The sequence below is a fragment of the Rhinolophus ferrumequinum genome, chromosome 28 (assembly GCF_004115265.2).
Source record: "Rhinolophus ferrumequinum isolate MPI-CBG mRhiFer1 chromosome 28, mRhiFer1_v1.p, whole genome shotgun sequence".
Taxonomy (NCBI): domain Eukaryota; kingdom Metazoa; phylum Chordata; class Mammalia; order Chiroptera; family Rhinolophidae; genus Rhinolophus; species Rhinolophus ferrumequinum.
In genome coordinates this window covers 15,826,473-15,970,651 of record NC_046311.1, presented here as the reverse complement: position 1 = coordinate 15,970,651, position 144,179 = coordinate 15,826,473, and the positions used below count along the sequence as shown (strand labels likewise).

The window sequence follows — 144,179 nt, the reverse complement described above, 5'->3', positions numbered from 1 at the left end:
GTGGCATAAGGTCCTTCATAGGTCCTTGGTGGCATAGGTCCTTGGATGATCCTTTGTATTTCTGTGACATCCGTGATAACTTCCCCTTTTTCATTTTTGATTTTGTTTATTGGTATCTTTTCTCTTTTTATCTTAGTGACTTTAGCCAAGAGTTTGTAAATTTTATTAATCTTTTCAAAAAACCAGCTCTTTGTCGCATTATTTTTCTATTGTCTTTTTGTTCTCTATTTCATTTAGTTTGCTTCCGATTTTTATTATTTCCTATCTTCTGCTGACCTTGATTTCATTTATTTTTCTCTTTCTAGTTCTTTAAGGTGTAACATGAGCTTATTTATTTGGGATTTTTCTTGTTTTCTGAGTTAGGCCTGTAATGATATAAATTTCCCTCTTAAAAGTGCTTTCACTGCATCCAAAAATTTTTGATAGGATGTAATTTCAGTCTTATTTGTTTCTATGTATCTTTGATCTCTCCTCTTATTTCTTCTTTGACCCGGTCATTCTTTAAAAGTATGTTGTTTAATCTCCATGCATTAGGGGTTTTTCCTGCATTTTGTTTTGCAAATGATATCCAATTTTAAATCCTTGTGATCAGAGAATATGTGTGGTATGATTTCATTCTTCTTAAATTTGCTGAAGCTAGTTTTATGTCCCAATATATGGTCTGTCCTTGAGAATGTTCCATGTACATTAGAAAAAAATGTATAGTCTGATGTTTTAGGATGAAGTGCTCTATAAATGTCAATTATGTCCATTTCATCCAATGTGTCATTTCTTTATTTTCTGTTGGATGAACTATCCATAGCTGTCAATAATGTATTTAGGTCCCCTATTATAGTTGTGTTTTGGTCAATTTCTCCCTGTATTTCTGATAGTAGTTGCTTGATATATTTCAGTGCTTCTTGATTGGAGGCATACATATTGATGACCGTTATGTCTTCTTTATATAATGATAGTCCCCTTTATCATTATGAAATGTCTATCCTTGTCTCTTGTTACCTTTTTTACCCTGAAGTCTGTTTCATCTGATATCAGAATGGCTACACCTGATTTTCTTTGGATAGCATTTGCTTGGAGTGTCAATTTCCACCCTTTCACTTTGAGTCTGTGTTTGTCCTTGTAGCTGAGATGTGTCTCTTGGAGACAGTACAGGGTTGGGTTCAGTTTTTGATCTAATCTGCCACTCTGTGCCTTTTTATTGGTGAGTTCAGTCCATTTACACTTAGGGTGATTATTGATATGTGAGGATTTCCTATCATTCTATCTTTGATTTTCTGGTAAGACTTTGTCTCCATTGTTTCTTTGCCTTTTTGTTGTTGTCTATTATTCCTGTGTGGTGGTATTCTATGATTTTTCCATCTGTTTCTTCTTTTATTACGTTACATTATTTCAGTTCTGGATTATTTTTGAGTGGTTACCATTAAGTTTATGTAAAAGAAAGTTCCATTTTATTCAGCATGCTTACTTTCTCCATTCCCATATTGTGGTTCAGGCCTTTACTCTCCCCACTTTATGGTTTGGTTGTCACAAATTATACCTATTGATGCTGGTCGAATAGTCTCCTTCAGTATTTCTTGAAGTGCAGGTTGTTTGTTAGAAAATTCCCTCAGCTTCTGTATGTCTGGAAAGGTCTTTATTCTGCCTTCATATCTAAAGGATATCTTTGCTGGGCATATTATTCTTGGCTCATAATTTCTCTCTAGTTTGAATATTTGGTTCCATTCCCTCCTGACTTGTAGAGTTTCTGCTGAAAAATCTGATGATATTCTAATGGGCTTTCCTTTGTAGGTTACCGTCTTCTTTTCCCTGGCTGCCTTGAGGATTCTTTCTTTGTCGTTAATTTTGGACAGCTTCAATACAATGTGCCTTAGAGAAGGCCTCTTGGAGTTGAGGTAATTAGGTGTTCTGTTTGCTTCTGTGATATGAGGATCTAGTTCTTTCAACAAGTTTGGGAAATTCTCATTGATTATTTGTTTGAATATACTCTCTGTTCCCTTCTCTCTTTCTTCTCCTTCTAGTATGTTTATTCTTATATTGCTCTTTCTGATTGAGTCAGAAAGTTTTTCTAGAGTTCTTCCATTACTTTTAAGTCTCAAGTCTCTTTCTTCTTCAATCTGTGTCATTTCCAGATTTCTATCTTCGATGTCACTGATTCTGTCCTCCATCTGGTCAACTCTACTACCTACGCTGGCTATTTCACTTTTCATTTCTTTTATTGAGTTCTTAATCTCCAGAAATTCTATTTAGTTCCTTTTTTAAATTTCAATCTCTTTGGTAAAATGTTCATTTGGTTCTTTGTGTTTGAGTTTATTAAACTGCCTATCTGTGTTTTCTTGCATCTCGTTGAGGTTTTTGATAAATACAATCATGAATTCTCTATCATTTAAGTCACAGATTTCCATATCTTTAAGTTCTTTTTCCAGAGACTTCATTTTCTTTCTGAGCTGTCTTGTTACCTTGGTTATTCATGGCAATTAATGATTTATTATTTCTCTTCCTAGACATCTACAGGAGTGGGTTCTGCAACAGGTTGATAGAAAAATGTCTTTCTTTTGTTTTCCAGTAGGTGTTTGTAGAATGTTTTATTTTCTCTCCGACTGCAGCCTTTTATTCTCTCTCACACTGTAGTGTTATGTTTCTCTGCACTATTCCGGCTTCTCACACAACAGGGGGATTCCCTGGAAGGCAGGCTTCTCCTCTGGGTCATACAGCGCCCCCTCTTAGAGGGATGTGGAGAGCTTCTGAAGTTCCAAAGCTCTTCCTGCACCAGATTCAGAGCCCAAGTGTTTCAGCAGCTCTGTTTACTCCTGCAGGGACCTGCCCAGATAGGTGGGGACACGGGTGGGGTGAGTTGTGAGAGGTGACTCAGAGCAATGGCGGCGACCACCACCAGAGCCGGTCCTGCTTCCACGGTTCCCTCCCCTTTGCCAGAAGTAGTAGGGCTGCGAATCTGTGTCTGCGGTCCACAGTTCTCTGAACTGCAAATATTCCGTTCTTTTGATCTGACACTGCTACTGTTCTGCTTCTAGCACCGGGCAGGTGGGGGCGGGGTGAGCTCTGGGAGGGCAGGGAGGGGGCGGCTAGTCTCAGTGCCTAAGGCTTCCGTTCTCTGGGGCAATGAGGGCTTAAACCACCATTTTCAGCCTCTTCCCTCAGTCTTTGCTCTGAGGTCTCTGCCGTGAGCGTTGGGTTCAGCCGTGTTATATACTGCCCCCCTCAGCCCTGTGGGCCAGAAGCGGAGCCCTAGCAGTCCGAGTGCTTCCCTCTCCCGCAGCTGCGGTAGCTCCGGGATGCAGCGAGCTCGGAGCACTGAGCCAGGTCTGCGTCCTGCGCCCGCGCAGCCCCGTCTCCACACGTCTCCCTTCCCTCCCTCCCCGGCTTGCGCAATTTGCCCACCTTTAGATGATTTCAGTGGTGGGCTTCTTAGTCTTGCCTTTCTGCTGCGCAGGAGTCCTTTGTGGTGTTACAGCTGTTCAATTTGTTGTAAATTCCAGGGGAGATTTCAAGAGGGTCACCTCATGCTGCCGTTTTTATGACGTCATCAATTTTTTCTACTCCACAGATGTTTTACTGTGTCCACTTTTGAAATATGGGAAATGAGAAGCATGACATTCAATCATTGGGACTTAGGATGTGAGCCCCGGTTTGCCTCATCCCATAACTGACTACTGCTGTCATCTCAGGGTGTCTGCAGTGCAGGCGCCCCAACTAACCACGTGTGTGGCTCCACGTTACTATAGTCGGTCCCCAGCTCAAGTGAGTGACTGGTAAGGCCCTTGGGGAGGAAATGAGTGCCTACATTAGAAACTGGAAAATTAGAAACTGGAAGGCACTGAAACAAATGATGTGCACACCAAGAGCTAGCAGGTCCTCCAGGAAGATTTGGGAATAATGCGACTGCATAACCGCCTGCTCAGGTGACTCTCTCTAATTTGTGGAATTACAGGCTGTGTGACCAGGTCAAGGGAAACAAAGCCACTGCTTGAAGGCACAGACTTACCAGGAGCGGGGCTGCATCCATAACTTGTGGGGCTAAGTGCAAAATAAAATATGCGGGCCCCTTGGTCCAAAACTGTGAAGGATGGGAAGACAGTAACACTGCGCCCTGGACCCACACAGGGTCCGTGGGCCTCGTGCGCTCGGCCAGCAGCCGCCTGCCGAGGGCAGCTCATCCCTTGTCATCGCTGACCTCAAGGCCACACCCTTCCCTCCCATCTGAGTGCAGCCTTCCTCCCACAGATGTGTGTCCAGAGGAGGTGTATGCAGCAGTGGGTGCAGGGCACCCCGAGGCTCTGGACAGAAGCCAGGAACAGCTGTGCCAGCAGAACCCCAAGTGTCAGGAAGTAAAACAGAGAGGGGGGACATGGGGCTCAGGGAAGACCTCCTGTGCAGGGACCACGCCATCAAAGACCTGCAGGAGATGAAGACAAACAGGGGCGGAGGACCAGGTCCTGAGGTGGCATGTGCCTGGGCACAGGGGCAGGTGTGGAGGGGCAGAACCCCAGCTCTGGGCCAATCCCAGGCCCTGACCTTACCCTGGCTGGAGGAGTCTGAGCCCAGGGCTGCCACGGTCACATCATGGTGACAGCATCTCTGGGCCCCTTCTAGCCCCTGCATCCCCAGATGGAGGTCCCCTCCAGCACCCCCAGGGTGTCACCTCACCCCTCCCTCACCAGCTGCTTGTGTCATCATGTTACTAAATATAAATGAGCTCTTTTCAATTCATTGTTTGGATCCCTGTTCATCTGATTCTCTCATTTTCTGTAATTCAGTTGTTTCACAAATTAAATTTTGTTATCTAGGTTCCAAACATTTAGCAAGATGACCGCTGATTAAAACCTAATAGATCCAAATAAAGATAAAGTGTACAATTAAATGGTGTCTTCTAGACTCAGGTCACCCACCGTGACTTCATTTTTAGCCTGGGAGCAGACTCATGCTGCGTCTCCCAGATCAGCGAAGTTCATAGCAACCCAATAGCAAACTTACGATTATTTCCAGCTTATTTCTTTTAAAACACAGCCTGACCATGATTCACGGTAGCCGAAAACTGGTTTATTGAGGATGCTTGCAAAGTCTACACTTGATGAACCGGAAACTGTACAAATGTGTCTCCAGGATTGATGGTCCCTTTTTCCTAAATCAATCAATAAACATCGATGCAAAGGGAAGCGCCCTTGTCTCTCAGCCAAACACTTCCACACGCAACACACAAGGGAGAACCGAGCATCGCGGACACAGAGCTGATTTGTCTGATTAGTTCTGATAGGACGTGATGGCTCCTGCTAAGCAGGCGGTGGGTACATCTCTGTTCATCAAAATGACAGCCGGTGCCTAAGAATCACAGTGACGGGGACAAGGTGGTCAGTGAGGGCAGGGAATTCTGACGGCCTGTGCGGCACCCTTCACATGATAGTGCAGCCCTGGCCTTTTCATTCCTTGGTGATGCCAGCGGAAACGTGAGACTGGAAGGTCTCGCTGAAGACGAGAACTCACCCAGCACATTCCTCAGAGCACAACCACCCAAGGATCCCCAGACATTGGGGCTTAACTGGATGTGCCGGTTATCTCCGGAAAGTAGGCAAGTGTGAAAAATTACGCAACAACAAGCTGAGTCAGCAACTGGAACTATACGGCCCTCCTGCAGACACCATCTTAGGCGGTTTTCCTGCATCCACAGTGGGAAGAGAGGAGTCACTACAGAAAGATTTTAGATGATGAAATACATAAAACAAGAAGCACTCTTGGGGACGAGCACGAGAACCTCTGGTTTGGGTACAATGGGTAGAAGCCCCCCACTTGCCCCCAGTGTCTGTGAGATGTGCTCGGTGACACTTTCCCTCTGCAGGGACAGGGCTGGGGCAAAAGTGTCCCAGATGTTCTCTGTCCCTCCCACACTGGAAGCCTGTTTGATAAGCAGGTGCCTATTTCCAGCCCTGCACAAACATCCCTCCCACATTCAGAAGAAATGAGACGTGAACATGAGGTGGCTTTGAAACAGCACTTCAAAGAATTTCCAATCAATGTATTAAAGAGTGAAAGAAGCACGAAGGGCCAGCTGTCCCCTAAAGAGGAAATGGCACAGGAGCTACCAGAGCACTAAGCCACATGGAAACCGAGGGAGTAGGGGCCGTTATAAGGAATCCATGAGGACTCGGGCTGCCTGCCTGCTCCCCTTACCACCCTGAACTCTGATCGGCTACAACCACCACCTGCTGTGACACAGCAAACCTAACTGGCATCGCCATTTGCAGAGGAGGACACTGAAACGGCCCCAAAGTTAGCCTGTTAGAATTCGTCGCTGGTTGGTGGGGATTTGTTTTGCTGCAAGGACAGCGCATGCTGCCTGGAGCAGACAGCCCTGGGCATGGGTTTCGGTCCAGCATCTAACTGCCCTGGGCCCCGTCCCTGAAAAGACCCCAGAAACACCAACTTCTGGGCTCAGTGACGAAATGACGCAACGGGGTTAATGGTCTGATGTGTCCTGGGAGCTCAGCGGACACTACTTCCTTTCCTTCTCCTTCCCTGAGTGTCCATCTGTCTGCCTTTGATAAAGTGCAGTTGTGACGTTGCGGACGCCTTGTGATACACAGCGATTTCTGCAGATTTATGGCTCTGCGCTCCAGCGGGAAGCTGCTGAAATTGATTGTTGCCCAAGCATCCATCATTTCTTTCACTCTGGACAGTTTATCCTGCAGTGGACATGAGGTGCACTCCAGAAGAGGAAGTGGCTGAGCCACACCGCTAGGCAAGGCCGTAAGGACGGGGCATGAGGGACTGAGCTTGTCTGCTGCCCTTCTCTGGGGGCCTGCGTGTGCCCTGCAGCAGTGAGCACGAGGGCTTTGCTCGGCTGTGCCCCCGCCTCGCCCAGCATGCCCAATGCCCCCCTTCCACCAGGTGACCATAAACGCATCCCTCCAGCTCCCCAGAGCTCTCAGGGCCGCTCACTGCATTTCCTCAAACCACCCGTTTCAACATGTACCATACTCTACTTCAGTGGCTGCGTGAATACATGACTACTGCATCTTCTAGGGTTTATCTCTTTGACTTCAGAGGCCATGTCTGGTTTTGCTCCTGGTACAAGTGATTGACACAAAACAGGTGTGTGGCCACCAGCTTCTAAAACGGCTCCCAGATATCTCCCCGTCCTTGCATCCCAGCCCTGGAGTAGACCCCCATTTTCGTGAGGGTCGGACCTAGTGATTGATATGTTCCTGACAGAACAGGGTGGAACTGGTGTGGCATCGCTCCCAGGTGAGACGGGAAAACCCATCTCTTCCCCCTCTTGTCCTCTCTCCTCCCCTCCTTTTCTGTCTGCCTGTCTCCTCTCTCTGTTTCTCCTATCTCCTGTCCTCTCCCTCTTTCCTCTTGCCCGTCTCACTCTCTGTCTCTGTGTGTCTCCACCCCAACCCCGCTGACACCACCAGCGCCCGGCCCGGGGGAGAGGCCCAGCTGCAGGAATGAGTGTGGCTGAGGAAGGCACTGAACCCTCATTCCAATGGCCCGTAAGACACTGAGTCCTGCCGCAACCCTGCGAGTGACGGTGGCAGCAGATTCCCCGACCACGGCCAGCCTCGTTTGCAGCCTATGCGAGATCTCAGAGTGGAGTCTGAGTCACATAAACTGCGAGTAAGAAAGGTGTTTGAAGCGCCCGAGCTGGGACAACACGGCACGCAGCCAGAGGTAAGTTACAGCTGCTGCACAGCCCTGGCCTGGCGGGGAAGGACACGCGATGGAGAACATATTTCTCACACCCAAGCACAAGGGGAAATGTGCTTCCTGCGTGACAGAACAGCGGGTACCCCCCCTAGTTTAAGTCCACAGGCAGCTCTGCCTGGCTTCCCAAGGGGTGGGGGGAGCTGAGGGTGGGCTGGGAAGCCGGAAATAATCCCAGCAGGCAGAACGGAGCAGACGCAAATCGGGGATTCAGCGGGAATAGAAGCTAGTCAGTGAGTCTGCTGACGGTCGGTCACCAAGCCGAGGCCGGTGACACAAACGCAGCAGCCCTGCCCTCAGCGCCTGTGACCAAGCACAACGCACAAACCTACAGGGGACAAACCGACAGTGATCTATGGTAAGTGTGCATCACACACATGCACAGGCTTGTGGCCCCGCTGGGACGGGGCCCTGCCCAGGGCGGGGTGACGGAGCGAAGCTATACAGGCCGAGAGGAGCTCAGCATGTCTGGTGGAGGCGACAGCGCCAGCCAAGGCACATGTCCCCTGTGCCTGTGGGGAGACGGACCTCCAGGGCAGGGCGTTTGGAGCTGAGCGCGGAAGCAGAGGGGCCACCGAGGTGTGAGGAGGAGGGGCCGGGAGTATCCTGCAGCAAGACGCCCCCACCATGCGCCTGCGAGGTGGATGGGAAGGGGCAGGCTGGAAAGGTGGGCAGCTGCCAGCGCATGCCCCAGGAAGGGGGCGGGGCTTCCTCAGAGGCCTCCACACAGGCCAAGGGCTCACTCTGCCCTTGCCCGTTGGCAAGGTGCCCGCAGCCCTGTCAGGGGCTGGAGGAGGAAGTGGCTGGAGTAGCAGGGCGGGCCCCAGTGTGCTAGGGCAGGGGTTCTCAGATGGGGTTCCCTGGGCCCCAGGAGGTGGGTGGCTCCCTGAGGTGGTGGAACGGGGTCAGGGAGCTCCAGCTCCCTCCTCCAACATGCGTCAGACAACCTCCAACTCCCCTGTTTATGTACGTAGGTTCTGTGTAAGAATTTAGGAAATGGGGGGAGGGCTGCAGAGCTGTTCTACTGAAATTCTCTAGTCCAGGTGATAATCAATGAACATCAGCAGGTGACAGTGGGGACACAGAAGGGACCCACAAGGACGGTCCTTTGCATCAAGCTAGGCCACCTGCGTACTACGTCCTGACTCACTGAGGTCAGCTTTGGCTCTCGGCCTCAGTTTCCTCTAGAGAAATCAGGCACCACAAAATAAGACCCTGAACAGAACAGTTCTGAAGACGTGAAGGGTTTCATCCTTTCCTCCTTCAGGTGAAGACTCACGGGAAGAGTGCGGGACAACCCTGCTAGAGAGAAGCTGCGGTAACCTAAGCCTTCAGACTGATGGCACTTCTCTTGCTGTGCCTCCCTGTAGGTGCAGACGTGACGTGAGTGCTGAAGCTTCGTGCTGGTCGGATCACCAGGCCAGCATATGTGGTGACAACACTTATTCAAAACGCAAAAGACACAAAGTCAAACACGACCTAGACCTTGTTGGTTGGTTAGTTGGTTAGTTGGTTTGGACGGGCTGATTTTGTAAACGAGTATGTTGCTGAGAATATGGAAACCAGGAGGAATTTGGGTGGACAAGTTAGGAAGTTTCGATAAGAATTTGCTGAGTGAGGAAAAGTTACTGGATGGCCACAGGGGATCTAGGGAGAGGTCAGGCTCATGGCTGCAGCACAGCTTAACATACATGCACACACATGCACACACACGATGCTCAAATGTAGGATTTTTAGAATAAGGAGTGTTGAGTCTGATGCATACAGCATCTGAAGTGCTCTCTTTTTGGGCGCTTGTAGTCCGTCCAACCCTGTCCGAGAGAGGCTTTCAGGGAACAGTCTAGGAACGCTGCATGGGGACTGCCACACGGCCTCTCACAGAGACAGCGTCTGCTGGCCAGTCCCACAGGACACAGTCGCTCAGAGGAAGCTGGACTATTTCAGGAGAAAGAGACAGGGACTGAATTCATTGGGTCACTTTTCTCTCTCTTACAAATGCTTTCAAATGCTTAAACCTTAATTGCTTTCCACATTCAAATCTTTCTCAAAATCTCTATCTTGTAACTCTGAAGCCAAAAAAACCAGGGGAAACAGTATTTTGCTTTCTTTGAGAACTCCAATTCCTTTCCATTTCCGCGCACAAATCCAAGGACGAGCCTATCTTTTGACTCCAGCCTCATGAGCGGGAAGGCTGGGGTGGATTAGAGAGCCTGGAGACAAACGGTGAGTGGTTATGTCACTGGCAGATTACCGGTTGGAGAAATTCTAAAAGAGCTTCTTCCGTTTTACAAAATCAAACTCCTGCTTTGTGTCACAGGCTTATAAAATCACAGGATGCTTTGCAAGCGACCGGAGAGGCCACCGTGAACGTGTGTTTGGCCCCCAACAATGCTGCCCATACCCCACTTGCCAGCAGTGGGGACCTCAGTGACCTGGGAGCAGTGTCCCAGCCCTGCGGGAGCGAAAGTGCAGCCTGCCTGCCTCCAGGCCCAGCCACTGGGTTTGTCCCCGCTCTGTCCTCTTGCAGAATGTCAAGTGCTCTTGGGTGCAACGTGAGAAGTAACCCTTTGTCCCCGTGACTTCCAAGCGAAGTGCTGAGAGCACAAAGGTTAGAAAAGCTTGTCCCTCAGGAGGCAGCTGCACACAGAGGGAGTTAGGACAGTGATACAACTCTGTGGCTCCCAGAATGGTAGCCACACGCCCCAGGCATTCGTCCAAACCCATGGAGTGTGTGCCAAGAGCGAGGCCTGCTGTGAACTGTGGATGTGGGTGATGATGGTGTGGCATCAGGGCAGGTCCACAGATCGTGACAAATGTACCCTCTGGTGGGGGTGCTCACAATGGGACACTGCACGTGTCAGCACAGAGGCTACATGGGAAGTGTATAGACTTTCCTCTACATTTTGCTGGGAACTAAAACTGCTCTAAAAAAAATATGTCTTTGAAAAAACGAAAACGTAAGTTAAAGCAAAAGGACAACTCAGAAGCTCATGCCTCACGGGCCCTGTGAAACCTGCTGGGGGCTGTCGGTGACCCCTCGGGTCTGTTCAGCCCGGAGCTGCCTTGCTCTGGCCCCCGCGGCCCCTGCAGGCTGGTGGGTGGGTCTGGACCTGCCCGTGCACCGGAGGAAGCGGACCTTGCTCACTGGTGCCAGCGCCAGCCCAGGACGTGGCACGCAGGGGCTGTCGGCGGAGGCTTACGGACGTCTGCGGAGCGCAGGAAGGCATTGCTTTTTCAGTGTTACACGTAAATGAACGGTCGACATAAAGGTGCCAAATAGAGTGTTGTGGCACTAATGTAAGCATATAATATGCCAGAACACGAAACAAACTGAGAAGAGCGCACTCTCTGCAGGCGATCAACCAACTAACTCCTCACAAGGGAAAGGGGTGCAGGCTTACCACCTGCGCCTCAGTCCACAGCCATTTCACCTCTATGCTGACAACCCGTTTCCAGTTTATGGGGACATGGCTGGATTTCTAGGTGAGTCACCCATACGTGTCCCTTTATGTACATGGAACCTTTATATCATCAGAGAAGACAGGAACACTTCAATACCTGGCAATGGAAAGAAACGATTTGCTGCTCACTTTGCAGGGACTGCTTCCAACCGCAGGACAGGAAACGGATGGACAGCATCTGTGGCTGCGTCTTGGCAGTTCCCACCCTCAGCGTCACATGAGCCGAATCCAGGAGCCAGTGGGCAGCAGAGACACACGAGGAAGCCTCAGCACCCAGCACCCAGCAGGCCACCCCCCAGCTGTCAGCCTGCGGGACGCTGCTGCAGGAAGCATCACACTGATGGATTCCAACACAGCACCCTCCCAAATGGCTACGCGCTTGTCACGGGGAAGCCTTCTTCTCCATGGCAAACACGTTCCCCTGGAGGTCATTCTGCTGACAGATCTGTGACAACACAGTACTCCGGGAAATCGCATCCTTAATGCCATACTTTCTCCCATAAAAAAGGGCACATAACTAATAATAAAATTAAATTAGAATTTTTTAAAAACGGCAACTTATTTACCCTCAGAGTTCAAACTAAAGACAGAAGTATAAGCTGGGTAACCTCAGATCCTTTTCTGAGAAAAGGCAGGTCTTCTGGATCTTGAAAAAATAAACTACGAGCCAAAAAGCTGGCATTTATATCCACCCCTAATATAAGGGGATCAGAGAGAGCTGAGAACTGCGCAATTGCAAACAGTCTTATCTGAAAATCCCCGCGCAGGAAATACATGTGGAGAACGCGTCGTTGGGGGTGTGTGTGAGATGCTTTTTAATCCCTAGTGTGTGCCATGGTCACTGTCACAAGCTCCACTCCTTGAATTTTACCATTTTCAAGAGTTCCAACTACCAACACATGCGACAGACTTACGAAGTCGACTGTGAGTTCTAAACCTGCACAATACACCTGGAACAGAAACCCACTGTTATATATGTGTAACATATAGTGTAAGGGAGCATGAGTCAGAGCCCATCAGGCAGAAAAGAAGAAGGTCTTACCATGTTTATCGATGACACTGGCCCAATGCTGTTCACGTAGGTGTCGACGTCGATCACGGTGGGTCTGACTGCGGAGAGAAACGCACGTGTTAGTGCTTCGTGCCCGTGAGACCAGGGCCTGCGCCGCTCGCCCTCCTCTGACTGTGCAAAGGGGCGCCTTGCTGTCACACTTCCAGCCCTGTCTGCCTCTCTTTCTAAAGTTCCCAAAGGGCGAGAGATTCTTACTCGTGTTTAAGAAGTTCTAGGAAAACAGGACATTTACACACTGCAAGTGGCCGTGATGTGACTATTAAGCTATTCTGTGACATTTGGGAGGCTGATTATATGGCAAAGGACGTATAAAAACGTAACCTGTAAGGCAGTGAATAAGTAATTTAATGTCAACATTCTGCATAAAGCCAAACCCACATGATGAGCAATATCAGGGATGGTTCGTATTTATGTTTCATATTCGTATTTATTCATCATCTGGCTGCCTGTCGTTCCAGAGTGAAGTGACTCAAAGCGCAAATCTGGAGAGTACACACATCAGAGGAGAATAAGAATACTGATTACCATTATCCCTGTAACTGAAAGACACACAGACACATATCACAGCCTTGAGACCCAATAACTTAGAAAAGAATAATGCTTGGGTAAGTCAAGGAGCTACAGTTTCAATGATGAGAGCGTACAAGTTACATAATGAGAAACTGTAATATCTTACATTGCACATCAGAGGTCAAATGGGCTCATTTTGTCTTAAAGAAGCCAGTTTCTCTTTCTTTGGCAGCCGTGGCATTGGGGAGACGAGGAATGAGCTGGATGAGGCACAGGCCTCTGAGTCGCGGCCATGCCCTCTGAAGGGGAGACAGAACTCAGCGACTGACAAAGGGCAGGACAGCTCCAATTTCAGAATATTTCTACCCAGGCGAAACATGGACGCGCGGCTGAACCTCTGATCATGAACTGAATTGTTTCTATGGAAACAGGAGTGATTATATCTGCAATTATTTCAATGAGCTCCCTTCGGTTTCACTACAAAACCGTCATTCACAAATGGACTTCTGCACTCTACTTTTGGAACTGTGAGTGGCACTTCCAAGCTCACAGGCTCTTGTTAAATTGCAGATGCAGCCGTTGTGGCCAGAGCCATGTTTTCCAGACCTCCACGAGCATGACAACAGTGGTCATGAATCTGAGCTGACTATTCAATGGCTGTCAGTACAACCAAGTCATGTTAACGTCAAAGAGCTGCTGGCATTTTGGAAAACACCCCAACACAATTCTATGTGCTCTGTGTATAGAGCTTAAATCCCACGAAAGAACTATTCTTCATTTTTGACTGAGCTTAGAGCTAACTACTATGCAGAATAAGTAGCATCTTCCCTCAACTTAACTGGACTCAGCAAGTATTCTGTCTCCAAACAGCAGAAGCTTTAGTCACATCATTCAACAGGCTGTGTTAAGTCAGGCAACTGAGGCTCTACTTTTTACAAGAGACTTTTCTGGTTGTTTCATGGTATTTGTTAGACTTTTGGTTTCTAGAGCTTTTAATAGCATTAAATAAAAAGGACCTGTAGAGATAAAGCCTTACCAACTGGAACTGGGAAATGCCAAATGAGTATTACATGCAATAGTGCAATAATGGTGTTAAGAGGTAGGAGTTTGGAACACACACACACACACACATATGCACACAAAACTTGGGGGAAATTAACTGTTTTGAGCACTTTAAAGCAGCATCAGGCTAAAGTAGAAGCAGCAGCTAGGACAGAGGCCGACAGTGGTTCCCAGGAGAGAGACTGGCCTCCAGCAGCTCATGGTTTACAATTCAGACTCAGGATTAAGCTCTGACAGTATCTTCGACAAGGGCTCCAAGTCCACTGAATGGGGAAAGGACAGTCTTTTCAACAAATGGTGCTGGCACAACTGGATATCCACATGCAAAAGAATCAACTTGGACCCTTACCTAACAAAATATACAAAAAATTAATTCAAAACGGATCAAAGACCTAAAGCGAAGGCCTGAAACTACAAAATTCTTAAAAGAAAACATAGGGGGGAAGCTTTACAACATCGGACCTGGCAATGATTTCTTGGATATGACACCAAAAGTACTGGCAACAAAAAGAAAGAATAAGTAAATTGGAGTACATCAAAATTAAATACTTCTGTGCATTAAAGGGCACGATCCACAGAGTGGAAAGGAAACCCACAGAACGGGAGAAATAGCTGCAAATCATATATCTGATAAGGGGTTAATATCCAGAATATAAAAAGAACTCCTAAAACTCAACAACAAACAAGCAAACAACGTGATTTTAAAATGGGCAAAGGACACAGACATTTCTCCAAAGAAGGTACAGAAATGACCACTAAGCACATGAACAGATGCTCAACATCATGAATCATTAGGAAAATGCAAGTCAAACCCTCCATAAGATACTTCACACCTATCATGACCGCTGCTATTTAAACAAACAAAACAAAACAGGAAACAACAGCTGTTAACGAGGATGCGGAGAAATCGGAACCTTTGTGCACTGTTGATGGGAATGTGAAATGACGCAGTCACTCTGGAAAACAGTATGAAGATTCTACAAAAAATACATTCTTGGAGAAATGATGGCTGAAATTTTCAAAATTTAATAACAAGTATAAACCCACAAATCCAAGCAGCTCAAGGACACTCAAGCATGAGAAACATACCACAAAGCAAATCATAATCTAATTGCTCAGTTCTCATAATAAAGAGAAAAATCTTAAAAGAATCCATAAAGGGGAAAACATAAAAAAAATACAAAGGAACAAATATGACATATGTCTCATCAGAAACAATGCAAGTGAGAAGACAGAGGAGCAATGTCCTTTTTAAAAAAAATTTTATTAATGTTATTGGGATAATATTGGTTAATAAAATTACATAGGTTTCAAGTATACATTTCTATAATACATCATCCATATATTGCATTGTGTGCTCACCACCCAGAGTCAGTTCTCCTTCTGTCAGCATATATTTGACCCCTTTTACCTTCTTCTACACCCCCGCCCTGCTTCTTTTCTGGTAATCATACTGTTGTCTGTGTCAATGAATTTTTATTAGTTTGTCTTATTTGTTTGTTTGTTACTTTCAGTTTATATCCTACGTATGGTTCTTCACTTTTTCCACCTGACTTAAATTTCACTTAGCATGATACTCTCAAAATCCATCCATGTTGCCGCAAATGGCAGTGTTCCATCATTTCTTATGGCTGAGTAGTATTCGATTATATATACATACAATATGGAAAAGAAAGCAATGTTTTTTAAGTACTGATCAAAAATGAAAGCAAGAGACAGAACTTCCAGATTAGCAAAATGAGAATCTCAGTAGACTCTCACCCAAATACAATTGTCGTTGAACTGGAGAAAATTATTAGGATCTAATGTATAACATGATGACTATAGTTGATAACGCTGTACCGTATAATTGATATTTGCTAAGAGAGTAGAATTTAAATGTTCTCATCAAAATATACATGTAATAAGGGATGCGTTAATTAGCTAGATGGGCAGAATCATCACAACGCACACTTCAAACACCTTACAGAATTTTACTGGTCAATTCCACATCAATAAAACCGGGGTGTGGGGAGAACTGAAAGTCCCGGGACATTGTCCTAATGACAAACAGAACATGGAGAAACATTAATTCAAGAAAATCTACTAAATGTCAGTGAGAACAGTAACAATCAGTGGCATTTTAGCCACAAAATGATCCACCTGCCTCACCCCAGATCTATTTTACAAAAGCTCTCTGCTGGGTGGGTTTGGCCAAGACAGCCACAGCTCCTAGTCCTACAGGCTCAGTCTTGGGTTACAGTTTCACCCTGGAAAGGTAGCTGACCAGGATTGGTCCCTGCCCTCAGCTTCCTTTCTCAGAAATTCTCTTTCGGGTAGGCTAGGTCTTGAGGACTCATGTGCCCTGTGTCCAGCGAAGCCATCCTTACAGAGCAGAAGCTCACTGCAGGTGCTCATGCCTTGCCCACCTGTCGGGTGGGGGTCCCACTCTATATAGATCAAGTCAAGAAGACCAGGGGTCACCAATGCCCTTCCTCACAGGGCTTGTGCAGGAGAAATGTGTGTCACTCAGGGAGGAGCACGCTGCTCTTCCAGTCCCCAGGACTCTTCAGTGTCACAGAGATTCTTCCCAGGAGAAAAGGAAGGCCGTTAGCATGTACCCTGTTTCCCCAAAATAAGACCTAGCTGGACAATCAGCTCTCCTGCGTCTTTTGGAGCAAAAATTAATATAAGACCCGGTCTTATATCATATTATACCCAGCATCATGTTATATTATATTATATTATACCCGGTCTTATCTTATAGTAAAATAAGACCGAGTCTTACAGTAATTGTTGCTCCTAAAGCCGCATTACAGCTGACTGTCCAGCTCGGTCTTCTTTTCGGGAAACATGGTAAGGACACGTGCCTGCAGCCCTGCATGAGGAGGATGACGCTGTTTGGCAGAGTGGGGAGAACTCCATGCCTAAGGGGGTCGTTAAAAACAGTGAAGATCTTGGGAGAACAATTAACACGGTGCTCTCTTGGCTTTATGACACTGGTAACAAAAAGCAAAACAGTAGAACCACCAGAAGGTTAACTGAGAGAGCCAGAAAAAGAGGTGTCTATAAAGAGTCCTCCTGGACTCACAGTCAAGCCTGGGCGTCGGAAACTCTGTGCACATGTGCTGAGCTGTACCCACTCAGGAGCAATCAGAGCAAGACAAGAGGTACCCTGAAACATCCCCCAAGCCACAAACAGGCACATCCAGAAGGACCGAAAGCCTCGCTAACACAAGGGCTGAAACACAACCATTGAGCAAACACTGACTGAGTAACTACTCTGACGTGGGGGCAATTCCTAAGGAAAGCAAGCTTTACATGAAATCATCTGCATCCCTGGAAGTCTGGAAGACTGCAGGACCGAGGCTGCAGCATCCCACAGTGATTGGAGGGTCAATATCGGAGCCACTAGTTCCGAACTGACCGCAGCTAAACTGTAGAATTCCTAAACTGAGAGAGCAGCTGTGAAGTCACACAGACTCCCACTGATAAACATACACCTGGTTAAAGAGACTGAGGGATAAACACTGACCCAGGCAAGAGGCGACCACTGGTTAGCCGGGTGGAAGGACGACCGGAAGACGGGAAATCTGAGCAGGGCCGTCACAGACTGCCTCCTCTGGAGGAAACTGACTTCTCAGAGTTGGCACAGGTAAGTCACTAAACAAATAAAGAAGCAAGCAAACAAAAACAACAGCAATGCCTAAATGATACAAGATTAGGATCCAGAGTTGTCACAATGTAGTATCTAAAGTGTAAAGTTAAAAAAAAAAACGAGACATTCAAATAAACAGAAAAGCGTGACCCATACATGGCAGGTGGGGGTGGCGGTAAGGCAGGCAATGCAAACCACTTTTGAAGGATCCCAGATGTTGGATTCAACAAAGATTTCAAAATAGCGATTATGAATGAAATATGTTCAAATGACTCAAGAAAACTATATCTAAAGAATCAAAGGAAGGTATGATAACAAAGTCTCATGGAATAGAGAATATCAATAAAGAAATGGAAATGGTAACAAATGAAATGGGAATTTCAAAATTTAAAAAAACAACTAAAATGAAAAATTCAGAGATAGGTTAGATAGTAGATTTAAACTGGTGGAAGAAAGAATCACCAAACTTGAGTATAAATTAATAAAGAGAATGGAATCTGAAGAACAAAAAGAAAAAAAGAAAAATTAACAGAGATTCAGAGAAATAAAGGATAACACACATCAATATATGCATAAGAGATATATCAGAAGAAGAGGAGAAAGGGGTAGAAAATAGATGCAAAGAAATAAAGTATAAAATCTCCCCAAATTAGATGAAAACATATCACTTTACACATCTAAGACACTTAACTCACTCCAAGATAAATACTAAGAAATCCACATCCACACACATCACAGTGAAAATGCTGAAAGCTCAAAGAAAACGAGAAAATCTTAATAGCAGAAAAGAAAAATCACATTACATACAACGAAAACTCAAGTATGTTAATAGCTGACTTCTCGTCACACAATGGGGAGCAGAAGGAAGTGGGCTGGCATGTTCAAAGTGCTGAATATAACTAACTTTCAAAAGAAAAGCTAAATAAAGACATTCCAAAATAAACAAAAACTGAGAGAATTTATTACTAGCAGGCCTGTTTCTTTAAGCAGAAAGCAAGTGACCCCAGCCAGTAATTCAAATCTAAACAAAAAAAATCAAAGAACCCTGACAGAGATAATTACGTAGGTAATTAGGACACAGTATAATTGCATATATCATCTTTTTTTCTTAACTAACTTAAAAAACAATTGCAAAAAACCCCAATGCATATAGGCCCATAATAAATAATATATTTTGAAATAAAATATACCTAAGTATATTTATATTTGTTAACAAATCCATTTAACAAAATATATTTAACAATAACAAAAGAACTAGTGAAATATTTAACAGTAAGAACACAAAGGAGGTAGGTGAGAACATAGTTGTACGGGGAAAATGACCCCAGATGACAACTCTGTTCCACAGGAAGAAATGATGAGAATCACGAATTATAAATAAGTACTGCACCTAACTGGTAAATGTAATTTAAAAGACGTAACATTATGTAAAGTAATAATTATAAGAAATTATTGGGTTCGTAACATATATAGATGCAATATGTATAACAGCACAAAAATGGGTGAGTCAATGGAACTACTAGAGTAAATTTCTATATTTAAATCATATTAAGTTAGTATAGTCTAAGATGAATATTGTGAAGAGTAGCAAAAATTTTGATAAGATGTATATTATAGTAGGTTTGCAAATACTAAAAACATTCAAAAGCTATAATTAAAAAATCATTAATCCACACAAAAACCTGCATATGGATCTTTATAGCAACTTAATTCATAATTGTTGATACTGGGAAGCAACCAAGATGTCCTTCAGTAGGTGATGGAGAAATAAACGGGGGTCCATCCAGACGATGGAATACAGTTTAGCGCTAAAAAGAAATGAGTTATGAAGCCATCAGAAGACATAGAGGAACCTTAAATGCATGTTACTAAGTGAAAGATGGCAATCTGAAAAGGCCACATTCTGTATGATTCCAACTGTATGACATGCTGGAAAAGGCAGAACTGTGCAGGCAGTAAGGATCAGCAGCTGCCAGGAGTGGGGCGAGGGAGCGTCCAATAAGGAGCAGCGGAGGATGTTTAGGGCAGTGAAAACATACCACCTGAGACTGCAATGGTAGATACATGCCATTATACATTTGTCTGAACCCACAGAACGTACACCACCAAGAGTGACCCTAACATCAACTACAGCCTCTGGGTGATTATGATGTAACAATGTACATATTTCCTTGGAAAAAAATGTACCATTTTGTGGTGATGTTGATAATGGGGGAGGGTGTACATGTGTGGGGACAGAAAATGCATTGGAAATCTCTGTACCTGTCTCTCAATTTTGGAAATGTAAAACTGCTCTTTAAAAAAGCCTTTAAAAATCATTAAAGAAACCAAAATGTGTTACTAGAAAATATCCACCTAATACAAAAGAAAATAGTAAACAAACAAAAAAGACGTGAGGCATAGAAAATAAAAATGTCACATGTAAGTCGAACCATATTAATAATGTCAAATGTAAACTGATTGAACGATACAATCAAATGGCAGACATTTTCCAAATGGACATAAAAACAAGAGCAAACACTACGCTGTGTTCAGGAAAGACGTTCTAAATTCAAAGATATAAATAGCTTGAAATAGAAAACATAGAAAAAGATATACCATGCAAACCACAACCATAAAAGAAATGAAATAGGTCAGCTGAAGAGACGTCATCAAAATGGTGGCGTGAGGTGAGCCTCTGGAAATCTCCCCTGGAATTTACAACAAATTGAACATCTATAACTCCACAAAGGACTGCCTGCACAGCACACAGGCAAGACGAAGAGGCCCACTACTGAATTCATCTAAAGGTCAGCAAATCGTGAAGGGAGAAGTGCGGAGACGGGGCCACGCAGGTGCAGGCCACAGACCTAGTTCAGTGCTCCGAGCTCGCTGCGTCCCGGAACCACCGCAGCCCAGGGAGAGGGAAGCACTCGGACTGCTAGGGCTCCGCTGATGGCCCACAGGGCTGAAGGGGCAGCATATAACACGGCTGAACCCAGCGCTCACAGCAGAGACCTCGGAGAAAAGACTGAGAGAAGAAAGCTGAAAACGGTGGTTTAAGCCCTCACTGCCAAGCAGAGAACAGAAGCCTTAGGCACTGAGACCAGCCGCCCCCTCCCTCCCCTCCCAGAGCTCACCCCGCCCCCACCTGCCCGATGCTAGAAGTGGAACAGTAGCAGTATCAGATCAAAAGAACAGAATATTTGCAGTTCTGGGAACTGTGGACCGCAGACACAGATTCGTAGCCCAACTAGTTCCGGCCGAGGGGAGGGAGCTGTGGAAGCTGGACCAGTTGTGGTGGTGGTCACAACCATTGCTCTGGGCCACCTCTCACAACTCACCACGCCCCTGGCCCCACCTATCTGGGCGGATCCCTGCAGGAGTAAACAGAACTGCTGAAACATACGGGCTCTGAATCTGGTGCAGGAAGAGCTTTGGGACTTCAGAAGCCCTCCACATCCCCACAGGGACATGGTGCCGTATGACCCAAGTGAACTGTAAACAGAGGAGAAGCCCACCTTCCAGGGAATCCCCCCATTGTGTGAGAAGCTGGAATAGTGTAGAGAAAACATACCACTACAGTGTGAGAGAGAAAAAAAAAGGCTGCAGTTGGAGAGAAAATAAAACATTCCACAAACATCTACTGGAAAACAAAAGAAAGACCTCTTCCTATCAACCCGTGCAGAACCCACTCCTGTAGATGCCTAGGAAGAGAAATAATAAATCACTAATTGCCATGAATAACCAAGGCAACAAGACAGTTCAGAAAGAAAGTGAAAAGTCTCCAGAAAATGAACTTAAAGATAACAAAATATGTGACTGAAATGACAGAGAATTCAAGATTGCAGTTCTGAAAAAACTCAACGAGATACAAGAAAACACAGACAGGCAGTTTAACGAGCTCAGAAACACAATTAAAGAACAACATGAACATTTTAACAAAGAGACTAAAATTTTAAAAAAGAACCAAATAGAATTTCTGGAGATTAGAACTCAATAGAAGAAATTAAGAATGAAATAGCCAGCTTAGGAAGTAGAGCTGACCAGATGGAGGAAAGAATCAGTGACATAGAAGATAGAAACATGGAAATGACACAGATGGAAGAAGAAAGAGACCTGAGACTTCAAAGAAATGAAAGAACTCTACAAGAACTTTCTGACTCCATCAGAAAAAGCAATATAAGAATAATGGGCATACCAGAAGGAGAAGAAAGAGAAAAGGGAACAGAGAGTATATTCAAACAGTCGACGAGAACTTCCCAAACTTGTGGAAAGACCGGATCCTCGAATCCAAGAAGCAAGTAGAACACCTAATTACCTCAACCCCAACAGGCCTTCTCCAAGACATATTGTATTGAAGCTGTCAAAAATCAACGACAAAGAAAGAATCTTCAAGGCAGCCAGGAAAAAGAAGACAGTAACCTACAAAGGAAAGCCCATTAGATTATCATCAGATTTCTCAGCAGAAACTCTACAAGCCAGGATGGAGTAGAACCAAATAGTCAAACTATTGAAAGAAAGAAATTATGAGCCAAGAATAATATATCCAGCAAAGATATTCTTTAGATATGAAGGAGGAATAAAGACCTTTCCAGACATACAGAAGCTGAGGGAATTTTCTAATTCACGACCTGCACTACAAGAAATACTAAAGAAGGCTATTCGACCACCATCAACAGGGACAATTTGTGGCAACCAAAACATAAAAAGGGGGAGAGTAAAGGCCTAAACCGGAATATGGGAATGGAGAAAGTAGGAATGCTGAAAAAAATGGAATACTCTAAAAATCAAACTTTCTTTTACATCACCTTATGGATAACGACTCAAAAAAAATTCAGAACTGAAATATATACTGTAATAAAAGAAGAAACAGAGGGAAACATCATAGAATACCACCACACAGAAATAATAGACAACAAGAAAATGGCAAAGAAGCAATCGAGACACAATCTTACCAGAAAACTAAAGGTACAATGATAAGAAATCCTCACATATCAATAATCACCCTAAATGTAAATGGACTGAACTCACCAATAAAAAGGTACGGAGTAGCAGATTGCATCAAAAACCTAAACCCAACCATATGCTGTCTCCAAGAGACGCATCTCAGCTACAAGGACAAGCATAGACTCAAAGTGAAAGGGTGGAAATTGACACTCCAAACAAATGCTATCCAGAGAAAATCAGGTGTAGCTATACTGATATCAGATGAAACAGACCTCAGGGTGAAAAAGGTAACAAGGGACAAAGACAGACATTTCATAATGGTAAAGGGGACTATACAACAAGAAAACATAACAGTCATCAATATTTATGCCCCCAATCAGGGAGCACCGAAATATACCAAGCAACTACTAACAGAAGTAAAGGGAGAAATTGTCCAAAACACAATTATACTATGGGACCTAAACACATCATTGACAGCTATGGATAGATCATCCAAACGAAAAATAAATAATGAAATAGCAGCCCTAAATGACACGTTAGATGAAATGCACATAATTGACATTTATAGAGCACTTCATCCTAAAACATCAGACTATACATTTTTTTCTAGGGTACCTGGAACATTCTCAAGGATAGACCATATATTGGGACATAAAACTAACCTCAGCAAATTTAAGAAGATTGAAATCATACCAAACATATTCTCTGATCACAAGGTTTTGAAATTAGATATCAACTGCAAAAAGAAAGCATGAAAAACAACAAATACATGGAGATTAAACAACATACTTTTAAGGAACGACCACGTCCAAGAAGAAATTAGAGGAGAGATCAAAAGATACATAGAAACAAATGAGAATGAAAATACGTCCCACCAAAACTTTTGGGATGCAGGGAAAGCAGTTTTAAGAGGGAAATTTATATCATTACAGGCGTATCTCAAGAAACAGAAAAATCCCAAATAAATAACCTCACGTTACATCTTGAAGAACTAGAAAAAGAACAAATGAAACCCAAGGTCAGCAGAAGAAAGGAAATAATAAACTCCAGAGCAGAACCAAATGAAATAGAGAACAAAAAGAGAAAAAATTAATGTAACAAAGAGCTGGTTCTTTGAAAAGATTAACAAAATTGACAAACCCTTGGCTAGACTCATTAAGATAAAAGGAGAGACGACACTAATAAACTCAGAAATGAAAAGGGGGAAGTTATCAAGGATGCCACAGAAATGCAAAGGATCATCAAAGAATACTATGAAGGACTATACTCTACGAAATTCAATAACCTAGAAGAAATGGACACGTTTTTAGAAACATATAGCCTTCCTAGCCTGAACCATGAAGAAGTGGAAAATATAAACAAATTGATCTCCAGTAAGGAAATTGAATCAGTCATCCAAAAACCTTCCCAAAAGCAAAAGTCCGGGACCAGATGGCTTCACTAGTGAATTATACCAAACCTTCAAAGAGGATCTAATACCAATCCTGCTCAAATTCATCCAAAAAATTGAAGATGACACAGTACTCCCTAACTCATTTAATAAGGCCAACATTACCCTGATACCAACACCTGGTAAGAACAACACAAAAAAAGAGAACTACAGACCAATATCTCTGATGAATACAGATGCAAAAATCCTAAACAAAATTCTAGCTAATCGAATGCAACAATGCATTAAAAAGATTATTCATCACGACCAAGTGGGGTTCATCCCCGGGGAACTAGGATGGTTCAACATCCCCAAATCCATCAATGTGATACATCACATAAACAAAACAAAGGACAAAAATCGTATGATTATATCAATTGATGCAGAAAAAGCATTTGACAAGATACAAGATCCATTTATGAATAAAACATTTAATAAAATAGATATTGAAGGAAAATACCTTAACATAATAAAGGCCGCATATGACAAACCCTCAGCTAATCTCATAATTAACGGTGAAAAACTGAAGGCCTTTTCTCTACGTTCAGGAACACGACAGGGCTGTCCCCTATCACCTCTGCTTTTCAACACAGTGTTGGAAGTCCTCGCCAGAGCAATCAGGCAAGAGAAAGAAATAAAAGGCATCCAAATTAGGAATGATGAAGTTAAACTGTCACTCTTTGCAGATGACATGATGCTATATATAGAAAACCCTAAAGACTCCCCCAAAAAGCTATTAGAAACAATCAACGAATACAGTAAAATTGCCGGCTACAAAATCAATGTACAAAAGTCCATTGCATTCCTATATAGTAATAATGAAATCTCAGAAAAAGAAATAAAAACACAATTCCTTTTGCAATTGCAGCAAAAGAATAAAATACCTAGGAATAAACTTAACCAAGGATATAAAAGACCTATATGCTGAAAACTACAAGACATTTTTAAAAGAAATTGAAGAAGACACAGAGAAATGGAAAGACATTCCGTGCTCCTGGATTGGAACAATCAACATAGTTAAAATGGCCATATTACCCAAAGCAATATACAGATTTAATGCAATCTCCATCAAAATCGCAATGGCATTTTTTAAAGAAATAGAACAAAAAATCATCAGATTTGTTTGGAACCACAAAAGACCCCAAATAGCCAAAGCAATCTTAAGAAAAAAGAACAATACTAGAGGTATCACACTCCCTGACTTCAGCTTGTACTACAGGGCAACAATAATCAAAACAGCATGGTATTGGCAGAAAAACAAACACGTAGACCAATGGAATAGAATTGAGAACCCAGAAATAAAACCACGTAAATATGGACAGATAATTTTTAACAAAGAAGCAAAAATCATACAATGGAGAAAAGACAGCCTCTTCAATAAATGGTGCTGGGAGAATTGGATAGCCACGTGTGAAAGAATGAAACTGGACTGCTATCTGTCACCATGATTAAAATTAATTCAAAATGGATCAAACACTTAAACGTAAGACTTTGAAACAATAAACTGCATAGAAGAAAACATATGTACTAAACTTATGGACCTTGGGTTCAAAGAGTGTTTTATGAATTTGATTCCAAAGGCAAGGGTAGTAAAAGCTAAAATAAATGAATGGGATTATATCAAACTTAAAAGCTTCTGCACAGCAAAAGAAACCATCAACAAAATAAAGAGGCAACCAACTGAATGGGAGAAGATTTTTGCAAACAGTGCCTCTGATAAGGGGCTAATATACAAAATATACGAGGAACTCATGCAACTCGACAACAAAAAAAACCCAAACAACCCAACTGCAAAATGGGCAGAGGACCTGAAGAGACATTTCTCCAAAGAGGACATACAAATGGCAAATGGACATATGAAAAAAATGCTCAATATCACTAATCATCTGAGAAATGCAAATAAAAACCACAATGAGATATCACCTCACCCCAGTCAGAGTGGCTATCATCAACAAGACAAATAGTAACAAGTGTTGGAGAGGCTGTGGAGAAAAAGGAACCCTCATACACTGTTGGTGGGAATGCAGACTGGTACAGCCGCTATGGAAGGCAGTGTGGAGGTTCCTCAAAAAATTACGAATAGAATTACCCTATGACCCAGCAATCCCTCTCCTGGGTATCTACCAAAAAAACCTGAAAACATTTATCCATAAAGACACGTGTGCGCCAACGTTCATTGCAGCTTTATTTATGGTGGCCAAGACATGGAAACAACCAAAATGTCCTTCGATAGATGAATGAATAAAGAAGTTGTGATCTATATACACAATGGAATACTATTTGGCAGTAAGAAAAGATGAAATAGGTCCATTTGTGACATGGAAGGATCTTGAGATTATAATGCTAAGCGAAATAAGTCAGACAGAAAAAGCAGAGAACTGTATTATTTCACTGATATGTGGTATATAAACAAAAACAACAAAAGAACAAGACAAACAAATGAGAAACAAAAACTCATAGACACAGACAATAGTTTAATGGTTACCCGAGGGAAAGGGGGGGTGGTAGATGTGGGTAAAGGAGATCAAATATATGGTGATGGAAGGAGAACTGACTCAGGGTGGTGAACACACAATGGGATTTATAGATGTTGTAATACAGAATGTACATCTGAAATCTATATAACTTTACTAACAATTGCCACCCCAATAAACTTGAACTAAAAAAAAAAAAAACTGAAATAGCTACCGTGTTTCCCTGAAAATAAGACCTAGCCAGGCCATCTGCTCTAATGTGTCTTTTGGAGCAAAAATTAACATAAGACCGAGTATTATATTATACCGGATCTTATATTAAAATAAGACCAAGTATTATATTATATTATACTATACTATACTATACTATACTATACTATACTATATTATATTATATTATATTATATTATATTATATTATATTAAGACCCAGTCTTATAGTAAAATAAAACCGGGTCTTATATTAATTTTTGCTCCAAAAGATGTATTTGAGCTGATGGTCCGGCTAGGTCTTATTTTCAGGGAAACACAGTATACTAATATTAGACAAAATATGCTTTAAATAAAAAATTCTACTAGAGATAAAGAGGAATATTTCATAATTATAAAAGGTCAATATATTGGTAAATACAATAATTGTAAATATTTATATCCAACAAAATGGTCCAAAATTACACAAAGAAAAACCTGGCATAACTGAAAGAAGAAACAGATACTTCAATATATAGTTGGAGACTTCAATTCCCCACTTTCAGTGATAGGCAGAACCACTTGGCAGAAGATCAACAGGGCAACAAAGCACTTGCACACCACTTTATAAATCAGCTGGACTTAACAGACTCCTATAAACATCCCACCCAGCATCAGAGAATGCACATTTTTCTTAAGTGCACATAGAACATTCTAGAGGACAGAGCACATGCTAGGCCCCAAAACTAGCCTTGATAAATGTAAAAAGACTGCAATCATACAAATGAAATTCTATTAGACATCAGTAACAAGGAAATTTGGTAAATTCATAAATGTGTAGAAAATAAACAACACACTTCTAAATAAACAATGGGTCAAAAAAGAAATCACCCAGTAATTCCACTCCTACATGGAACTATATATAACTATGACAAAAATATAAGTTAACACGAAATACACACATTCATAGCAATATTATTCAGAATAGCTAAAAGTGAAAATAAATGCCTTGTTGAATTTTGTTATTAATTGACGAAGCAATAAACAAAATATGATATAGCCATAGAGTATAGCCAATATTATTCAGCAATAAAAAGAACAAAATACATACTGATACATTGTATCACAAACGAACATTAAGAACATTTACTATGTAACAAAGGCCAGTCACAAAAGTCTAATAGTCTATGATTCCATTTACATGCAAAGTCTGGAACAAATTTATAGATATAAATTAGATAAATGGTTGCCCAGGGTTCAAAGCGGGGAGGTAGGAACAATGGGAGTGACTGCTAATGTCGCCTTTTGGGGTGATGAAAATGTTCTGAACATAAATCATGGCTGCACAACTTTGTGAACATCTAAAAACCATCAAATTGTATACACTTTGGATGAAATTTGTGGTATACAAATTATATCTCAATAAACATGTTTTTAAAAATAAAATAAAACTACTTTCAAACATACAAACACAGAAAGAACTTATCGCTGAGACTCATACTAAAAGACACGTTAGAGGAAGTCCTTTAAGTAGAAGGAAAATGATAAAAGATGGAAATATGGATTTACACAATGACAGGAAAAACAGAAACAGGAATCACATGAGTGAATATATATACGTAAATAGTTTTATAATTTAATCACTGGTAGAGATAATATTTATTTAAACAAAAATAAAAATGACTGTAGCATTTATAACACATAGTTACATGAAATAAATGACCACAACAGCATAAAGACTGGGAGGAAAAATAGAAATATATTATTACAATATTTTTATATTCTGTGTGAAGTGGCATAATACCACCTGGAGGTAGACAGTGATAAGTCAGGGATGTATACAAGGTGTGATAAAAAATATGGTGAATGTTTAAAAAATAAATTATTACAGTAAAAGACACATTGCCATTAATCTCCCTCAAAATACTGACCCCCTCACTTTGAACACACTTATCCATCGTTCTTGCCACTTTCTGAAGCAGTTCTGGAAGTCCTCTTTAGTGAGTGTCTTTAGTTGTGCTGTCGTGGCTGCCTCGATGTCCTGAATCAATTAAAAATGTTTACCTTTTATGGTCATTTTGACTTTGGGGAAGAGCCTGAAGTTGCACGGTGCCAGATCCGGTGAATAAGGTGGATGAGGACACACCTTAATGTTTTTATTTGACAGGAATTTCCATATACCAGAAGCGATGTGTGACACGGAACGCTGTCACGAGGGAGGATGAAGTAAAGACGCTCACAAAGAGGACTTCCAGAACTACTTCAGAAAGTGGGAAGAACGATGGATAAGTGTGTTTGAAGGGACGGGGAGTATTTTAAGGGGGATTAATGGCAATGTGTTTTTAACTGTAATAAACTTTTTTTAAACATTCATATTTTGTGATCATACCTCTTATTACAAATCTTTAACACAACCACTAAACTAGCAAAAGAAAGGGTTACAGCAAATAAGAAAACAAAAGAAATAAAATGGAACCATATAGAGGAAAAAGAACAAGAAAGAGAGAGCATCTATAAAAAAAAAAAACAAAGAAAAAGATGACAGACTTAAATCTAACCACATCAATAATCACATTAAATGTAAATGGTCTAAAGACTCCAATTAAAATGCAGAGATTGTTAGGTTGGATTAAAAAAAGCAAGACCCATCTATATGTTGCCCACAAGAAACACACCTCAAATATAGGTTAAAATTAAAGAATGGAAAGACCTATATCATATCACACTAGTCAAAAAAGCTGGAGTGTCTAGTTTAATATGAGACAATATAGATTTCACATATTCATTTTATAATGAAAAGTGGTCAGTTAACCAAGAGAACATAAAAATCCTAAATGTTTTTACCCATAATAACAGTGCTTCAAAATTCATTATTCAAACACTGACACAGCTAGAAAAAGAAATAAACGAATCCACAGCTATTACCAGAGATTTCAACTCCCCACTTGCAATAATCGATAGAAACAGATTTTAAAAATCAGCAAGCAGACTTCTACAAATCAGCAAGCCAACTTCACCTGACTGGTCTAATTTATAGAACATTCCACCTAGCAACAGCAGAATATACTTTCTTCCTAGCATGCACCAAAATGGACCAGATTCTGGACCACAGAACAAACCTCAGTAAGTTTAAAGGATTCAAGGTATACAAAGTATGTTTCTTGCTCGCAGTGGAATTAAATTAGAAATCAATAACAGAAGGACATCTGGAATGAGCCAAATATTTGGAAAATAAGTACCACCCATCTAAATGAACACTACACATATGTCAAAAGATAAAACAAACACGAAATTAAGTGTTTGGTTTTTTTTTTAACTGAATGTTAATGAAACCAAAACATTGAAATCTGTGGGATGCCATTATAGTAATACTTAGGAGGAAACAGATAGCACTAAACACTAAAATTAGAGAAGAAGGTCTCAAATTAATGACTTCATCTTCCACATTAAGAAACTCAAAACAGAGCAGAAGAAAATCCCAGGTAAGCAGAAGAATGGTGTAATAATACTACAGAGCTAAGTGGAAATTAGTGAATTAGAAAACAGAAAAATAATTAATATTCCGATTTAGTAGGTCTTGGGGTTGGGCACTGATCTCAGGATTTTAAAAGCCTTTCCAGGTAATTCTGATGCAAAGCCAGACCTGTGAACTGTTGGGCAGATTTCCTTTACAATCCTTCAAACCATGATATTTTACAAAATTACAATTTTTACATCTGCATATTTTCTCCTCAAACATGAATTAGTAGGATAACAACCTAATCAGTATGGGCATGGTAATACTTTATAAAAAAAAGTCTGTAAGATATTTTGGATCAGGATTTTAATTGCAGACTGATGAAAAGCAGACAGCTGAACAGAAATCTCAACAGCAGACAAAGCTGCTGTGACAGTGGAGCTGAGTCTCACCGCGCAAACCCACCGACACAGCTGAGTGAGTGTGGGTCTGTCTGTCTGGGAACCTGGGGAGGGGAGGCACCCGACACTGCTCTCCTTGGGTCGGGTGTTATAATCGGTCCTGTTTTATGATAGGACTTGGATGCAGTTTTAGTGATTCTGGACATCTATAGGTCAGTGGGGTCGTTTCTTTGTCTCAGGGAACGTGCTGGTAACTGGGAGAAGAACCCATTACCGGTGTCCAGACCTTTTCTGACTCAAACACTCTTGCCCCCACATGAAGCTGTTTTGTTCAGTTCCTGGAATAGTAATGAATAAACATCAGAAACAGATCCTCTGTTATTCTATGATCTGAACTGAATGTTCAAATCCAGTCCAGTCATTAGGTGTTACCTAGGCACATGTGACCTGAGCTATTTACCGAATTACACATAAGGAAAAATAAAATAGGTTTACATTGCAACGTCATTACACATTTCCTACAAGAGGAAAACAGCCTAGTGAACAGTCTTTTTAATGAGCTGAGTGCAAACACAGGCTCCCACAGGGTTTGCTGTCCCCGGGCCCTGCCTTAGGTGGAAGAACGCCATAGGGAAACACTCAGGAGGAAGGCACGTGTGTGAAAAGGACCACTGCCCCAAATGGAGGGTATGGGTCACCTAGCAACGCAAGCAAAGCTGAGGTCAGGGGTCTGAACCTGGCATCCTCTGGGTGCCTCCTCTCTCACAGAGACAAGTAGATTTTCTCCACAGAACGTGTTCCCCAACTCCTTTAATGCACTTGAATTAACTTTGTGAGAGAATCAGTTAACTAAGTCTGCAGTGGTAGCGTTGATTTCAAGCACAGCAATTACGAAAGTCTGTTTCCTCTCCTCCTCCATCTGTGCTGAGTGGGGTGAATACACTGGAATTATTTTGTGGATGTACAGTAACTGCCAGGAGATGACAACTCACCCCTCTATACAGGATGCTGGCTTTTGGGGTGAGAACTAGCCAGGCTAATGTAAATAGACAGTTCAGACGGTCACCTGATGTGCACTCAGAAACGAAAAGATGGACTGACTTGAGTTCGTCCGGAAATTGGTGCCCAGCTGGACCCATCGGTGACCCACTTTGAACTCTCAGGACCCTGTGGCAGGTGCGACAGGAGTGGCCCCATTTCCACACACCGGGAACCAGCTCAGAAACACGTGGGGGCTTTCTCTGCCATTTGGCCGGCTGACGTCACACCTAATGCCACTCCACCTCCGTTTTCTATCCTGTGGAAATTCAGCTATGTTCATGACTTCTCACTGAGGTTACCACAGAGCAGCGTAACACAGCTTGCCTTAAAAATTATGCTGCAAGGTCCACTTAGTATTTCTTTCTGCTGTTCTAACATATATTATCTGCATCACAACTTACTCCTGATCTATTGGGAGTCCTCATTTGGAACATGACCCTGGAATGGGCGGAAGCCCCACCTAGAGGGAGATGGTGTAGGTCACTGCCCGGCTGCCATGTCCAGCTCTGGCAGGCCTAAAGAAAGGAGCTCCAGGTGGCATCTCCTCTAGCACTGTGGCTCAAATAGGGTGTGGGGCACCCCCTGCTAAGGAGGAGGCTGGGGTCCCTTTCTTCTGCTAGGGGTTCACAGCAGCAGCACAGCTCATCTCCTCCCCCTGCAAACAGCTTCCTCTTATACTGGAAAGTCGCCATGCCACATTTAGAGGAAGTGTCAACTAAGTTGGGGAAATAGGCGTTAGAAAAGCCTGGGGAAATGTCCAGACGTGCAAACACCTGAAGAAGAGGGGTAGATACTCATTCCTGCAAGATGAATCCCACAGACGAGTACGCAGATGGTCGCCTGAAGTGAATGAACCTGGGGGCCACGTCTCTGCACCGCACATTTTCCCAGTGTCCATTCTCTGGTAGCAGCCAACCCACAACCTTTTGTTTTCCCGACACTGATTGTATTTGGCATAGTCTGTCCAGATAATGGAGAGGGAATCTGTATTCTGTAACGATCTATTTTCGAAAGAGTGGTTCAGCGTTCTCGGAACCCTGGAGGAAGAGATATTCACTCAGGTCATTACCCTGCCTTTCTACAATTCTGTTATTGAGAAGTTTATCCTCCTTCAGCCATTTCAAGCTCCTGAGATCTGTCCCTGAGATAAATGACACCTGGTGTAACCCTGAGCCGGTTAGGACAGAGCTGAAGAATTGCTCAAAATGATGGATAGTTAGAGGCAGGGAACTAAAGCAGATACATCCATAATTTAGGAGTTAGTTGAGAGATTATCACCGGGAGAGTAGTGAGCATTTTTCACACAATGATCACAATTTGTGTTATGAAAACTAATTAGAGACCTCCGTGTGGATGTGTGACTTCTAGGCACCACAAGCGTGTGCAACCCTCCTGTTTGCTGTCACAATAACCGCAAGGAGCTGCCTCACTTACTCCCTGAGCAGAGGGACTGCGCAGCTTGGGTGCCAGCGTAAATGGCGCATCTGCCCTGAGGAGCTGGAGCTGTGTGTGTGTGTGTGGGGGTGGTCAGTTCTCAGCTGCGGGATCACGTAAAGTGTACAAATAGTGCACAAAGTGTTTCATGGTGGCACCACCTCACGTCATCCTCAGGACAGCCCTTCAAAATGCATTATCACCGCTTTAGAGATGAAGGCCTGATCTAGAAGAAACTCGGGGAGACACACTGGGCCCACCCCTGCGGGAAGTGCGGGTCGTGGGAGAAGGCTCCTCGCAGAAGATAAACTGAGGCTTGGAGAAAGGAAGGAGAAAAGGGGTGAAGAGAACTGCAAACCAGAAGAAGAGAACAGCAAAGGCAAGGGTCCAGGCGGAGAAATGGGACTTTGCTGTGAGGTGGACGGTCAGGATGCCAGCATGGAGTAGGCGAGTGGCTCACCTGTGTCATGTCACGGAGCCTGGCCTTTATTCGAGGAGAAGGTCCCTTGGAGACCCCCTTTCCTGCTCCTCCCAGTAGGAGAACACAGGGTGCACACCTCATGTTCCCCTCACTGTCCAGGGCGGGGCTAGGGCACCATAAATGCTCAGGAAGTACCGGCTGATTGGCTGGGGAGGGAGGACATCACAAGAGAGATAAGCAAGCAAACAGGTCAACACGGTAAACTAAGGCTAAACCCCGTACGCGCAGGCGCGCTGGGACGTGATTACGCTGTGGTTGTGCCTCGGTGAGGAGGCATGATGGTTACACCCACTGAACTAGGCCACGTGCAGGAAAAGTGGGACAAGGTATTCACGAAACAAAAAAATGTCACGTTTTGAAACATTTTCCTAAGCCATGAAGTAAACGGCATCGAATTCAGTATCGCTTATCAGGAGAGATGGTCTTGAATGGTTACTCTGATTGAATGGCAGCGAGTTTCTGGATTCTGTCTCTCAAACATTATTTAGCGTTTAGCGTTTAAATGAAAAGGGAAGAGGAATGCTCAGGTGCCCCAGGGATCACGGGGACTTTCATCAGGTCACTGCCACCACAAGGGCCCTGACAATGGGCACAGTGGGACGCTGACACAGTGACCCAAAGAGGAGATCCTGCTTTATGCTTTAATATGTGCTCATCTCTTCAACTGCCTTCACTCAAAAGCCACACTGCCCTTCTGACACATGCCAATGACTTCTGAGGACCAAATGCCATGAGGCCTCAGGACAGCTGCCTACTTAACGAGAAGCACCCCTTCTTGGGTGTATGTACGCATATGCTGCCACCTTTGGGAATTCACAGCTCCTTCTGCACAGCACGGAAAAATAAAAGCGTTGGAATCCTGAAGTCTGCTTGCCTGTCACCACCCAAAGGTTGTGCTGTGTGTGTGTGTGTGTGTGTGTGTGCACACACGTGCGCGTAACACAGAGAGGGGTACCCTGTTTCTGAACAGGCTTGCCTTGCATTTCCTGTAAGTACTGCACTGGCTGAGGTGCAGTCTGCAAAGGTCTGGAGAGCAAGCTGAGCTCCCCACGTTTCCCGCCACGTTACCCATGTGGTTACCCACCACCGAGGTGGGCTGTGGACGAGTACCACTCACCACGAAGGCGCTTAGCTGCCTTCCAGCACAGGGTAGACACAGAACCACAGGCTCACTCGCCTGGGAGGACCAGGAGTGTCACCTACCTTGGTGCTAAGGTAAGCACGTCGTCTGTGTCTGGGAATCAGTGAGGGATCAGTGACACCCTCTCAAGCTTCCCTGCCCACATCATTGCTGCACACTCTTCGCTCTGGACAGACCTCTTATATAATGACGATGTGAAAACGGGGGTGACAAGTGAATTGACGACGCTTGTGCAGCGGGCATTTAGATGTGCCGCTCACAGCCTAAGTACCTGGACGCTGGAAGGAGGCCTAGGAGTGACTCAGCCCCTCCTCCATTGTATGCGGTAACCAAGGCGCAGCAGCGGGATCCTCCCACTGCCCTGCACACACCCGCTGAAGCCCTGCACCCTGCAACAGCAAGGACTGGGAACTTCAGTGCCCATCAGGCCTATAGTCCTAGGTCCTGCTGCACAGAACTGGAGACCTGAGCCTCGGGCTTGGGACGCGGACAGGCAGCGTGGCTAGGGCGGTGAGAGGGTTGGCGAGCTGCTGGGCTCGAAATGAAACAGAGACCATGGAGAAAAGGAAACACGCCATAGCCTGGGAGCATCCCATGACAAAGGTGTCTGTTGCAATCCCCATCTGTTCCCACCATCACCATGACAACGGTGCAGGCCTGGACAGGCGACTAGATGTGTTTCTCTCCTGGCCAAACACACCCCTCTTGTCTTGGTCTTGGCTCAGAATCTACTTTTTAATGTAGCAATTGACAGGAAAAGTAGACAGGAAGTCAGCAAAGATATAGAAGAACTCTACAATACCATCAAACAACAGGGTCCCATCCACCCAACAACAGGGAAACACTTGTGCTTTTCAAGCCCAAGGATCATTCACCCAAATGGACCATGTCCTGGGTCGTAAATCAAACATGCACAAATTTAAAAGATCTGAACTCATACAGACTGTTCTCTGATCATAATGGAATGAAACTGGCAATCAATAACACACAACAGGAAAACTTCCAAACACTTGGAAAACAAAAATACACTACTAAATAATCCATGGGTTAAAGAAAAAAAAATCTCAAGGGAAATAAAAAATATATTGAACTGAATGAGAATGAAAACACAACATATCAAAATCTGTGAGGTTCAGCTAAAGCAATGGTGAGAGAGTAACTTAAAGCCCCAAATACTTACTTTAGAAAAGAAGGACAATCTCAAAACAAGAATCTAAGCCCTACTTTAAGAAAGAGAGCAAAATAAACCCAAAACAAAAAGAAAGGAAATAATAATGATAAAAGAAAAATTCAATGAAGTGGGAAACAGAAAAACAATAGAAAAAAGCATTGAAACAAAAAGTTGATACTTCAAAAACATCAACGGAATGAACCTCTAGCAAGATGACAAATAAAAAAGAGACAAGTTACCAATATCAGATCTGAATCATGGAATGTTACTGTATGTCTTACAGGTATTGAAGGGGTTATAAAAAAATATTATGAATAACTCTACAAACGTAAATTTAACAACCTCAAAGAAATGGACCAATCCCTTGAAAAGCACGAACTAATTTACCCAATATGAAATTGATAACTTTCATGGACTTGTAACTATTAAGGAAATTAATTTATAATGACAAAACTCCAAAAAAGAAATCTCTTGAACTACAGTGTATCAATGAAGAATTCTACAAAATATTCTCAGAAGAATTAACACAGTCTTACATAATCTCCTCCAGAAAACAAATGATGGTGCACTCCCAACTCATCTCAGGAAGCTAGTATTACCTGATACAAAACGCAAACAGACTCTTAGAGAGGAAAAAAAACCACTATAGACCAATGTCCTTCATGAACACAGATACAAAAATCCGTAACAAATTATTAGCAAATGTAATTCAGCAATATAAAAGAGTTGTTTTAAAAAACATATATTAAACATGATGACTAACTGAGGTTTAACCAAGGATGCAAAGCTGGTTCCATACCTGAAACTCAGTCAATCTTATACACCATATGACTAGCTTAAAAAGGAAAAAAAAAGTTGATGACGTCATAAAATGGCAGCGTGAGGTGAGCCTCTGGAAATTTCCCCTGGAATTTACAACAAATTGAACAACTGAAACTCCACAAAAGACTCCCTGCACAGCAGACAGGCAAGACAAAGAGGCACACTACTGAATTCACCTAAAGGTGGGCGAATCCCACGAGCGGGGGAGGAAGAAAGGGAGAAGTGCAGAGACAGAGACACGCGGGCGCAGGACGCAGACCTAGTTCAGTGCTCCGAGCTCGCTGCATCCCGGAACTACTGCAGCTGCGGGGGAGGGAAGAACTCGGACTGCTAGGGCTCTGTTTATGGCCCACAGGGCTGAGGAGACAGCATATAACACGGCTGAACCCAACACTCACAGCAGAGACCTTGGAGCAAAGACTGAGGGAAGAAAGCTGAAAATGATGGTTTAAACCCTCACTGCCGAGCAGAGAACGGAAGCCTTAGGCACTGAGACTAGCCGCCCTCTCCCTACCCTCCCAGAGCTCACCCCGCCACCACCTGCCCGGTTCTAGAAGAGGAACAGTAGCAGTATCAGATCAAAAGAAAAGAATATTTGCAGTTCTGAGAACTGTGGTCCCCAGACACAGATTCACAGCCCAACTAGTTCCAGCAAAGGGGAGGGAGCTGTGGAAGCAGGACCGGCTGTGATGTTGGTCGCAGCCATTGCTCTGGGTCACCTCTCACAACCCACAATGTCCCTGTTCCCACCTATCTGGGCGGATCACTGCAGGAGTAAACAGAGCTGCTGAAATACTTGGGCTCTGAATCTGGTGCAGGAAGAGCTTTGAAACTTCAGAAGCTCTCCACATCTCCCCATGAAGGTGGTGCTGTATGACCCAAGTGAACTGTTAACAGAGAAGAAGCCCACCTTCCAGGGAATCCCCCCCATTGTGTGAGAAGCCAGAATAGTGCAGAGAAAACATAACACTACTGTGTGAGAGAGAATGAAAGGCTGCAGTCGGAGAGAAAATAAAACATTCCATCAACACCTACCTGAAAACAAAAGAAAGACCTCTTTCTAGCAACCTGTTGCAGAACCCATTCTGGTAGATGTCTAGGAAGAGAAATAATAAATCGTCAACTGCCATGAATACTACTAAAGAAACAAGACAGCTCAGGAAGAAAATGAAGTCTCCAGAAAATGAACTTAAAGACATGGAAATCTGTGACTTAAATGGCAGAGAATTCAAGACTGCAGTTCTTAAAAAACTCAATGAGACAGAAGAAAAAATAGACTGGCAGTTTAATGAACTCAGAAACACAATCAAAGAACAAAATGAACATTTTACCAAAGAGATTGAAATTTTAAAAAAGAATAAAATAGAATTTCTGGAGATTGAGAACTCAATAAAAGAAATGAAGAATGAAATAGCCAGCTTAGGTAGTAAAGTTGACCAGACGGAGGAAAGAGCCAGTGACACCGAAGATAGAAATCTGGATATGACAGGGATGGAAGAAGAAAGAGTTATAACACTTAAAAGAAATGAAAGAACTCTACAAGAACTTTCTGACTCCATCAGAAACAGCAATAGAAGAACAATGGGCATACCAGAAGAAGAAAGACAGAAGGGAACAGAGAGCATATTCAAACAAATAGTCGACAAGAACTTCCCAAAGTTGTGGAAAGAACCAGATCCTCAAATCCAAGAAGTAAATAGAACACCTAATTACCTCAACCACAACAGGCCTTCTCCAAGGCACATTGTATTGAAGCTGTCAAAAATTAACGACAAGGGAAGAATACTCAAGGTAGCCAGAGAAAAGAAGACGGTAACCTACAAAGGAAAGCGCATAAATTATCACCAGATTTTTCAGCAGAACCTCTACAAGCCAGGAGGGAGCAGAACCAAATATTCAAACTATTGAAAGAGAGAAATTATGAGTCAAGAATAATATACCCAGAAAAGGTATCCTTTAGATATGAAGGAGGAATAAAGACCTTTCCAGACATAAAGAAGGTGAGGGAATTTTCTAACACATGACCTGCACTACAAGAAATACTGAAGGAGGATATTCGACCAGCATCAATAGGAATAATTTGTGGCAACCAAAACATAAAAGGAGGGACAGTAAAGGCCTGAACCACAATATGGGAATGGAGAAAGTAAGCATGCTGAAGAAAACGGAACTTTCTTTTACATAAACTTAATGGTAACCACTCGAAAAAAATCCAGAACTGAAATATATAACGCAATAAAAAAGAAACAGAGGGAAAAATCATAGAATACCACCACACAGAAATAACAGACAACAACACAAAGTCCAAGAAACAATGGAGACACAGTCTCACCAGAAAACCGAAGATAGAATGATAGGAAATCCTCACATATCAATAATCACCCTAAATGTAAATGGACTGAACTCACCAATAAAAAGGCACAGAGTAGCAGACTGGATAAAAAAAACTAAACCCAACCATATGCTGCCTCTAAGAGACACATCTCAGCTACAAGAACAAATATAGCCTCAAAGTGAAAGACTGAAATTGACACTCCAAGCGAATGGTATCCAGAGAAAGTCAGGTGTATCCATACTAATATCAGATGAAACAGACTTCAGGATAAAAAAGGTAACAACAGACAAAGATGCACATTTCATAATGATAAAGGAGACTATACAACAAGAAGGCATAACGGTCATCAATATTTATGTGCCAATCAGGGAGCACTGAATTACACCAAGCAACTACTAAGAGAACTACAGGGAGAAATGGACCAAAACACAACTATAGTAGGGGACCTAAATACATCATTGACAGCTATGGATAGATCATCCAACAGAAAATAAATTGCAGCCCTAAATGACACATTGGATGAAACACACATAATTGACATTTATAGAGCACTTGATCCTAAAACATCAGACTATACGTTTTTTTCTAGTGTACATGGATCATTCTCAAGGATAGACCATATATTGGGACATAAAACTAGCCTCAGCAAATTTGAGAAGACTGAAATCATACCAAGCACATTCTCTGATCACAAGGCTTTGAAATTGGATTATCAACTGCAAAAAGAAAGCAGGAAAAACCACAAATATGTGGAGATTAAACAACATACTTTTAAAGAACGACCAGGTCAAAGAACAAATAAGAGGAGAGATCAAAAGATACAGAGAAACAAATGAGAATGAAACTACATCCTACCAAAATTTTTTGGAAGCAGCGAAAGCAGTTTTAACAGGGAAATTTATATCATTACAGGCCTATCAAAAGAAACAAGAAAAATCCCAAATAAATAGCCTCACGTTACACCTTAAAGAACTAGAAAAAGAAGAACAAATGAAACCCAAGGTAAGCAGAAGAAAGGAAATAAAAATCAAAGAACTAAGTGAAATAGAGAACAAAAAGACAATAGAAAAAATTTATGTTATAAAGAGCAGATTCTTTGAAAAGATTAATAAAATTGATAAACCATTGGCTAGACTAAAATAAAGACACTAATAAAATCAGAAACGAAAGAGGAAAAGTTATCATGGATGCCACAGAAATACAAAGGATCATCCAAGAAAACAATGAAAGACTATATGCCACCAAATTCAATAACCTAGGAGAAATGGACAAGTTTTTAGAAATATATAGCCTGCCTAGGCTGAATCACGAAGAGGAGGAAAATCTAAATAGACTGATCACCAGTAAGGAAATTGAATCAGTCATTTGAAACCTTCCCAAAAGCAAAAGTCCGGGACTAGATGGCTTCCCTAGTCAATTCTACGAAACATTCAAAGAGGATCTAATACCTGTCCTACTAAAACTCTTCCAAAAACTTGCAGAATAGACAAACTCCTTCATTTTATGAGGCCAACATTACTGATACCAAAAGCCGAAGAACACAAAAAAAGAAAACTACAGACCACTATCTCTGATGAATAAAGATTCAAAAATCCTAAACAAAATTTTAGCAAATCAAATGCAACAATGCATTAAAAAGATTATTCATCACGACCAAGTGGGATTCATCCCAGGGGCACAAGGATGGTTCAACATACCCAAATCCATCAATGTGATATACCACATAAACAAAATAAAGGACAAAAATCCTATGATTATATCAATTGATGCAGAAAAAGCGTTTGACAAGATGCAACATCCATTTATGATTAAAACACTTAACAAAATAGGTATAGAAGGAAAATACCTTAACATAATAAAGGCCATATATGACAAACCCTCAGCTAATCTCGTAATTAACGGTGAAAAACAGAGGCCCTTTGCTCTACATTCAGGAACACGACAGGGCTGTCCCCATCACCTCTGCTTTTCAACACAGGGTTGGAAGTCCTTGCCAGAGCAATCAGGCAAGAGAAAGAAATAAAAGGCATCCAAATTGGGAATAAAGAAGTTAAACTGTCACTTTTTGCAGATGACATGATGCTATATAATGAAAACCCTAAAGACTCCCCCAAAAACCTATTTGAAACAATAAATGAATACAGTAATGTTGCCGGCTACAAAATCAATGTACAAAAGTCCATTGCATTCCTATATAGTAACAACGACGAAATCTCAGAAAAATAACAAACAATTCCTTTTGCAATTGCAACAAAAAGAATAAAATACCTAAGAATAAACTTAACCAAGGATGTGCAAGACCTATATGCTGAAAACTATAAGACATTTTAAAAAGAAATTGAAGAAGACACAAAGAAATGGAAAGCCATTCCGTGCTCATGAAGTGGAAGAATCAACATAGTTAAAAGGGCCATATTACCCAAAGCAATATACAGATTTAATGCAATACCTATCAAAATCCCAATGGCAGTTTTTAAAGAAATAGAACAAAACATCATCAGAATTGTTTGGAACCACAAAAGACCACGAATAGCCAAAGCAATCCTAAGAAAAAAGAACAATGATGGAGGTATCGCATTCCCTGACGCTAGTTTGTACTACAATAATCAAAACAGCATGGTATTGGCAGAAAAACAGACACATAGACCAAAGGAATAGAATTGAGAATGCAGAAATAAACCCACATAAATATGGAGAATTTTTTATAAAGAAGCAAAAAACATACAATGGAGAAAAGACAGCCTCTTCAGTGCTGGCAGAATTGGATAGCCACGTGCAAAAGAATGAAACTGGACTGCTACCTGTCACCATGTACCAAAATTAATTCAAAATTGATCAAAGAACTAAGCATAAGACCTGAAACAATAAACTGCATAGAAAATAACATAGGGACTAAACTTATGGACCTTGGGTTCAAAGAGCATTTTATGAATTTGACTCCAAAGGCAAGGGAAGTAAAAGCTAAAATAAATGAATGGGACTATATCAAACTTAAAATCTTCTGTACAGCAAAAGAAACCATCGACAAAATAAAGAGGCAACCAAGTGAATGGCAGAAGATTTTTGCAAACAAAAATCTTGTTGTGCCTTGTCGTGCCTTCGACAAGGGGCTAATATCCAAAATACACAAGGAACTCATACAACTCTACAACAACAACAAAAAAACAACCCAATTGCAAAATGGGCAGAGGACCTGAAGAGACATTTCTCCAAAGAGGACATATAAATGGCAAATAGACATATGAAAAAATGCTCAACATCACTCATCATCAGAGAAATGCAAATAAAAACCACAATGAGATATCATCTCACCCCAGTCAGAATGGCTATCATCAACAAGACAAATAGTAACAAGTGTTGGAGAGGCTGTGGAGAAAAAGGAACCCTCATACACTGTTGGTGGGAATGCAGACTGGTGCAGCCGTTATGGAAGGCAGTGTGGAGGTTCCTCAAAAAATTACGAATAGAATTCCCATATGACCCAGCAATCCCTCTCTTGGGTGTCTACCAAAAAATATGAAAACATTTATTCATAAAGACATGTGTGCTCCAATGTTCATTGCAGCTTTATTTACAATAGCCAAGACATGGAAACAACCAAAATGTCCTTCGATAAATGAATGGTATATATACATAATGGAATAGTATTTAGCAGTAAGAAAAGGTGAAATAGGACCATTTGTGACAACATGGATGGATCTTGAGATTATAATGCTAAGCGAAATAAGTCAGACAGAAAGAGAACCATGTGATTTCACTGGCATATAAAACTGAAACCAACAAAAGAACAAGACAAACAAATGAAGGAACAAAAACTCATAGATATAGACAATGGTTCAGGGGTTACCAGAGTGTAAAGGGGAAGGGGGACTGTAGAAGTGGGTAAATGGGGTCTAATATACAGTGATGGAAAGAGAATTGTCTCCGGGTGGTGAACACACAATGTGAGATATAGATGATGTAGTACAGAATTGTACACCTGAAATCTGTGCAACTTTACTAACAATTGTCACCCCAATAAACTTTAATTTAAAAAACAAACAAAAAACAATCACATGATCATATCTATTGATGTAGAAAAAGCGTTTGGCAAAATTCAACACCTATTTGTGATAAAAACTAATTGTCTCATAAAACTAGTTATTGATAATAGTGGGAACTTTCTCAGCTTGAGAAAGAACATATACAAAATACCTCTAGCTAACATCACACTTAATGGTGAAGATTGAATGCTTTTCCTCTACGATCTGGAAGAATACAAGGTGTCCACTCCAGCCACTGTTCCATTGAATGTTGGAAGTCTATCCAGTGCAACAAAGCAAGAGATGGAAATAAAGGGTGTACAGGTTATAAAGCAAGAACTAAAACTTTCCTTATTTGCAGAAGACATTATGGTGTACATAGAAAATCCCAAGGAACCTATCAAAAGCCAAATAAAACTTCCTAAAACTAATAACTGAGTTCAGCAAATTAGGGGGCACAACATCAAGATATAAAAAGTAATTGTATTTCTGTAGATTAACAATGATCATAAGGAAAAAGGAATTTTAAGACACGGTACCATTTACAATAGCTCCAAAAAAATGAAATACTTAAGGGCAAATCTAACTAAATATATTTGGGGTTTACGTAGTAAAAACTGTAAAACAGTATATGTAAGAAATTAAAGATCTAAATAAATGGAAAAACATATCACATTCATAGATTGGAATACTCAATAAACACATCAATTCTTCCTAAGCTGATATATAGACTTAAGTAAATATATTTTTGTCAATATAGACAACATAATTCTAAAATTCATATGGAAAAGCAAATGAATCATAAGAGTTAATTTTGAAAAAGAGGAGCAAAGAGGTTTAATTACTCACCCTGTTTCAAGACTTATTATACAGGTGTAGTAATTAAGACTGTTGGTATTGACACAGTAAGAGACAAATAGGTAAATGGAACAAAATAGAGAACCCAGAAATAGCCCACACTGGGTGGGCCAACTGATTTTTGACAAATTTTTGACAAATTTGCAAAAGGCAATTCAACAGAGAAAAGATGGCATTTTCAACAAATAACGATGGAGTAACTGGATATCCATAGGCAACACAACAAAAAAGAACACTTTGATTTTACATAAAAATTAACCCCATTTATTCTATTCTTTAGATTCCACATATAAGTGAGATCATAGGGTATTTGTCTTTCTCCATCTGATTTATTTCACTTAGCATGTTCTCTAGCTGAAGCTGAATACTGAATGTCAATTATGATTTAATATATGTATAGTCACAGGATGTGGAGTACAGCATAGGGAATATAGTCAATGAAATTTTAACAGCTACATACGATGACAGAGGGGTAATAGATTGGGGGAGGGGGTTATCACTTTGTGAGGGGTGTAAATGTCTAACTAGTACATTATTTTGTACACCTGAAACTAATAAAAAAATTAACCATAAATAGATAATGAATTAAAATGTAAAACATAAAATTATAAAATTTTTGTAGGAGGACCAACATGGCAATGAGGTAGGAGCAATTACTGCTGCGGACAACTCAGGGCTGAACAACCAGCTTGTCACGCAGGCATTCAGCTACTGCTCCCCGCACAAGAACACAGGCTACAGCGAGGCCAAAAGGAACACCCACGGAGCCAGGGACCGGGGGGTCATATCACTATACTCTCGCTGGCGGCTGGGTTGGAGACACAGGAAGCAGGAGCCACACGATCCACAACCCACCGTCCACTTCTCTGCCAACCAACCCACCCCACTAGCTAGCTGCAGTCCACACTTGCTAGCTTCGTCATAGCAGCTATATCAGGGGCTAATGGCTAACTGGTTACAGCTGACGGCCATCTACTACCTGAGCCAGCACCTTTCCACGTGAGGTCGAGAGCCTAAAAACTGCTCTCCTGGCTCTGTCCCCACAAGCTTCTGACAACAAGAAAAGGACACATAGAAGTTGGGGAGCCAGTGAGCCCCACTGTTCATGATCCCCTTGTGAATGAAAAAAAGGGTTCTATGAAAAGTGACCTCACAGGATGATGAGATCATAAATACCTACCTGGGGAGGTCTGTGGGGAGTCACACCCCAGGCCTGTAACCTCTTTAGTGAAAGGTTTTAAGCCAGTCCTGTCCATTGTTGTTGTGTATTTGGGTTAACACACCTTTGAAATGTGTCATGCAGGGTCTCTGGTCCCGCTCCCTAAACAAGAGGCCAAAAAGGAACAACGGAACCATGGATAGGGGAGTCATACTGCTATATTCTCGATGGCAGCTGGTCGAGACACAAAAGCAAACATCTGCCAGTACCCCAATAAGGGGTCTCCTGCACACATCTCGCTGGCAGCCCAGCGAGACACAGAAAGTAGGATCAACACGCTTCTCTGCCAACCAACTGTAGTGCAGGGGATCCTGCCTACTACGCCATGTGTCATGCACGGCGTCCGGCAGGGTCTCTGCTCCCGCTCCCCACATAAGAACGCAGGACATGGTGAGGCCAAAAAGGAACACCCACGGAGCCATAGGTAGGGGAGTCATACCACTATACTCTCACTGGCGGCTGGGTTGGAGACACAGGAACCAGGAGGAACACAATTCTCAACCCTCACTGTGCCGCTTGCAGACTCAGCCACCATCTCCTTGCTAGCTCCCCCTTTTTTTCTGCTAGCGTAGCCACAGCAGTTATATTCGTGGCCAATGGCTCACTGGTTACAGCTGACGGCCAACTAGCCACAGCTGATGGCCATTTGATCACAGCTGATGGCCATCTACTACCTGAGCCAGCACCTTCCTATGTGAGGCCAAGAGCCTGGAAAGTGCTTTTTGGGGCTCTGTCCCCACACCAACCAACCCACTAGCTCGCTGCAATCTGCGCTTGCTAACGTGGCCACGGCAGTTATATTAGTGGCCTATGGCTAACTGCTTACAGCTGACGGCCATCTACTAACCGAGCCAGCACCTTTCCACATGAGGCCGAGAGCCTGAAACTGCTCTCTGGGACTCTGTCCCCACAAAATGCCAAAAGTAACACCCCTCGAAGGGGGTGTCAACCCTCAAGAGAGCACAGAATCATGTGAACTGTCCCGCAATCCATCCCTGCCTTGCTTACGCACCTCCATGTCACCTTCCTCAAGTTTCCGCCAGACTCTCAAATGCATAAAAGAAACTGAAAACTCATTTTCCGGAGCATTTGCGATCTTGCTCCCCAACATGTCATTAGTTTGGCTCAGATAAACTCATAAAAATTCTCTATGGGTTTAGACGTTTCTTACATCTATACCCCTCATCCAGATAGGGCAGCGGGAGCTCCACCCAGGGCTTCGGCCTACCTGCGGGGTCGCCATGGTGCGCTCACTGCTCCGGGCCTGCAGCCTTGGCCTGGGAACACCGGGAACACCGGGAAAACGCAGGGACCCCAGGACGACGCCAGAGGCACCTGGCTCCCTGCTCCCGGCAGGCAGTGTGCGGGGCCCTGAGCCCACGCTCGCCCCACCCACGCTCGCCCCACCCACGCTCGCCCCACCCACGCTCGCCCCACCCACGCTCGCCCCACCCACGCTCGCCCCACCCACGCTCGCCCCACCCACGCTCGCCCCACCCACGCTCGCCCCACCCACGCTCGCCCCACCCACGCTCGCCCCACCCACGCTCGCCCTGCGCTTTCCGGACAACGCCCTGGCACTTAGAGGCGGCCCAGAGGCCGCTTCTACACGGACCGCTTTCTCTGCAACAAACGGGAGAGAACCTGCATAGAGAAGCCTGGGGAGCTCTGGAGCTCTCTGGGGGCCTCGGGAATTCTCTGGTTCTTTGGGGGGGTGTGGGGGGGCCGGTGAGCACCACTGTTTACCTCCCTTCCACCTCTGTAGGGTGGGACATAGGGTGGGACAGGACTCTCACCCCGAATCTTGGCCTGCCTGCAAGGTCACTGCAGTGTAAGTCCCAGCCCCAGCCATCAGAAAGGAAATAAAAGGCATCCAAATGGGAAATGAAGAAGTAAAACCCCCATTTGCAGATGACATGGTACTGAAGAGTCCACCCAAAAACTATTAGAACTAATAAATGACTTCAGTAGAGTTGCGTTTCCATACACCAGAGGAAACAGAATCAATACACAGAAGTCTGTTGCGTTTCCATACACCAATAACGAACATTCTGAAGAAGGAATTGAGAAAACAATCCCATTCACAATTGCATCAAAAGCATAAAATACCTGGCAAAAAATTTAACCAGAGATGAAAGACCTGTAGTGTGGAAACTATGAGACATTAAAGAAATTGAACAAGATACAAATAAATGGAAGGATATACCTTGCTCACAGATTAGAAAGATTAATATTACACACAATGTGAAATATAGATAATATATTACAGAATTGTACACCTGAAATCTATGTAACTTTACTAACAATTGTCACCCCAATAAACTTTAAAGAAAAAGATTAATATTGTTAAAATACTGTCTTACGACCTAAATTAATATACAAATTCAATGTAATCTCTACTAAAATACCAATAGCATTCTTCTCAGAACACCTATTCTAAAATTTATATGGAACCACAACAGACCCCACATAGCAAAAGAAATCTTGAGAAAGAACAAAGTGGGAGGTATCACACTCCCTAATATCAAACTATACTACAAAACTACAATAGTCAAAACAGCATGGTACTAACACATAAACAGATATATAGATCAATGGAATAGAATAGAGAGCCCAGAAATAAACCCTTATATGGTCAATTAATCGATGAAAAAGGAGGCGAGGAAATACAGTGGGGTAAAGACAGTCTCTTCAATAAGTGGTGTTGGCAAAACTGAACAGTACGTGCAAAAAAATGAAAGTGGACCACTTCGTTACACCATATACAAAAAATAAACTCAAAATGAATTAAAGGCTTAAATGTAAGTCCTGAAACCATAAAACTCCTAGAAGAAAACATAGGTAGTAAATTCTTTGACATCTCTCTTAGCAAAATCTTTTTGGGTATGTCTCCCTGGGCAAGGCAAACAAAAGAAAAAATAAACAAATGGGACTACATCAAACTTAAAAGTTTTTATAGAGTGAAGGAAACCATCATCAAAATGAAAAGACAACCTGGGAGAAGATATTTGCAAGTGATACATCTGATAAAGGGTTAATATGCAAAATATATAAAGAACTCACACACCAACTTAACACCAAAAAACAAACAATCCAATTAAAAAATGGACAGAGGACCTGAATAGACATTTCTCCAAAAAGGACATACAGATGGCCGATAGACATATGAGAAGATGTTCAATGTCACTAATCATCAGGGAAATGCAAATTAAAACCACAACGAGATGACACCTCACACCTGTCAGAATGGCCATCATCAATAAATCAACAAACAACAAGTGCTAGGGAGAATGTGGAATAAAGGGAGCCCTTCGTGCACTGTTGGTAGGAATGCAAATTGGTGCAGCCACTATGGAAAACAGTATGGAGGTCCTCAAAAATCTAACAATAGAACTACCATATGACCCAGCAATTCCACTTCTGGGTATTTATCTGAAGACAATAAAAACACTAACTCAGAAAGGTATCTGCACTGCTATGTTCACTGCAGCATTACTAATGATAGCTAAGATATGGAAGCAACCTAAGTGTCTAGCAATAGACGATTGGATAAAGAAGATGGGGTATATATACACAATGAAATATTATTCAGCAATGAAAACGACTGAAATCTTGCCATTTGTGACAACAGATGTGGACCTAGAGGATACTGTGCTAAGTCAAATAAGTCAGACAGAGAAAGACAACTACTGTGTGATCTCACTTATATGTGGAATCAGAAAAAAAAATCAAATGGATAAACAAAACAGAGACAGATCCATAGATATAGAGAACAAGCTGATGGTTGCCAAAGGGGAGGGGGTAGGAGGATGGGAAATAAATAAATAAATAAATAAATAAATAATAAATAAAAATAAAATTACTCTGTCAAAAAAACTATAAAACTTTTAGAAGAAGACAAAGGAAGAAATCTTATGGAACTAGGGCTTCATAGAGTGTTCTTAGACAGTACTCCAAAATCATGTTTCATAAAAGAAAAAAGGTCAATAAACTGGACTTCATCAATATTAAAAACTTTTCTTCTGTGAAAGAGCCTGTTAAAAGGATGAACGGATAAGCTACAGACTGAGAGAAAACAATTTGCAAACTACATCTGGGAAAGGAATGAACTCTTAATATACAAATGAAGAATTCTTAATATACAACAGAAGAAAACCCCAAAACAACCAATTTGTCCCCTGGCAAGTAATATGAAGAGACATTTCAGTGAAGAGGATATGTTGGTGGTAAATAAGCATAGAAAGAGTTCACTATCACTGACCATTAGGAAAACACAATAAGACCCACATGAGGAATCAGCCTATCAGGTACATACCTGTTTGATCAGTTAAAATTAAAAAAAAAAAAAATAGTGACAATACCAATTGCTGGTGAAGATACAGAGAAATTGGATTTCTTATATGTGGCTGGTGAGAATAGAAACATTGTAGGGCAATTTTGGAAAAGAGTTTGACAGTTTCCTATAAAAAAAACAAAAACAAAGAAGCATTCACCATACAACCTAGCAATCCTGATCCTGGATATTTTATCCCAGAGAATAAAATCAAATGTGCACACAAAAGTCTGTATACAAATGCGCATAGTCATTTTAATTGTGTGGACAAAAACTGGAAACCACCAAAATGGTCCTCAGTTGGTGAATGAAGAAACCGGGTTCGACCTGCAGCCTGGAAGACGACTCCCCAACAAGGAAGAGCAAACGATCGACACACAATCTGAATGGATCCCAGAGTCATTTTGCTGAGGGAAGAAAAGCTAGTCGCAAAAGATCACGTGCTGAATGACTTCATGTATGTGACATTCTTGAAATGACAAAAACATGGCCATGGAAAACAAATCAGTGGCTGACAGGGGTCAGCGGTTTTGGAGAGAAGAGGGTGTGGCTATAAAGGGAAGTAGGACGGGGTCTGGATGGTGATCGCGGGGGTCCTTAATACACATCTGTGTGACAAGGTGACATAGAACCCTGCCTGCGCATTGCACCAGCATCCTCCTCCTGGGTTTGATATCACACTATAGTCCTGCACTGTGTGACCTGTACTGTCTTTGCAACTTCCTGTGACTTTATAATGGTTTAAAAATAAGAACTTAAAACTACCTCGTCACGGTATATTTTCTATTGGAATAAGAAGCATCAACACTCACTCCCAATGTCCGGCCTCAGCTTTTTATCATATTCTCTCAGCAGCTTGTTGAGAATAAGAGTCACGTCGGTGTCTTGGGACTTGGGGGCCAGGACCCACTTCTGGTTTGACGACGTGTCTTCATAGTCGTCCTCCTCCACCTTTCTGGACCTGTAATTATGGCACAAAGTGTGAGGGTAAGATGCAGCAATCGCTCCAGAAAGTGCGTTAAATATGGCCCCCCCATGGGCCGCTGAAATAGGTAGCAGGTCCCCGGGACCCTCATCCCAACCAGTGGATTCTCTCTCAAATTCAAGAATAAAATGAGACATAATAAGGAAAGGCTCATTAGGGAGAATGATTAACATGGCATCATGTTTTCACAGAATGCCAGGAAATGAGTCCACTTCCAGGGTAAACTGCAGACACGGTGATAAGTAAGTCAATGCCAGACGATCAACCAGTAGGCAGCCTTCCTTGGGTCCACCTGGAGAACACCTGAAGGTCAAGGCACAAACCTTCCAGATGTTGTGAGACGGTGAGTTTACGGGCGGCGGCCACCCCCCACTACCAAGACCACCTGTCAGGTGAAGGTGAGAGGAGCATGTGACAGAATGCACTCATGGTGGAGTCCGACCTGTGTACTTCTTGTGGACAGCAAACTCTGGTCGAGGCACACGGGGCACGTCATGAGGTGGTCTGCTTTGCCAGCACTCGTGTGGGGTGTCAAGGAGCAGAGATGTTGGTTGGTGAACACCTGCTGGCAACTTACAGCCCTCCCCCCCACAACACACACGTGTACAGCAGCCTACTTCAGACATTAAAACTTAAAATCTTTCTCATATCTCTTCACCATTTAGGCCCCTTAATAAATGGGTCCAAATGAATACTGGAGCATTTCTGGGCTTGTTTTGTGCAGGGCTGAGCATGACAATGGCCTCTTCTGGGCAATACACGCTGACAGCAGCACCTGAATGGAGAAGCCTCAAAATGACAAGCGAGCTTTCTAGTGGGTGACGCTGTCTCAACAACAGCCGTTCGGACTTGAAGAGCGGACTGTGCTCTCGTGCCCTAAAGCAGCACGTCAGTGGACTGTCACTGGCCAGGGCAAGGAAGCTTGTCAAACAAACAGACTCCTTCCAGAGTCATTGGTCAGTGGGCGCGCCTTACGACTGTTTCTAATGGCTACGCATGAGCTCGCTTCTCGTCAGCTTCCCCGACAGGAGCCAAATGTTACCGGCTCAGGGCAGCTGTGCTCTGGGTCAGATGTTTTCTTTAAGTTAACTTTGGGAATTTTCTCAATTATCTATAATGAACATGAAATAAATGAAAAGAATAAACTTTTTAAAGTTCATCACCTCTACTTAAAATCTCCAGAATCATGTGTATGTATATCTATATATCATATATCATGTTTTATAACCACTTGTGTAATCATGTATGGGCCACACATTACATACATGAGTCTTGTTCTCAGTGCTAACGAGCCTTGACAGAGACTAGTGCAGTGTCAGTCTAGACCTGGGTGACTGTACACACGTATATGACATTTTGGTAATGCGTGTATGGCATATGTTTACCAGACTGAGTTCACTTAAGGTTTCCCTAGGCAGATCTTAAAGTGTAATTCTATTTCTTAAATACTTCTTGGCTAGAAGGATAAAATAAGTCATCCATAGGAACTCTAAGTTGCCATGGATTTTTATTCCCACAGAACACTCACCATCAATAGGAACCGATCAAATTTGGGACACATATTCAATAAATGAAATGCTACATTTCATTATTTGTAAAACTAAACTTTTACAAATAACACTATAGATTTTTAAATGCCACTGTAAGATATTTTCTTTAATCAGGAATATTGTCAGAAATATTAATTTTATCATTTTGAAAGAAAACAAGTAGGTTGAAACCGGTTGGGTAGGGTCTGGGTGGCTGGGAGCCGGCCATCCGTTGCCACAGGACCTGGCAATTCATTCTGTAGCAAAGCTGTTGGGAGGTGCACAGAGGGGCAGTTGACCTCGGCCAAACCACATACAACATTCCGAAGACGGCCTCCAAGTCGGCCCCAGAGCTTTCCTCTCTCCCTCGGGGCTGGCTGTCTCCTCCCTTCCCCTTCACCCTTCTCCCTCACCCCTTTTCTTTCTCCCCTCCCCCACACCCAAGGGCAGCTCACCAGCACAGGCTGGATGAAGCTGTCCATGCTACTGCCCAGTAGTCACTGGGACACAGTCTGAGCACAGTGACAAGTCTTCCTCAGCTCTCTGTGCACAGCCTTGGCTTCCGAAAACCACTTTCAGCTACTTCAGTAACAAGTATTGAAATGAGCCTAATTCTCCCTCTAGTGGTGATGGAGGGTTTTCCTGAAATTGCATAAGCTTCTTCCTAAGAGGGGGACACAGGAAGGAAAAGCAGCAGCATTCCCTCTCTCCCATTCAGGAGGTAAAGGGACCCTGGGCTGTGGGGCCGAGGGGTGGAGGGGCGGGCAGTGCTCAGGGATGCTCCCGGCGCCTCAGCAGCGCACACTGGGCTACCTGATCCTGAGCCCCCATCAGTTTGCTGCAGGATGTCAGAGAATGAAGCAGAAGCCTCGCCGTGCTAGTGCCAGAACGCTGGCCCCACAGGGAAATCCGCGCTTTGATGAAAACCAGTGTCACCTCAGGGGACCCATGGAATGTGAATAAAACAAAAACGCTCTGTTTCTCTAAATTCCAGTGGGTTATATATAATCTTCATGAGCATTTTGTTTTTAGGATTGTTGGCTCCGGAATCCCGTCACTGCAATTAGCCTTTCCTTAAAAACAAACTGGCAATGGCACTGTCAGCAACTGCTCAACCCTCAGATGTCATTTCCATGTCTTGCACCTTCTCTTCTAACAGAGGGACAAGAATGAGGCCTGAGGTCCTGTCAGCATCACCAGGAGCTCCCACACCGTGCAGAGTAGCTACGCACCTTCCTTCCTGGTACCTGAGGCCCCGGTGTGACTTGTGCATTTCAATGGACAGTAAATTCACCCGTGGGTGTCAGAATGGGGCGCTTCCTCCAGGGAGCTGCTGAGCTTGCACCACAGAGCACAACTGTCACAACCGTTCCCAGGCCGTCCAACACCAGGGAGGCATTCTGGGTGCAAATGAGAACGTTCTCAGCATTGATGACAGCTTTGAAAGATGACACTGGATGTCAGGTTATTTTACCCATCTGTAAAACCCATTCAAACAACAAAGACACGTTCAAAAGAGAGGTGGACAGCAATAAAACCTGTTTAAAATTTGGATTTTTTCCAAATGCTATACAACCTCTACTGTGAAGGCCATGGACCCACTCCAGATACAGTAGAAGGTATTATGGTCATTACATCTGCCTCGCTGGGATGGAAGGTGTAGGATCACGGGAGCCTGTGTGTGTGTGTGTGTGTGTGTGTGTGTGTGTGTGTGAGAGAGAGAGAGAGAGAGAGAGAGAGAGAGACAATGCCTGGGACCCCGACGATGGTGTCTTCCTACTCATCACATAAACAGCAACAGGCAGTCTTCCTTGTAGCATGTCAGGTATCTGTGGGGCTAAACAGTTGATTACCTAACCCTGAACTGCAGTTCGCATCATCCAGTTGGTGGCAACAGAAAGGTCATGTAGACACGACTTCAGATCATGTAATACAACTTCAGACCTCCTCGCCTTGCCGGCTGCCGTCGGCTGGTCTGTCTGCCTGTGAAGGGAGATGATCCAGGCAGAACCCACCTCGGACAGTGCAGCCCCACTTCCTGCCAGCTCTGTCCTTACGCAGGAAGAAACTTCAGTGGAAAGGGCAAGGAAAGCCCTGCCTGGTAGAGAGCACTGCCTGTGGGTCACCAGTGGTGTCTGCTGTCCCTCGTCCACCCTCTGCCTGTCAGTCTCAACTTTTACAGAGGGCAAGTGCTAGGAAAGGGATGGCCAGGCTTTCTTCCTCAAGGACAAACACCCCTATTGACGGTGGGGAGTGAGAATTGGGGGCCCCTTCACATCTTGGAGGGTTTGTTCGTGTGCCTCCCTGGATCCTTCTCACTTCACAACATGAACAAAATGTGGGACCTCGGGCATTGCCTGCTGATACCTCTCAGGCTCCCAGATGGGGGTAATGAACAACTGTCAAGAGGGACCTGAGATTTGGGGTGGGGGTGGGGGAAGAGGCAGGGAGCTGCTCTGATTTCCAAAGCACAGGGCAGTGTGCAGTCTTTGGGCCAGAGGCAGAATTTGAGAAACCAAATCCAGAATCTCCAGTCATATTTACAGCTGCAGGGTTTAACCCTTCGGGTCCCGCTGGCCTTCCATGGTCACCAGCCACCTTCATCCCCTCCTGGAGCATCTGTAAGCTCCCATTAGCTGGCTAGTGTTCTGGGGGAGGTTAAAGGCACTTATGGTGACACAATTTCTTAGGTTACCAGGCAGAAGCCTTTGCTGGCTCTATGGGGGTAGGTGTGTGTGCATTCAGTGTGGAAAGTGGCTCTTCTACGTGTGTGTGTCTGTGTGTGTGCAGGACCTCGGAGGGAAGTCCTCTCTGAGGAGCAGGGCTCTCAGTGGCCACCTGGCCCCATCCTGGCCAGCCTCCAGCCTGGATGCTCTCCCCAGTCTGATCCCAACTGGGCAGCTAGGAAATCAGGACTCCTGGGTCCTGGAAAATTTCAGAGCAATGGGAAATGATACAGAATGCCGCTGTGTGTGTGTGTGTGTGTGTGTGTGTGTGTGTGTGTGTGTGTGTGACCCTGCAACACTTGAGGTGGGGGTAAGGGTTAGATAAAGACGTAGACACTTCTGGTCCCTTACGATTTTGGCTTTCAAAACCCCTTCAAACCTCCAGATCCTAAAAAGCTGCAGGAGAAAAGCCCATCAATCCTAGTTCCCACGTTCCGGCTGCAGGGAAGGCTGCAGCCGCCCAGCCTGGGGGGCAGAGGGCCGAGTCCAGGGTGGGACAGGACTGGGTGCAGCTCTCTTCCCTCGTCCTCCCTTCCCCTGCACCCTCCCTCCCCCCGCAGCCCAGCCGACGGCGGCGCGCCAGGGACCCCGGGCCAGGACAGCGCCCCCACGCCGCCCTCGCGCCCGCGCGGAGCTTCGGGGATGCGGAGCCCGGGTGCCACTTACCGCGCGTGCAAGCCGGACAGCAGGCCGAGGAGCAGCAGCAGCTCCGGGGCCATGTCGCCGCGGGGTTCCGGGTGCGGGTCCGAGGCCTCCGCCGGCTCCGATGCCGCTGATTGCGGCTCGACTCGCACGCCCGGCCGCCGGCGGGACAGGCGTGGACTCGGGCGGCGTCGGGTCTGCGCGCTCCCCGCCGGGTCCGCGCCGCCGGGTGGCTGGCGGGAGCGGGTGGCGCGAGCGGTCCCGGCCCCGCAGCCCGCCCGCCGCCCGCCGCCGGTGCCCGGGCGGGGCTCTGCGCGCCGTGTCGGCCCCGCGCGCTCCGAGGCGGGGGCAGCGAGGCGGCCGTTGGGTGGCAGCGCCTCCGAGGCGGTCCCCGCGGGAGGAGTTTCCCCAGTTACACGCGTGACCACGCGCGAGGGAAGAAAGCGAGTCGGAGTGGACTGCGGGTCGCAGGCCGGGAAGGGGGCGGGCCCCGCGGGGGTGGAGAGGCTTGGGGATCCCGCAGGGAGCCGGAGGTAGGGCCCCCACTTCCTCCTGTCATTTCTCCAGCGCATCCGGACCTCCTGTTGCCCGCGCCACCAGGAGCGCCACGTGTAGGTAGGCCACAGCCTCGGAGTGACACGCTCTGCTGACAGCAGCCCTTCCAGGCACACGTCGTGCTCAGTCGCCTGCCCTCCTCCTACGGAGGAAAGTGTTTTGCTGGGGAGTATTTGGGGGAAAGCACCCCCTTCTCACGGAAAACACGGACTAACACATCCCAACAAACAGTCGCGGTGAGAAGGAATGTGAAACGCAGGAGAGAAAGACCTGAAGCCAAAAGCGAAAGGCGCTCTGCTTGGGCCCGGGGAGAGCACTTTAGTCAATGTACCTTCATATTCCGAAGAGGAAAATTTTATGTTTCCATTTGTGATAATCACTCAAAAGCTTGTCTGTCACCATGTCAATATTCCAATATTAGCATAGCTTGGAATAAATCCACTAAGACGTTTGCTTTTCTGTTGCAAAAAAAAAAAAAGTAGTTCTTAGAAAGTACTCTGTATTTTGAACTACCATTCAGTTAGGAAACAGTGTGATAACTGTTTCTTTAATATGGTTAAATAGCTTTGTTCATAAAATATATGGAAGAGTAAATTGAATGTTGTTTGGTGCTTTCTCCCTTATTCTTGGGTTCATCAACATGAAGATGGTCATGAAGTAAAGTTGATGATGATATCTTTAAAAAAAAAAAAACAATGGCACTGTTGTCTCCTTGGGGTTGCCATCTCCTGTCTCTGTGTGGTCTGTAGCTCCTGCTCCCGCTTCTCAGGGCTCCTCCTGGCGTCCTCCTCTGCCTTCCACGTCTCTCTGACTCAGGTTTCGTCTTCTGAGAAGACTGGAACGTTCCTGCATCTGCCACCTCCAGCACCTTCACCACTTTTTCCAGTTTCGGGGCACTATGAGCCTTTGTCATACTCTGCCCTAATCTCTAATTTTCTCCATCACACAACTGAGAACTTTAAAAATCACAGATAATGATTCGTTAATTGCTTGTACAAACATATCAAGTCTCCACATAGGTTCTAAGTGTGCTGTGAGGGAAAAAAAGCAAGTGAAAAGAAACAATTCATTTGTGCCTCGATTTTTAACAGAATAATAGGAACATAGTTAAACATAACCATCAGATAGTGATAACAGAATAGGGATCCAGGACTCATGTGAAGGTTTTACACAGATTAACTCATTTTAATACTCACAGCATTATTACTATTTTAAAGATGGAGAAAAGGCACAAAGAAGTTAAGTGATTTCCCTAAGATCACACAGCTAGGAGTTTGAGCTCTGCTAGTTAAAACCAGGCAGTGGATTCTGACATCGCCGTCTTAATCATTATGCCATACGGCGTCTCAGATGAGCAGGAACTCAGGAAGCATTTGCTGCTTGCTTCTTGGAGCAAAGTTTTAGACTCCTTGCTGTATTTGTTATTATTCGAGCGTGAGTACAAATGCTCGGAAGTTGTTTATAATAAAAACAGGCTGATATTTGAATGGTTTTGTATATTACCAGTATAATGAGAAGTGTCCTGTGAAGATTTTACAATTCAACTAGTGGAAAGGAAAATGTGGTGTTCTTTTTACATCCCTGTGTAGTTTATGTCTTTCCTTCTTGCATGTGTTCAATGTGTTGTTATTACGAATAAATGCAGCATGACGTTGTCTGCCTTTTGCAATGCTTTGCTCCATTTATTGGACTGAGTGGGTCAGCTCAGTAGACTTGAACCTTTTAGCTTGAAAAGCAACCCCTTCCCATGCTGAGATCTGGAACAAGATTTTCTTTTCTTTGCTCTCCTCTCCTCTCCTCTCTTCTCTTCTCTTCCTCTTCTTTTAAGGTAAATGAGTTTAGAGGAAGGGAAAATCCAAAGCAAGCTTTCTGGACATAAGTGTGAAAGCAAAATGCAAGGTCAAGAATCTAGAATCTTCAAAGGTCAGGCTTTTAGGCTTTGATTTTCCTCCTTTGCTCAGCTTTACCTGTGGGAAAGGAGAGAGGGGGAGAAGGGGAAGGAAGAAGGGAGGGAGGGAGGGAAGGAGGGAAGACAGGGAACGGGTGCTTTACGGAGCATGCGCACTGCTTACTCTCCGCTCCATCTTCAGCACCAGAGAAGCTGACAGTTCCAGGTGGGCGCGCGGGATTTGCATCCCATTCCCCAAGTTTGTAGGCAAAGAAAGGGAAATAAGAAGGAACATAAGAGGAAAGGGTTCGGGACTGATCCTGGCAACCTAAGCACGTTCATCCCTGTAGATACCGCCCACCCTCCAGCCACGCGAGCTGTCAGTCACGGTCTGGGAGCCCCCGCCACCGTGCAGCCAGTGAGCTAGTGCACCTGGGCGGGAAGAACCAGAGGGGACGCCGAGACCCGAGGCTTCTTGGAGAAATACCTGAGGTTTCCTTTCCTGTCCCCGCTTCACCTCTTGCAGCCGCTGCATCCCTTAATCTATATCCTTTATTGCTTCTGGGTTTTGTAACATGTGTCCAACTCTCAAAATTGCACTTCTCTATTAATGGTATGTTCTATTTAAAATAAATTAAATTAAATTAAAACTTCCCCTTAACTTTGAAAAAACATTGTCAAGGGATAAGACATACACACCAAAATGCACTCATCATCCCGGCGCGGCTCAGTGCGTTGTTACACGTGCACCCACCAGGGACGTACAAGGATAGCCTGTGGGCACCATTCAGAAGGTATAGGACATTTTCCCCGGGGCCCCTCCCAGTCAACCCGACCCAAAGGAACAACCATTCTGTTTTCTGTCACAATACACTGGTTTTGCCTGCTCTTGAATCTCACATAGAAAAATGTAGTATTTTCTATTTAACGTCTGGTTCATTTCACCGAGTATAACGTCTGCTAAATGGAGCCATTATTTGTGATTCTTTTATTGCTGCACGTGGCATTTCGTGGTTATTTAATAAACCCCACATTCTTTAGCGGACATGAAGATATTTCTACATGTTTTTTGGTGCTCCATTCTCTTGCTTATCTGGCTAAAAACGGAATTTGTAGATCACAGGGAAGGCATATGTTCAGTGATGATAAATATTACTAAAGAGACTCCCTAAGTGCTTGCATCAACTTATCACCCACTGGATAGGTGACTTCCACACACAGGCTCAGGGAAATGCAACCTTGTTATTCTCTTCCATTATACACATCCTGATGTATCATTCTGGTTTCATTCACTGAGCTCCTCTCAACTTCTTACCAGGCACTGGAGTGTTTTCTTGTATGAAGTGTCACTCAAGACTTCTGCCCATTTCTAGACTAGCCTGTGGTTTTAGTAGAAGTTCATTTTTGTTTGTAGAAGCTCATTACCTGTTTTTGATATGAGTCACTTAATGTGTGTATGTATGTGTGCATATGTGTATGCACATGCACGTGTGTGTGTGTGTGTGTGTGTGTTGAATATCTTCCCTCAGTTAGTGGTCTGCCTGTATATTTTACGAATAGTGTTTTATGAACATTATTGCCTCCTGTCCTATTTAATAAATCATTGACTATCCAGACATTGTAAAGATAATCTATGTTTTCACCTAAAAGCTATAGAAGAAAACTCTTCTTTTAAGTCTAGGTTTCATTTCTAATTAATTTTAGTATATGATTTTGCTTATGCTATTTTTATACAGACAACTAATTGACCCTCATATGATTTATTTTAAACACTACCTTTGTACCACTGAATTTGATAAATCAGGTGACCATATATGAATGCATCTTTTTCTGGGCTCTGTTCTCTGGATTTATTGGTCTACGCTTACACCAATACCCCACTCTTTAAAAAATACTATATAGCTAATACCTATTATTTCTAGTACTCTGGATTTATTCTTTTGGCTGTTCTGGGCTATTTGCATTTCCATGTAAGTCAGCTTGCAAAATTTCCCCCCAATTTTAAAAACTGTTTACTCTGAAATACTCACAAGCTTAAAAAGAAACCTATAATACAAAAATATAATGTGACAACTATGATTTTATATATATATATGTATACATATGTATGTATATACTTACAAGAAGCGGAGGACAGCATTAGGAATAGAGACAGTGGAAATGTAATGGCTGTGCGATGTCAGGGGTATGGTGGCTGGGGGAAGGGGGTTCACACAGTGTGAGGGATACAAATGATAAACGTCTGAGTATTACTTTGTCTTGTGCACCTGAAACTAATAAAAAAAATTTACATAGAATAAACTTTTACTTTTTATAATAACATATATATATGTATATATATGACATAATCTACAGTCCCTAGTCTAATTTTGTTAATTGTTGCAATAACGACTTCAAAATCATTTCCCCCATATCGTCCAAGACCCCTTTCAGGGTCAGACAATCCATTCGTTGTGTCTCTTTAGTCTGTTTTTAATCTATAATAGAACAGTTTCTTGGTCTTCCATGGTCTTTTATAGTTTCAGTGGAGACAACTGCTTTTGGGGACTGCACCTCAGCTAGGGTCTGTCTGCTGTTTCCCCGTGATCAGACTCCAGTCGTGTATTTTGGGCAGAAATGCAGCATAAGTCGTGCTGCTTTTCTCAGTGCATCGCATCCGAGGTACACAGTGATGGTTTGTCGCACCATGGCTCACGTTGATCCCGTAGTTAAGTTATCTGCCAGCTTTCTCCACCGTGAAGTTACTTCTGTTTTAGTTGGGGGAATTCTTTGAGAATATTTAACTCTTTTGGTTTTGACTTGTACTGGTGATTCTTGCCTGCTGATTGTAAAATGGTGATTTTCTAAATGTGCTGTTTCTTCTACAGTTAAGAGTTGGTATTATACTTTAAAGAAGCACTTTATCTCTTCCTCTATTATTATTTTCAGTAAGGACTCATGATTTCTTGTTTTATTCAATGTTTTTGAATCCATTACTGTCATTATGTATTGTTATTCTCAAATTATCCAAGATTTAGACAGTAGGACCCTCTTCAGGCTGACTCCTGCCTGACTCCTTTGAGCATGTCTGCAATGTATTTGAATACGTCCATACTTTCTGGTGCAAGAATTTCCAAGCTCACTCATAATTTCTTTTGCCAGCCCTTAAAACCACAATTTTATCCTGGTTTCTTTTAATTAGAAATGATGTTTAGAAAACAAGATCTAATTGATCTGAAATGTCATTGCTTTGAGATATTTTAAAGGACTGAGCTAGAATATATATATATTAGAATATATATATATATATATCATATATATATGTGTAACATATATATCTTAGTGTACTACATATGAATTATACTACACTATTACAGTGTGTAATATTGTATCATATTATGTTATATATATCATATACTATAGACTAGAACTACCAAACATATTCTCATGTTGGCCATAGCATTCTTCCTTGCCTTTTTAATACTTTCCCTATTTGTAACTCTTCTTCCACAGGAGACTTTTAATTCTCAATAAAATTCATGTTTATTAGTTTGCCCCACCCTACAAAGCAGGCACTGTATGTAGTCTCAGACTTCCTATAACTATCCAACAATGAAAAGCAGATTTCCAGATTGAATCTGGGGTTTCTTTGCAGATCTTTCTGTTCTCCTCTTTAAGCTCAGAATACAAGAGAATAACCAAAATAATGTGTTCAGAAGTTATTGGTTTAGGTTTTTTTCTCCAGTGTGGTTATATTATTACTTTAAAGTAGAGGTGAGTTAGTCATTTGTTTCTATTTTTATTCAACTTTAGGGTTTTTCTCTTTCATGATAGATTTAAATAAATTTTTAATATGCAAGGTATCAGAGGGGTAGTAGATTGGGGGAGGGGGTTATCACTTTGTGAGGGGTGTAAATGTCTAATATTACATTGTTTTGTACACCTGAAACTAATAAAATAAATAAATTTTAAAAAGATGTTACACAAAATATATATATATATATATATATATATATATATATATATATATATATATATATATATTAATATGATCCAAAAAGTCAGAACTACACAAAAAGGAAGAAGGAATACCCAGAAGAATGTCACTGCACCCCTCCCTTCCACTGGCCCTCACCACACACACCCCTCATGTATAACCAATTCTATGAATTTCTTCTTTACTTTTTTCATTTTCACAAAAATAAACAGATACATAACTATTTTCTCATCCCCCCACCCGCTTTTTTTATGTCACATGCTATAATAAAACTTTTTGCATGCTGCTTCTTAAACTTCCCCAATACTGTATCTTGGAAACCACGCCATACCAGTTAACACGGCTCTTGCTCATCCTTTCTGCATTGCCACAATTTTCTGTGCTCAAAAGCTATGAATGTTTCAATCAATCTGCTTTGCTGGGGGATGTTAGTGGTTTCCAGTGTTTTGCAATTGCAGGTGATGCTGGATGGTACACCCTGTGCACCCCTGTTTTCACACTGTGTCTTCAGAGTAAATTCCTAGATGTGGGATTTCTAGGTCAAAGGGTGAATGTGTCATTTAGTCACCGGGTGCCAAATTTCATTCTCATAGGGACATTTCCTTCGTATTTCATTCCAACTATAAAACTAGATTTCTCCTTCTCAACAGAGTGCACTTTCAAAAGTGTTAAACTAAGACATAAGAAATCTCTCAACATGGTTCTAATTTGCATTTTTATGGGTAAAATTGAACATTTCTAAATGTTTATGGGCATATTCTATTTTAGTAAATATCTTCTCATGCCCTTTGCATAGTTTTCTGTAACATTTCTTCATACTTGTCCTCAAATTTTAAGAATTTACATTTTTATACATTATAGCTATTTTCCTATGGTATATGTTGCACATAATTTCTCCCCACTTGTCATTTTTCACTTGATTAGCTGATGTTTTTCTCATCATGCAAATTTTAAAAATATTTCTGTAGTCAAAATTATCAATATTTTATTGCATCTCAATATGGATACATAGGTTCAAACTTTTTCCTTACACCCAAGTTATAAAAAAAGCTACCTGTGATTTATTCTGGTACCTATGTGACTTCATTTTTACATTTATATATCTGACCCATTTGGAATATAGTCTTGTGTACTATGTGATGTATTTTAGTATTTTCCAAATCCAGAACTCACCACATATTCACACAAAAGTTCAACTTTGCCCCACTGATTTGAAATAGCCCCATCACCATATACTAAATTTCTGTACATACCTGGATGTGCTTGTGAATTTCCATCTAATTCCAATGGCTGTTTCACTACTAATGTGCTAGTACCTCTCTAATTTTCATTAGAGAGACCTTGCATCTTAATATCTGTTTGGGCTAGTGGTTTTAGCTCTGTCATCTTTTCTTGCTCAGTATTTCCATGTGTTCTCACATATTTATTTTTGAAAATAAACTTTACTCCCAACTTGTATAGCTCCAGAAAAAAACCCTTATTGTGTTTTAGTGCAGTTCTATTCAATGCTTTGTGTTATGATGTTGAGTTGTCCTATACCATGACAAAGAATATTTTTTCCATTTGTTCATGAGTACTTGACATCGGGTTTTCATAAGTTTATTTATAAGGATTTTATCTTTTTTATTTCAATTGTAAATGGTGTTTTCTCTTCCATAGTGACTTCTAATTGCGTATTATTCATGTATGTGAACATTTCTTTTTATATTATTTTTACATCTGTTTGCTTTCTGAATTCTATTAATGTTTGAGCTGATTTTATCATTGATTCTCTAGTGTTTTCCAGGTTTGCTATAACATTACCTGCAACTAGAGAGAGATTAAGTTTCTTGTCCCATTTTCATGCCTCCAGTAGATTCTATTTGTCTGATTGCAGGGGCTAACACTGTCTTGTGATGATCAAGAGTAGAAGAAATTGTGGGCACCTCTTTCTTATTCCAAATAACAGAGGCAAAGTCTCTAGGGTCTCTTAAAGGGAGACAGATAGATAGGAGAAAGAGGAGATGCCCATAAATAAGGGTTTTGAGGGATTTTTTCTTTAAAATCAGGAATGGTGTTGAAATTTCTCAGACTTTTATAGCATCAATGGAGATAATCATATGAATTTTCTCCATAGATGATTAATACAGTATATTTTATTAGTGAATTCCTAATACGGGACCATTTTTACACAGCTCAGAGTAAACTTGGAAGTTTTCCTTCATTTTCTATGTTTTGGAACAATTAACTTGTGTTGGGCTTCTATGGACTCTTAAAGTTTAGTAAAATTCCCCTGTGCAGACCTCTGGATTGTGTGTGTGTGTGTGTGTGTGTGTGTGCGTGTGTGTGTGTGTGTTGTAGAAGTCTCTTGATAACGCTCTCTTTTTCTTCTATTAAAAAATAGCCTTCTGGTGAATAATGGATGACATCATAAAATGGCAACGTGAGGTAAGCCTCCAGAAATCTCCAACAGAATTTACAAAAAATTGAACAACTATAACTCCACAAAGAACTCCCTGTGCAGCAGACAGGTAGACTAAGAGGCACACTAGTGAATTCACCTAAAGGTGGGCAAATTGCGAGACGGGTGAGGGGAGGAGAGAAGGGAGACGTGCGGAGATGGAGCCCCGTGGGCGCAGGACGCAGACCTGGCTCAGTGCTCCGAGCTCACTGCATCCCGGAACTACCGCAGCTGCGGGAGAGGGAAGAACTCTTTCCCTACTACCTACCTAGTAGTCTCTCGGACTACTAGGGCTCTGCTTATGGCCCACAGGGCTGAGGGGACAGCATATAACACGGCTGAACCCAACACTCATGGCACAGATCTCAGAGCAAAGACTGAGGAAGAAGGCTGAAAACGGTGGTTTAAGCCCTCACTGCCATAGAGAATGGAAGCCTTAGACACTGAGAAGGAGAAGAAAGAGAGAAGGGAACAGAGACTATATTTAAACAAATGGTCGATGAGAACTTTCCAAACTTGTGGAAAGAACTCAATCCTCGAATTCAAGAAGCAAATGGAACGCCTATTTACCTCAACCCTGACAGGCCTTCTCCAAGGCACATTTGTATTGAAGTTGTCAAAAATTAATGACAAGGAAAGAATCCTCAAGGCAGCCAGGGAAAAGAAGACGCTAACCTACAATGGAAAGCCCATTAGAACATCATCAGATTTTTCAGCAGAAGTTCTGCAAGCCAGGAGGGAGTGTAATCAAATATTCGAACTATTGAAAGAGAGAAATTATTAGCCAAGAACAATATACCCAGCAAAGGTATCCTTTAGATATGAAGGAGGAATAAAGACCTTTCCAGACATACAGAAGCTGAGGGAATTTTCGAACACATGACCTGCTACAAGGAATACTGAAGGAGGTTATTCGACCAGCATCAATAGGGATAATTTGTGACAACCAAAATAAAAAGGGGGAATTTTCACATATCAATAATTACCCTAAATGTAAATGGACTGAACTAACCAATAAAAATGCACAGATTAGCAGACTGGATCAAAAAACTAAACCCAACCATATGTTGCCTCCAAGAGACACAGCTCAGCTATAAGGACAAACATAGACTCAAAGTGAAAGGGTGGAAATTGACACTCCAAGCAAATGGTACCCAGAGAAAGTCAGGTGTAGCCATACTGATATCAGATGAAACAGACTTCATGATTAAAAAAAGGTAAAAAGAGACAAAGATGGACATTTCATAATGATAAAGGGGACTCTACAACAAGAAGACATAACAGCCATCAATATTTATGCTCCCAACGAGGGAGCACCGAAATATACCAAGCAACTACTAACAGAACGAAAGGGAGAAATTGAACAAAACACAATTACAGTAGAGTACCTAAATACATCATTGACAGCTATGGATAGGTCACCCAAACAGAAAAGAAATAGAGAAATATCAGCCCTAAATGACACCTTGGATGAAATGGACATAATTGACATTTATAGAGCACTTCATCCTAGAATATCAGACTATATACATGTTTTTCCAGTGTAAATGGAACATTCTCAAGGATAGACCATATAATGGGATATAAAAGTAGCCTCAGCAAATTTAAGAAGATTGAAATCATACCAAGCATATTCTCTAATCACAAGGCTTTGAAATTGGATTGTCAAATACAAAAAGAAAGCAGGAAACACCACAAATATGTGGAGATTAAACAACATACTTTTAAAGTATGACAGGGTCGAAGAAGAAATAAGAGGAGAGATCAAAAGATACATAGAAACAAATGAGAATGAAAATACATCCTACCAAAATTATTGGGATTCAGCGAAAGCAGTTTTAAGAGAGAAATTTATATCATTGCAGGCCTATCTCAAGAAACAACAAAAATCCCAAATAAATAAACTAATGTTACACCTTAAAGAACTAGAAAAAGAAGAACAAATGAAACCCAAGTTCAGCAGAAGAAACGAAATAATAAAAATCAGAGCAGAACTAAATGAAATAGAGAAAAAAAGACAATAGAAACAAATTAATGTGACAAAGAGCTGGTTCTTTGAAAAGACTAATAAAATTGACAAACCCTTGGCTGGACTCACTGAGATAAAAAGAGAAAAGGCACTAATAAACAAAATCAGAAATGAAAGAAAGGAAGTTATCAAGGATGCCACAGAAATACAAGGGATCGTCCAAGAATACTAGGAAGGACTATATGCCACCAAATTCAATAACCTAGAAGAAATGGACAAGTTCTTAGAAACATACAGCCTTCCTAGGCTGAATCCCGAAGAACTAGAAAATCTAAATAGACCGATCACCAGTAAAGAAATTGAATCAGTCATCCAAAAACTTCCCAAAAGCAAAATTCTGGGTCCAGATGGCTTCACCAGTGAATTCTACCAAACCTTCAAATAGTCTCTAATACCTTTCTAACTCAAACTCTTCCAAAAAAATGGAAGAAGAGACAACACTCCCTAACTCATTTTATGAGGCCAACCAAAACCTGGTAACACAAAAAAAGAAAACTACAAACCAATATCTCTGATGAATACAGATGCAAAACTCCTGAACAAAATTCTAGCAAATCAAATACAACAATGCATTAAAAAGATTATTCATCACGGCCAAGTGAGGTTCATCCCCGGGGCACAAGCATGGTTCAACATACCCAAATCCATCAACAGAATACATCACATAAAAAAAAAAAGACAAAAATCATATGATTATATCAATTGATGCTGAAAAAGTGTTTGACAAGATACAACATCCATTTATGATTAAAACACTTAATAAAATAGGTACAGAAGGAAAATACCTTAACATAATAAAGGCCATATATGACAAACCCTCAGCTAATCCCATAATTAACGGTGAAAAACGAAGCCCTTTGCTTTACGTTCAGGAACACGACAGGGCTGTCCCCTATCACCTCTGCTTTTCAACATAGTGTTGGAAGTCCTCGCCAGAGCAATCAGGCAAGAGAAAGAAATAAAAGGGATCCAAATTGGGAATGAAGAAGTTAAATTATCACTCTTTGCAGATGACATAATGTTATATATAGAAAACCTAAAGACTCCACCAAAAAGCTATTAGAAACAATCAACGAATACAGTAAAGTAACCTGCTACAAACTCAATGTACAAAAGTCCATTCCATTCCGATACAGCACTAACAATGAAATCTCAGAAAAAGAAATAAAAAAAAAACAATTCCTTTTGCCATTGCAGCAAAAAGAATAAAATACCTCAGAATAAACTTAACCAAGGATGTGAAAGACCTATATGCTGAAAACTATAGGACATTTTTAAAAGAAATTGAAGAAGACACAAAGAAATGGAAAGCCATTCTGTGCTCATGAAGTGGAAGAATCAACACAGTTAAAAGGGCCATCTTACCCAAAGCAATATACAGATTTAATGCGATCCCCATCAAAATCCCAATGGCATTTTTTAAAGAAATAGAACAAAACATCATCAGAATTGTTTGGAACCACAAAAGATCCCGAATAACCAAAGCAATCCTAAGAAAAAAGAACAATGCTGGAACACTCCCTGACGTTATCTTGTACTACAGGGCAACAATAATCAAAACAGCATGGTATTTGCGAAAAATACACAGACCAATGGAATAGAATTGAGAACCCAGAAATAAACCCACATAAATATGGACAGACAATCTTTGACAAAGAAGCAAAAAACATACAATGGAGAAAAGACAGCCTCTTCAATAAATGGTGCTGGAAGAATTGGAAAGCCACGTGCAAAAGAATGAAACTGGACAGCTAGTCTGTCCCCATGTACCAAAATTAATTCAAAATGGATCAAAGACCTAAGAATACGACCTGAAACAATAAACTGCATAGAAGAAAACATAGGGACTAAACTTATGGACTTGGGTTCAAAGAGCATTTTATGAATTTGACTCCAAAGCAAGTGAAGAAAATGCTAAAATAAATGAACGGGACTATGTCAAACTTAAAAGCTTCTGCACAGCAAAAGAAACCATCAACAAAATAAAGAGGCAACCAACTGAATGGGAGAAGATTTTTGAAAACAGTGCCTCCGATAAGGGGCTAATATCCAAAATATACAAGGAACTCATACAACTCAAGAGCAAAAAACCAAACAACCCAATTGAAAAATGGGCAGAGGACCTGAAGAGACATTTCTCCAAAGAGACAAAAGGCAAATAGAAATGAAAAAATGCTGAACATCACTCATCATCAGAGAAATGCAAATAACCACAATGAGATATGACCTCACCCCTGTTAGAATGGCTATCATCAACAAGACAAATAGTAACAAGTGTTGGAGAGGCTGTGGAGAAAAAGGAACCCTCATACACTGTTGGTGGGAATGCAGACTGGTGCAGCTGCTATGGAAGGCAGTGTGGAGGTTCCTCAAAAAATTATGAATAGAACTACTGGGGCCGGCCCAGTGGCTCAGGCGGTTAGAGCTCTGTGTTCCTAACTCCTAAGGCTGCGGGTTCGATTCCCACATGGGCCAGTGGGCTCTCAACCACAAGTTTGCCGGTTCAACTGCTTGAGTCCCACAAGGGATGGTGGGCTCTGCCCCCTGCAACTAAGATTCAACACAGCATCTTGAGCTGAGCTGCCACTGAGCTCCCGATGGCTCAGTTGGTTGGAGCGCGTCCTCTCAACCACAAGGTTGCCAGTTGGACTCCCACAAGGGATGGTGGGCTGCACCCCCTGCAACTAACAATGGCACCTGGACCTGGAGCTGAGCTGCGCCCTCCACAACTAAGATTGAAAGGACAACAACTTGACTTGGAAAAAAGTCCTAGAAGTACACACACTGTTCCCCAATAAAGTCCTGTTCCCCTTCCCCAATAAAATCTTTGAAAAAAAAAAGAACAGAATTACCATATAACCCAGCAATCCCTCTCCTGGGTATATACACAAAAAATCTGAAAAATACTTAAAGACACGTGCGCTCTAATGTTCATTGCAGCTTTGTTTACGGTGGCCAAGACATGGAAACAACCAAAATGCCCTTCAGTAGATGAATGGATAAAGAAGTTGTGGTATATATACACAATGGAATACTATTCGGCTGTAAGAAAAAATGAAATAGCACCATTTGTGACAACATGGATGGATCTTGAGATTATAATGCTAAGCGAAATAAGTCAGACAGAAAAAGCAGAGAACCATATGATTTCACTGATATGTGGTATATAAACTGAAAACAACAAAAGGTCAAGACAAACAAATGAAGGAACACAGACATAGACAATAGTTTAGGGGTTACCAGAGGGGAAGGGGGACGTGGGGGCTCTAGAAGAGGGTAAACATGGTCTAATATATGGTGATGGAAAGAGAACTGACTCTGGGTGGTGAACACACAATGTGAGATATAATGTATTACAGAATTATACACCTGAAATATGTGTAACTTTACTAACAGTTGTCACCTCAATAAACTTTAATTTTTAAAAAAATAGCCCTCTTTTATTTTTAATGGGGTCAATTTTACTAAACAGGATTTCCTTCAAGAAGTTGTCCATCTCGTCTATGTTTCAAAATTTTGAATAAGAGTGTGCTAAATAGTCTCTTATGACTTCTTCTTGTTGATCTTTGTATAAGTAGTATCATTTCTTATTTTGTCTATGTACCCCCTTTCTTAAGTGGTTTGTATGTTTCATTTTATTAATCACCAGGGTTTAGATGGATCTACTATTTTTATATGCTCTGAGTAATTAAAATCTGCTTTTATCATCATTTTACTTACTTTGTAAGTACCTGCTTTCTTTTGGTTTATTTCATTGTTCTACTTCCATATTTTTGCATCGAAATTTAATTCCCTTTTTTTTTCATTTTTTTCATTTGTATTGATGTAAGTGTTTAAGCCTCAAATACCAAAAATACAACTAAAACCTTATTTACAAGTATTAAACATATGAGAGGAGATAAAAATATGAATTTTCTTCTGCTATGCCTTAAATGAGTCCCATAGATTTTTATGGGTATTTTAAAATATACTTGATTTTTAGAAATTTTGTCAATTTTTGCATGTCCCTTTCATCCTTCTATTATTTAATAGAAGAAACTTTAAATTTCCAGTGGGAAAAGACTTTTTAAATTTTGTTTTAATTTCTAGTTTTGTTACTTATGATCAGAGTGCTGTTTATGAAATTTCTACTTTATAAACATAATTTTCTAATATTAGTAAGTAACCTAATATGTGATTAATTTTGCAGCTGGTTCATATGTGTTTGAGAAGAAAGTATATTCTCAATGAATGATGAGTATGTAATGTCAGTATATGTCCATAAGACCTACCTAACTGTGCTGTTTAGTTTTTCCTATACCTTTTTTACTCAGTTTTTGCCCTCTTACCTTATTTTGTCCTAATATGGGCTTGTTAAAGTTTCTAATATTTATGCATTTGTACCACTGTTTCCTTTCATCTCCTGTAGTTTCTGCTTTGTATGGATGATGGATGTACTTTTGGTGTATTTCTAGGTGTTCTGTTATACCTTCACTTTTAATTGTGGTTTGTCATGTTTAATCATTTTATGCCTGAATGCTACTTTGCCTGATGTCAGGATTTTAAACTCTGCTTTTTTCTAATTTTGATTTGCCTGGTATATCTTTGCTGACACCTTCAGATTTAGCTTTTTTGGATTACTGGGTTTTGCATGTGTTTCTTCTGTGTATCAGAGTTGGGTTCAGTTTTACGAACTTCTTTGAAAATATTTTCCTTTTAAAAAATTTTTTTTCATTTACAGTTGACATCCAATACTATATTATTTTCAGGTGTACAGCATTGTAGTTAGACGTTAAATACTTTACGAAGTGATCCCCCTGGGAGGTCTAGTACCATGAAAATATTTTCCTTTTGATAGAAGAGGTAAGTCCTTCACTTCTACCACACCACATATCAATTTTCTATATGTAGTGTGTCTTCTTTGTTCTTTTTGGGTTTCACTCTGGAATACAGGGAGTTTTGTATACTTGTTCTAAAGCCTGTAATCCTCCTTTTTCTTATTTAACCTTTCACTCTCCAGTTTTTCTGTTTTGAATGCCCTGCTATGACATTTACCTATAATCCCTACAACAATCAGTGAGCTAGCTCTATTTTCCCCTTTCTGTCTCCTTCCTCCTCTTATGTTTTAGTTTTACTCTTTTCTGCTTTCTTTTCCACCCTCATTCCCAATCCTTTTCACTTCAGATCCACAATTAAATATATTCAATACATACCCTCAGTTATTTTAATGAAGGTTCCCTGAGGTTGACAAGATTGAAAGTAATAAAATCTTTACTTCATCAAAAATAAGTGCGTAGGATATTGTAACACTAATCAGGCACTCTTTTCCTGCTATATCACAAGCCATAGTTGTCCAGGACTTTTTCTTGATTTTCTTCCCACACATTCGGCAGTGTTTGTGTGTTTGCTTGGTGTGAGTTTAGATTTAGCAACGTTTGCAACATTTTTGCTCACATTTCTCTCTCATATTCGAACTTCCTTCCGGGATCTTTTTTCCATTTCCTAGACTTTCCTTTAGTGTGGATCATTTGGCATTAAAAACCTCAAACTTTATTAACTATAAGATGTCTCCACTGTATTCTCTTTCTTAAAATGTAGTTATCCTGGGTATAGAATTTCAAGGTGAAAGTTATTTTCTCTTAACTGTTATTATCCTCTGGTTTCTCTTATGCTGTGGAGAAAAGAGGTACCAATTTCACTTTCATTTGGTCTTCTTTTCTCTGCCTTTCTTCTAATTTTGAAAATCATTGTAATTTTTTTTTTAATTTTTATATAATTGTAGATTCCCATGTATTTGTAAAAAAAAATAATACAGATAAATCCCATGTGCTCTTTACTAAGTTTCCTCCAAAGGTAACAACCTATAACACTACGGTCCGGTATCACGGCCACGATACCGACATCGATGCCGTCAATCACCGCTAGGATGCCCTGGCGTGCCCTTGGAGAGCCACACCCACCCCTCCCACTTCCACCCTTTCCTGAACCCCTGGTATACCAACTCTTTTCTTAGTAAATGTATTGCAGTGACAGTGGTTAGTAAAATTACAGAGGTTTCAAGTGTACAATTGTATAATACATCGTCTATATGTCACATTGTGTGTTCACCACCAGAGTCAGTTCTCCTTCTGTCACCGTATATTTGACCCTCCTTCTCCTTACATTCTTCTACCACCCCCTCCTCCCTTACCCTCTGGTTACCACCACACTGTTGTCTGTGTCTGAGTTTTCGTTTGTTCATTTCAATTTTATATCCCACATAGGAGTGAAGTCATATACTTCTTGGACTTTTTCTCACTTATTTTGCTTAGACAAAGAAGAGGTGGTGAATATACACAGTAGAATATTACTCAGCCATATAAAAGATTAAATACTGTCATTTGCGACAACGTGGATGGACCTTGAGACTATCATGCCGACTCTTTGACTGGGTCATAGTTTAATCCACAGAAACCTCGATCACCTTTCCCTTCCAAGTGGCCCTCTCTGCCACATCACATTCTTTCTCTCCACCCACAGCCATGGCCTCCTGGAGAAGTCCCCAGAACTCGTGGCTGAACAGGAAAAAAACTCCAGCCTAGTTTGCAGACACTGCTGCACAGAATGCAGGCACCAGCTGAAAGCGGACAGCAGAAACACTGCGACCTCACTCTGGGTCACCCCTGAAGGACAGGGATGAAGGGAAATCCTTTCAGTGGGCAGAGCCTTGAACGCTGCACCTGGTTGTATTGTGTCTACAAGGGGAGATGTCCAGAGGTACGGGTCTGTCTATTTCATGGGCTTTGCAAGGATGGTCAGAGACTGGGAGGGGACATGTTGGAATATTGGTGACGAGATGGCCTGGGAAGAGGTAGGTGGATACACCTTTCCATATGTTCACAGAGGAAAACATGTATGTGCCATGTGAGTGCTCACCAAGAGAAGACCTCAGAATTCATGGATTTCTGTAATTAAGTGGACAGCCTAACCCTTTCTGGGGATACAAGTCGGCCCCTTTCCTCGGCCACCCCTGTCACTGCCCAATAAGCTCATGGCCGAGGACCAGACTGATTCATATTCAGACACTCACTGTGTTGGCCCATGCCATTGACTGGCCCAGACCTACTAGTACTGTAAGAAAGACATTAACGCTCAGTTTTAAATATTCAAAATACTGTTTTCCCTGAAAGAATTACGACATTTCCACTTAACAATCACATCAAAATACTTGGATCCAGGGCGTCTCTCTCCTCTCCCCCTCCCTCTCCCTGCTCCTTCCCACCTGGCGCGCGCCTGCTCTCTCTCTCTCTCTCTCTCTCTCTCTCTCTCTCTCTCTCTCTCTCTCTCTGTCTCTCTGGAGAGAGCTACCCTGACAAGTCCATTCTATCAAGAGGACTCCCTTCTATCATAGAAGCACAGAATTTTTACGTAAGAAGGAACAGACTTAAAGGTCATGTTTTCAGTGAAAAGGAATTCTCAAGAGCATTCTTAATATATAATCATTCAACCAGGGCTTGAAACAGGATTTCCCACCTTAGGTTACAGTTGTGTCCTAAATCAAGTTCCATCTGGAAGCAACTGCCTGGTGTTTGAACCCACAGTTAGGAACTGTGAGAACAGAAATCTTGGCCTGCGTTTTCTCCTAACGTATGACATGATTTGAGCCAAGGGGTTAACCTCTCTGGGTTTCAACATCCCTATTTGTAAAATAGAAATTTTTAATTTACCGTATGCATTCCCCATGGCTTGTCCCACAGGAAACAGAACTATTTCTAAGGTGCTAACACAACAAATAGCTTAGGAGACTGACAACCTCCTTGTCAGTCTTCAGCCGGGGTGTTTGCTGTACTGTTTTAACTTTGACAGCTATGGAGAAGTATTTCAACCCAATTATTGTACACAAGCATTTAGGGCAACTTCAGCCTAAGCTTGCCCTAGATAGACATGTAGATTCCTGAGAATACTGATTGCTGACTTATTAGAATATTCTGTCTTTCTATTTATGGTGATGTCAAAAGAGATACATTTAAATATCATGGTTCTGAAAGTAGGGCACTGTAATTTACAATTTTTTTATAATTTTATTTCTTGCCCTGTCATCATTTTCCCAAGGTGATTGTTTATTATGTGTTCATTAAAAATACAAACACTGAATAGCTACAATACAAAACCGAGAGAGCAGCAACATGTGAACTTTTTTACTAAACATTCATCGGATTTAGGAAAAGCAGTAAGAAAATACAAGGGGGCATATCTTTACATTGGAATTCCCTCAGCGGAGCTCCCAGGGCTTTCTGTAACAAAGCTGAGCACTTGTCAAGAAAATCATTGTAACCTTATGTGACAGACATTGTTCTCTGTTAGGACTCCAATGCATTCATTTAGACCTAACTTACAGGATATTGTTCTCCACACTACAATGCAAAGCTAACCTGTAAAAACCCCAAGAGAACTGTAGCTAGACAGTAAGTGAAAACACTATTGGGTTTGCCCTTTGTTTGGGGAAAGTTCATGGTGTGATACTATATTATGGAAAGCACACGCGGTATTACATAAACGCAGCACCATTTGTGGTAGAGAAATGCTTCTGTGTGAAGATTTCCAAGCACCCTTTCTCTTGGCCTCTCCCTCCAGGGCCAGTGGAATCTCTGCCCATGTAATGAAGCAGGGATGCCGACATCTGGGCACCTGTCCTTTGGAAGAATGTCAGTTCTGTGGATCTCATGCTACTCTGATAAAATATGAGAACTGACCTTGCATCCTGAAAAGGTTTTTCAGGATAAACTTGGAGTTTTCCGTGAATGGATGCCATGGGTATTTACATGGTTCTTCAAGATGAAAGACGCTGCTGAGTGTCTGCCTGTGTGTGACCATGGCCGTGGCTGTGTCTTGTCTACCGAACACAGGGAGGTGGGGGGCTTTCAAAGAACCACGCCATTAAATAGTCAACTCAGGCAGGCCTGATTTCCATACTGTTCCTAAGCCAGAAGTCCACTCCTGTAATTCCTAGCAAGGCACAGAGGAAGTGTCCCTTTCATACATACATACTGGGTTCCTGGGTATGTCCTCCCACCAAACCAAATGCATCGCTTTGCATCACTGTTTACAAACAGTGAAAGGCAGGCATGGATCGAGGACAGAGCAGTCACCCTGCCCATAGCAAACACCTGCCTTGGGGACACACTCAGGGAGGGCTCCATCAAGGACAGACCCTTGGGATGGCCCCACAGCTTTTATGTCGCCACCCTCCCCGTGGGTGAAATGAGACCGCTCCCCATATGCTACTCCGGGGAGTTAGAATGGGAACGAGGTGAGCTGCCACGTAAGAGGTTGTCTCCCAAACAATTTCATCATGGGTCTCTTTGTGTCATTTTTAGGAAATAAGCCCACCAAAATAGGATTTTTCCCCCCCAAAAATGACATTTCTCCACAAGATCAGTTCATTATTTTTTTTTATTTTTTAATGAACATTTAGGGTTCATTTACAAAAGCTAACAGAGCAGGAGGTCAATAGTGAAGTACGTACAAGGAAATAAAATGGAAAATAACTCGATCACAGTTTGTCACCACTGACACACTACACACTGGCTGCGGCGAGAGGTGATCAAGGTTTCCGACGGTGACGCACGAGTGCACGGGACAGACGCGAACACAGTCATCACACCACTTGTTATCTTTTCTTTCTCAGTCGTTGTTCAGTTAGTGGGGGGATGTGCGGGGAGAGAAATACGTTTATTCCACTCCCTCTTCAAAAAGAGATTTTTAAGCAGTTAAATTTGTCCTTAGGGAAATATTTTATCTGTTAATCTAACATACCGTATGTTTCTGCTATTAAATTTGTCTGCATACATATTTGCCTATTCTATTTCTTAAAGTAAGCTCATGCAGGACTCTCCAGTTTCTGAACAGTCAGAATTATCAAAGGCAATTAGTTTTGTACATAAATGCCCACAGTTTCCTTTTTGATGAAAAATGTGCTCTTCGTGATCTTTGTTCCTCGCGAGAGTTGGTCACGTAGTAATCATGGAGCGTTTCCTAAAATATTTGCTGGGAAATTTTGTATGAAATGACGTTTGAAGTATAAAAAACACTGTTAGGTAACACTTGGAACAGTTAAAAATATACTTATCTTGTTTGTAAACTATCAGTGTGAGATATTGATCATCTGAGTGCCAGAGCCATAGTCTTCGGATGTTCTAGAAAGTTGTTGGCTTTATTATCAATGTGACATCTTCGAAACATCTGACATTCTATGTAGAAACATCAAGGCAATATTATTTGTACATATTATTAAACATGCAAAAATTTCCTGAAAGACAGTGCCTCGGGCTCCATTCCACGGGAGGACACCTCTGCGGGGCCGCTGGGCGCACAGCGGGTCATTTCGGAGAGGTGGCCCCTTTAATCACCGGCTCCCTGTTCAAATACGTTGCCCAGTAAACAAGGTTGAAAGTGCCGAACAAAACTGGAAACACAATTCGGGACATTTTATCGATCTTGCTGATGCTGTTGTAAGTCTTTTTGTTTTCAGGGGTCTTCTCTTCGGGGGGCCTTACTGAGCCTGCGGGAGCATTGGAGGCTGCTGCGGGGGCCTGCTCCTTTGGCATGTTGGGGGCATGGGTCATCTTCCCGGTAGTGTAAGCGTTTGCTGACTTATTTAGCAGGAGTTCACGCTCCTTTTTCTGCAAAATATAAGAAGAATGTAAGGGCATCCCATTGACAGGCAAGTGTCAGCTCACTTCTAAAGGTTCTAAAGGTTAGATCTCAAAAGGGAAAAGCATCAGCTCAGCCCTGGCTGAGACCCCACACAGCCAGCCTTGGACGGGAACGGCTATGACAGGCAGAGTAAGTGATGGTGGGAAACCCGAAATAGGGGTGACCGTGGTCAAGATGGGGATGGGAACTGGGGATGGGAACTGCCTGGGAAGTGGCATGGTGAATGTTCTGGAATGCTGGTGATGTTCTCTGTCGTGACCGAGGGGAATGTGCTTATCAAAACTCAGCAAAGCTACCCTTGGTATTTGCACTTTTCACACTCTGTAAATTTTGCTTTGAAAGAATCAAACAGTAAACAAATACTGAACTCTAGTTAATGACCTGCATGATAAAATATTTAGTGGGAAATGTACTGTCCTCTGAGATTTACTTTCAAATGCATGAAAAAATAAGATGAATTGATAGATGGATTGAGGCTGGGTGGATGGATGGATGGATAGATGATAGATAGGTGATAGATGATAACTAAGATAGATAGATAGATAGATAGATAGATAGATAGATAGATAGATAGATAGATAGATAGATATAGATGATAGATGATTGACAGATGATAGACAGATGACAGGTGGTGATGATACATAATAAAATGTTAATGATAGACAGGTTTTCACTGTAAAATACTTTAAACATTGCAGTATGTTTGAAAATTTGCATAATAAAATGTTGAAAAACATTATCTTCCATTATCAAAGTAATGCAGTCTCATTAAATAAAATTTGGAAAACACAGGAGAGTAAATTAAAGAAAATGTAGTCATTATCTGGAAAAGACATAGCCCCCCTACGTGCCATGTCCATTGCTGCATTATTTACAAGAGCCAGATATGGTAACAGCCTGGTGTCCGACCACAGATGAACGGACACAGAAAAGGTGGTACACACACACAATGGAGTGCTTGGCCACCAAAAAGGAGAAGGTCCTGCCACTGGAGACAACACGGATGGACCTTGAGGGCATTATTCTAAGTCAAGTAAGTCAGGCAGAGAAAGAAAAACACTGTACGATCTCACTTATATGTGGAATATAAAAAATAAAACAAACAAAAAAGACAACAAGAAAAAACCCCCAAACTCGTAGGTACAGAGAATGGATTGGTGGTTGTCACAAATGGGGGTTGGGAGGTGGGCAAAATGGGTGAAGGGGGCCAAAAGGTACAAACGTCCCATTATAAAATAAATAAATTCTGGGGATGTAATGCACAGCCTGGTGACTATACTTAAAAAAATAAGAAAAAGAAAGAAGTCAACCATTAAAACTGAGAAAGATAAAAAGCAGAAAGGAAGAGCCTTGAGCAAGAGGAAGCAGGTGAGAAGAAAGGTCACGTAATGCGGAGGACTGCTGAGGGCCACAGGGCAGAGCAGGCACTGGGGGCCTTCGGATCTGCTGAGGCGGCCTGCGGGTCCGCGACAAGAAACCGCGAACATGGCTGCCTGGCACCTACTTCTCTTGGTGCGACCAGAGAAGGAGCAGACTGATCTGTCTTCACAGCCTGGGTCTCACTTGAAGAACAAGCAGTAGCCCAGGACTTAGCACTGTTCAAGGGCTGGGGACACCCTGGGGACGTTCTGGGGACGTGGCCCCAGCTCCTCTGTTGCAATTTCAACTTCTTCCTCTATCGGATCTCGTTTCCTCCTCTGTCCTTTCACAGCTTCTCACCCACAAAAACCACTTTGCACCCCAAACTCTGAACTTCTGGCATTTGCTTCTGGAGATGCCAACATGGAAAAACAGTGGATAATGTGTCTTGCCGGCGCTGTCCTTGCAAGGAGGAGCTGCGTCCGCGAGTAGGGGAGCACACTCCTTCACAAGCAGCAGCACGTCTAACGGGATGTGCCTGTCTGCTGCCACACATCTCCTGTATGGAGCCTTTCTGCCCCAAGGGGTGGGACCCCCAGCCTTCTGGAACGACATTTACTCTTGAAGTTTCATGAGATTTAGTGAGGTATGCAGATTATTCTAGAAGATCAGTGCTAGTCCAGGATCAGACTTAATCCACGTGACCTTCATCCCTTCCTCTCCCTGCAGGTCTGCTAAGATCTACAGCAAATTGTACCCTCAGTGGGGCCGAGTGTGACACGATAGCTCGCAGTGATGACGAGCCCGGGGGACAACATTTGGGGGCCCTCATTGACCTCCAGGTTTCATCTTCCTCCTAGAGTCACAGACAGAGTCCGCGAGCCTGTTCCTGCAGCAGGCTTCAGTCTGCTCCACCAGGTCACGCATGGCTGTCCCCAGGTCACCCAAGACCCAGGCCCTTAGCAAACATTTACTGCCTGGCAACAGGGTGCTGTGCGTTGGGATACCCCACACTCCATTCTTGTTCCTCCCCCACAAACATCCTGCATGGCTCCTTCAGTCCACACAATCAAGTCCGCATGCTGTGGTCAGAACCTCCACAGGCTGAGGACACCCCGTCTCTACAAATGTTTTCACAGGTCCCCACAAGTCATCCACTCTGATCAGCTGACTCCTGTTCTCTTTCCACCCCACACTTCCCTTGTCTGTGAGAGGGCTCAGGATGGGTCCTGCCAGGCCTTCCTCCAACCGGGCGAGTGAGCAGGACTCAGAAGTGGGTTTTCCATGACTGAAACCTGGGCATGGGAGGGACTCGTGGCGCTCAGAGATGGGAAGGGTGACATGCGTCAGGTCACGTCAGAACCTCTGACTTTTCACAGCAAAGGAAACAGCAGCGTCCAATGAAGAAAGCAAGCAAAGGGCCATCGAGACAGAGCTGAGTGGCCTGTGCAGAAATGGCCAGCCAGGGTCGCCGTTAATGGATTGTGGCCTGGCTGGGGGTCAGGACATATGCGTCCTGTCCTGTGTCATGCCTTCTCAGGCTCCCTCCCAGCTGAATTCTCATAGGACAGATTAAGTTTACTTTTGGATCTACCATGAAAATCTGCTCTTCTCTCACAGCAGAGGGTTTGCTTATTTGCTTCAGGCGTGACGTTGTCCCATTGGCCATGCTGCTCTATTTTCTGTCCCATGTGTGTTATTCTCAGCTCCCCTGGGACATGGCTCAGGCTACAATGCTGTGTAATCTTTTCCATCGAATATTCCTTAGATTCAGGCACCCACCACCCTCTAAATACTTGATGATTATTGCTTTGAAGAGAGTAATGCTTTGCACCATCGCTCCTGTGGGCCGGGCAGGCAAGTGAGCCAGATGACCTGCTCAGGGCTGTGCTGCTCCCACCCTGTCACGTGCTCTCTGCACGACCTCACAGCCACCTTGGGAAGACACACCGCACAGCCATGTGGCACAGAGCGGGAAGGACAATGGATGCACAACTGAAAAATGGACGCACAGGAGCTTCTGGGGACAAGACCACAGGCCTGAGCATAAACAAGTTCCTGCCATTGGCTTCTATCTTGCCAGTGCCTCAAAGCACAGGTGCAATTGGACCTGCTGCGAGCAAGCCTCTGTGAGGACCCTGAACATGAGGGAGGGGACGCTTCACCGGAAGGAGGGAGGGGATGTGGGAGGGAGGGAGGGTAGGAGGGAGGGTGGAGGCTGGGAGGGAGGGAAGACAAACACGGTGCCTCTCTGTGGACACAGAGTCGGGCACATTTTCCCCTACAGAGAACCTGCAGGACGGAGCACGGAGGAAACGACGTCAGTACCTTGACCTTGGCGGCCTCCAAGGCTTTCTTGCCGTCCCAGGCCCAGCCTCGCTTTGTGAAGTAGTTGACGGCGGCAAATTCGATGAGTGCAGAGAACACGAACGCGTAGCACACGGCAATGAACCAGTCCATGGCCGTGGCGTAGGCCACTTTGGGCAGGGAGTTCCGGGCACTGATGCTGAGGGTCGTCATGGTGAGCACCGTGGTCACCCCTGGTGGTGGTGGTGGGGGCAAAGGGGGGATGCAGGGGTAGGAGTGGGGAGAGCAGAGACAGGGATCAGTGCGGGCTCCCAGACCCCACAGGACACCCCGAGCACCACAGACAAGGACAGGAAAGGCACCAGTCACTTTGTCCCCAGCCCAGACCTCCCTCCCTCTCTGCAGTCCCCATAACATGTGACATATCTGTAGCATTTAAAACATTGCTCATTTTAGTTGTCTGGTGGATTGTCTCTTTTCTCTGCAATATAAATTGAGGAGGGCAGAGATTGGGGTCTGTATGGTACACACATCCTAAGTGTGTCCCTGTGGCCTGGCCGAGCGCAGCCAACAGCTGGCACTCAACGAAGGCATACACAGCAGTGGTGTTTCTTCCAGGCTCTGGGGTGACATCCAAGTGAGACAAGGCAGGTACACTCACGGTGCCCAGTGAAGGGCTTCACAAAGGTTTATGTTACAAGTCGTGGGCTCGAGGCAGTGATGACACAGACTGCTGTCACGTGCACTAAGCCACCCTGTGGGCTTCCGGAGCCTGAGGGCCACCAATGCACCGTGTCTGGGAGCCTGTGACCATCAGCCTCGGCTGCTGGGAAACCCGCAGGGACCACACAGCAAGCCGGACCTCGGAGGGGGACGTTGGTGTAGGACTGGTAGGTAGTAAGGCCACCTACAGGGCACCTACTGAATGCCAGACCACGACCTAAGCTTCGTTCTGCATGAGTGTCATTACCTCAGTTCGCAGGGGAAAAGCCTAAAGACTTAAAATAGTTAGCAATGGACCCAAATTCGCCAGCTGGCAAATGAGAAGCCACGTCCGGCCCAGGACTGGAGGCCCCTTCCAGCCCACGCTCCGTGCCTGTCTTCTCACCATGGTTTCCTCTGCACGAGGCAGCAGCACACCGGCTAGGGTTTGGACTGTGTCTCCCCCAAAGGCATACATTGAAGTCCTAACCTCCAGAACCTCAAAATGTGACCTTACCTGGAAACACAGTCTGTACAGAAGTTCCAACGAGGTCGTTAGGACAGGCCCTGATCCAGTATAAATAGTGGCACAGTCACCCACACGGGAGAAGACCAGGTGGAGATGGGACATGGGGCTACCACAAGAGGGGCAGAGGCCTGGCGCGGACCCCTCTCTCACAGCCCCATGACAGAACCAGCCCTGCTGACCTGAAGGCGGACTTGCTGCCTACAGAGCTGTGAGATGGTTCACTTCTGTTGTTAAGCCTCCCACCCGCTGCACGAGGCTCTGCTACTGCAGCCCTAAGGAACCAGCACAGCACCAAAAGAGTGACATCAATGGTGGTCACAGCAGCTTCGTTTTCACCCAGTGTCATCCTCCAAAGGTACTCACTGAACGTGGTACCATGCACAAAACTACGCTTCATGACAAATCAGTAGGCATCGCTGATTTTTCTTAGGCCGGTTAATCCTTGTGCCGGGAGGAAATGTGTATCTGACCTTGAACAGGCTTCCTGCGTCTTCTTGGGTCCTTGACCTCCCACTGGGCATTGAGAATTTCCAAGAGGAAACTGACTGTCACATGCAGTGTTCTCTACACTAGGTTTTCCCTCTGCCCGCCCACGGCTATTCCCGTGGAGAGCTGGGGAAATCCACACCGTCTGAAGCTAAATCAGGTGAGGCCGGAGAGAGATGGTCACATACAAAATGCAGGTTGCGGTTTTCTTCTTTAGAAAGTGCAGTAGGAAGAGCTGAGACAGGAGCTGTGCTTTGCAGTTGAGAAAGATGTCACCACCTGTTGCCACGACTGACCTGCAAAACTGCCTTCAGTGTCACTACTGGAATTTGAGGAAACAGCATCACGGGGAAAGTCAGGTGCTCGGTATGCCCGCTGAGCCAGGGTACCTGCCGAGCTACGCCTAATTTATGTCTCAGTGACACCAAATGACATTGTTCCAGATTCTTGTCAAGGACTTATAGGTATATGTATGTCACCTACACACGTGTACCATGTGTGTGAATATGCACACATATGTGACAATACATCTTATATATAATTGATTATGATCATATCACATGTAACGCTGCCCCTTGCGGGTTAATTTTAGAGTGGAACGCACATTGCAAAGAAAATTGCCCGATATACAAAATAGGACTTTGTGAGGCCTGTGAAAATACTGTAGCAAAATCTCACATAAGAAGAATTGCTGACAATTTCAAACCTCAAAAAAAAAGGCTACCAGCAAAAGGCTTTTCAAACCGGAAACCGTGATCAAGCAGACACGCGTGATACCCTAAAACCTGGTTCAGAGGGCCAGCCCCCACCGTTCCCAGTGAGGTCTTACCTAGCTGGTCCCTTTGCTTTCCAGGACAAAGAACAGGCAGGCAGCTCTCAGAGTTTAGAGGCTGCTGTGTTGCGGGTGGTTGGAAGCACCAGTCCAGGCCTGGCTTGGGGACACTCACCAAACACTGTCCTGGCTGGGACGGATTCTCGGTTCAGCCAAAAGGAGACCTGTGACAAGATCACGGTCATTATGCAGGGAAGGTAGGTCTGGATGACAAAGTACCCGATCTTCCTCTTCAGGTGGAAGTGAGCTGTCATGATGGTGTATTCACCTGCAAATGACCAAGTTTACAGTCAGCCACCTAAAATCCTACTGTCCCCTATCAGAGGTGTCCCCAGCCTGGCTTCTCTCCACCTTCCCATTGGACAAGTATTTATCTGTATGGTTTGGAGGAAGGAGACGATGAAGGGTGCATGGAATCCTTAACGGTCATTTTATGAGCAAGTCTTGTGACCTCCAGCCTCTGAAGAGCCTTTGCTGGCGATGCTTTTCCTGGGGAAAGTCAGATTTGCATGTTTTCCTAATCCCCCATCACAATCTGTGCCTCTCTCCACCTGCCCCCGTCACTGCACTGCCATCAGGATTTCAGGATTTAGCCTCTGCAGATACAACTCGGGATCACGCAGCCCTGTATGGTGGAGGGTTTTCGCCCCACGTCCCACTCAGGGAGAGCTCCAAGGAGCAAGCGACCACGGCCCCACAGGCTCTGCCTGGCCCAGCTGAGGTGGCACAGCAGCCGCAGGAGGCCGAGGGTCCTGGCAGCTCCTCCCTTCCGCCTGCAGGGAGCTGGGGGCATTTCCTGGGCCATGCCCCAGTGCCTGCTCTGGATCTGCCTGGCTGTGTGGGAAGCGCTGGGGGACCTCCCGTTCATCGCGGAGAACGAAGCTGCCTTGATGGTGAACTGGTAAGGAGCCTCGGGCTGGGGGGGGGGGCTGTCTGTTGTCACCTTAATTTGCATCTCTCTGGGAGATGCGAAGGATGGTTTGAGAAGTAGAGGCAGAGTCCACCAGAGGTCTTTGGCTGAGTTGCAAGGAGTGGGTGGTGTGACCACGGAGCCTGCTGACCTGAGAACTGGGCGAACAGGTGTGGGGCCCCCACTAAAGCAGACCCAGGTGGGCCATGTACTCGGGGGTGGGCTGCAGCTGTGTGGGCAGAGCGCTGGGACATTGGGAGCACAGCTCTGAGGAAGCTTGCTGCTGCAATCAGAGCCCAGAGCTCAGCTGAGGGTGTCCCTCGTGCCTTTTCTCAGAGCCTGCCAAACGTCAGAGATGCCAGGAACCACTGGGCTCACATGTGGTAAATCTGCCCCCTACAGAAAAGGAGACCACGGTTCTCAGCAGGGCCTGTGCCAGGCTGTGGCGGGTCATACCCGAGCCCCAGGCAGCTGAGAGCAGCTGAGAGGGCCAGCGGGCTCCACCTGTCCCTCCCAGCAGAAGAAAGCAGGGACACAAAGGGGCTGAGACATGTGTAGGACTGGTCGTCATGACGACCGCATCTGAGTCTCCTTAACTCGGTGGGGAGGGGAGGTGCCTGCCTCTCTTTGCAGCAAGGTTTGAAATTACTGTCCTACTTTAAACTCTTTGTTGTTGCTGTTCTTTCAATTTGTTTCAGTTTTGAATGGAGGGTAGTGATATCTGACAATGGGAAAAAGAAAAGACCATCTTTATAGAATGTAAATAGGGATAGAAACATCGTTTATAAAAATTTAAAGAACTACATGAAACAGCACCAAGCTGGAATATCACAATTCTTCTTCCCGGCTTCTGCCACGCCACCTTAGCACCCATAAAATCAGCACTTGTCCCTCTTCCTTTGCATGCAACATAGTAACCAAAAGGGAGGCCATCATACTCTCCTCCCAGCCCTGCCATGCTCTCTCCGTTGTCCCCAGGACACCCAGCACCAGTGGGACAGGAGGCAACGCTGACAGGCTGTGAGCTTCCTGTAGCTCTGGGGGTTGGTGGCGCTGACAAAGAGGGGTGCTGACCAGCAGCTCCCCCAGGGTGTCCTTTGGGGGTTAGAACTCAAGCTGTAATAGGGCTCACTCCATCCTGTTACGCTGCATTTCTCCTCTGCCAACGGAGACTCTTGGAGTCCGAAGTCCCCTGCCCTGGTCACAGCCATGCTCTGTGACCATGACCATTAGAGCTGGGCCTCCTGTGGCTGGGAGGTGTCAGAGGACACACCCCGCAGCTGAGGAAGGGGACGCATTTCGTCCCTTTGGACACCCACCCATTTTGCACAAGTGGGCGTGGCAGCAGCTGCTATTTCTTGTAAGGCCTCGGCTATTTCTATGTGCTGGCTTGTACTTTCTGAAGCTCAACCCCAGGGAAATCTCTGAAATGTTCAAAGCAGGAAGTAGGGGAGCAGGTGAATGGGAGTATTTGCAGGAAACCGGCGACCTTTCCTGTAGCGACTCCCGCCTCTCTGTCTCAGGGCTAAGGGCAGGGGCTGTGTTACATAAGCAGGTCCACGCGGCCTCCGGGCAGAGCAGCCCTCACGGTCACGAGGGCAAACGCACCGCAGATTAATACCTTGCATGGCCCTTAATGCTGCGGGCCACTGCAGCTGGTGTCTTGGAGCGCAGCTACAGGGAGGGGGCTGGCTCAGAGGGCTCCTGGCTGCCAGCACTGCCCAACAGCTGGCCCAAGAGCGTAAGGGGAGTGCAGGTGGGCAGGATGGCATGTGCGTGGGTGGCGCTGGCTGGGACCGGAGCCCCGGGCTCCCGGAGAGGGTGGCGCTGTGGGCGCCGGGCCTCACCCGTGCTGGTGCTGATGTTCTCCGTGCCCACCGTCTGCCCCATCAGGTGGTACTGGTTCAGCCTGGAGCCATCTTCTGCCACCACCACCGACTTGGTGGTGTCGTTGGTCCAGACGTAGACGACTTCGGAATTAGGATACGCATCTGTATAGGGAGACAGAAAGTGACACCAACATGGCATCATCCGCAGCCTGACACAAACAAAGGTGTTTATAAAAGAAGCAAGAGAGATGATTGCAAAGTCAAAGTTAAATGCCGGAGTGTGCATGGTGGTGAGACCCGGCAGAGGCCACCCCAGTTCAAGTCCTTCCTGTTTCTAAAGGTCCCAGTTTCTAGGCTCAGAAACCAGTGTCCAGCACTGTCTGGCATGTATTTTCTCTTTGGGGTCACTGTTGCGTGGGCCCTGGGACCACAGTGCCTGGCACTGGGCAAGTCACGTATGCTCAGTGCCTCAGTTCTTCCACCGGGGGATGGGGCAGTCACAGCACGTACTGCTCAGGGCTCCTGCTATGGCGACATAAGCTCCGTAGTGACAACGTGTACAGCACTTGGGGCAGCATCAGACTTCACCAGCCAGTCTAAGGCCCACCTTCACAACAGCCACTCGTCCTGTTGTCCCATGCTGTCCTCGTGGGAAGGTGGTGTGGCAGGCAGGGCTCTGGCCCCTGCAGTCACGCCTGTGAATGTTACTGCCTGGAATTGTTACATTCCAAGGCAAAAGCCACTGCCGTGGAATTCAGGCTATGGGCTTATAGTCAGGAGATTATCCTGTGTTATCCCAGTGGGTCCGGTATAATCCCTTGAGACCTTAAAAACAGAGAACTTTCTCCATTTGGAGCCAGACAGACACAGCTCAGAAAAATGCAAAGCATTAGAAATGCACACAACCACCATGCGGGCCTCACAGAGGGAGGAAGGGGCCTCGAGCCAAGGCGTGCGGGCAGCCTAGAAGGTGAAAATGACCCCCAGGTGACAGCCAGCAAGGAAACCAGGACCTCAACCCTACAGCCACATGCAAATGAGTCCTGCCAACAACCAGGTGACGCTGGACGTGGACTCGCCCCCAGAAAGAACGCAATCCTGCTGACACTGCTTCCGGCCTCTGAGGCCCAGAGAAGAGAAACGCAGACCCACTGTTCTTTCCTATAGAACTGTGAGACAACAAATGTGTTATTTTATTGTTTCCTTTTTATCCAGCTTTATGGAGCTATAATTGACATTTAACATTGTATAGTGATTTGACACATGTATACACTGCGAAACAATGACCACAATAAGGTTAGTTAACAAACCGGTGCTGTCAGACTGCTACGCTTGTCATGCCTTATCAGGGCAGCAATAGAAAACTCAGGCGGATGGAGAACAGAGACGGAAGTCTGTGTGCTACAGGCTGGGGACAAATACGCGTAAGACAGGTAACCGGTGAGGTGGCCGTCGGTGCTATGGAGGAAGATAAGCTATGAAGATAGAAGCAGCTCGATAGTAATGGGGGCGTCTGGGAAGGCCTAACTCAGGAGACCCACGTGCTGTCAGGAGCAACGGTGTGGCAGGAAAGCGTGCTGCAGGTGCCAAGGTCCTGAGGCAGAGAGAAGCCAGGCGGCAGTGTGGCTATAAGGGCAGAGGCGAGGCCCAGATAAAACAGGGCCTCAAGGCCACTGGAAGGGCTTGACTTTTACTCTGAAGTAGCCAGGAGGACACTGGAGGTCTAAGCAAATCAGTGAATTGCCTGGGTGAGGCTGTGACTTCTAAGTCAGCAGCATGCAGATGTCACCCGAAGCACCACTGGTGAGGTCCTCTGGGGAGGAGGGTGGAGTGTGACTTCCTAGTGTGCTGCAGAGTCTCATGTTTGAGCAGGTGGGGAGGGGACAGCTCAGCCACCTCAGCAGTAGCCACTGCGGTGGGAGGGCACATCCTGTCCTGGAGACCCATGTCCCTGGCTGCAGGACTGTGCACGCAACCTAGTGGCGTCTACCACCTAGGCAAGAGAGGTTCCACAGAACAGGTGAGGCCCAAACCCAGTTTGCTTTAAGGAACCAAAAAGGTCACCTATTGCAATTGTGTCTTGAGACCCTGAAGGTAGCCCAGCCCGGGAATCTGCACATACGTTACATCCAGCACCCGACACTGGGCCAACAAAGCTACGTGCTTCACTTCCAGCTGCTCCAGCAGACCGGGGCCCTAACGGCAAAAGTCACTGCAGCGGGGGTGAGCTGCAGAGGTGTGCCAGTGCTGGCCGGGTAGGCATGTCCTAGTGGGACAGCACACTCTGGGACTCTCCTCCAGGCGGGCTGGCCCAGGGTACTGTGAAGGAGCCCCTGAAATAGCCCTCCTGTTGGGTCTTACAAGCAAAAGGATACGCTCAGATCAGAGGTCTCGACAGGAAGAAGACAGAATGGTCTGTCAAATGACAAAGTGCTGCCAGAAAGTCTGGAAGTTTCTTTGCTAATGCACATTGCTACCCTTATCCTTGCTTTAGTGCAAAAGAGTATTCATGACAGTTGAAAACAATAAAGCAACCACGTGTGTACACCACTGAGCTTAACACAGAGGAAAATGCCAGAAGCTCCAAGGTCCTCCACGCATGACTTCCTCCCCACGAGGAATTTTACGAGAATCGGTGCTCGGACTGCTTTGTAGTGTTACCTCTGGGCAGGAGGCAGTAAACGAGGTAATTTTTGGCTTTGCCTATGTCTTCTTTGTGAAATCGTTTTTTCCCACTTGATTCCTGTTTTCTTTATACATTCTGACACACATGCTTGTTGTCCTGTGTGTTGCAAATATCTTCTTCAAGTTGGTGGCAATTTCGCTTTGTTCATGCTTTTTTCTTTTTTGATGCACATTACTTGCACTTAGTCAATGTATCCATCTTTTAATTTTTCCACGTCTTATTTCCGAGGCCCGCCCTGTCCCTAGGTCCAGGCCTTAGGCATTGCCTCTCTCACCCTTAGGGCCTAATCTCCAGGACTTGACTTCTGTGTAGTTTTGCACATAAGTACCTGATCGCATTTTCTCGGTGTGGTTTTCTGTGTTGCCATAGAGACCATTCCGCCTTCCCTCCCACCCACTCACATGGAGGGCATGATCTGCCAAGGCCAAGTGTGCTTTCTATCCTGCGCAGGTTCTCTGCCCTGCCCCTTTTCTTACCCCATTCCACTCCACCCGGCTTAGCTGCACAGACTTTAGAAGACACCAACAGCTGGAAAAGCGAGGGTCTCCCTTTCCTTCTTCAGGGGCCCCTGGCTGCTCACCCTGGTGCCTCTTACGGTCAGCTCGTCAGGCTTCCTTGAAAAGCTGCTGAGATTGCTGTTGGAACTGAACTGAATGGAGACTGTAGACTCGGGAGACAGGACACCTCATGGCATTGAGTCTTTTTAGTAATGGACAGGATGTGTCTCTCTGTGTGTGTAGGTCAGGTGTAAACGTGTGACAAAAGGTTTTTTGATTGTAGTGTCAATGCCTGACATTACGCTTTGATGGCCCAGGCAGCCGCTTCCGACACATCCATCTCCAATAAATTATTGACAGCTGCACAACCAGAAAAGAGCCAGGCCGACCTGCCCAGAGTTCCTCTTTCAGAAAGCCCTGGGTGACCCAGATAACTATCTGAGTGACCCTGCATGTCCCCCCGTGATTTAATTCCTGCTTTCAGGTCTTAAATTCGCCAATAAAGAGCGAATCCGTGACACTCTAGGGACCCCAACCTCGACCCCAATAAAAACAGAGACCCAGGTCTGCGTGTGCTTCCTGTCTCTCTCCCTCTCTCTTCCTCTCTCTCCCTTTGTCTCCCTCTCGCTCTCTCTCTCTCTCTCTCTCTCTCTCTCTCTCTCTCTCTCTCTCTCACTTGTGACCTCACTGTGTGGCCCCGGGGGTGCAGTGTACCCTCCAGGACCTGTGAGTAACAAACCTTGTTATCCCAAAGTTCCCTGATGGTTGTTGCTGAAACGCATCCTGCAGTCAGAATAAGAACAAGGGCTGGTGCAGACACGACAGTGGCTGTGGGCGGTGGGGATGGGGTTGGGGGGGGGGGCCTGTCTGAGTAGTAGGGGCCCAGGGGACTGGTAGGGGCCCAGGGGACTGGTAGGGACCCAGGGGAGCCCCAGGCATTCCTAGCCGATAGCATCACCATCGATAGAATGAGACAGATACAGAACAGCCTTCCATACTGAAATCTTTTCCAATGAACCATTTTTTGCTGGAAGTTTCCGCCCAGATGTGTGATACTCAACACTCTTTTCCATTAACCAGGGCTCCCTGTTCCCGAGCCAGGGCCACTCGGGCCACTTAGCAGACGGTTGCTCGGTGAGGGTGGGGCCATAACCAAACAAATCAGTGATATGATTCTGATATTTGAGTGCTTGTTAGCAAGGTGTGGACTAACAGTAACTACAGCAGACCCCCACCACAGCAGTGGGTGGTACCATGGACACACGTGTAGCTTGTACTGCAGGTGGGTGTTGAGTGGTACTCCTGTCATGTGTTTATAAATCAACATGGCCTTCTGCTTTCAAGCCTCAGGCAATCCAGAAGTGAATTTTTCACATGAGCAGGCCTGGTACCGTCCTGACACAAGTGTGCTCTCTGGTAATTTCCCTGCTGTCCGGGGAAGCTGTGTGGCTCAGGGTGATGAGGGCAGGGGGGCTGTTGGCACTCCCCACCTCAGCAAGCTGCCTTCTGCACGTCTGGTCATAAGTGCCGTGGGGCCTCTGCTGGGCTCTGGTGGCTCCCTGAGTCCCACATAAATGACAGTGAGATTCTGCCTTCTTCCTATTCTGGAAGTGCTGCGCGATGCTGAACAGTTCAAGGCCGTGGGCATGGGCAGCCGCGGAGTGACTGTGCAGCAGGCGGTAGCGGGTGACAAGGCAGCACCGCCTGGCTTCCCACTGTCCCCCGAAGGCTCCGGAGCTTCCGAACCTGCTGTCCTGTGCACTGTCTGGTGGCTTCCCCCTCACCTACTTGCCTCTTGCTGGGGACAGACAGCAGTTGCACTGTGAGGCTGGCCTCCCCCGGTGGCCACGTCCACAGTGAGGAGGGCTGCAGACTTCCCGTGAACACCTCCATCCCGTCTCCCAATCCACAGGGCAGCTGTGAGTATGGCCCCTGACCAGGAGAAGCAAGGGGGCACCCACCACCCTTGGGGCATGTGAGTCGGGTGGAAAATGCCAATCCTGAGCTTATAGGGAGCTCCAACCTCAGGGGGTCTGTCGTATTGACCACAGACATGGGTCTGAGCACAGAGCACAGGAAGCAGTGTCCCCCGTGGGGCTATCCACTCGGTGCTCAAGGACGAAGAGGGCAGAGACTGGGGAGAGGGGGACCTCCGACACACGGAGAGTAGCAGAGGTGTGGGGTGCAGGGCCCTCCTCTGGGTGCAGACGGCACTCATGGCTGGTAGAGACCCCGAGAGCGGTGTGGGGCTGGGACAGGCCTGAGGGGGCATGGACCCTCCTCCGTCCACTCTCCTGACTGCATGACTGGGCACCAATTTCCACGGGGGACTGGGGTGGCCCACAGTTACAGATGGTGCCCCCTGGGCTCTGCGGTGCATGGACCAGGAAAGCATGTCGGTGCCACAGGGTCCCTGGCTGGGGGGAGGCTGGCAGGCTCACTGGCCTGTGTCCTCCTAGCGTCCTTCTCCATTGTCGATGGTACAGGTGGTAGTGGGTGTGGATAATAATACTCATCTTACAGTGAGGACCCGATAAAATAATAATCGTAACTAAATCGAAGCTCCCTGGAGTTACAAATTGATGTATGAATGTCACTTCAGATGCATGCCAAGAATTCACATCCTCTTGTTTTTCACATGGTCCACATTGGATGCTCCGTGGATATTGATGGTGTTAATAGCGCTGATACTGAGGGAGAGGGGCTCCCGGGTGGGCTCAGCATTGCCGGGTTGTGCTCGTCTAACTAAGGGCAGGGAATAAATGACCACGCGTGTGCGTTTCAGCTCCAGGGTTTAGCAACACTAAATACTTCTCTTTGTGTCAGTGGTGTGCCATCAATCTCTGAGCCAGGGACAACAGTAAACAAGGCAATCAGGTTTTCTGCTGTCCTTTGTCATGACGGAAAGCTCCGGAACCATAATCCTCACCTCCCGCGGACCATCCATCAGCCAAGCCAGGCAGGAAGGGCCGAGACGCTGTCCCTCCTAACGGACTTGGGGATTTATCACCGCCTTCCGAGCCGCTCCTTCCCGGGGGCTGACACTTTCTGTCTGCCCTCATTCTGCATAGGACGTGGCCAGCGCTCTCTCCACCCCTGATTTATAAGGCCTTTCGGGAGCAATGTTGTTTTGCCCAACTACGAGCGAACTATGGTGCATGACTCTGACCTTCAAAAACCCATTTCCATTCTCAGCCTCTATTTCCCCATCTGCAGATTGGGGGACATAACCCCCCATCTCCTAGGGGCACTGTGAGGGCAAAGTGTAATCACCAGAGCCAAGAACATGGCATGTGCCTGACACACAGTGGGTGCTTAGCAAATAGTAGCTGTAAGGAACATAACCTTCTGCTGGGAAGGATTTGTGCTTGGTGTCAAATCGAGTCTTAGCTAAAAACCTTTCTACTGAGTTCACCTTCTCACTGGGTCACAAGCAAACCCAGTGTGTGAGGGTCCCTCGTCAGCCGTATGTGATAGGCTGTGTGGACACCCAGGAACTGGCCGTAACCAGGCAGGGAGGCGGTTTTCCTCTGCGCCCATTACCTACGGTGTCAGAAGAACTGCAGGTCAGGCACAATCGATAATGGCAATTGTGGGGATCAGGAAACATACAGGATTCGAGTTCTGTGACACGCATGTCCTCAGCTTTCCTCTCCCTTCTAAAGCCGGGGGTGGGAACGAGCAGCGTAACAGCGTCAGGAGACTCATCCCCCATCACCCGCATGACCTTCTGCAGGCCCCTCCCTCTCCCCTGCCTCAGTGTCCTGACCTGAAAAACCAGTTAATACGTGACACTCCACCCGCATCAGCTAGGTTAGGAACTTTGTGAAATATAAACGTGGGCGGACGTCATCCATAATGACCTGCAGGACACCCAGGATGTCTGATTCCAACCCAGCAGGTACAATGAGATCGGAGGGCTCTGCCCAGAATTAAGTGGAAGGTGGGTGCCGTCCGCCATAGATAGAAATGAACAGGTCACAGAGGTGCCCTGTCACCAACACAACCGCCCAAGAGGTTTAAGGTCTGCTAGTCGGGGCCCATTAGCACCCACGGCTACGTTTGTAAAATTACATGGGGTCACTGCCCTGACTGGTCTCACGGAGAGTGACGATCGCGCTCTCAGTATCTATGGACTGAGGTGGGACCACATCAGTACAGAGGGCAAAGGACTGTGCCCGTCCCTGGTGGAAAGGACCGCGGAGCAGGCAAGAGGCCAGGCGTGTTCCGGGCACACCCTCTGTAACCTCCTAACCCCACACACTGACTAACTGGTTTACCTTCACACCAGCAGTTCCTTCCAGGTCCTTCCGGTTTCCTCATGGAAAATAGGATTTCCCATGTCGCCTGGGCTTAGAATTGTGATGTCACCTTTGACTAGTGTCCCTCTTTATCCTATAGCTCTTGTCACATCTCTCCAGCTCTTATCACTTCTAGTGCTTCAAGGCACTTCCTGAGCTCAGAATCCGAGTTCATATCCTCCGCTGCTCCAGAACGTCACCTCACCGGCTCTGCTCACTCCTTTCGTATTTAAAGCCCGTCCTACCTGGCTTGTAACGCCACCCTGGCACTGCCCCTCCGGTGCTCAACACCGCCACTCCCTGCTCCCCAGTCATGTGCTTTGTCCTTATTTCAGTTTCACCTTCTTCTACTCCAACCCTTCCCGGTTCAGTTCAAAATATCACCCCACCTGGGAATTCTAAGTGGCTTTGAGCTGCACAAGGGTCTTCAACCTAATTATCTAACGTGTCCATCATCAGCTCCCTGGGAGCAGAGCACAGTCCGTGCCTCTGAGGTTCTCACTGCTTCTAGCAGAACGGAGAACGCACATCTGTTAAATAGTAACGCACAGAACGGAGAACAATGCATCTGTTAAATAGTAACCAAGGTTAGCTAAGCCATCTAAACTCAGACACAACCTCAGTGCGCTCCAAAGACCACAGACTGTAACGCTCCGAGCCCTGCATTCGAGGTCCCCACTCTCACGCCGAGTTGTTACAGGCTGGGCCTGACTAGTGCACAGTCAGTCAGAATTCCACACGCTGGAATGCTCAGGTAGTACTACAGTAAGATTCACCCGATTTCCTGAAATTCTCTCCATTTACCCAAAGCAGCGTCCATGTTGAATTTAGTATGTATTTTCATGAACCCAGATGTTGTCTTATAACTTAATCTAATCTTAATGCATCACTCCAAAAATAAAATGAACACAAAGAAGTTAAGTTTTCTTTTCTAAATCGTTTTGACTTGTCTTCCACATGTAAGCCATGCCATTATCTTTAAGGAATTTCCAAACAGAGTAGGAAACATTCCTCTATAAGCCAGGGTTAATTTCAACATTTGCTTGAATTCTCGAGAGTAGAGACAGCAATAACACAAATGCCTGTTAATTCAGTTATGCATTAGAGAAACCAGAGCACATGGCTCATTAGAATAATGGTACCTATTTGCATTGCTTTGTCTCCTAATAGCAGAGAACTGTCGGATTGGATAATTTGAACCTCATTGTGCTATCACATTTAGCCTCTGCACACTCAGATGTCCGTGCTACAAGTAAACTCCTTGGCTGAGCAGCTATTTTTAATAAATCCAAAACAAAACAATGAAATACAAGAAAGAAAAACACTTAATTGAATGACATTCCTTCTCTTAAAATTATTATGTCCTGAGCTGAAACCATATAAGTTGAGGAAAGGTGAAGTTTGTGCAGTTTTCTAGCTCTTGGTCAACTGTATACAAACATGACCCATGAAGACAAGCCTTCTAAGTGCTTTGTATAGCACAGTAATGATACCAACAGCAAATGCAAAGAAACGACCAATATCTAAATCAAACCAATCTTCAAAATATCAAGCAGATAAAAAGAAATTTGGCATAGAAGTCAAGATCTCAATAAATTATACAGATATACACACTAATTGATCTTATTTGGTTTGATAGAATGAAGAAATGATGAGATCCTATCAGATGTGTATTTTAGCTTTGAATGTGAAAAATGATTTAACTGCAGCTGGTCGGCTGTTGAATATGAGATCTTAACGAAGGAGGATTAGAGGGTCACATATTATCCTAACCCCCAAATTGCTTTTCTACTGCCTGCTCTGCACACCACTGTTATTAAATCTGAACATCGCAGTCATTTGAACTTATTTAACTAATGCTGAAAAAAATAACAATCTCATTTTTAGCGTTTTGTCTTTGATCAATTCAAGAGCACAATTTCTGTGTAGAAAGAAGGGCATGATCTTAAGTTAAACAAATCATTTTTGTCTTGGGGACATGAAAAATTCAATGTGTTTCAGGGATTTAGCAATTCCCAAATGAAGTGCCTTAGAGCTCTTTTGAAGGTTTTGTCCGAAGTACAGCTACCTTGTGGCAGCAGGTAATTTAAATAATTCCTGGCAAGAGTTCCTTTTCATTGTACCGCTTTGCCCAAAGAAATGTGATTTATCCCTTTGTGCCATTGGAAGGTCACAGTTAGGGGAGGAAAAAAAAAAAGGATTGTTTCCATCCAACCTAACTTTTGGCTCATCACACATTCTTACTTCTCCTAATTCCAAATATCTCTTTGGAATGCTAGAAGTAACATAAAAGGAAACCCTTGGAGTCAAAAGAAGTTCCCCCACCAGCCATGGCAGAATGGCTGTTACTAGGTAACAACTATTATTCTGGACACCATATAAAAAACAACTGCTTGAAGCCACTGGAGCATGGACAAAACAGGAGTCTGGAGGGAGTTGGAAGAAAGGAATGGCTTTTCACTTAAACAGCTGTGAGGTGACGAAAGCTCAGATAGACCCATCTGTGTCACAGGCTCAAAGAACCAAAACAAAGAGTCGGGAGCTATCAAAGCAGCACAGCTGGAAAGTGAGGTGTAAGGAAAAGTCCAAGAAGGAAAGTGTTATGAAGAAGGAGCCCCAAATCTGATGCATCCGGAAGTGTGTCAACTCTCCCCAGATGTCTAACTCACTCCTGATTTATGCACACACAAAGCATAATCCCACTAGCCCAACTAAGGTAAGGGAACCACCTGTCATGCCAGTTCTTGCCCACCACAGGAAAGGCAGAGTTTGAGATTTTCTTCAGTCAAGTTAACGGGCTAAAAAAATAAAGAACACTCTAAATTTAACAGAATTCATAGTCTCACAATGTAACCTGAAATATCCACCAACGAATTCAAAATTATTAAATGTAAAAGAAACAGGAAAAAAATGTCCCATACTCAACAGAAAATACAATCAATGCAAAATGACCCCAAGAGGAATCAGATCCTGGATTCAGCATAGGAGGATTTTAAAGCGGCTATTATGGCCATGCTTTAAGGGTGTAAAGGAAAAAATGTAATGTTTTGTAATAAAAAATTACTGTGATAAAAAAAACTAAGAGTAAATATTAGCCGAGACATTGACACTATTTTTAAAAACAAATACAAATTCTAAAACTGGCAAATATACTAAATTAAAAAAAATTACTATGTGAGATTGACAGCAGATTAGAAATGACAGAAGAGTCAGTGAACTTGAGGACAGAGCAATAGAAATAATCTAATGTAAAGAATAGAGGGAAAACACAATTTAAAAAACAATGAATAGACCCCTGGGGATCTGAAGTATTATGTAAAAAGGTCCAATTCATATAACTAGAATCCACATGGAAAAGAGAGGATGGAACAAAAAAATTAGAAAAAATAATGGTCAAAATGCTTCAAATTTGGTGAAAGATAAATTTAGAGACTCAAGAGGTTCGACAAGCCCCAGGAAGAGTAAATAATAACAAAACACATCTAGGGGGACTTCTGCTTCCAGAAAAATGGAGATGTGTTTTCTCCTATTCTTCCTACTAAATACAACTAGAAACACTGGATAGTATACAGTGGGAGCCCAAAAAAATGTATACACATTTTAAGAAAGGAAAAAACTGTATTAAAATTGTAATGATATATACTGATAACAAGAAATGAATACAAGTTATGTGTATACATTTTTTTGGCACCCCCAGTATATAAAATAAACACAGGAAGAAGCTGAAAGATAGAGAAAATGAAGCAGACAAGTCTTGGCACCTTCATACCCAAGGATGAGCCACTGGTGAGTCCTCTGATTTTGTTTTTTCCTTATACATCCCAGACTTGGAGCTGAAGAAGCTGGCAACCTGGAAATGTCAATGGGCATAGACAAAAAAACAGGAACAAGAAAAAAAACACCTGTGCTCTCTCTAGCCAAAGGACCAGGGAAGGTCAGCCTATCAAGACAGAAAATTTTTAGACAATACCTGTTCTACTCCAGTTAAATACCACAGGAAAACTGCCCCCCAGCGCAAGCCAGCACAGAGAGTGGAGAATCTAGACTTCCACACTCACCGGGATCATATTCTGGATCTTCTGACAAAACCTCAAAAACTGTGAAAGAACTGAAGTCATACAGCCAGTGTTCTCTGATTATAATGGAATTAAGTTAAAAATCAGTAACATAAAGATGCAGGAAAATCTCCAAATTATTGAAAATTAAATATCACATACCTAAACAAGCCAGAAGTCACAAGGGGATATCTTAAGGAAATTAAAAAATACATTTAAATGTCCCACACAAGAAAAAGCTAAAGGAGTTCATCACCACCAAACCAGTAACATGAAAGTTTAAAGGGACTTCTTTAAAAAGAAGAAGAAAAACTAAAAATATGAATAATAGAATGGCAATAACTATATATTTATCAATAATTACTTTCAATGTAAATGGATTAAATGCTCCAATCAGAAGACATAGAGTGGCTGAATGGATAAGAAAACAAGACCCTTGTGTATGCTGTCTACAAGAGACTCACCTCAGATTGAAAGGCACACACAGATTAACAGTAAAGCGATGGGAAAAAGATATTTCATGAAAATGGGAAAAAAACAAACAAAAAAGCTGGGGTAGCAATATTTGTAAGACAAAATAGACTTTAAAACAAAGGCTATAAAAAAGACAAAGTAGGAACTAGTAATCCCACTTCTGGGTATTTATTCAAAGAAACCTAAAACACTAATTCGAAAAGGCATATGCATCCCTATGTTTAATGCAGCATTATTTACAACAGCCAAGATGTGGAGGCAACTTGTGTGTCTGTTGACAGATGACTAGATAAAGAAGAGGTGGTACATATACACAATGGAATATTACTCAGCCATAAAAAAAGAATGAACTCTTGACATCCGCAATAACGTGGATGGACCTAGAGGGTATTACGCTAAGTGAAAGAAGTCAGACAGAAAGACAAATAACTTATGATTTCACTTATGTGTGGAATCTTGAAAACAAAAGAAATAAACAAACAAAACCAAAACAAGCTCATAGATACAGACAACATTTTGACGGTTGCCAGATGGGAAGGGTGTTGGTGGGCTAGATGAAAGAGGGGAAGGGATTAACAAGTACAAATTGGCAGTTACAAAATAGTCATGGGGAGGTAGAGTATAGTATGGGGAAGACAGCCAGTAGTATTGTAATCGCTGTGTATGGTGCCCGATGGGTACTAGATTTATGGGGGTGATCACGATGTAAGTCGTAGACATGTCTAATCAGTATGTTGTACACCTGAAACTAATACAATATTGAATGTGAACTGCAATTGAAAAATACAAAATTATTTTACAAAATCAAAATGCACTTAACTGAACGAAAAGGAAAATAAAACATATCAAAATTTTCACAATATAGCTCGAGTAGTGTTAGAGGGAAATTTAAGGCACAAAATACACGCTTTAAAAGATGTCAGCTAGCATAGGCACAAAAGGATAGTGGAAAGAAGGAAAGAGTCCGTCAGTTCCACCTCTGCTTCCCAACCTCTCGAAGGTGAGGATGAGGCCACACACGCTGCCTTGGGACAAGTGTCACCACTCCACTCTCTGGAATGGCTGGGATTCAAGCAACGTGTATTTCCTAATACATGCACACAGTAAGCCGTGACAGACAATGTTGTTGTCATGGAACATTCTAGAAGTAGTGAGTTAACATAGCAATAACTACAATGCATTAAAAAAGTTATTGATTAGGCACTGGAAATTGGGTGTTGAAGGCTGATCCCTTGGAGGAAGTGACCTGCAATCTGAGAAGTGAAAACAAGAAAGAAATGCCAAGGGAAGGTCTAGGGAAACACTTCCCCAGGAGCTTACTCTAGGTGACAAGTGCCTCCACATGCATTCCTCTCAAGGACACAGACAAGGGGACTAGTCTGCAAGGACATAGGTGTGTGTCCCCACAACACTCTCCAATCTCCTCAAGCAGACTGCAACTCATAAGGCGCTTATTTGCAGATAGAACCCAGATTCTTCTCGATGAATGTGGAGACAACCCCGAAAATATATCCATGGTTCTTACTTGTGAAAATGACTTACAGCTGCCAAATTTCAGGGGGCAAGCGTGGGCATCCATTGGGAAGTCCTCAAGCTGCATTGGGCACTCTGCAGAGATGGTCAAGCTGTAAAACACAAGATGAAGATCTTTAAGCTTCTCAGTAACTCTGGCTGTTTATCGAACAACCGCCGTGCACCAGAAAGCTACAAGTGATTCATTCTTTACTTTAATTACGACCTTTGATGAAATTGTCCAAACCGTCCCACCAAATTACATAGCTTTGCCTTATACATGAATATCATTTAGAAATAAGGCTTCAGTGAAATGGTTCTGTGTGTGTCTGTATGTACATTATTACTTGCAAAGCAATTCAAGACGCCTTCCAAAATAATTTATTCTTTCTTTCCCATCCCTTACCCAGAGTAATCTAAATACCTTCCCTTGACAAGGCTGAAAACATTTGCATTTTCTAAAATAGTTTATAAGCTCAAAAAAATCTAAATATGGAACAAATGCACCATTCAAACTGTGACCAGACGCTGGCTGTATTTACTGTGTACTGGGCTGCTGTCATAAACCAGTGAAGTAGGTGGAATTGTGTTACAATAGCAACCTTTTCGTACAACCTAATTATTGTATTTCATCCCAGAGTGGTCTTCCAAATGATCATGCCACCATCCAGCACGACTGTCGCCAACGACTAAAACAGCGATGGCCGGAACAGCTGCCCCGTCTATGCCCGGCAGACATGACGGTCAGTGCTTCATCTACATGAGCACATCTAACCAGAATAGCAGGAAGAGATTGCTGCTACTGCAGGACCGCGATGCACAGATATCAGGGATCAGGACAGCATGAGATTTACTAAGTTGTGGAGCCATGGCTGGAGCCCAGGCTGTCCAGCCCGTCACGTAGTGGCTCCCTGGTGGCCTGGCCATCTCACGCCATGCGCTTGGGGGTGCTGTGCACTTCTCCTGAGTTATCACACTGTGGTGCCTCTACTTCTCGACAGACGTTCCTGACTAGGTCGCGATTCCACATTTCATTAGTAAGGTCATCTTCTGCTTTGTATTCCATTATTTAAAACAAAATGAAAATACATAAAATGAAATCAAATGATAAAATGCAAGTGCTATTAGCACCACTGCCCCTTCTCTGCTACACTGAGTCTGGATCTTGCCTATGTGCCCAGACTTCTTTTTGCCCAGATTTTTTTCTACATATAGATACATTTTCTTTTTGTTTGTGATACATAAAGTTCAGCCTTTGTATTCCTACCATTAGAGCGGGGTATTTCCCACATTAAAATCGGTAATTACCATGACTTTAAAATGTGGAATATTTAATTCTGGCAGACGTGTGTGCGTCTTCTATACAAAGGGTGCCAAAAATGTACACACATTTTAAGAAAGGAAAACTATATTAAAATTGAAATACTCAATATGTACCGATAACAAAAGATGAATACAAGTCATGTTTGACTTCTGCAATTACAAGAGGTGCTCAGAGTGGTTCCCATCAGCGTAATTTTAATACAGTTTTTTCCTTTCTTAAAATGGGTATGCATTTTTTGGGCACAGTCTGTATATGTATACCTGTGTACATGTATATGTATATTAAATCTACTAGCTATCAACTTTTAGATTATTTCACAAGATAAATATTCTTCAGTGCATCTGTTCAGGCATAAACTATGTAAAAAACCTATTACTAGAGAACACAGAATTGGCAAGGTAAATGAAGATTTATCTATTAGAATTAAGAAAATTAGCACTTAAAAACACAGCCTGTGAGGAAGGCATTCATGCAACACAAGGGGAAATAATATTACTTATCTGGTTGTTAGTAAACTTAAGAAAAATTTTTTTTTTCTCTTGTAAGACTTCTTTATTTAACGTAATGTTTTTGAGATTCATCCATCTTTCATGCATCAATCATTCTTTTTTATTGCGAGTAGTATTCCATCACATGAATAGGTTACAGTTTGTTAATTCATCTTTCTTTTGATGAATATCTGGGCTGTTATCAATTTGGATTATTATGAAAATATTTAAGTAAAGTGATAGTGGGACCGAGAAGTTAAGTGAGTCAAATGTGTCCTCGAGGGAAAAAAATCACAATTAAGTTCAGAAAGTCTAGAATTTCCTTCAGAACCAATTTTAGTAGGAAAATGGGAAGTACACATAAAGCTAGGAAGCCAGGTACAAAGTGATACCTGTGAAATGGGCACAGGACACAGCCATGGTGCGGGAGCTTACAGGAGGGTGAGCTGAGCAGCAGAGGTGACCTGCAGCCTCTGTTCTAACAGTTCCTGGACCTCGGTAAGGAAACCCCTGGGCTCAGTCAGTGGCACCGTGAGAGGTGGGGTGCAGGGGTGCTTCAGGTACCCTGACCGCCCCAGTGCAGCCACAGGTCAGCACTTGAAGACCAGCATTCTCCAAGTTGCTCCACCAACAGTGCTGAGATGGTCCCTTCATGGTAGAACCTTCTCTAGACACGGTCTCATCTGCCTGCCCCCCGAAAATACTCTACTGCCCACTGGGCCGGAGGCTGCCTTGAATCCAGATCACGTGGCTGAATTCCTGACAATATGGATAATCAGGGTTCACTCCTTCGCCCCTTGCTCTGTGCTCATACTCTGCTTCAGGTCTCAGGGCCACCAGGGGCACTGCCACCTACAAGTCTGCTGCTTGTCCCTATTTGTCAGAGAAGACCCCCTCAAGGGGTCGTGACCTCCCACCTCGGGCACTCTGCCCGGTCCTGGAGTTCTCTCCTTTTCCTTGTGTCCTCCGCCTTTCTTGGCCAACACCATGAGTTCACACAAGAGGCATGAGAAGACTTCCATTCTGACACAATGGTCTCAGCTTTTACTAAAGATAGCATCGCACGTCCGGCTTTATTCGGGCTGTTTGGCCCTGAGAGCTGACTGCCTGCTAAAATCCACTGCACTGACATTTACAGATGACAAGGAATATACACCCAGGTGTCTGCTCGGGGGAGGGCAGGGAGGGTGGGCAGAGATAGGTGGACAGAATTTAGCTAGACCTAAAAAAGAAGACTCGTTTAAAGAAAACATGGGGCGGCCAGTTAGCTCAGTTGGTTGGAGCACGATGCTCTTAGCAATAGGGTTGCTGGTTCGATCCCCACATGGGCCAGTGCGAGCTGCGCCCTCCACAACTAGACTGAAACAACTACTTGACTTGGGGCTGATGGATCCTGGAAAAATACACTTTAAATAAATAAATTATTAATTAATTAAAATTTATTTAAAAGAAAAAAGCCCATTGAAATAATTTTTTAAAAAAGAAGAAAAAAATAATTCTAGTAAAAACATAAAAAAAGATAGTAATTCTACAGTTACCATCCCAATAAATGCTATCATTAGAGCTTCACAGATTGTTCCCCTATTTTAATAGACCCCCTTAGAATTAGACTTCCAAACACTGAAAACCACTTTATAATAGTGTCTCTCCTCTAAGGAACAAATGTATTATTCAGGTAATCCCTCAAAAGCAAATGTTTCAGCCTCAGTAAGAGAACAACATTTCAATTTTTGATCCTTTTGTAAGCATTTCAAAAATGGCCTATGCTTTTATAAGACTCAAAAAATATCTCTAGAGAAGAAGGAGCCTTCCATTCACGGGGTCCTTGAAATGCAGAGTCCTTGATGTATCACCAACCTCCTTCACAGAGAATTGAGATCAAAGCACTCTCTGGAATGGTGGATTGTCACAGCTCAAAGGAGCCAGCCAGGCCACCTCCGAGAAACTCTCACTGTTCAGTTAGAGAAAATGCAGCCCAAAGGTAAGGAACGCGCCGGGCTGACTTCAACTGTTCTAGTCCAGGGAGTCTTTGTGACAATAGCAACATAAGAGGGGAATGGAGCTATAGAAGCGAAGTTTTTATAATTCAAACTAGATTGTCATAAATTTAGATGTTAATTTTAATCCTCAGAGTAGCCACTAAGGAAATAATTAAAAATATACAGTAAAAGAAATGAGATGGGAATTGCAATGGTACATTAGAAAGAAGTTAAACCAAAAGAAGGCAATAATGGAAGAATTGAGGGACAAAAAAGAAGTGAGACATATAGAAAGCAAATAGACTTAAGTATTTCCTTAAAGACGCTCTCTCCCAATATAGTCATGTTCTGAGGTCCTGGGGGTGAGGATTTCAACATATAAATGTGGAAGGACACCGTTCAGCCCATAACAATGCCCCTTATTTTTAAACAAAAAAAGGAAGCAAATAGAAAAACAGGCAAAGTCCTTCCTTGTTAGTAATTATATTAAATATAAATGGAATAAATACTTCAATTAAAAAGCAGGTACTGGCAGAATCAATAAGGAAATAAGACTAATTTTATACTGCCTATGAGAGACTTACTTTAGTTTCAATACAAGAAATGGATTGAAAGTGGAAGGATGGGAAAAGGAATTTAAGACAAAATTTGTTACAAGAGACAAGGAAGGACACTATACAAGGATAAAAGGCTCAATCCATCAAGAATATATGGAAATTGTAACCATATATAAACCTCACAAAAGAGCCTCGAAAACATATGAGGCAAAAAGTAACCGAACTCAGAGAAAATCAGATAGTTCTACAATAATAGAGACTTCAATAATTGTTAGAAAAACTAGACAGAATAATGACAAGAGAACAGCATTTAAATGACACTATAACCCAACTAGACCTACCAGACATACCAGAACACTCCATTCATTAACAGAAGAACACACACTGTTTGCAGGGGTACGTGGAACACTGTCCGGGACAGACTACAAGGCTTGACAATTAAGTCCGCGAACTTGTTGCACCAATGTTGCTAATCTTTTCTGATATCAGACGGATTATTCATTATGAATTTATACCAACTGGACAGTTAACCAAGTTGACTATTTGGAAGTGCTGACAAAGGCTGCTTGAAAAAGTTAGGTGACCTGAACTTTTCGCCAGCAATTCATGGCTCTTGCATCACGACAATGCACCAGCTTACACAGTACTTTCTGTGAGGGAGTTTTTAGCCAGGAAACAAATAACTGTATTGGAACACCCTCCCTACTCACCTGATCTGGCCCCCTTCTTTACCCGAAGATAAAGGAAATATTGAAAGACATTTTGATGACATTCAGGACATCAAGGGTAATACGATGACAGCTCTGACGGCCATTCCAGAAAAAGAGTTCCAAAATTGCTTTGAAGGGTGGACTAGGCACTGGCATCGGTGCATAGCTTCCCAAGGGGAGCCCTTTGAAGGTGACCGTAGTGATATTCAGCAATGAGGTATGCAGCACTTTTTCTAGGATGAGTTTGACAACCTAATTGTCTGACCTCGTACATGTTCAGTCACAAACCAAGTCTCAATAAACTTAAAAATATAGAAATCACACAAAGCATCCCCTTTGACCACGATGGAATGAAAGCAGAAATTAGTAACAGAAGGAAAATGGAAAATTTCACACACATGTGGAAAGCAAACAACATGCTCCTACATTACAAATGGGTCAAAGAAAAATTTTTAAATCACAAGAGAAATTGGGAAAAAAAAACTTTTGAGATGAAAGAGAACAAAACCATGGCATGCCAAAACTATGGGATGTAGCAGAAGCAGTGCTCAGAGTAAAATCTAGAGCTGTGAATGCCTCCATTAAAAAAGAAGAAAGATCTCAAATGAAGAACCTAATGTTACATATTGAGGAAGTAGAAAAAGAAGAGCAAACTAAACCCAAAGCTGTCTGAAGGAAGGAAATAACAAAGACTGGAGAAGCGAAATAGAGAGTAACAAAACAAAACCAGCCCACTGGCTTACAGAAGAGGGCACAGGGTACGGGGCAGGCTGACTAGTGGTGCCCAGCCCACAGGGGCCCCAACCCCAGGGCCACGCTTCCACACTACAGATGCTGCTGGGTTCAGTCTTTGATCCCGTCTTCTAAAATTCTGACGGCTACAGATAATGAACGAGAAACTGGAGTGGGTTTTACAATGTTTCCTACATTATTACTTATTCTATATTAAACAAAACATGTTTTATCTTAACAACCCAGAGCCTTTCAAATGATGACATCACATGTTTCTTTTGGGGAGCTAACAGAGAGGTCTGAGGGTGAGTAGGGGGTGAGTAGACGGACCCTAAGTGTACCAAGTGACACTGGAAGGACTGAGCTGAGGGCATCCCACCTGAGCTGGGGCTTCTTTGTCTACACTCAGGGACTCAAAGCGATTTAGTACCTAGAGCTGCCAATGTTTTAATTTCCTCTCAATTTCCGTGATTATGGTCTGATCCTGAATCTCTTCTTTCCACTTCACATTTCCCACAATGGCAGCTCGCTTGGTGACAGTGTGTCATTTTCACTAAGTGGCCAGACAAATATTCTGTAACTGAAATTTCTGTGACTCAGGACAGGTTTTTCTCCTTATCGTTTAAATTACTGAGCTGAAGGCTACCAGGGCCCAAGAGTCATCAACTCACAACAGGTGCATTTTTCTTAAATGCACTATAAAGCCTTTCCACGGGTCATCTGTGTCCCCAGTACAGTGAATGCCCTCCCTACAAGTGGCACTGATGTTGTACAACCCCCGGTTTTTCAATTACCTTTCAGTTGATGAAGGAAAGGTGCAAATGGGGGAAAGTGACGACTGAGGGCGGAGGGATGGATGGAGGGATGGACGTCAGGAGGCAGCCCCAGGGATCCAGGGTCAGCTTCTGGGGTCAAGGCTTAGTTATGTAAATGAACACACAGGGAGACGAGCCCACAGGGATCTTCTGCTCTGCGTCCCTCCCCCTCCTCGTTTAATAACAGACTTTCAGCAGGGGAGATGCCGACAGACCCCCACCTAGCTCCTGCTCCAGGGCCCATACCTTCACCAGCTCTGTCGTGTACCCAGGAGACAGAGCAGAGCGGGAGGAGGAGCGCGCCTCCAGGAGTGCTGGGAGTTTTCAGTTAGCCTGGGGTTGTGGGGAGACCATAGCTTGTGAGCTCAGAATGCTGCCACAGCACACTGGCTGCAGGTGACCACACCAGGGGACGCCACCAGGGCCCAGCATGAGCACCGGCAGGCGAAGGCTTGTTACCTCCTGCTGACCGGGGCTTGGCCTCTGCGGGCTCATACCCAGGGAAAGGGTTTAGTAAGGCTGATGTATGTCAAACGTGGAACATTGACTTTGACTGCATCTTTGTCTGTCTCAGAGACTGCACAGGATCAACAGATTTCAAATGGAATTCGACCTTTCTGTGACCCTTTCAAAAAAAACTGGTGGCCTTCCAGTGTCCCCATTCATTCACTCCTTCAAATCACAATTTCAGGGAATAATGCTATTTCTGTAAGACAGACATAAGAACCATTTTTGACACTTCTCATGCATCACTCGACTTCAATTCTATCAACAGTTCTCCCTCCAGAACGACTGTTTCTGGTCCTTGCCATGGCTTCCGCCTCAGCAGGGCAGCCCACCACTTGCCTGGATGTGGCAATCACCCCCAATGGCTCTTTGAGAACTCCGGGTTGTCCACAAGGCAGCAGATAAGCTTAAATCACAGCAGAGGTCCACATGCATTCAGATGCACTCACTCCCCATGTCAGCTTTACTCGTCTCCTTAAAAATGCTGGCTCTGGACACCCACGCTCACCCTTCCCCTTCCCCACCTCATCCTTCCACACTCTGGCCACAGTTGTAAAGTGACCTGGAGAAGCCTTTCCTGGGCCCTCCCCCAGCATAAATGGCCCCTCTTATTATTCTTTCCCATGTTCTGTTTCTTCTCTGTGTTTCAATGCTAACAGAAAATAACATCTCCTATGTTTATATTTAATAGTGTGTGTTTCTCCACCTTATTAAAACATTTTTGCCATGATGGTAGGACACGTATGAATGAATATTTCCATCTGATGAGTGCAGCTAGAAACTTCCAGAAAGAAAGTTTAGAAAAGCAGATGTACATTTTTCTATATTTTTGTGTTTTTCAAGAATGAATAAAAATAAGAAATTTTTATATATAAAAATGCCACTTATATATAAAGCAGCTCAAATTGTTATTATTAAATGCATAAAATAGACAAAATATTAATTTTCTATTCTTGTGGATTTGTGACACATTTTGGAAAAAAAACTTGAAATCAATTAATGCAGCGAAAGAGTTAATATTGCCAGAAGCATTGTAGAAAAAACTTAGATTCAATTGGAAAAAAAAATAACTTCAATAATAAAAATTAGATTAGGAATGTTGATTATTTTCTTGTTGGATGTCTATTAAAATATTTATAGTCTATTGAATTATTCATGCTTTTAGAATGCTTTCTTGAGAAATCACCCTTATTAAAAAATTGTAAGAAAGTGACATCAGCAAAATGTAAGAGACCCCAACCTCTGTCCCTCTACACAGATCAATGATTAGACAGCTATTCATGAACTGTAACGGCTCTGGGAGTCCACTTAAGAAACTTCAACAACACAGCAGAATAAAAAACTTGAGAATAACCACCCAAAAGGGAAGGAAAAACATGTTCGTGTCACCTGCATCATCCCATCCTCCAAGGTGGCACTGCTCAGTGCCAAGAGGGAAATGCCCAGCTGGAAAGAGTTCCCCTCTCCAGGAAAGTAAAAGCGGGCTGAGCGATTGGTGTCCCCAGCCATTCAGGGCACTGTGACAAGGTCCAGCTTCCATTACACCCAACTAAGACTGGCAAAGCTGAAACATACAGACAGCTGGGAACAAGGAAGAAAGGCAGGGGCCACCAGTATCAGCCACACAGCAAGAGTAACCATGGTGCATAGTGATCTGCTCTGCAGACAAAACCAGCAGATGTCATCACTGAAGAAACTAAAGGCCAGCAAACCCTCCATGGAACCCATGCAGATTTGCCCTGCTTTTGTCCCACAGGTATTTCACTGACACCAGCTGCCTGAGTCCCTCCCAGCTCCCTCCCCCTGTGCCCATGCCAGAGCTCAGGCATCAAACCAGCAGCCAGCCAGGCCTCTGAGGCTGCACAGGTACAAGCCTAAGGCTCACAGCTGACAGCTTTCACCGAGCATGCACTCAAGGCTAGCCCCTCCAGCTGTGTGCCAGCATGCCCCCAGCCAGACCCTGCCACTAGTCTCCACTGCCATGTACCCGTGGCATGATCCATAGTGCACACAGATACCCCTGTAACTGCCAGTGGGCTCACAGTTGGCCCGAGCTTTATGTGTCCTGACTCCAACCACTATGTGCCATTACACAGGGACCTGCACACTGCCAGCTCCAGCCACCACTGCAATAGTAATTCCTGTAAATGTAAATGGATTGAATGTCCACTCAAAGGATACAGAGTGCCTGAATGGATAAAAAACAAGACCCAATTATACACAGTCTACAAGAGACTCATGCTAACTTCAATGACGCACATAGGCTCAAAGTAAAAGGATGGAAAATTTTACCCGTGCAAATAAAAATCAAAAGAAATCAGGAGTAGCTGTACTTATACTAGACAAAATGGACTTTAAGCCAAATACCATAACAAGAGACAAAGAAGGTCATTATATAAAGATAAGAGAGTGAATTCATCAAGATGATATAACAATCCTAAATATATATGCACCTGACATCGAAATACCTAAATATATTAGCAAATACTGAGAGATGCAAGGGAGAAATAGACAATACAACAATAGTAGAGGACTTCAATATCCCACTTTCAAAAGTGTATAGATCATCCAGCAAGAAAATAAATATGGAAAGGTTGGACTATAACCATACTTTAGATAAAAATGGACCAAACAGACATACAAAACGTTCCACCCCATAGTAGCAGAATGCACAGTTTCTCAAGTGCACACAGTACATTCTCCATAATAGACCAGATAATAAGACACAAAAAACTCTCGGCAAATTTAGAAAGATTGAAATCATACCAAGTGTCTTTCCTGATGACAGTGATATGAGATTTTAAATCAATAACAGGAAGAAAGCTGGAAAATTCACAAGTATGTAGAAATTAAGACATTCTTTTTTTGTTTGTTTGTTAGGGGAATCATTTCTTAAATTATATAAATGTCTAACCACTATGTTGTACATCTGAAATTAATATAAAATACTGGATATCAACTGTAATTGAAAAATTAAAAAAGAGTGGAAAGATAAAGGGGAATAAGAGTTTCAAAGTTCCAGGAATAAAACAAATAAGTCCAAATTAACACATTCTTGAACAACAAACGAATCAAAGAAATCAAAATGGAAATAAAAAATATATTGAAACAAATAAAAATGGAAATGCAACATACCAAAAAGTATGATATTCTGCAAAAGCATTTCTAAGAGAGAAGTTTATAAATAAATGCCTAGATTAAGAAAGAAGAAAAATTTCAAATAAACACCCTAACTTTATACCTCAAGGAATTAGAAAGAGAGGAACAAACTAAACCCATAGTTAATAGAAGAATGAAATAACAAAGGGCAGAACAGAAATTTTAAAAGCCATACCAGAAAAACAAGAAGAGGTTAATGAAACTAAGAGCTGTTTTTTTGGAAAAGATAAACAAAAGTGGCAAACCTTTAGCTAGACTAAAAGAAAGGGAGGGAGGAAGGGAGAAAAGAAGGGAGGGAGGGAAGAAGAGAGAGAAAGAGAAAGAGAGAGAGACAGAGAGAGACAGAGAGACAGAGAGAGAGAGAGAGAGAGAGAGAGAGAGAGAGAGAGAGAAGCCTCAAATAAAATCATAAATTAAAGAGGAGATATTACAACTGATACCACAAAAATATAAAGGATTGTAAAGATAACTACCGTGTTTCCCCGAAAATAAGACCTAGCCAGACAATCAGCTCTAATGCATCTTTTGGAGCAAAAATTAATATAAGCCCCGGTATTATATTATAGCATAGCATAGCATATCATATTATGTAAGACCCGGTCACATATTATAGTAAAATAAGGCCAGGTCTTATATTAATTTTTGCTCCAAAGGACGCATTAGAGCTGATAGTCTGGCTAGGTCTTATTTTTGGGGAAACTCGGTATGAACAACCATGTGTCAACAAATTGGATAACCTAGAAGAAATGGACAAATTCCTAGAAACAAAGACTACCAAGACAATCGGGAAAAAATAGAAAATCTGAACAGATGAATAATGTGTGAGGAGATTGAATCAGTAATCAAAAACCTCCCAACTCAAAAAACAAACACATAGACACATATAACAGTATGGTGGTTACCAGTGGAGTGTGGGGAGTAAATGAAGAGAGGAAAGGGGGTCACATATAGGGTGACAGATGGAAACTAGACTTTGGGTGGTGAGCACACAACTGAGTACACAGATGTTGCATCTGAAATTTATATAATGCTATTAACCAATGTGACCCTAATAAATTTAGTAATAATGAAAAAAACCTCCCAACAAAGAGAAGTCCAGGACCAGATGATTTCACTGGTAAAATGTACCAAAAATTAAAAGAAATAACACCAATTCTTCTCAAACTCTTCCAAAATATTGAAGAGGAGACAACACTCCCAAACCCATTTATGAGTCCAGCATTATCCTGATACCAAAATAAGATAAGGGCACTATAAGAATAAACTATCGAACAATACTTCTGATGAATTTAGATGCAAAAATTTATAACAATATTAGAAAACCAAATTCAACAGCATATTAAAAGTATCATATACCATGATCAAGTCCAGGGATGGAAAAATAATTCAATATCATAAATCAATAAATATGATACACCACATAAAAAGAATAAAAGATAAAACTCATAAGGTCATATAGATGCAGAAAAAGTATTCATCCTCTCATGATAAAAACAATATCCTTTCATGAAAAAAATATCCTTTCATAATAAAAACATTTAACAAATAGGGCACAAAAGGAATATCTTAACATAGTAATGGTAGTATATGACAAGACCACAGCTATCACCCTCAACAGTGAAAGGTTGAAGGCTTTTCCTCTAAGATCAGGAACAAGACAAGGGTGCCCACATTCACTACCCCCATTCAACAAAGCACTAGATGTCATAGCTAGAGCAATCAGGCAAGAAAAAGAAAAAGTCATCGGAAAGAAAGTAAAATTGTCTTTGTTTGTAGATAATATGATCTTATATATAATATATCCTGAAGATGTCACCAAAAACCTCTTAGAACTAATCAATGAATTCAGTAAAGTTGCAGGATACAAAATCAACATACAGAAATCAGTTGCATTTTTTGTAAACTAACAACAAAACATCTGAAAAAGAAAGAAAACAATATCATTTACAATAGCTCCAAAAACAATTAAAACAATCCTAAAATTTGGAGCTACAAAAGACCCTGAAGAACCAAAGATATTCTGAGAAAAAAAGAATAAAGCTGGAGGCATCACACTTACAGATATCATATATACAACAAAGCTACAGGAACAAAGCAGTATGGTACTGACTTAAAAATAGAAACATAAACCAACAGAACAGAATCAAGAATCCAGAAATAAACCCTCATAATACTCATTGGGAAACAATAGTCCTTCAATAAATAGTGTTAGGATAATTGGATAATCACATATATATGAATGAAATTGGATCCCTATCTACAGCACTCACAGGAATTAACTCAAAATGGATCAAAGAATCTGACCATAAAACTCCTAGAAGCAAACATAGGGGAAAAGCTCCTTGACTTTTGTCTTTGTAACATTTCTCTCTTTTTTGGATATGAAAATGAAAGCACAAGCAACAAGAGAAAAATTAATAAATGGGACCACATCAAAGTAAATTGCTTGTGCACCTCAAAAGGAACAATCATCAAAATGAAAAGGCAACCTATGGAATGGAAGAAAATACTTGCAAATCATGTATCTGAGAAGGGGTTATTTTCCAAAATTTATAAAGAACTCATACACCTCAGTAGTAAAAAACAAACAAACAAACAAACAAAACCAGGAAATGAAAATACATTTTTCCAAAGAAGACTTGCAAATAGCCAAGAGGTAGATGAAAAGGTGCTCAGCATCACTAATCACAAAGGAATTGCAAATTAAAACCAGAAAGTGACCTCACCTCACTCCTGTCAGAATGGCCATCATCAATAAATCAACAGACAAGTGTTGGCGAGGATGTGAAGAAAAGGGAACCCTCATGCACTATTGGTGAGAATATAAATTGGTGGGCTATTATGGAAAACAGCATGGAGATTCCTCAAAAAATTAAAACTAGAATCATCTTATTAGCCAGCAACTCCACTGTTGTTTATCCAAAGGAAACAAAATACTATTATGCTGATATTTTTGCACCCTTGTGTTCATTGCAGCATTATTTACAATAGCCAACACCAAAAAACCTCAGTGTCCATCAACGGATAAAGAAGAAGTGAGACACACAACACACATTATATACATAGTCACACAATGGAATATGCAGCCGTGAGAAAGAAGAAAATGTTCCCATTTGTGGCAACGTGGATGAACCTTGAAGGCATTAAGATAAATTAAATAAGTCAGACAGAAGAAGACAAATACCATTTATATGTAGACTCTAAAAAAGCTGAACTCCCAGACATAAAGAGTAGACTGGGCTTCAGTCAACATGGCAGAGTAGGGAAATTCTGTGCTCACCTCCTCCCCTGACCACCTCAAAATTACAAGTAAACTACAGAACAACATCACTGAGAACTGCCTGAGGTCCAGCTAAACAGAAGTCCTACACCTAAGGACATACACAAGAAGCCACCTTGAGACTGGTGGGAAGGGCAGAGACACAGAACAGGCTGGACCCACACACACATCTGGTGGTTAAAAATCTGGAGGGATATATTGTTTGTGGAGGACCCCTTGAGGAGCGAGGGGTCCCAGCCCCACACCAGCTCCCCAGCCCAGCGTTCCAGTGCCAGGAAGAGAAGTCCCCATAAGTTCTGGCTGCGAAAACCAGCAGAGATGGTGGCTGAGTGACACAGAGGGTGGCTGGAGTCCCAGTTGCTCCTTTTAAAGGGCCTGCACATAGACTTACTTGCTGACGGACTCACTTCCTCTGGGCTCCAGTGCTGGGACAGTGTCTGGAGAGGCGACAGGGACAGACAGGGAGGATCTGAATTGTCTGGCCTCAAAGCGAGGGCTGGAGGGGCAGCTTTCTCCCAGACAGAAGTGCTGACAGAGGCCATTGTTCCTTTGTTGAGCCCTCCCCACACCCAGCTTGCACACAAATGCAGCCGCCATATCTGAGTCTCCATTAGCCTGGCTAACACCGTTTGCCCTGCCCTGGCAATTCCCTGAGACTCCACCTCACCCAATGTGCAGACTCACCCAAGCTGCTTCCAGTGGCTTTTCCATAAAACGGCCTGCCTTAGCTCAAGCTGTGGATTTTCCTAAATCCACAAAGGTTCACAAACCTCAAACAAACAGATCTGGCCTCGGTATGCCCCGTACCTCTTGCTAAGCAGCTCCACGCCCAGCACTAGTGTCAGCTGGCCTCGGTTCACAGCTTAGCCTCTCCCAGGTGCCTCCAAGCCCAGCACAAGTGGAACCATCTGCAGATCACTTTGTAGCTCCTACCAGGTGGCTCCAGGCAGAGCACAGGCAGCGGCTGGCCTTGACTCGCACCAGAGCCCCTCCCAAGAGGCCCCAGAACCAACACACCTGGTGGCCATCTTCAGACCACAGCAGAGCACCACCCAACCACCTCCACAAACAACACACCCAAAGGGCAGACTCAGCAGGCACCAGAGCCCTGCTAAAATGGACCCTGCTCCATAGGGTCAGCCCGTGCCCAACAGCTCCTCCACTGTAGTCAGGGCCAGTCCCCACAACCAGTCAACCTGAGGGTCAATTCCTCCCAATGATGTGCAAACAGCAACCAAGGCTCAACTACAACAAGAGGGCATACAACCCACACAAGGGACGCACCTGGAGCACCCAGCTCAGGTGATCAGGGAGACTGTGCCAGTGGGCCCCACAGGACATCTACTACATAGGCCACTCTACTAAGACCAGGAGACATAACAGCTCTATCTAATACATGTAAACAAACACAGAGACACAGCCAAAATGAGGAGACAAAGAAACACGTCCCAAACGAACGATCAGAACAAAACTCCAAGAAAAGAACTAAACAAAATGGAGACAAGCAACCTACCAGATGCAGAGCTCAAAACACTGGTTAGAAGGATGCTCAATGATCTCAGTTAGAACTTCAACAAAGAGATAAGAAATATAAAAATAGTGATCGAAAACATAAAAAAGAACCAGTCAGAAATGAAAAATGCAATAACTGAAATGAAGAATACACTAGAAGGAATCAATAGCAGATTAGATGAAGCAGAGGATCGAATCAGCAATTTGGAAGATAAAGTAAGAAAACACCCAGGCAGAACAGCAAAAAAGAAAACAGAATCCAAGAAATGAGGAGAGTTTAAGGGGCCTCTGGGACAACATCAAGCATAACAACACTCACATCATAGGGGTACTGGAAGGAGAAGAGAGAAAGCAAAGGATTGAGGACCTATTAGAAGAAATAATGACAGAAAACTTCCCTCACCTAGTGAAGGAAATAGACATATAAGCTCAGAAAGCTCAGAGTCCCAAACAAGATGAACCCTAGGAGGCAAACACCAAAACACATCATAATTAAAATGCCAAATGTTAAAGACAAAGAGAGAATCTTTTTTAGTGATAGATTCTCAGGGAAGAGAACAGGCCTAGCTGAGGGCGGGGTGGTGAGCGGGGGTGGGGGGGAGAGAGAGAGAGAGTGAGAGAGAGAGAGACAAAGACAGAGACAGAGACAGAGACAGAGACAGAAGAGAGAGAGAAGCCAAAGAGAGAATCTTAAAAGCAACAAGAGAAAAGCAGTTAGTTACCTACAAGGGAGCTCCAATGAGACTATCAGCTGATTTCTCAGCAAAAACTTTATAGGCCAGAAGGTACTGGCACAAAATATTCAAAGTGATGAAAAGTAAGGACTTATAAACCAAGATTACTCTACGCAGCAAAGCTATCACTTAGAATCGAAGGACAGGTAAACAGCTTCCCAGACAAGAAGCAGCGAAAGGAGTTCATCACCACCAAACCAGTATTATTTGCCAGGAATCTATTTGCAATAGGCAAGATATGGAAGCAACCTAAGTGTCCATCAATAGACTATTGGATAAAGATGAAGTGGTACATATACGTCTACAAAGGAATATTATTCAGCCATAGAAAAGAATGAAATCTTGCCACCTGCAACAACACGGATGGACCTAGAGGGTATTATGCTAAGTGAAATAAGTCAGAGAGAGAAAGACAAATACCATATGATCTCACTTATATGTGGAATCTAAAATAAATAAATAAACAAACAAACAAAACAGAAACAAATTCAGATACAGAGAACATTTTGATTGTTACCAGACAGGAGAAGGGTTGGGGTATGGGTGAAAAAGGGGAAGGGATTAACAGATAAAATCAGTAGTGACAAAATAGTCAAGGGATGTAAAGTATATCACAGGGAATATAGTCAATAATATTGTAATAATTATGTACAGTGTCAGGTGGGTACTAGACTTATCGGGGTGATTACTTCATAAGTTATATAAATGTCTAATCACTATGCTGTACACCAGAAACTAATATAATATTGTATGTCAGCTGTAATAGAAAAATAAAAGGTATTATAAAGAAAGAAGAATAGACAGAAGTTACCAGGGACTGGGGGCGGGGAAACGGGGAGACGTTGGTCAGAGGTCTAAACTTCTAGTTGTAAGATGAAAAAGTCCTGGGGATGTAATGTACAGCATAGAGATTATAGTTAATAATACTGTATTACATACTTAAAAGTTGCTAAGAGAGTAGATCTAAAGTGTTCTCACCAGACACAGAAATGGTACTTATGTGATGTGATGGAGTAGTTAGCTAATGCTATGTATAGTCACTTTGCAGCATATAATTCTGTCAAAGCAACAGGTTGTACACCTTAAACTTGCACAGTGTTAACTGCCAATCATCTCTCCATTAAGCTAGAAAATACATATATAAAAATGCGGTAGCATACATTTTTAAACTTTCCTCAGACTATTTAACATTTTGCCAAAGCCTGGAGATCCCTAGTGTCCTCCAACTGTCGCCCCTTCTTCACGTGTTACAGCAGAAAGCAGCTGGCTACTGCTGGTCCTCGTGCGTGTGCACGAGTGTCACCAGGGCCAGTGAAAACTATGACGCCTCTAGGACGTGTGCCTGCTTCCTTGGGATTAGGCTGGAATTCCAACTGAATTTTCTGTGACGACATAAATGTCTCATATCTGTGCCCTCCAATACTGCAGCCACTCCTTGCATGTGGCTATTGACCACTTGAAATGTGGCCCGCCTGACCGAGACACTGAATTTTTAATTTTATTTAACATTGAGTTTAACGTTTCTTACCTGCCTCATGGTTATTATATCGAACAGCACAGAGCACAGGAAACACAAAACCAAAAACTCAGGGTTCCCAGCCACGGGAGAAAGACTTTAAGTACCCCGGGCTCTGCCATTTCTTCCTTCTCCACAAGCACCAGAAATATGAATAATTATTTTCAGGGTAAATACAGAAGTCCTCAGTGCATTCACCACCTTACCAGACAGTGACCCCTCTGAATGTCACACCACCCACAGGAATTGGCTGATGGTTCTGGATTGTCTCAAACTCAAAGCATGGACACAGTATGCACGACATGAGCTTGATTTCCGCATCCTACAAGGACCACTCCCTTTCCTCCAGGAGAGGGGAGGGAAGGACCTTTCCAGCAGCCCTGGGACACTCAGTCAGCATTCTCACGTCCCAGTGGCTTGGTGGGAGGTGCAGGCTGGTGCGTGCTGGGGATGGATGCATTTCCTGGTTCTGAGCAACCTCAGGTGGGTTGCAGACATGCCAACTGCACCGACACAGGAACACTCTCCAGAAAGGCAACAGTTGACTTTCTCTGAAAATGAGTGAGTAGAACCAACGCTTTACTGGGGCCTGATACCACCAGGGACCTCACCATCTCCACCAGGTTCCCCCAAGAGTAAGTAGGTGGGGTGCTACCTGGTGGGGACTATTTTCACTTGGGTAGGTGGCATACAGTGCAGGGCTTCCTGCTGCAGGTTTCTTAGACGTTTGCAAGGATGTAAAGCACAGCACAGGGAATATAGTCAATAACAGCGTAATGACTATACATAGCGCCAGATGGGTACTAGACTTCTCGGGGAGATCACTTTGTAAGTTATATGAATATCTAATCACTATGCTGTACACCTGAAACTAATATAAATAATATTGAATGTCAACTGTAATTGAAAAATGAAAATAATAAAAAATGTATAAAAATAAAATAGGTGAAGGCATGTGTGCTTGGGCATTCGGCTTTATTGATGGGTGAATTCCTGTGTATTCATTTTTACCTACTTCTTTTGCCTGATCTACTAACAGGGATAATGATGGCACCTAATTCTTAGGATGTTATGAAGGTTAGGTGAGTTTATATGTTTCATATATTTCTAAAGCATCTGGCACATAATAAAGGCTGCATCAATTCTGAAAAATAATTAGCAGATCGGCATAAGTGGTTCTTTCCATTTGACATGACAGAGGGTACGTAACCTTTGGGAGGTTGGGGCTGGACAACTGCCTGGCATTCCCACCCAGTGCCACCCCCCCGCCACTTCGGAGGGGAGGGCACTAGACATTCCTGGAAACTTGTGGGACACGTGGCTCTCGCTTGCATGTAGCTCCTTTCCAAGAAGGTCCCTGCCTGCACAGGGAGCCCAGGAGCCTGTCTTCTCTTCCCAGGACTGAGAGTGTCTGATAGCCTTTTGGCAGGAGGATCTAAGACAACAAAACGTGCTGGCGCTGGCCCTTTTGCAGAGAATGAGGTGGTCTTTCGTGAAATGTGTGCTGAGTGCCGCAGAAGTCGGGACTGACTAGCTTGAACTGACCCAGGATAACTCCAGTCCTTCTTTCAAACCACATATGCAAGAAATCTGTATTAAAACGTCCTCATCTGCATCCCACAAGTACAGTTTGTTAGCTGAACATAAGCTTGGATCTTTGCAAACCTGGCAGTATTGAGTATGTCTGTGAAAGAGTTTTCTAGGTCTTCCTCCTAAACCCCTCCAAGGTATGAGGAGTGAGGGGGCACCGATTAAGAAAAGGCTGTCTTGTTCCTTCCATCATCATTTATTCCTTCACAAACACAGCTGATTTCTCCTGACGGCTAGTCCAGGGGCCCAGCATGGGGTGTCGCACAGACATTGGGAGTCACCCCTGATTGCCACGCGGCCCCTCCCCAAGGGTGCTCAGCAATTCAGCTGGGACATCAAATGCAGGGTGACAAACGCTCTGACCAAGGTCCCTCAAGGTGCTGTGCAGTGCAGGGGACCCAGAACGGAGTTGGGGTGATGGCGGTGGCAAAGAGCAGGAGACTTCCTGACGGGGTCTTGGAGAAGTCTGGGTTTTCCACCAGTGAGGAAACTGAGGCGGTGTGGTGCGTGCCTGTTGGGCAGGGGTACGAGCGTGTGCAAGCAGGTCCCATGTGCCACACTTAGGAGCAAAGGTCCGTGCACATGCTGTTTTGTGAGACTCATTGCCCAAAGGGGAAGAAGAAAGCTGATGCTACTAGAAATCCCGGGATGAGAAACGGTCACACACGTTTTTAGCTGATAGAGTCATTGCTAATCATATGTCACATGACAAAACAGGCTGAGTTGTCGTTTTCATTTTTGTACATAAAGTATCAGGCAGGAAGTAGCAGACACCGCCCTGACTCCCCTCTTAGTGGGAGGGAAATCGCTAGGTTTTCTGGAGAACAATTTGGAAAGACATGTTGAAAGCTTTATCTTTTAGCCAATTCCTGGAATTTATCCAAAGGATGTAATTATGTGTTTGCATGACAATACTGTTTAGCACAGAGAAAAAAGATGGAAATGACATGAGTTTCTGTTAGGGACTACAGAGTGAAGGACATTCACATGATGGAATCAAAGTTTCAGAACAATGTTTAATGACAGGAAAAAGGTTTTCAGTATATTTTAAATTATAAAGCAACTTACAAAGCAGTTTTCAGAGAATGAGACCACTCAGCAGCTGTAGGAGAGTACGTATGTGTGCAGCACACAGATGTACACACGTGTACAGTGTGCATGCGTGCCCACACACACAAACACATGCAATGGTACGCACCAAACCACTGACAGTAATTCTCTTCGCTCTGGTGTGATCATAACTGTATTTCATAATTGGTGATTTTCCATGTTTTACAAATTTTTAAATCATATTTAGATTCTTGTCATTAACATAAATGGCATCTTTAAAATGGCAAGATTTAGCCAATATATCCGCTGGTGTTGTTTTTAACTAGACACTGCTGTGTGATATAGTATATATAGAGATAATTACAGAAAAAGATATAGATATATAAATATGAGAGATGACAGCTACAGATATAGATATATAAATATGATAGAGATAGAGATGATACAGATATAGATACAGATATAACATAGATACAGGTACAAATATCGGTGCGTGTGTGTGAAAATACACACCCATATACATACCAGTGCCTAGTTAAAAACTTCTAGTCACACGTGTAATTTATTTCAAATACCTTACCCATGAATCAAACATGTATAACACATATACACATATACTGGGGGTGCCAAAAAATGTGCATATTATAAGAGATGTCACCTATGCATTACTTTTCAAAGTTGAATTGAATTATGGTAGCAACGTGTAGTACGATTGCTCAAAAAATGGCATTAACTCAAATGAATGCTAGCGTCATTCATTGTATTACAATTTTAATAGTTTTTTCCTTTCTCAAAATGTGTATACATTTTTTGGCAACCTCTGTATATAATTTCCTTCAAGTGAGTTACTGTACTATATAAACTTGTGTTGTAACTGAATGGATGCTGGCGGCAACCACCATACAAAAATGCGACTACGCTGCCCCCCAGTGACCATTCCAGGAACACACGCATATACTATCAGCTTTCAAACTGAGAAGCACTCTGAGACCCTGCAGCTCTAACACACTGGAAGAAAACTGAAAAACAAACAACAAAAAGTATCTCTTGGAGATTCAAATAAAATGACCAAGGACTCATGACGACTAAATGATAGAGTCCCAACTTGAACTTAATGTAGCCTCTTTTCACAACTTATTCCCACAAATGAAAGCAGTGTTTTCCATTAACGATAAAAGTTGAAATGGAGAGTAACAATGATACAATAACCGCGGCATACAGACTGTGCAAAGGGGCCATGCAAGACACTACTCTGCGCAGAGCTGTCCCAAGTGCAGTCACTCTGTCACCACAACAGCGCCATCGTCTGGCACAGTGATGCGGGGCGACAAGAGCTCACCTTCCAGAAAGTTCTTTCTTGCTTGTTGTGGTTTCCTACACAAGGGACGAAGGGAGACATGCTCTTCTGCCAGGGGCCCCAAGATGAGGGGACTATGTCCTAAAGTGGTCGCCACGATGCAGTATCACAAGAGTGGGCACCTTTAGAGGATGTGGGGGAAAGGGAGCTGAGAGGCGGCCATGGTCCCCCAGTTCACTCGCGTATAGAGGAAAATGGGTCATCAGATTAGGCTTGTCAGGGAGTGACATCGGGACTGGCTGCTACACGATGATGACCAAAAGCTCTACCCAGAAAAATGAATAAATAAAAACTGGCGAGGCTGATCAGAAGGACCGTCACCCACCCCCAGATGGACTGAAATCAAAGCTCTGGGTTCTGAACCTCTTCCATCTCCAGCCCCAAAGGAAGGCCCAGGAGACTTCTGTGCTGAGGGTCCCTTTAATGTCACCCAGTCGCCTGCCTAATGTCTGAAGCATGTCTCTGAGACGGTCCTGTAAAACATTCATTCTGTTTGCCGAAAGCCGTCCACGAAGGGACTGTTCAGTATCTTCTAAGTGCCCTCAACTTGCGGATGCACAGGAAATGTCTGTCACTGTCTTTCAGCTTATCTTGAGCAGCTGGTGATTTTTATCTTCCGATCCTATAAGCAAGTGACCCATCGGTGGCAGAAACTTCTTGAGAATGGAAGTTGTAGATTGCCTCCAGGCAAGCCACCTAGGGCTTTCGGGCAGACGTTTGGTGAGCAACTGTCATCAAGGGCTTCTGTTCCCTTGCTTTCTTTGGAATCACCTATGTAAAGGATTCCATCTTTCTGAACTGTATCTGAATACTGCTTTTAATGTTTCTGGGACATAAATAAATCCTACCCATGAACAATAATCTCTACAGAGTAACTTCTTAAAAGTTGGTAATAATTTTTCCAACGTTTCTAGACATTTGTCTCAGGTAAAAAATGCATCAGGTGAGGCCCTGGTCTGTTCTACACTTTCAATGTTCCATCTTTGTCATTAGGTCCCAAGTCTGAATAAAATTTAAAAATACAGTTTAATTAGAAAAAAGTATTTTTTATATTAAAATTTTTTTTTATATTTCTTCCATCGTTTGGTATCCTAAGTAACATCATAATAGAAACCTTCATGTATAAAGCTTAGTCCATATTCCTAATTATCCCCTTAAGATGGACATTCCATGAGAATTACCGGATCAAAGTATATCACTGGTTTGACAAGGCTTAATGGGAGCGAGCCGACCACTGCACAGAAAGGCTGTCCCCCTGGCACGCCCGGCGATGGGTGTGGGTGCCAGATGTAGCTTGCAGTCCTATGTAGCTTACTCGTCCTATCAGCAGTAATTCTACTGCTGTGTCACCGTCTTCGATAAATCAATAGATAAAAATGCTATCAGACTACAGTGATAGTTCTGTCACATTGAAAGCATAACACTTTCAAGTGGAACTATTTCTACTTTCCAAATGTTGCATATGACTGAAAATCATTATCAACTTGGCAACTCTCAGCAGACTTCCTTTGCATCAACAAGGATGAATTACTGACTAGTCGCATCAACAAGGATGAATTATATAGGTGGTCAGCATCTTCCTTCTGGGCATGGCATGTTGATAATGTAAGAATGTACAATAACGCTGTGTCCTCCGATTTTCAAATGTGGTGGATTTTGCTCGGACATTGCTCAGATACGAGTTCACACCCCCACTCCCCTCTCATTAGCTGTGTGACCTTAGGCTGATGACCAAACATCTCTGAGCCTCGCTCTGTTGCTTAGTGGTAATGGTGGCACCTCGCTGGCTGGGCTATCTGAGGACTGAAGGATTGTGTTTGTGAAGTTGCCTGGTACACAGAAACTCAGTAGAGGCCCCTCTGCTGCGCCTTCCCCTTCTAAACAAGGGACCAACCTCTCCTCTCTGTGCAGACGGAAGCACCCCATTTTCTTCCACTATGGACCCAACTACAGTCCCTCAGTGTTAGGGACCAGGCGTGAATCAAGGACTGGAGTGTTTTTATTCTAAGAATAAAACATGGGCCCCATGGCACCCCACAAAAATGTTGTCTGGCCACCCATCCCATCTCTGCATGGACCGCCCAGCATCCTCCACGGCCTGGACTCCTCTCACACCCGTGCCCACTCTCAGGGCTGAGCCAAGGGCACTCAGGCTCACTGCACTGTCTTACTTTCCCACAGAGTGACAACCAAGGACTCAAGTCCAACCATTGCAACATTTCTTGGGTTTTCAACATGCATCTCTGCACAGAGAAGGCGCCGCCCAGCACAGACGTGATGTTCGTGGCCCATGTCCGCATCTGTGGGTGTCACACGTTCAGGACCGACGCAGGCAAAAGGAAAGAGTGAGAAATGCGACAAAATGTATGTCACAGGCTCATTATCAGGCCCCTCACTGAACTACTATAAGAAAAAGCAAGTCCTGTGCTCAAATATTGGGTTTGGGACACTGTGTGTCAGACGCTCCTCGGGACTCCTGTGAGGACACGAGCCCCTGTAGATGGCGGCAGCTAATTTGCACTGTGTTGCTTCTTTTAAATGTAAAGTGGAGAATCGTAAGGCAGAGGAAGGAATTCCAGTAGCACCTACACAAATGAATCCCTTTTTTTTTTTTAATTTGGCTTTAGTGCTTTTTAAAATGTGTTTGATTTTTAAAAAGTCTTTTTTGAAGTTGACTTAGGCCCACGATGGAAACTGAAAAGCTATGAAGGAGTCGTTCTTGCCGGTCAACTTACGAATTTACTCTGATGCAATGAATAATTCAGAATAAAAAAGTGACTAGGGATCATTTTAAATTAGAAATACTGAAATTTAACCTCTGCTTTGGAGTGTTATCAAAGCCTGAGGGAAATGGGCTTTTACAATTTCAAAAGGCAAACACGACTGCTACGAAAAAGGGTTCTCCTAAGATTTTTAAAAATAACACTTTTATAAAATAAACTTTCCCTAACTTACAGCATCTGGGTCACTTTTCCCCAGAGGCGCTGGATCTGGAACCAAATGAACAAGAATAGATAACAAACACCTGTACCACCAGGGAAATCATGTACTAGATATTCCTACGTGCAAGTCAAAGGGTAAAAAATACTACACACACACACACACACACACACACACACACACACAAACCAGAAACAATCTTCAAACCCATTAGGCTGCTTGGTCCTTGGGGCAAGACTGGGGCTGTGTCTGCCCTGTGCAATGCCCCACTCCCCCCTCCCCGCACTGCCCTCCCTGCCCCACCTCGCTGTCCCCTCCCCCATGATGTCCCCTGTCCTCCCATGACGCCCCCCTCACTGTCCCCACGGCCCCACCTACTGTTCCCTTCCCACGCACTGCCTCTCTATCTCCAAAGTTCGGCTCTGGCCCCCCACTCCCCCCAACGCACTCTGCCCCTGCACAGCACTGCTCTCCACAGTCTCCCCTGCCCCTTGCTGACCCCTGACACCCCATGATGCCCCTTCACACTGCCGCATGCCTCCCCGTGATGTCCCCCGACACTGCCCACCCACGCACACCTCCCCACCCCTGCATTGCCCACCTGCCCCCCCAGGCCGTCCCTCTCCTGTGATGCCCCTCCCCCGCGCTGCCCCGCCCCTCCCGCGCTGCCCCGCCCCCGCAGCGCCCCAGGCCCGCACACTCACCGCATGGTGTAGAGCAGCGTGCCGTCATCCTCCAGCCGCAGCAGCTTGTTGGGCGTGGTCATGTTGTGAGCGATGGACTTCTTCCCGTTGTGGAAGAATGTGTCTGGGGTCCAGATTTTGCTGGCCAGGAGGTTGTTGAGGGGCAGGCGCTGCATGGGCCCCTTAAACCGAAGCCGCTCGTCTTTCCAGCTTTGTCGGAAAAACACATCGATGGTGTATTCCTAAGACACAGGGAGGCAGCCGGGTGAGGGGGCAGGGGGGCCTCAGCGCGGCTAGCCTGTACTCAGAAAGACCGGGTGGGACCGGGCCGCACCTACCATTTCCGTGTCGGACACGGGGCCAAAGCTGGTGACGTAGATGTCCGTCCTCACCTGGGTGATGCGCTCTGAAACACAGACAGGTTCCTGGCCTGGGCCTCGAGCTCCCCGAGGCACCATCCCCGGTACTTAGCATCCTTAGTCTACTAACCAGTTTCACTCTTGGCAACCAGAGGGCTTTTACAGTTGTGAATGTGACATTTGGAGGGCTTGACAGGCAGCAAGTGAAGCCAAGCTGCTCCAAACTATAACAGCAAACACAGTGCCCATCGCATCAAGAAAGGCTCTCCAGGGAGTCGTGGGGAGCTGGGCCACCTTGGGTGGCTCTCACACACCCAGCTTCAGTTTCCCCCTGGGTAAGCTTGCTCCCAACCTGACAACTATAACCCTGCTCTCCCATACACAGACAGACAAAGTGGGAGAAGTTAGGCGTTCAGAGTGAGGGCCGAGTGGGCAGTCAGAACTGCAGCCCCTGGGTCTGGAGGAAGGTGTGTGACAACGTGTCCACAGTGTGCCTGGAAGAGAATGGCCTGGGAAGGAAGACGGGACGATCACTGCACTTACATGGCATTTTGAGTTGCTAGAAATTCCTATCGTGGGAGACTACTATTTCAATTAACATTGTTGAAAATATACAAAGCCATAAAAGCAGCTAATATTATAATATTGGGTGGAAATATGTGTTCCTTGGGCAGGACTGGAGCCCTGTAACCCCCTATGGTCATGAATAGGGACCACATCCAGAGTACAGGAGAACCCACCCTAAATAACCCCAAGCCACCGGCTGGTATCATCACCGAGTCAGAGCCCCTCCCTGTGTGGGAATCCTGTGTGCATGGTGTGTGTTTGTGTGACGCTGTGGGTTTTCAGTTCCTGTCCCCCACTGGAGGAGATGCCCTCCTCCAGAGGTGGCTCTCTGGCTCTCTGGTATCCTCAGGGCCCTGCCTGGCAAGACTAACACATGCTGGGTGAGTGAGAGCGGTTGCCCACCAGCAGCTCAGTGGAGCGCTATCTGCTTTGATCCTTGCAGGTGCAGTCAAAGGGTCGGGGGATAACCAGAGGGTGGAGGGACACGGTGCCAAGGAGCTTATGTGGACTTTTCTTGCCGAAAACGCAGACATTGGCAATTCATGCTTTAAGTTCATCTCCCTGTTAAGAATGCCCATAATGGAACAGAAGTAAACATTTTCCTCCGGGAATATATTTGCTGGAGGGTTTCTAAGTTACCTACTGGAGCAAGTTCAAATGCACTATATCCTAATCAGCTAGAATCAGGGGCACCTCACATGCCTGGAAATGGCACCTGGTTCTCAGCACAAAATTAAGCTGTGCCAACTGTGCCCTGAAAGCACAGTTTGCTATCCACTTATTTTTATCAACTTCCATAGGCTCCAATAAATACTATGACTATGGCCCTAGTGAAAAATTAAACATAACACAGAAAGACGTAAAGAATAATGGCATTGAACAGTGGATTTCTGGAAAGGACTTGCACAGACACAAGACTGTGAACTCAGTTATCAGTTATTTCTCAGCACAGGGTAATCTCAGCTTTAGAAACACCTAAGAACTGGTCCCTTCTTGAGTGAACCAGAATGGACGTTAAGATTATCTGGGGAAAGGGAGTCTGCAGGGACCACTGGCCCCAACTCCTGGCATCTGGAAAGTGATAATAAAGGATGCAGGGCCTTGGCAAGTCATCAATCTGAAATCCTGGCAGGGCAGCTCTTTATGGGATGGTTTGGATCACAGCAGACACGAGCTTGAGACTAGGTCCAAGTTTCTCAGGGTCCCGGAGGAGGAGGACATACTCACCCCCAAGCCCCGGTCGCAGTCTGTTGTCATAGCCGTCCAAGAGCCCGTCCAGGATCCTGGTAAAGATCGTGATGTTGTCATTGGTCTCATCTTTAACTGAACCGGTTGGCATTTGTGAAAAGCTTTGTAACAGAGAAACAAAAGAGTTCAAACCTGTGTTAATGATTTCTTACAAATTCTTCTCAAGATATAGAAACGAGGGAATAATGTGGTGACTTGTCTTGGAGGGAGGATGAGGACAGTTTCCTTCTATCTGTGGCAGTGTTTTGCACAGATAAACCTTCATTCTTGAGTATCCAGGGCTGGGCATCCGTCGGCCTAACATGATACCCCCCAATCCATCCCGCTGATTCGGAGAAACCATTTATGTCGATATTGTAGCCATTTTTCAAACAAATTAGCCACTGCCCATGGACGAGCTGAGCCTATCTGTTCATAGGGAGTTTCAGAAGTTTGGTTTCAACACAGAAAACCTGAGCCTTCATACTGTTAGTGAGTCCCCTGCCATGGGTGAAGGTGTGGAGGCGACCCTTAAGAACTTTATGCAAGTTGCAAGATAAGGTTGATGTGCCCAAATCTCACTGCGGCTCTAATTGGGGACATTTGTGCTGTGAGCCTCATGCCAGGAATAGCACATATGGTGACAGAAATGATGGAGTTTGTGAAATCTCTCTAGGCTTCCGCACCCATCAGTAGTGCTAGTTACTGGCACATTCTGCTCAAGCCAAAGCATGTGACCCAAGGGCTGTGAATTGTGAAGCCCACTCTGAAAACCCTTAGTGGGGTCTCCTAGATGCTACCTACGATCAGAGACTCGGAGGCACAGCATTCTGTGTCACCCAACATGTTGACCTTACGATAAAACCCCAAGAAGAGTGGGCAGAACCTTCCACAGAGAAATAAGAGCAGTGTTGGCTTGTCCAATCCAGTCAAGTCATCCAAGCCCCACAGGCTGAGGCCTATGGAGCAGGTGGAAATGAGAAGCTGCCCTGAGCAGATACGGACAAACTGAGGAAGTTACTGGGTGCCACCTCACAAACACCCAAACCGCTGCCCAACAATGAGATAGGATGCAAATTCACCTTCAGTTTCTTGGTCAAAATTAAAAGTGAAAAAAAAAAAAGTTCAAATATATCTCCACCCATTCACATATAATTACACTTTCCTCAGAGGAATTTCAGTGTCTGCCCAATTCTGCTGTAATGGCATCTTCTATTTCTCTGTGGGACCTTTGATGATAGAGGAAATGCTGGGGATTTGTACTGATTTCCTCTCTGTATTTACAGAAGACAGGACCTAGGAGGTAGGACACAGATTCTAAAAAAGTGCCTGAAAATGCATCTCAGGGCAGCAGCAGAGGGTTCTCTCACAAACACGAGGAAGCCCTCCTTAGTTCCTAGATCACCTTAAAAATGACTCGCCTACAGGACGTGGTTATGGAAAGCACCGTTTTCACGGCCATGGAGAGGAAAGCCCCTCTCTGATCACAGACAGCAGAGGACGCCCACATTCAAGACACTCTCACAGGTGTTCCAGGACCTTGCTAGTGCCTCTATCCAGGTGCATAATCTCCAAGGACTGCTTCTTCTAAGGCAGAGAGCTAACTTCAGGTTAGTGGAAACCAAACAAAATAACACAAAACCATTGTGCTATGCCTTCAGCGAGCAACAAGACGCAGAGTCATCTGTGAGGTCCCCAGGTGGAGATGCGAGGTCCCTCCACCCCCACTTTGGACACACTCTCCATTTAGGTTCTGAAGGCAGGTTCCAGCTTGCCCACATTCCAATTCAGCTTTGTTTTCTTTTTCTTTTTCTTTTCATAAACTGAATTGAGTATAACCAAGGAGCTCTGCCGACTCTTAGGTCAACTGTGAGTAAGGACACAACGTCAAAGCTTCAAGGATAAGCTGAAGGCGGAGTTCTTTGGGGAATGGACTCTTGTGAGCCGAGACTAGATCCATTATTACTGACAAAAGCCTTACACATATTAGAAACACTTGAAAATGTGGTGACTTATCCTCCAGGATGAGCTAGGATAAATTAACCTGGTTGTTTTAAAATATGAACTGTTTCTTTAGAGTTAGTGTATGTCGTCTACAAAACCACGTCACATTTAGTCCATGTGGACAGTTCCAGCATTTTCAGATTACAGTCGTCCCCCCGATCCAGAGTGTCACTTTCTGCAGTTTCATTTACCCATGGTCGACCTCGGTCCAAAAATAATTAAATGGAAAATTCCAGAAATAAGCAATTCATAAGTTTTAAATTACACACCATTCTGAGCAGCGTGACGAAATCTCAGGCCCTCCTGCTCCATCCCACTGGGGATGTAAATCTTCTCTGTCTAGCGTCTCCACACCATATATGCCCCTCCCCGCCCCTTAGTCACTTGGTGGCAGGCTGGTGATCAGATCAGCTGTCATGCTATCACAGAGCGTGTGTTCAAGTCACCTTTATTTTAATAATGGCTCCAAAGTACAGGAGAAGTGATGCTGACGATTTGGGTATACCGCCGAGAAGTCATAGAGTGCTTCTGTGAAATGGTGAAACTTCTCAACTTAATAAGGAAAGAAAACAAGTCATATATGCTAAGATGGCTGAGCTCTATAGGAAGAATGAGCCCTCTATCGGTGAAATTGTGAAGAAGAAAAAAGACATTTGTGTTAGTTTGGCTGTTGCATCTAGAACTGCAAAAGTTACAGCCACAGTGCGTGATAAGTGCTTAGAAGATGGAAAAGGCATTAAGTTTGTGGGACGAAGACATGGACAGATAACGTGTTCCAATCAACAGCAATGGGTTAGACCGGAAAGCATGGAGCCTACAGAAGACTTCAGCAAGGGACCCCCTGAAATGAGTGACACCAAGCCATTTACTGCCCGCAAGGGACGGTCTCCCAGATTCAGGAACAGGTTTCGATTGAGAAATATAAAAATGACTGGAGAGGCTGCATCTGCTGATGAAGAAGCTGCTGCCACATTTCACATTTTCGGCAGAGCTGAAGAAGCTCATTTGGGTTCAGTACTATCTGCAGATTCAGACACCCTCTGGGGGTCTCAGAACCTGTGCCCTGCGGATAAGGAGGGATCACTGTATTGATTTTCAAGAAAAGGGATCATAAAGGAGATGCAGAACCAGCCATCCTTGTTTAAACATCCTTTTTCCACATATTTCCTCAAGTATTCATCCATTCAAAGGATACAAGGACTTGAGCTCCAAGCTTGAACTCTTTCCAAAACCTTTAGTTTGGAAAATAAGGAAATGAGGTTACTGAGCCCCATATCCCAGGCTGAGGAAGGAAGGTGGTGGCTGTGAAATGGGCAGGGACATGGGTGTGGCGCTCAGTAGGACAGCAGTGATGCTCAGAGCGATGGGAGGGCTTCAAAAGCTATACCTGACTTGGCCCCTGCAGGACTTGGAGTCCCAGGTCACTCAGAACTTCTGACGTGGTGGAATGGGGACTGGCCAGCCCAGGAAATTTGGTCCACTACTGGGTTTATTTCACCAGCACAGTGTTTAAGAAAAATAAACACGAATGTCTTCAGAAAGCATAAACTCTTGCAATTGCACGGTCTCCCACCTCCCCTGTTGCCTTACGTCCGACCTCTTCGGGTATGGGTTCTGGGAGTCTTGCGTTAGCCTCCTCCTGATTTCTAGGCCCTTGAGCCTTGGCTTTCACTGATCCAGGAGGAATGGGCCCTGGTGTTTTTTACAGTCCCCAGTGACCCTCATATACGGCTATGGGGGAGAGTGACTGTTCTAGTGGGAAACAGAGTGGGAAACAGAGTCAGGTGCCAGAGTGACCCTCAGACAGCCCCCTCCATTCCATCTGCGGGGGCCATATGACTGGGCTCAGTGCCTATTTCAACAGCTCAGCTCGTGGATATCCTCCATGTGCCTGGTACTGTGGTGAGTACTGGGGACATGATGACAAAGATGGCGTCCCCAAGGAAGCAGCTGTGTTCTAAAGGACTCCTCGTGTCCACAGGTGATCTCAAAAGAACATGGTACCTAGATGTAGGAAGTGTGCAAATGCAAGACATTCTGGGCACCCAAAGGAGAGAGCAATTTTGTCTAGGGTCAGAGGAGAGGAAGAATGACCAGAGCTTTCAAGCATGCAGATCAGGTCTCAAGCCAAAGGAAGAGGTGTAGCCCCAAAGGAGAAAACACTTGTTTGCAGAGGGCATGTGAGAACTCTCGTGAGAAGAGTGAGGTATGCCACTGGAGAGATGGCACATGTCAAATCATAAAGGACTTTGCATCTATGCTGCCCTCCTAGGGTCGGCCGTGACGGTTAAGGGGGTGGGTCTCAGAGTGTTCAGTAGGGCTCTTTCCTTCCTTGCAGCCCTTGGGCACCTTTGGATGGTGGACTCAGCAGAGGCAAGGCTGCAGGCACAGAGGTCAGCTACTCGGGCAATGGCAGTGGACATAGAAGCGGGACAGATGGGTCATCAGCAGGATTTCTGACTTGGGAGGAAGGAGTCTGAATACAGCAGGAGCAGGGGATCCCCAGGAAGCTGTTTCCAAAATCAGCCAGTTCCCAACACAGGGCTAACCCTGCAGTAGAATCCATCCACACAGTATTTTAAAATGGGAGTAAGCAATGAGTTGTATTAATAGTCCAGTTTAAGAATATTTTTCTTTTGAGGAGACGTAAAGGGTTTTATTCTGACATAACTCCATTATCTATTCGTAAGATAATCCACAATAAAAATAATATCCTATGGATTCCATCTAATAAAGGTGCTTCTTTTTACCAAGTGATGCCTGATGATGTCTCCTTACAGTATTTGAAAGGGTACAAATTCCAAAGTTATGCCATCATATTTGGGGAACAAAAATCTTTTGAGCACAAATGGTGCTATTGAAGACAATTAGTGATGCGTTTCTTCCTGCTGTTATCTCTGCTTCGGTTGGCAGCCATTTTTGATTTACGTAAAATGGGGTCGATAATGGCATCCATAGTCCCATTTTAATGGGAACCTACTTTAGGAACTGAACAAGATTGGTTTTAAGTGGCAGCTTATCTGTCTTCTGAAATTGCATTTCTTTCTGCATTCTTTCCCCAGTATTTAATTACTTTTGAGAAATGTATCTTCAGTTTACTCATTTGTTACTTTAAGCTCATTAAATAAGCACCTCTCAATGGCACTGTTTTCTGATGTTTTCCCCAAATTCCCATTACACACCACTTTAGCTAACCATGTTTAAAAAAAAAGAAAAAGAAAAAAATGATGTAAATGAAACAGAAAACATGGTGGACACTAGCTATACAAGGAAGGTCAGTCCCAGGTTCTCCTCTTCTGGTAGGAAACCTGGACCTGAACGCATGTCTCATGTGGCTAAAGTCGTGGCCACGCAACATTCTGCCAGAACTCTTAGATCCCTCCAGAGTTCTGGGCCTCGCATCACAGGTGCTCCCGGACCTTCCCTAAGGAGCCTGTCTACCCCTCTCGTCACCCTTCACGTAGACTCTGCACTCTTGCCCCAACCAGCAGCCCAGCTCAGAATCCGACCGCCGACAGAGCAAAGCCCAGGCCTCCCTCGGGGCCTTGCACCCCCTCATCTAACCCCGCCCACTCTCCTGTATGAGACCACGTGGCGCTTGTACCATCCTGGCGTCCATCACACACGGTCCGCCCACCATAGTCATTCTCACCAGCAATTGCATCTACTGCAATACATCAGGTCTGCTAGGTCTTTCATTCGCTGTGCGCTCCTTTCCTGTTAGTGTTCCATTTGCCTCTCTTCTGATCAAAAGCCACCGAAGAGCTGTCTGCACTGGAAATCTCTGCTGCCGTCCCCTTCTCCTGCCCACACTCCGTGGGGCTGCCCCTGCCTGTACCCCACGGAGACCTCGCTTCTGGACGGGACTGCACAACTACCTAGTCCAACCATCACACCTCCGGCTCGTCCTGTCTCAGGTGACATAGGAGCAGCGGTCCCGTAGTAACCACGCCTCCCTCTCACAACACTGTCCACGTGGCCGCAGGATGCTGCCCTCTGTTCTTCTCCTCCTCACTGGCCTTCGTCTCGTCTGGCTGGGCCCCCTCTCGCCTTCCTAACCTTAAACACTGGGACGTTCCAGGGCACAGTCCAGGAACTTCTTTCGCTCTACACTGAGTCTCGAACGGATCTCATCCAGTCCAGGGGCTTTCACTACCGCGCACACACAGAAGAGTCTCGCTTTCCTCTTCCTCGTCTCTCTCTGACCTCCGGACCGCATGTCAACGGCCCGCCCGGCCTCTCCACGTAGGTATCTTACAGGTTTCTCACACGGCTTACCCTGTCCCTGAGTGTCCCTTGTCCCTAAACCTCTTTTCCAGCTCACAAACAGGCAAATGAATCCATCACGCTTTCCGGTCAAAAGCCCGGGGTCATCCTTGGCTCTTTTTCTCTCATGCCCACCGGAACCCAGGAACAAACCCTGCCGGCTGCACAGGGCCTCCCCTGGGTCCCCCCTGCTCCTTCCTGTACGAACCCCACACCTAGATTTTATCCGATTCCCCAATCGGAAGCCAGAATGAGCTTTAAAGGTTAAGTCCCATTAATGTCAAAACTCGGTTGTCTCGTATCTCCCGCCATTTAAACCCACCCAGTGGCCGCCTTTGACCAGCGCTTCCTGGTACCGGCTAGCATGGCCTACAAGGTCCTTCCTGATCTGACCCCTGCCCCTCCCCCACTGCCCCTCTGATCTTGCCTCCGGCCCATCCCCACTGTCCTCGCTGGCCTCCCAGTCGCCCCTAATACTCCGAGCTCGAGCTCGCTCAGGCACTCGCTGCTCCTCTCGCCTGCTCAGCCTTCAGGAGCAGCACGGCTCACATCCTCAGTCTCTCCGACAGCTGCTGAGCTTCTCTCTGCAGCACACTCATTGTCTCCTGCTCTGGCTTATTCTTCAGAGCAGCCTTGTGACCCAGTGAGATGTGATTTTAGTGTGCCCAGGAACGCATCTCCTCGAGGGCAGGCTCAACTCAGCCCGCCTCAGACCTCCGCACCTAGAATGGTGCCAGCACATAGTAAGGACGCAGGCACTGGTGGGACAGGATGCCCACCCCCGAATCCCCAGAGCCTCTTACTGCTACTGCGGCGTGACATGGCAGGCAACACTGCTGATGGGATTAAAGTTATGAACAGACCTCATCATGCTCAGGCCAGCCTGTGCTCACCACCAGGTCCCATAAACCTCGGTCTTGTCGAAGTTGCAAGCCAGAGGGACAGCTAGGCTGCATTTAGTATCCCTCCCCGTCTCGTTTCAGCATTTAGTGTATACACACTCAGCAATTTATCCTTTACATCAGCCTTGGGGCATAGCATCTGTTATGAACTCCGCTTGGAGATTGGGAAACCGAGCTGAAGGCAGGTTAAATAATTCTTCGGATGCCATACATCGTGTGTGTAGCAAGAGATCAGAGCAGCTTGACTGCCCTTTGTGAGCATGAGCTCTAACTAACACTGGCCCTAAATACTTGCCAAGGCTCCTGAAACAGAAGCCAAAGTGACTGTGTGATGGCCTGATTTTGTTGTTGTTAAGACTGAAAATAAAGTGGCCCTGGGTTTCATTTGTGTTTAGGTTTGCCTTTTGGTCTTGAAATACATTGTTAAATAAATATAAATATGATAGAGTTTTCAATGAATGGCTGAAGACTATTTCATAGCAGATAGCACCTTTTCTATCATAAGACCCCTTCTCTATAACATTATATCACACAGTACATATTGTATGTTTGATTTGATTCAGGCTGCAGTGGACCCACTATCCTCAAGCGGTGTTATTTGAGTTAGGTTAGGACACTCTTTTGTTTCCAATACGTAGGTTTTCCCTCATTCTTTCCCTTTTCACTGTGTTTTAACTATCAGGACTAGAGCAGGTCCTGCATGGGACAGTGCCAGCCCTGGGCCTGCCCTAAGATGGACCCGCATTCTGTCACTTTCCAACGACCAAGCTTGGGCACAATTTTCTAGCTCTAAGCCTGATCTCTTTGCACCTCCAAAGGGAAGGCTTTGTGAAAATTTACTCGTACATTTTTGGAAAATGCACTCTGGCAATGAAGGAGATGTACCGCATCAACACTGACAGCTATTGTTGCTAACTACCATCAGAGTTCTACGATAAGATTTCTTTCTACTTTTAATTCTAATAACTTTCCTCTGAAATTTCACACCAATTAAAATATGCATGTTATGTAACTGCACCTTTGTAAAAATCCGAAAGCCCACATTCTCCTTCTCCCCTGAACCAAGCCCGTGACTCATTTTGGAGCTGACTGCCAGACGTGTCGGCTGGGTCGGTGTTGGCCGGCTGTCCTAAGCCTTGCTTAGCTCACTGCCCGTTGGCAGGGTAAACACGTTAAACGTTTCCTTCATAAAGTATGTAATTTGGATGTATTTTCTTTCTGTGTCTTTGAAAAACACACTAGGCATTAATTACTGTGTAGCGGAATCTTAGCCACCTAAAATTTTTGCTGTATGTGGGAACCGCCTTTCTGTTCTCTGGCCATCTCTGCAGCCCCATTTCAATGTCCCACCGCCTGTGTGTGCCCTGACTGCTTTGGTGACACTTCTGTATGTTTTTATAATGTTACATTGACCATTTGTCCTGGGCCTCATGAACCTGCAGCCAACAATGCAGGAGGAACCTGTCATTTAAAAAAACACCACGAGTACTTGAATGATTCAAAGAGAATGTACTTTCTGCTCTAGTGAAAGGAGAGAACCGTCCTTGAGAACATGTATGAAAAAGCTCCCTTCATGAAACCAAAAGTCCAGATTAGCACACTAGTGGAGACAAAGAATAACCTTATCTCTTCGTGTTCATAAGTTGCTTCTACAAGAATCTTCCTTTAATTGCCAATTATAAAATATTGTTTTTCAAAATCTACAAATGAAATGTAGCTGCCATGTGATAAAGTTCTAATGCATTTTTTTCTTTTCCAATAGATAAACCTCTAACATATGTTTAATACAATTAAATGAATGAAATCAGATTTTACCTTATTATTGAGTTGAGAATCCTCAAATTTTACAATTATCACTGGTCAATTGAGGCTGATAAAGTATGACTTTTCAAGTGATGATAAATTCCCAGTTATATTTAATATTATGTATTTTGACATTACATTGATTCAAATATTGTTTCTGTGCTAGCTTTTCTATACCATGTACTTTTGATTACTGGTCTCTTTAAAATAATTATAATGCTTCGAATAATACCATGTTTCCAAACATGACATTACATAGGCTGACTGTCAAATGAGACCTCTGTTCCATTATCACGTTGACTCATGCTCTGTTATATAACTTAAAACTAATGGAAGAATTATAAAGGCTATTGAAAATGAACTGGTGATGACTGATCAAATTTAGAAAATGCACAATACTCATATTTTCAAAGCAATTTCTTATTAATTATCTTATATAATCACCTTATATAATTTATATAATACTTATCATACTTATGCATTTTCCGATCACCAAACCCACATGCTTTTCAGACACTGCATACAACTTTGGACACGCACAAACGCTTACACTCGCCTCTTTTCTTCAGCTCTGTGACTGGCTTTCTGTGACCCTCTCTACCTTCCACCTGTTGTCTGGTTTCTTTTATGTATTTACACGTGTCAGTATTTGTCTTGTCCCGCAATGTCTAAAGTAGTGCCTCTATGCTTCCCCCTTTACCTTCCTTTAGTACCGCAAACTCTTTCTTTGGGGGAACAAAAACCAGAGCTCACCAAAACTCTTTCCCCCTCAGTCTCCTAACAGAAAACTGTGCCCCGACGCAAAGTGTACCTTCCATAATTACATCACCTTCGTCTATAGACTGATCTGACTTAGACACGCCCAGCAAAACGCATGTAGTCGGCGCGCAGAACCAGTGTGAGAACTACGGACGAACAGGGGACCCAGCCTGACTGGCGTGGTGACCTCCCCCAGCTAGCTCTCCATCGCTGTTCCCTTCCCTGACTGTAAGACGGGGCTAAGGATGCTTACTTACCTCCTAAGGGTCCTCCTCGGATTTACCCGGAACACAAAACTTAACAGTACATCACGCTCCATAGAAGATAGCTATTATTTTGCCAAGATTTTAAGTCAAGCAAGTGCTGTGAAACCTTCTTTGCAATTTAACAAAGTTGTTCTTAAGTACATGTAGCGTAATAAGCAAATGAGAGGAGCCTTGTATGAGAAGGGGAAGAAACCGGGACCTGTGCTCCCACGTGTCTTCTGTGGCTGGCCAGGTGTGTAAAACCCAGCTTCCAGCTCTGTTGGAGACCCCATCTCATCGAGAGGAATTAGACACAGGGTCAGGAGTTAAAAGCACTCAGAGGACCTGATGTAAAATTCCACTTAAAGGAGTATCTTCTAATAGAAATGATCTCTAACACCTGAAATGCTTGTAAGCCACACATGTTCACTGTAGCAAAATTATAACAGCCCAAATGATGTAAAACATCCCAAATTCGGGAGGTAACTGATGATTAAGCATTCATGCACTTTAACAATTTTCATCCATTTTAAAAGCATATATTTTAAAGAGTTTGTAATAACAAAGTATTAGGCATGAAAAAAGCACAGTACAGAGCTGAAGGTGCACTAAGAGCCCAATTGCAGGAAAACATGCATAGAAGCAAGGCGAAGAAAACCCACCAAAACACGACGGATGACTGTATGGTGGGATTAAGGACAGTTTCCCTTTTTATATGGGAAATACATGTCTCCCACATTTCCCGCAGTTAGCAGGGACTGCTTTAGGGTGGCTACTGACCTTGTTATATCTGAAAGACTCAAAACATCTCCAACAGTTTATCTCTCGGGAAATGGAAGAGCCCTCACCACTTGTCCACTGTTAGCATCTAGAAACTTAACAGTGCTCTCTCTATTTTTAAGATGACCTCAGAAAGCCACCCAATTCAGTAAGAAATAACGTACAGCTGCTCCTAATGGCTAAACTCCATATGCACAAGACTTCGTATTTCCGACTCACGTCCACCAGGGAGCATAATAACCTCACAACAACAGAATGTAAATTCACAATAATATATTTGACCAAAATCTTACAAACACAACACATGTTCCCAATCCTAGCGCGCTGCTCACCTCTGAAGTCTTCTTAAACATATGCAGTATATCAGTAAACAAAATGACTACCCGATGCGTAAACTTGGAAATCTGAATGGGGCGTAGATTTCACTGATATGCACACTTTCCCTTCAGAGGAACACAGGACGTGGTGGTGCACAGGATTCCACAGCTGGGAGAGACCTAGGAAAGGAAAACCTTCCCTGGGCAGACAAGGAACCGAAGACACAGGAGGGAGGTGTCCACTGAGGACCAGCAGCAAGGCCAGAGTAACAGCTGACGCCCTGTCCCAAGGGGACACTCTGAAGGGCCAGCAGTGCACAAATGTGAGCATGTTCCATCACAATGATGGCATGCAGGTGCTGCCCCCTCAGGGTGTAGGAGATGGACGTGCCCCTGGCTGACCCAGTACACGGTCCCAGTGCCATCATTTACCAGCACAGAACCTGGGGATGGTCCCGAGCATCTCTCTTTCTCAGTTGCCTCCTTTGTACAAACCTGGAAAGGCCAGAAGAGCAGAAAATGTCCAGAGGACAAACAGAGGATGTCATGAAGCCAGGAGGGTCCCTCTTACTGGCCTGACAGCAGGGGTCTCTACAGGCTGTTGCACAGCCAGTGTGTTCTGGGGACCCCTCCGTGACTTAACACAAGTGCAGAGTGCAGCGTGCAACCTCTGGAGCTGAGTTGTACAGTACGACTGTTTGGCAAACTTGTCCTGAAATTTCATCTTTAAATTATACTCCATCACTTGCAAGTTACAACCCGTTTGATTAGCTAGAACAGTTTTGAGGAGCAGAGGGGAGAGGTATCAGCCACCTCATAAGGACATTTATCTGGAATGCAGGTTACCATGTTTCCCCGAAAATAAAACCTAGCCGACAATCAGCTCTAATGCATCTTTTGGAGCAAAAATTAATATAAGACCCAGTCTATATTATAGTAAAATAAGACCAGGTCTTATATAATTTAATATAAAATATAATATAACATAATATAATAAATACTGGATCTTATATTAATTTTTGCTCCAAAACACACATTAGAGCTGATGGTCTGGCTAGGTCTCATTTTCGGGAAAACACGATATCACTAGTTTGATGAAAAAAGATAGACTCGGTACCAAAGATCAAGATGGCAGAGCTTAAAGGACTCGGAAATGCCAGATGTCGCGGCTGCCTTACAGTTTCACACACGCGTGCATTCTGGTGTCTGCACCTGCATTCAGACGGCCACAGTTCAAGGCCTTTGAGTCAGGCCAGGACCCCTGTGAGTCCCTATCACTGCCACATAGTGTGGGCTTGGCTTTAGAGGCGAGCAGCTCTTTTGCAGAATGAAAACCAGGAGAGCCCCCAAGTGTCGAGCACTGTCTTGTCTAACAAGCAATCCGTGTCCTTCATGCACGTGAACTTTTGAATCTCGTTGTAACCCGAGTAGGAGGAAACACAGCTGCTGCTAAAACCACCTTCTGCTTCCATTTCTGAAAACAAAATGTGCCTCTTTTCTCTGACTCACTTCAGAGACCCCACACTGGCAGCAGCCTTGTTCAGGAAGGAAGTGTGTGGGGCAGGGCAAGGACTCCTTTATTTACAATACACTGACGGGCGTGGGCTGCCAAGGAGACAAAGATGGACCGCACAGCAAAGTTTCTGAAAGGCACGTGTGCCCCGAAAACCATAAAATTAAAGCATAGATGCTAACTTACCCAAAGTGACTGGCTAAGTTCATGGAAACACAAAACAGAAGGAGGTTTTTGATCATGATAAAGCTAGAGAACATTCCATCGTCCATTCCCAATAAGAATAATAGTTGAAGCAGATGAATTTGGAAAATAATTGCTCCTTTCTCCAACTTGAGCTTCAAGCTGAAAGGTACACAAGGGGAAAAGCATATAAACACACATGTTTTAGTGTCACGGTTCCTGGAATCAAATCTTATTTCTAACACACACAACTGACAAAGAAAGAACCCTTGCTGTCCTTGGACACAGCTCCATGTGTCATCTGTGTCCCCTGGGCAGTAAGTTAGAAAAAGAAGTTACAACATGGCATAAATTTCACTTTACCCAGAGTGCAGAATCATTCTCCTAATTTATTTTTTCCATGTCTTAAATACTTTGTTTTACTTTTTAGCATGTTATCAAATGACCCTTAGTACTATTACTAGAATAAATACTTGATGTTATCTGAGTAACTGTTTTGCATCTGTCAAATCCACAAGTGGAATAATTTTACCTTTCTGAAATATTTGCCACGCGTTCAAAGCCAGCAAGCTACTCCTTGTTCTGCGAGGTGCTGAGGGAAAGTATGTGGAAAGAGCGGGGGAAAGCACATTTAAGAAACAAGTCTACAGGATCATGACAATAGAACTGCTTACAAGGGAGGCCTGCCACTTTCTCAGCACCCTGTCGCCATGACTAAATAACTTAATAATCACTGCATTTGGGGAGGTCTCTGGGGTCTGTGCTGGGCCCTCGCGAATGCATCAGAAATCCAAGCAGGCACAGTCGCTGAGGTCTGCACTGAGCTTGGGAAGGGACACGTCTCTCACTATGCGCTTGGGGAGAACAGGCTCTCACGCTGCAGGAACAGCGTTTTCCCAATGAGACCCCAGGCCAGCTCCGGAGTTGGGAATCACACAACAGGTATTTCCAGCACAGAAGCGAAGGCCCCAGTGTCCAGAAGGGCAGGATGCCATGCTGCTTTGCGGGGTCGCCTGGGTGCGTCCCGGGACTTGTCGCCTGACCCGGGCTGGAGTCCGGGTGGTGAGCACGCGGCGCTGCATGCGGGAAACCTGGGCGGCGCCTCCTTCTGCCCGCCAGCCCCAAACCCCCAAAGAAAGGCTGCGCTCCCACAGTCGCCGGGCCGCTGCGGGGTCTTGCGGGCGCGGGTGAGAAGCGGGGCGGCACTGCGGGGCTGCAGCCTCGGCCACCCCCGCTCCCGCGGCCAGGCAGGGTCCGCCTCCCGCCGGGTGCGCAGCGCCTCCGGCTCGCCCGCCCTCCGCCGCTCTCTGGCCTCGCACACCTCCCCGCTCCAGCCCCGGGTCCGAGCCGAGCGCCCCGCGGGGCAGCGCCTGGCTCCTTGGAGAGGAGCACGCGGTGCAGCGGTAGCTCGGAGTCCCCCAGCTCCAGCAGCCGCCCGACCGACCCGAGCGAGACAGCCCCGCAGAACACGCGCCCACCCGGCAAGCAGAGCGGGGACCCCGCGCACCTCAGAGCCCCGGGCTGCCGGGCCCTGCAGGCGGGCGACTTGGCCCCTCGGGTTCCAGTGACGCCGCTGGGTGCCCCTACGCCCGGATTCTAGCGGCGGGCGCTGCGCCCGGGTGCCCGGTCCCGCAGGGCTGTCCTGCCCTCCTGCGCGGGCTCTGCTCCCGCAGTTGCCGGGGGAAAGTTTGCGCTCCCGGCCGCCGGCGGCACCCCGCCGGCTCCCCAGCTCCTCTCCCGGACCCCACAGCCCGCGGCTGGGGCACCCCAGGACAGGGGTGCGGGCCGAGCCGTGGCGCCTGTCCTCTCGCCCTCGCCCGCATCCTCTTCGGGCCGATGCCCCGGCCCGCGCGCCCGGGGCTTACCCTGCGCGCCGGCCCCGGGAGGCGAGCTGTCGGCTACGGTGCATCCTCCGCCGCCGCTGCCCGCTGTCGCCCGGCTGGCAGGCGCGGAAGGCCGGCGCGGCGTCACCGCCCCATGCTGCCAGCGCGAACTTCCCCAGCGCGCCCGGGCCGAGCCGAGCCGAGCCCCGCGCTCCCGCGGCCGCCCTGCGGCTCCGCTCTGCGCCGCGCCCGGGCCGCGCGCTGCACCGCTGCGGATCCCCCCGCGCCCCGCGCACTCGCGCGCTCGCTCTCACCTCTCCCGAGCGCCACATGTCGTCTCCGCTGTGAGGGACGTCCCTCTGCAGAGGCGCTCCGGTAGAGGCCGCCAGACGCTCACCAAACGCGCCCGCGGCCGGCGTGGCGGAGGGGGCGGGCTCAGGCCCCGGCGTGGCCTGGTTTGGGACAGGCCGTGCTTCTGCGGAAGTTTCTTGAGCTTTCAGGACATATTGGGACCTCCTGTAATAACCACTGGTCCCCCTGTTACAGCAGAGATGGAAAGGTGGTGTCCACAGTAGCAGCCCACGGCTTCCTCTTCCAGGGCCAAGCCCAGCACCTCGCAAACCGGCCCTGTCCGCCCTCAGTCCCTAGAGCACGCCCTATGACTGTCGCATCTCCTATTCTCTTTAGAAAGAAGCCAGCTCCCGAGGCCCCTTTTTAATCTATAATTCGTTGCGACTGGAGGGAAACCCAGAGTACGATTGGATTAGATTAGAATGAAACCCTTACCAACTTGCAGTGTACACTTGGGGGTTTTCTCTAGTGTCAAGAGCAAGGGGCCGTGGGGTCAGCTTGCAGACCTGAGAGTGCTTCTGCAGCCTGGGCACGGGTTCACTGCGCTGCCTCCCGCACCTACGCACACGCGGGGTCATTATGGCGACTGTGTCTGTCTCTGGCTCACTGGTGTGCATCCTGAGGTGAGAGTGGTGCTTATGACAACTGGGTGGAAACAGGGCCCCCTTAAAGCAGCCGAAACAAAATGGAGGCACAAGCAAGCAAGGGCGAAATGTGCCCTGTCTCATACTATTCGTCCACATCTTTTGTGGCACTGCACTGTTGATAGTCACTTGTAACATAGTTGTGAGAAAAGACAAGCTTCTAACTCTCCTCCAGAAAGGATCTTTACTCTTTCAGTGTGTGAAATCACTCTGTTCTTCAGCTGTGTCTAACACCGTGGACACAAATCTCAGCTACCTGCTGTGCTTTTTGCATATTCAAAAAATTCTGAGATATTCCGAACATGAGAAATTGTAAATGTAGTCCAGGAACAGGACATAAAAATGTATAAATGTTGCAAATACACAGGGAGTGTTACTCTGAATATGCATTTAGCCACAGTATTTAATAACTTGGATTCTCGTGATTACCTGATCAGGAAATGAAATACTCATTCGAGAACATGAAATACAAATTGGATAAGTTGCTTATTTGAAAGGTTTTCTGATTCTGAAATGGATACATCGAACACATGCATTTATTCATTTTCTAATTTCTCAAAAGACATATCACTAAGATAAAGTTCATTGACAGTCAAAATCATTAAATTAAAAAAAATCTGAATCAACTTAATATACATCTATAATCAACCTAATATAATTTTTATCTATCAGGTGTTAGAATTCTAAGGTTAGTGATACCAGTGTCAGTTACTCCTCTCTCAGGACTCAACAACATGAGGCAAATCACAAGATAGACATTTAGTGAATTGAAAGCTTTACAGTTGATCAAAGTCACTCAGTAGTTTCTGCAAAAGAAAAAAAAGATAGATAAATCAGGGATTACTTTTGGGTTAGTGAGAGTTATGGACATTAATTCTTAGCAGTAATACCTTCTGAATACATTCATCATTGAAAAATAATGAATGAAATATCAACTGTAAGTGAATTTATGCTCTTTTGATGGATTAATTTTTAAATTTCCATGTTTTTGGTAAATTTTACATCAATTTAATTTCAACACATATTACTAAACATATGGAAACTATCTTAAGTAACATCTAATCTTTAAAAAGGTATTTAAGCATGTGGCTTAAATTTTTACCTCCTCCCTGTGATAAAGTGGTGATCCAGTCTCTCCTCTGAATAATAGAGCCCCCAGGTCAGATGGACCTGACAGGATAGTAAGACAATAAGACATCATAACCGTACAGAAACCCACAGTTTAAAAGAATATTTATTACCATTTCAATTATGTGTGTTTTAATATGAAATCCAGTGTTTCCCCTGAAAAATAACAGTCTGTCGACTGAATTCCCATTTGTTCCATTAGCATTTTCCCTTTTATTGAGTGGCATCAAGCAAAGTAGCTATGCTTCTGGAAAGCAGTAGAGGGCACCCCTGTTCCACATAACCTCAGTGTGGTACCAGTCTCAAAAAGAATTGTTACTAGGGTAAAGGCCTAAAATAGCTCAACTTGGGGGAAGCCAGGCAATTGGTGAAGCACAGAACACCCATTCTGTACCCCACCTGGAACAGAGGTGGAGAAGGGAGGCAGTGTCTGTGTGGATGGGGTGGTGCAGGGGGTAAAACATGAAAAGCAGTGTCACCACCACCAGGAAGCAGAGCTTGGCAAGAAGTTGAATGGAGGGTACACTAAGCCCAGGGCCCACTCCTGTAGAGTAAGGTGTGTTCTACACACCTTACCTTGTATCTATGAAGAACCAAGTACAAGGTAAAGATAGCAAGAGATAAGATGAGATGGGTGTGCAGAAGCCAAGTATAGAAGACAGGTTAGGTGGAGCCAAGGGTTTACTTCCTCCTGCAAGAAAGAATGAGCTACTGAATAGTTTTGACCAGGGGAAGGGCATGATTCTGGAAAAGATTCACCCTGCCAACAGTATAGAGAAAAAGCACTGGGGGGGAGAGGGGCAGACGGGGGGGGGGGGGGGGGGGGGGGGGCAGGGAGAGACGGATTTAGGCTGAAAGCATGTAAGAACATCACAGGCTCAGCCCATGGTGGGAATCTAACAAATGCTTGAATTACCCATTAATGGAATGATTAACTCATTATTCACAAGTATTCAAAGCAGATTTATAAGTGTTTTGCCCAAACAGAAACAAGAGGGTCTTGGTTGCTAAGGAAACAGGTCAAGTTATACAGGAAAGAGGAGGGAAAATTCCTAAGGAAAGATAGCAGTTGATTTGGACTCTGACAAATAATGTGGACAGAAAATATCACAAAAAAAACAAAGGAAAGAGAAGGAAGGAAGGTAAAAGGTACAGAACACATGAAGTAATAAATGCTCCATTGACAAAAAGCACACTATACATTCTGATTCTATCATGACTTCTTTTGTTTTTCACCTTATTTAAATTAGAGTTTTCATGTT

At 44.2% G+C, this 144,179-nt stretch overlaps 2 protein-coding genes across 6 annotated transcripts in view; both read right to left on the bottom strand.

Annotated features, from left to right (window-relative positions):
• GABRG3 (gamma-aminobutyric acid type A receptor subunit gamma3) overlaps window positions 1-55,185 on the bottom strand; it is a 289,763-nt gene extending 234,578 nt beyond the window's left edge. Inside the window, exons 1-3 of the mRNA XM_033100212.1 lie at window positions 55,097-55,185; window positions 50,003-50,151; window positions 12,217-12,284 (exon numbers count right to left, since the gene is read on the bottom strand). Of these exons, the coding sequence (XP_032956103.1) occupies window positions 12,217-12,284; window positions 50,003-50,151; window positions 55,097-55,149 (270 nt within the window). The 5' untranslated portion in view covers window positions 55,150-55,185. The remainder of the gene's footprint in view (window positions 1-12,216; window positions 12,285-50,002; window positions 50,152-55,096) is intronic.
• Window positions 55,186-75,353: 20,168 nt separating this feature from the next.
• On the bottom strand, window positions 75,354-141,301 carry GABRA5 (gamma-aminobutyric acid type A receptor subunit alpha5). 5 transcript variants are annotated; one of them, XM_033099915.1, is made up of 11 exons: window positions 141,109-141,300; window positions 139,504-139,563; window positions 138,975-139,133; window positions 126,200-126,321; window positions 124,385-124,452; window positions 124,068-124,288; window positions 99,144-99,226; window positions 85,607-85,750; window positions 82,965-83,117; window positions 80,322-80,533; window positions 75,354-76,600 (listed from the first exon to the last, which is right to left on the bottom strand). In XM_033099915.1, the coding sequence occupies exons 3-11, from the start codon at window positions 139,058-139,060 to the stop codon at window positions 76,298-76,300; spliced, it is 1,392 nt and encodes a 463-aa protein (XP_032955806.1). In that variant the 5' UTR covers window positions 139,061-139,133; window positions 139,504-139,563; window positions 141,109-141,300; the 3' UTR covers window positions 75,354-76,297. The 5 variants fall into 5 exon arrangements, with proteins under 5 accessions (XP_032955806.1, XP_032955807.1, XP_032955808.1 ...); XM_033099916.1 differs by lacking the exon at window positions 141,109-141,300 and adding an exon at window positions 140,837-140,974; XM_033099917.1 differs by lacking the exon at window positions 139,504-139,563.
• Between the last annotated feature and the right edge of the window lie 2,878 nt (window positions 141,302-144,179).

Bases quoted from the DNA above. Each gene is read 5' to 3' on its own strand.
- GABRA5 (XM_033099913.1), bottom strand. From the start codon at position 140,880: ATGCACCGTAGCCGACAGCTCGCCTCCCGGGGCCGGCGCGCAGG. The intron at 139,134-140,836 runs GTAAGCCCCGGG...TGTACCTTTCAG, and splicing joins TCCCGGGGCCGGCGCGCAGG to CTTGAAGCTCAAGTTGGAGA. The intron at 99,227-124,067 runs GTGAGTGTGCGG...TGTGTTTTACAG, and splicing joins ACGCTGCTCTACACCATGCG to CTTGACCATCTCTGCAGAGT.